A 144,179-nucleotide genomic window follows, 5' to 3' on the forward strand; every position below is an offset into this window, starting at 1 on the left:
ACAAATAGCTATTGAATTTTTCATGTCAGTATTCACACAGCAGTTTCTGCTATTCCATGTATTCCCCTTCCATAGTCACTGGTGTGCATACCTTATCTCCCCATAGTGATGTTTTTTAGGTTTTTTGCACCCAGTTCAGACATAGAATGGAGTTCCAAACGTTATTCCTTGATGTTAGTAGTTTTTCGTTTGTGAACCCTCCCCATACACACCTATTGCCAATCCACATTATACGCATATATAGCCTGGGTCTCAGCGTCCCATACACGGTAAGTTTTTTAACTGCATGAGAGGACACACACAAGCTAGGGACCCCAACGTAGAGAAATACTTTGGCGTAGTGTTGGGGCTCTTCTGCATTGATCAATTCAGTAGCTAAATTTCTCTTTATTCATATATTCATGGCAGTAATGCAGGTTCCATTTTTCACATTTCATTCTTACAAATAGCTATTGAATTTTTCATGTCAGTATTCACACAGCAGTTTCTGCTATTCCATGTATTCCCCTTCCATAGTCACTGGTGTGCATACCTTATCTCCCCACCGCTCTGCACTCCGGCCTTAGGTGGATTTCGGCGGCACTACCAGGTGACCGTTCTCCCCTTCCAGCAACCACTGCACCTGCGGTGTCTGACTAGTGACAGCCTCCAGGTTCTTCCTCCTGCGACTGCTCTCTCTCCCTGAGCTTCACTGACTGACTCGGATCAATACTCCTTCACCTCTGTGTCTACCTCTGCACTTAGCAACCAGACTCTCTACCACACCCCTTGAGTGGAGATGGAGGCCACGCCCCCTCCTGGATCTCCCAGGGGTCCCTTCAAAGGTCAATGTGGGAGACCTGGTTACTATGCGCCTGTGTGTCTACACCCCGGTCAGCCTTCTGGATTACGCTAGTTTCACACTTGTGTTGTTTTGACGCAAACGGAATCCGTCACTAATGTAGTGCAGTTCATTTATTTACATTTGAAGCGCGTTACTATGGCGAGTGTGTGTGTCATGCAGTACCCGCTTGTGTCCACATGATGTTGCGCTTCCACTGTAAATAAATGATCTGTACTGTATTTGTAACGGAACCCGAATCCGTTAAAATAGCGCAAATGTGAAACAGCCCTTACCTGTGTTGTACTGCCCCCAGCATGGGTGCAGTACTCAGAGGTGCCTGACCAGGTCAGGGGCGCCATATAAGCCTGTAAACCTAGATGCCTGTTTGGTACCTCTGGTGCTTGTAGAGCCACGAGTCTTGCTAGGGCCTATCAGGGCCAGGTTGTACAGATAGGTGGAGAGATGGGCGAGTCAGGCTATCCTCATACTTCCCCCCCATAGGTGTGTCTCACCTGTTAAGATGGAAACTGTTTGTTTGGCACTTGGTCAATGTGTGAGGGCTGCTATGCCTTCAGGAAGGAACATTATGCAGAGGTGTGCATGCTGACCGGAGTTAGTCGGTGAGAGTTAGGGTGAGGTCTTCAGGAAGGAGTACTTTGGGAGAAGGGAGGGTTCACTCATCCTGACTAGGACGGCTAATTGGTTTGAAGCCCCATAGAAAGGTACCTCTGGGGGTGCGTATACTGGTCAAGGTCAGTAAGTGTAAGGAAGCTGCTACATTTCCAGGAAAGAACCTCATGCAGAGGATTGTGTTTACTGACCGGAGTCAATAGTGGGCAAACTGCAAATGATACGGACTGTAGTATCATGAGTGTATTCCTGAGTGGAGGCGGGATAGCTGCACTGTGTATTATGTTACTGGTATCTAAACCTGTGTGGGCATACTGCAAATATAACAGACTTGATATCCGTCTGTGTTTTTGTTATGAAGTGCGACTTGTGTAAGTGTAAATAAACCGACTGGACTTTTAATGGAAGTGTTTCCTGTGTGCTACCTCGGTGAAGCAAGCCAAATGAGTAATGCCATCACATTCAGTGAGTGAACTGTCACAATATCTACTGTATATATAATGCTGAAGTTGTCCTTCTCTCCGAAGCCAGGATTGAACCGTTTGATTGGCCAAAAAAAAAAGAGGTTAGCCATTGCAAAAGTAACTGGGGCCTCATTTATGAAAATTGCCTCCCAGTAAGATCGTTCTGTTTGCCTATAGCAACCAAAGTGCAGCTTTTAGCATTGAAGCTGTGAGATAAAGTGAAAGCTGAGCTCTGATTAGCTATGGTACGACTAGACCCTTATCAAGCGTAGCCAACAATATAATGCTGAATGCGTCCTCTGTCTGAAGCCGGGATGACCGGCACATGCACAGTTCTAAGTTCACATTGTAGTTTAATTCTTCAATAAAATGGTACCGGAGTCAGCGCGTGCGCATACAGCGAACTCCAGCACCATTTTATTGAACACATTGTTTCTGTGAATATCGCTAGTTGCCAGTTTGTTTCAGATGAGATTTGCAGAGACAGTGTCTTCAAGAAAATGGTGTCAGATATCGCAGTATGTGTATGCACTGACTCCAGCACGATTTTGAGTAATTCTACTACAACGTTAACTTAGCACTGCACATGTGCCAGCCATCCCAGCTTCAGACAGAATTATACATTCAGCATTATATTGTTGGTTACGGTGGATAAGGCTCTAGTTGTACCAAATCCAAACAGAGCCTTGTAAACTAGGGTCTCCATTCCTGTGTAATGCACTTATATATTGCTGGGCAGCCCGCCTAGTCTAATAGTATGGTCGTCATCAATAGGCTGTAAGCCACACACTGTGCACCTACATGCGTGAACTGCGGCCTCTACACGCCATTTGTGTGCAATTTTAATACAAAGCAATCACCCCCTCCATGGAGTGGCAGTGTGTGAGTTGGTTGTTCCATCAGTGTTTTGCACCTGTTGCCTCCATCTTTATTAAGGGGTTTTGCTGCATCCTGTGATTGCATTTGTTTCTGTGGCCTAGGCAGGTAAACATTGTTGCCCTTTCTTGCTGTGAATTTTTCAGACTTTTTGGGGAAAATGTAATTCACCTTTTTGTGGTGAATGCATCCTTCTGTCTGAAGCCGGGATGGCTGGCGCATGCGCAGTTTTAAGTTCATGTTGTAGTTGAATTCTTTAATAAAATGGTGCCGGAGTCATATCGTGAACTCTGACGCCATTTTATTGAAGACACTGTTTCTGTGAATATCACTAGCTACCAGTTTCTTTCAGATGATATTCGCAAAGACAGTGTCTTAAAAAAAATGGCGCCAGAGATCGCGGTATGTGCACGCAGTGACTCGGTAACATTTTATTGAATAACTCAACTATGTGAACATAGCACTGCGCACACGCTGACCATAGGGATAATGGCAGTGACCGCGGCACAAAATTAAAAGAAAGGAGAGGAAAGCAGCAATGGGAAGATTAGATAAAGTAGAAGCATGCACTGTGATCACGTTGTTGTTGAATTCTTCAATAAAATAACGTTAGAGTCAGCACGTGCGCATACTGCAGACTCTGATGTCATTTTCTTGAAGACACTGTCTCTGCAAATATTACTAGTCACCACTTTGATTCAGATGATCTTCACAGAGACAGCGTCTTCAGTAAAAAAGTGCCAGAGATCATGGTATGCGCGCACTCTAACTCCGGCGCCATTTAATTGAAAATTTCAACAACAATGTGAACATAGCATCGCACTTGTGCCAGCCATAGGGATAGTGATGGAAACAAAAGAAAGACCACAGAGTTCATACTAAAAATGTGGTTTACAGAGAAGTTTTTGCACTATAAATACATTTAGTTTTCAGCTAATGCTTCAAAGAAATAAAAAAATGTGCCTATACAAGTGCTCGACACCCTGGCGTAGAATGGATTCATTACCTAGTGTATATACAGTATATCAGTAGTATCCACCCACCAAAGGCTGAGAGGGAGGACTCTGCCTTGGACAAATAGTCCATCTGCTGAAAACAGGAGTACTCAGATGTTCCATTAACAAAGGCACATCATAGCATCCCCATCACCTGCCAAAGCACATGTGCGTGATAGCTATCTTAGGCTGCTTTCACACATCCGGTTTTTCCTGTGCGGCAGAATCCGGCGCTTTGCAGAAAAAACGCAACCGTTTTTTTTGCTGCCGGTTGCGTTTTTTCGCATAGACTTACATTAGTGCCGTATTGTGCCGCATGGGTTTGCGTTCCGTCCGTTTTTTGCCGCATGCGGCAGATTTAGCCGATGCGTCGGCTGGATGGAACGTTGCCTGGCATGTTTTTTTTGTCCGGCAAAAAAACCCCGCATCGCGCCGCATCCGGCCGATGTGGCGCGATTTGCAATGCATGCAAATGGACGACGCATGCGGCGTCCTGTGGCAAAAAACGCATCCGGACGCCGCATGTGTTTTTTTTCCACTGCGCATACTCAGTAACCTGCCGCAAGCGGCAAAAACCGGATGGGCCGCATGTAAAAAAAACTTATGCAAAGGATGCGGTATTGTCGCCGCATCCGTTGCATAGGTTTTAGAGCCGGATTGGCCGGCTCTGCTAAAACCGGAGGTGTGAAAGCAGTCTTAGGCTATGTTCGCACGTTGCGTTTTTTACCGCGTTTCTGCAGCGTTTTTAGCAGCAGCGTTTTTGCGCTAAAACACATGCGTTTTTGATTGCCAGCAAAGTCTATGGGAAAAGCAGAAATCCTGTCTGCACTTTGCTTTTTTTTCTGCAGCGTTTAATTTGCATATTTGTGGTCAAAAACCATGCTGAAAAAGAAGCAGCATGTCAGTTGTTTTTGCCATTTCTGCAGCGTTTCCTTAACATTGGAGTCAATGAGAAATGGCAAAATGCAACCCAAAGCACAATTCATGCGTTTTTCATGCTTTTTACCTGCTTTTCAACTGCGTTTTTGGCTCCAAAAACGCATGCTTTTCTGGACAAAAATTAATGGGTTCTAATGTTCCTTTACACACACACAATAACCGAAAATTTAAATGTTAAAAAATAATAAACTTCACCATTTTTCCTGTTAAAATGTGCATAACCACTATTTTATCATTAAAATTGATAATTTCCCATATAGTTTTATTACAAGTTAATTTTATACTTTTTTTCTCTTTTTTCATTCTTTTTGGCTAATTCAACTTTATTTCTCAGTGTCTTGATCTCAGAAACGCATCTGCAGAAACGCAGGTGAAAACGCAGGTAAAAAGCGCTAAAAACGCACTAAAAACGCGGTAAAAACGCATGCGTTTTTAGCGCTAAAAAATTGTCAAAAGCCATTTGGTCAAAAACCAAGGGAAGGAAAACGTGCAGAATAAACTGCAGGTACTCCGACGCAACGTGCGCACATAGCCTTAGTTCTTAGCCAGGATGGGAAGATGAGTCTTGGCCAGTGAGTAGGGGAAAGTACAATAGATTGTTGACTTCATCCCCCTCACCTGGGACTGGATATTCCCCCATTTCTGCTGAGTTAAAAAGTCAAATGCTCCCTGTTTTGGACCACTTGCAGCACCAGGCGGGGATCATCGCCTGACACCGAGCATAATGGCTAAGTGTATAAAACCTTCTGCATCTCATTGAAACTCCTCCATTAACCCTCCTGCATTTCACTTTAAACTCCTGCATCTTCCTGCTATACCAAACCCTAACCTTCCTCTGTATTATCCTTAACCCTTGTTGTAGCACTGCTATTAACCCATTGATCTCCACATGGGGATAGTGAGTGTTACGTGATTGGGTTGATAATTTTGTGTGTTTTAAGTAACAAGGGTGGTATATTATTAGGGAATCGTGGGTTTCATTGTGTACTATTAGTATTATGTGCTATTACTGCACCCTTTATTAGTGTGGTAGTTACTTGTGTGGTTGGCATTGAATATTTTTAATTAGCACACTGGTGCGTCTCATTTAGTCGCTGTTCATATCTATTTAGCAAAGGGAACAAAAAACGTTAAAGGTGTCATTTTAGTATTGGACATTAGCTATTAGTAGTCTGAAATTAATATTTGGAGTTCCCATTTATCAATGGCGGAAACCTTCTGTTAACATTGACGAGAGTTCCCTTGATACACAAGGATTCCAAATTTTGCATGGAGTTCAAGGAAGCAACTTTCTAATATAATTGTCATGGTCACATTAACTTTTTCCTGCTCAGTGGCATACATGTAAAATACACGGAAATCTGCAACAGCTCGGATTAAAAATAATACTGATCTGATCTGGATTGTTTAGCCTATTAAAGGGAACCAGTCATCAGATTTTCTCTATATAAACTTCCATATATCCACAACCTTTCATTCACGTTTAAAAGCATTCTTTCAACATCTTCAGAAGAGACCTGCTAACCCGCATACCTCACAAAATAACTTACAATTGTCCATTGCGGAATGCTAATTGTACAGATGGTCGTCTGCAGATAATGCTCTGCACCTCTCCTGTCCTCACCATTGTCAAATCTCCTGCCTTGATTAACATGGCTGATGTTTTTAACGTCATCTATAAAATCTATTCAAATCTTGCGACAAAACAGTAGAAAAGAGGGGCTATAGACTCTGGAGATCATGTCAGCAACTTCAATCAAGCAGTAAGACCACGAGGAGCTAGCTGCACAGGTGTCAAGCATACCGCACACTGATGTGATCCGTGTGACATCAGTGTGACACGTACTGTAGAAAACACAGGTCATGACAAAATAAAGTATTTTTATACTTACCTGTCTCCGGTGCTCCTGTCTCTGGCTCTGTGGTTGCTTCTGGGTCCCACTCAGAATGCATATTCACTACACTGACCATGAACTTAGAAGTCACTGCAGAATGGGAGACCGCAGCGCCGGAGACAGGTAATGCAAGTTTATGCTGTCCATGTGCTAATGTGGCACCCCAGTGGCCCAGTGGCCCGGATGCTACAGCGTTGCCCTCCTTACAGGGGGTGATACTATGCCTGGATGCAAGAAGGTGGGGTCCCCATGCTAGGTACCACCAGCAGTCAACACTTTCCTAACTCCAGACCAGAAGGGGGAGCTCTAAAACCCAGTTCATGGGGAGCTTCCCTGTGAATTCTGGCTGGGGGAGGGGTTAGTAACACACACAGAAGGGAAACTGAAAGGAGCAGAGGAGATAGTCTAGAGAGAGAGCCTGGGGAACCGAGCTGTGATAGAGCTCCATCAGAGCAGAGCACAGGACACCGGAGTCCTAGGCTGTGCGGGTACTGAAGTCCCAGCAGCTGAATCCGCAGGGCAGGAAACTGCATGTCTTCTGGCCACACAGAACGCTTGGGCCACAGCAGCATAGTAGAGTCTGGAGCCGTGACCAGGAACGGCACCTGTAGAAGGCTTGCGCCGCCTGCCATACGGGTGAGAACCAGTGCCAACACTAGGAAGAGGGCCGCAGCATAGCTTCAAGCAGCAGGGACCCACACGTTACAGCGCCGAAGGAAGGCCTCTGAACCCACCCGGCTAGGTGGATCCCCTCAATTGCTTCCAGGTGGCCTGGACCTCTGTTACCAGCTGGACTAGTCTCCCAGGCCTGTACCATCTACTACCCAGTACAAAGTAAAGGAAACCAGAGTCCTTGTGTTGTCCAGTTATTACAAGGGTAAGTGACCCCTTCCCCATTGAAATACCCCCAAGAAGTGAAATGTTAATCTGGTGTCGGGCGGCAATAGGCCTCAGGGGTCAAAATTACCAGGCCTTTGTAGAATCAGTATACACAGAGAGTAGACCCACTGTCCTGATGGCCAGAGGTCCCTGTGTTGTACAGTTATTGCCTGCATCTTCGGTCCTGCACCCCAATGTTAATTCCTCCATCACACACGATCATCTGTCCTGGGGTTAAGCTCTACCCGTGGAGAGATGAACCACCTCTGCTGCATCACCACCAACCCCAGGGGAACTGAATGGCTGTGGTGGCCCATATGTTGCCGCATATCACGGGTGGCGTCACGACTTATCCCCTGTAAATATCCCCCATTCAATTTAAAATGACACCGCCAGGGTCATGGAGTCGGGCCATACCGCCATGACCTCCCAACAGAACTGGCCCTGTTCTGAGTGCCCCACGGCCTTGGTGGGCGTGTCACTATCTGGGTGTCCTTGGATAGCACATGGACACCACATGGAACACGCACACACATATGCATCTTCACCATGGACCGTGCAAAACATTTGTGTTTTGCATGGATGTGTGAAGGAGGCCTAAAAAAGACTTAAAGAAAACCTGACAGCTGAAACATGCTGCCCAATCTGCAACAGACAGTGAGTAGGGTAACAGTTGGGACTGGACCATATTGGGAGGAGCTAGTGAACAGGGAATAGGACAGTATCCTGTTAGTAGATCAGATAGAGCCTAGCATGTGACTAGAGCAGACCTAACGTCTGGTTTGTTAAGGTTACATAACGTGGGTGTCCCTGCAGGTGGAGGAGACTGGAGTTGGAGATACTGTGATCTGACATATAGAGCGAGAAAGAGGTGACCAGAACACGGTGTGATCCCACAGAATCGGGTTAACAAACTGAGGAGAGAACAAGTGACCAACTAAGATAGGTCCTTTAAATAGGACGCTCATCAGTAAGGCCCTAGGTAGTTTACAATTCTTAAAGGTAGCAGGTCTGGATGGAAAAGAAAGTGAGATGAAGGGGGTACCCTGAGTAGAAGTTCCATAGGTGTCAGAAAGCATGAAGCTTATAAATATAAAGATTTTTGAGGTATGATGAAGTTTGCCTGTTTGTTCCACTACTTTGTTCATGAAAATACCAAACAACTGCTGCACCTAAAGTCACTAACCTCCTGTGTGAACACACAAACAGGCGGTATTGGGACGCTCGTCCAGTACCAAGGGATCACTTGGTTTCACATACCATGCAGAAAACAGGAATGACAGCGTCCACTTGAGTGAAAAATCTTCCTTCTTTTTATTCCATCAGAGTGCAAAAAACAGTGCAACGTTTCGACACAGAATGTCTTTGTCAAGCATGCTTGACAAAGACATTCTGTGTCGAAACGTTGCACTGTTTTTTGCACTCTGATGGAATAAAAAGAAGGAAGATTTTTCACTCAAGTGGACGCTGTCATTCCTGTTTTCTGCATGTTCCACTACTTTGTCTTTATTTAAATTACTAAGGAAAGGCAAAAACGTAAGAAAAACAATCAACTAATTAGTTCTATCTGTAGAAAATATCACAATGGTCATATACTGGGCTGCTGTAGGAACTTAATATTTCCTTTATGTAGGTAAACCTTTTACGGAAAGGAAATGAGACTGATAAATAATGTATGAAAGCATTGCTGACATATTACCTCATTACTTCTATCTCTATTGTCTTTACCCCAGACAGGGAGTGGTAAGAGATGGACTATTGCAGTGTGTTTTCATGGGCTGAAGTGTATTGCTCGGTATTACATGTCTATGTCTCTCTTTTTTAGTACAGAGTTTTCTAGGTCCCGGCCATCAAAGGGCTTCAAAATCCATGAGAGTTTCAGAAAGAGTTGCTGTGCCAAGCTCATTTGAATAATTCCCATTTATTTCTATGCGGGTTACACTGTGAATCACAGTTGTAATCCTCTGGTGCTGGCTGGGACCATGAAAGGCAGAGATGGGAATAACCATTTAATTCAGAAAGAGAGAATGATGTAAAGGACCTAGTGACTTGAATTTTTAAGTGTTTTGCATTACAAAATGTCACCAATTATATATTGACATTACTAATTTCTACACCTTGGTCTGGCCCACAGGAGAGTCGGTAAATCCCTTGGTGGGCCCCTGTGCAGGAGTAAGCCACTTTTCCCCCAACATGAGCAGTATTTGGCCCAATACATCTCATTCACTATGTACAGACAGCAGCTCATCATTCATCTAAGGCCAGAGTCACACTTGCATATGACTCGGCAAGTCTTGCATCGGCATCACCCGACAGCCGCACACTCTTGGACAGGAGCGGGTCAGCTGCATAGAAATACATGCAGCTAAGAAGCTCCTGTCCATAGAGTGTGTGGCCGCCCCGGGTGATGCGGATGCGAGACTCGCTGATATAGAAGCATCAATGATTTTGTGATTAAGGGTAAGGCAATATCTGTATGTAGCTGAGCAGTGGTCCCCGGAGTCAATGTTACTGGTGCTCCTTTGCCATTCCAGATCATCACACATTTTTGTCACAATATTTAAAATCATTGCTCAACTGCATCCGTTTGGCTGTAATTTCAGAGAAATCAAGGAAAAAACATTGCAGTTTCCCATCAATTTTACAAAACAATTGTTTTTGCATTGATAGCAAAAAAGGCATCCACAATATGTGAACGCAGCCTTAGGTCGGGTTCAGATGGCCATATTTTATAGTCTGTATATGGACCACAGTGTAAGGACTGAATACAGGTCTGTCTTTAAGAGGTCGCTAAAAAATATTTGATTAAATACCTTGTGAAAATCTTTGGTCTCTGACTGACTTTTTTTCCGATTTTATAGTACGCACTACACTCCAGTGTTGAGATATTCACATTTATTACTTCTAGAGTGCACTATGAGAAATCCTTGAGTGCAGTCCATTTCTTCAGAATCTTCCCTGGGGGCGGCAGCTAAAGTATTTTTACAAGGTATTTAGCACAATTTAGGTGACAGGTCCTCTTTAAAGTGGTTGCTTAACACTGGAAACTCCATTTTAATACAAAACTGGTGCAACATTAAGCTGATTGTAGATGGTCCAGTTTCTTTCATCTCTGGTAATAAGCTGTATTCACTTGGTGAAGCCAAATAAAGTTTATATTTCTCCCGTAGCAGCTGCCCACATATTGTATGGGTGTCCCAAATTTGTCTGAGACTATTCTGCTCAGAATAGGGTCACACGACTGTTTTCTCTGAGAAAAATGTTCCAATTATTCTAATCAGTCTCTGATTAGAGTTGATCAGAGTGGGATCATTTTTTCTTGGATGTGGAGAGAAAAAAAAGTTTCTTCATTCTCCTTCTCCATTGTGTCAGTCCATGAAATTCGGATTGCACTTGAATATCATCTGAGTGCGGTCTGATGTTCTCCCCAGACCCATAGTCTTGCAATGCCGATTTTAATCAAAATCAGACATATCTCTGATTTTTTTTATTTGGACCACTCGGCCAGAGTAACAAAATCGGAAATGTGCACAGCCCTACAGAATATCATGGGTATGAGTGCTAGCCGTAAAAACATGAATAGCACTTGTCTGATATAATCATTCATGTGCGCGATATCCATTCTCTAATCTAAATCGGTACAGAATTCTTTGTTAAGGCCACTTCACACATAACGAGATTGCTAACGACATTGTTGCTATGTTACAGTTTCTGTGACGAAACAATGACTTCACCAGCGATCTCGTTATGTTTGCCACGTACCAACGATCCGCCCCCTGCTGTGAGATCGTTGGTCATTGCTGAATGTCCTGGGCCATTTTTGGCTCGTTGGAGTCCTGCTGGGCAGGATGGATCTGTATGTTTGTCACCTATACCAACGATCTCGTTAACGACCTAGATGAGAACTTAAAGTGTGACAGGTAGGCATGTAATTGCGTCACCTTTTCCGCGCCCCCCTGTGCACCGATTGGTTGGTGCTGAGAACAGTACTGCGTTCTGATTGGGTATCACTTCATGCTTTGTTCCTTTTTGAGCCTTGCTTTGAGGATTCGTACTTTGTTCCCGATTGCTTGCTTGCTTTTCGGATCGAAGCTGAAGTTGCAGGTTCTATCCTCAAAGCAAGGCTCAAAAAAGTACAATGGATGAAGCGATACAAAGTTGCCTTCTAGGCCAGCCGCCTAATCAGAACGCAGTATTGGCCACCAATCGGAGCGGACGGGTGTGGAAAAGGTGACACATATGCACGCCTACGAGGCTTACAGCGTCAAACACTACACCCCTATTCGAGGTCGGAATCGTTACATAGCTGCTGTGTGACAGGGTCCCAATGACTAACGAGATCGTTATACAGGTCGCTGCATCATTACTAAAGTCGTTGGGAAAATGACTGTGTGACATCTCACCAACGATCTCACCAACGATTTAACAACGATCCGGATACTGTGACGTAGTAACAATCTCGTTAACGGTCTCGTTATGTGTGACTGGACCTTATGGTCTATACAGCTGCAAATCCCATCCTTATCTTAAAGGGGTTGTTCCAAGTTGTTAAATGGGTAAGATTGCAGAGTGCATGTACAAGCGACTTTCAATTTACTTCTTTAGGCCAGAGTCACACTTGCGAGTATCTCGTACGAGTCTCACATCGCATCACCCAGCATGGCCTGACGCTCTCTGGCCAGGAGCCTCTCAGCTGCATAGAAATACACGCAGCCGACCCGCTTCTGTCAGAAGAGTTTGCGGCCGTGCTGGGTGATGCGATGCGAGACTCGCCCTAGTCTCTTTCAAGTGTGACTCCGACCTTAAAGGGGTTGCCCTGGACTTTTATTTTGATAGCCTATCCAAAGCCCAGCACCCCACCCGTCAACTGCAGAACACATATGGCCAAGAATTGCATATCTGCCCTCTATTGATCTGCATAGGTGGTGGATGTGCAGCACTTGGCTGCAGCCACTATTACATTGACAGAGCTGTACACAATTCAGCACAACTGGCTACTAATGACATCATGACCGGCTGATCGGCGGGGGTGCCTGGTGTCGTACCATCACCATTCAGCTATTGGCAACCTATCCTAAGGATCGGTAATCGATATAAAACTTGCGGACTATTGCATTAAAAGTTCTCTCATCTTGCAGTCTTAGAGTGGCTGATTATCTCAGGAAGGTGTGTGTGCCAGAGCTTTCTGATGCTGCTTTAAAGCAGGCCAGATCACTAGATTTAAAGAGCTTGGCCACTACTTTTTCATTGATGGGCTATCCTTAGGATAGGTCATCATTGTCTGATCTGCTGAAGTCCAACACCTGGCACCATGCCCATCAGCTGCTCCCGATGCCGGCAGTGGAAGCAGGCAGCCGGAAATGTTCAGTTCTGTAATTGCCGTCTTCTGATATTGGCTGCAACTGGTTACTGCAAATCCGCCTCCTATTGATTTGAATAAGAAACAGATGTGCAGTATATGGCCATGGTCACTATCAGAGGAGAGGGAAGCTCCGGAACTGAACATTCCTGGCTGCCCGCTGCTGCCGATGGGACCGAGAACAGCTGGGCACTGGGAGTGCAGGGTGTCGGACCACGGACGATCAGACATTGATAGTGGCCAACCTCTTTAATTAGCTGTCTGTTCTCCCATGCTGCAGAGGTAAAGCTGCTCGTGCTAGCATCTTGGAAGAGTACGACTATGCTGCTGGTCCAAAATGTCAGGGAGCTGGCGCTGGACTTCCATACAGCGAGTTTTGTTTGTTTTTTAGAGCATTTGTGGGCCACTGTAACTGCAGGTGCATAGCATTTCTGAAGGTGACAGGTTACCTTTACAGGCAGTGAGCCTCACTCACTGGAGATGGCACAAAGTTTATTATGTACCTCAATGTTTTCTGTGGAATAGCTCACAGTACAGGTTTCCAGGTACCAGGGGTTCATTTTCATTTTCTTGATGTAATCACATTTTGAGGAACGTCTGACACAATTGTTATTAAAGGGTTACTATCACTCAGGTGAGACTCCATTTTGTTACATTATAACGTTATACGATTACTGCTCACAATATATCAGTATTTTATGGCTATTGGCAATAGAAATGGTAACATCCACATATCCAGAGGGAAAGTATAAAACAGAGTCAGTATGCAAGTAATTAGTAAAACACAAAGCAGAGGTCTCAGGAGAGGGACCGGACCCTCACCATATCAAGAGAGGTTATAGCCCAAATCCCAAAGCTGAAGGCTGGCACAAACTGAGGCCTATCATCATATGGCCAGATGCCTGGTAGTGTAAGAGCAAAATATTCAGAGTTCAGCAAGTATCTGAATTATGTGCAATGTGTATTTTTATTAAAGTTCTGCTTCCTATAATGTTATTCTATGTGCTATAAAGGCCACACACAGCTGTGCACTATGTATGGAGCCATACTGTGTGCCCACAAGCAGCAGTACCACCCCTCAGCCATGACATCTGCCGTGCTCCTTCACACAGCTGCTCCTCCCAGTACAGTGTGTTGGCGTGTGTTCTTACCTCTAGGGTTAGCCATGGCTGATGTCAGAGGTCAGGCTGTAGCCTTACAGATAGTCACTGGTGAAGGAAGTCTGCAGCAGGCTGGACAGTAGGAATCGCAGAAGATTCAGGAAATGGACAAATATGGACATTGTACCCTCACACGTCACTTCAAGGAAGGAGCAGAGGCAGACACAAGGAAGTGTAGACTTTGTACTGCAGGCTACACAATTCCTCTGCTACCAGAGCTACACCTTGTGGGGGATGTACAGTAATAGGAAATCATGTGAGGGCTGTAAATACCAGAGATTGCAGTGAATTTAGTGTTGTGCTGTATATCCTCCTCCCTTACATTTTATCGTACTCCACGAATGGTGGAAATGGACATTTATGCACTGTATTCACTAGAGTCAGGGTATAATATAAGGATCCATATGGGACATCTGCAGCAAAATCCACAGCAATATAATGGCAATAAATTGTGCGCAGAAATGCTCCACAGCATAAATGTCATGCGGTGAATATCAAATATGTAGCCCAGGCCTATTTACCTGGCTTATTCTATCACCAGCGGCCGGGTGCCACTATGATGGGACCGCGGTGCCGAATGAGCCAAAAAGCCGCTTTATTTTCACCCTAAACATATTCCATCACATCATGAGATGGGAAAATGTAAGATCCTATTGTAAATTGTGCGGCCATTTCTACAATCTTTTAGTGTTCAATGCTCCATCAATGATACTGCATATATTGTACACAGATAAAATAAAGATCGGCGTGAACAAATACCATATCCTTCTATAAATACTAAATCAAGTGTAAAAATAAGATCCTCAAATCTTCTTATCGGATGTGTGTTTTACTAAGTCCCCATCAGGATGAATTAGTTATCGAGGTACATAATGTTTTCTGCTTCTAGATCAGTAAGAAGGCATCAGGAAAGGGACGTGAACGCAATGTTCTCTCGTTATTTATAGTTAGAGAAACACCTCTGGGAACGAGCAGATTCACAGGAAATAAATGGCAGAGTTATACGGCTAATGACAGTCTTCCAACACTGAAGAGATCACATCTAGCAAATGTGTGCCATTAATCTGACTGCACGGTGATGCTACCAGCTGAACGCAGGCTACATATGTGAACAGTCGGGTTTAACCATAGCGTAATCCCAAAATAGCGGATTTGCGTAATTCAATGGCACAGGTATTTTTAGCAGTGTGTACAAAGATGGCCAGCGCTCACTTTTGGGGTATTGGTGCCCTCATTGGGTGATTAACCACTGTACTCTCCAGCACAATGCGAACCAAGTTTAAATGTGTTGGCTACTATTTTTTTTATTGATGGCCTACGCTTAGGATTAGTCATCAACATTTGATCAGTGGGGGTGCAATACTTGAGACCCCTGCTGACCATCTGTTACTGGCGCAGACAGAAGTTCTCGGATGTTGATGGAACACCACACCTCCAACACAACTATAGTGGCCGTTACTCCAGATCCACCCCCTATTCCTTTGGGCGTAGGGGGATCTGAAGTACTTCGTTATTGCAACTATAGATATGACAGATGCTGTGTTCTCGCAGCTTCTGAGAACTTCCAGCCATTGATGTTAACAGCTGATCTGCAGAGGTTCCGCATGTCACAAAACCACCAATCAGATATTGATGGCCAATTGTAAAGATAGCCAACACAAAGATAGTAGTGGCAAACACCTGTTACACTGCTATTATTTTTATACACAGCAAAGCAAAAACATCGCAGTACAAAATAACTTCTTGCCGTTTGAGATCTATTAGAAGGGCTGTCCAGTGACGGTAACATATCACCTACAGCAGGGTTCCCCATCTCCAGTCCTCAAGGCCCACCAACAGTGCATGTTTTCAGGATTTCCTTAGCATTGCACTGCTGTTGGAACCAGCACCTGGGCAGGTAATTACATTATCACCTGTGCAATACTAAGGAAATCCCAAAAACCTGCACTGTTGGTGGGCCTTGAGGACTGGAGTTGGGGACCACTGACCTACAGGATAGCTGATAACATAGATTGGTGGGTGCCCGACAGCTGGGACTAGAACTATCTGCAGAATACGGCCCTTTTATCGTTGTTACAAAAGGAACAGCAGTGCACATGCCCATCCGCCGCTCCATTCTTTCTCCATGGGGCTGCTGGATAAAGATGAATGCAGCGCTAAGAAAACCTATGCTGAAATATATAGCTTCCATTTCAGCAGAGCTGAACTATGTACGCAATTGTAGAAATACTGGACTTTACAACATAAATCTTCATGAAATAAAACGTGAGTACAAAAGTTAATGCCACTTTGTAATTCCCTTCAATCTGAAGCTTAAAGCTATTCTCATTATTCCCAGATTGAGCCAAACTCCAGCATCTATTTCAATAGTTGTCAGAATTGACAAAATTAGCAATTAAAAGTGAAGGATGCCAGTTCTTCCAGCAGTTTACACTACAATCAATAAATGGCCTTAGCTTGATTAAAGCCAAGGACTAAAAAGGGAATGTAAAATCCATTTGTGCGACCAGACGATGATCTACAACTTCATAGTATGTCATTACCTGCTGTACGTGCTCACAACCGATAACTGGCTGAAGTTATGCTTTATTCATATCCTTGTGTACAGCAAGCTAACTGCGACCATATTGATTGGGAAACGTTAGACACTGACGTTATAGAGCGCACTTTTTAGGCAACTGAACATGCGTCATTGTTCTCAACCCAAGTAGAATAATAACAGAAATAGAGAGTCACATTGCAGTTACATGGACGCTTATTGCAGATCACACAAATAAGCTGTTTGCAGCGCAACTTGGCCATTGATGACGAAGATATAACCACAGCCAGCGCATCACAAGTTGCTAGTAAAGTACAAACCATACAAGACAGACCAACAATTGTATTGCTATTTTTCTGTACATTAGGACAACATACACAATCTTACATTGTCAAATATTAAATTCCATGTTTCTCTCCTTCATCAAAACTTACAGATGGCAGATAACGTTCTCCTGGCATTGGACAAACCCAGACTCATCCATCAGACGACAAAGAAGGGCGATTCGGCACTCCACAGAACGGGTCCACTGCTTTGGAGTCAAGTGTCTGTGTGCTTTACACCACTGCATCCACCTTTTGGCATTGTGCTTGGTGATATAAGGCTTGAATGTAGCCGGTGAGTACTGGAAACCCATGCCATGGAGCTTTCCATGTACTGTATTTTTCGGACTATAAGATGCACCGGACCATAAGACGCACCCTGGTTTTAGAGCAGGAAAATAGGAAAATAAAACTTTAAGCAAAAAATGTGGTCATGGCACACGGTTATGGTGCGAGGATCTGCTGCTGACACTGTTATGGGGGTAATGTCCCCAAATTCTCTACTAAGGTACCCCATCCTGTTAATGATCCTCCTGCCTTGTGTTTATTATAATATTATATATATATATATATATATACACACACATACATACATACACACACATACAGTGCTGGCCAAAAGTATTGGCACCCCTGCAATTCTGTCAGATAATACTCAGTTTCTTCTTGAAAATGATTGCAATCATATTTCTTTGGTATTATTATCTTCATTTATTTTGCTTGCAATGAAAAAACACAAAAGAGAATGAAACAAAGATCAAATCATTGATCATATCACACAAAACTCCAAAAATGGGCCAGACAAAAGTATTAGCACCCTTAGCCTAATACTTGGTTGCACAACCTTTAGCCAAAATAACTGCGAACAACCACTTCCGGTAACCATCAATGAGTTTCTTACAATGCTCTGCTGGAATTTTAGACCATTCTTCTTTGGCAAACTGCTCCAGGTCCCTGAGATTTGAAGGGTGCCTTCTCCAAACTGCCATTTTGAGATCTCTCCACAGGTGTTCTATGGGATTCAGGTCTGGACTCATTGCTGGCCACTTTAGTAGTCTCCAGTGCTTTCTCTCAAACCATTTTCTAGTGCTTTTTGAAGTGTTTTTTGGGTCATTGTCCTGCTGGAAGACCCATGACCTCTGAGGAAGACCCAGAATTCTCACACTGGGCCCTACATTATGCTGCAAAATTTGTTGGTAGTCTTCAGACTTCATAATGCCATGCACACAGTCAAGCAGTCCAGTGCCAGAGGCAGCAAAGCAACCCCAAAACATCAGGGAATCACCGCCATGTTTGACTGTAGGGACAGTGTTATTTTCTTTGAATGCCTCTTTTTTTTCCTGTAAACTCTATGTTGATGGCTTTTCCCAAAAAGCTCTACTTTTGTCTCATCTGACCAGAGAACATTCTTCCAAAATGTTTTAGGCTTTCTCAGGTAAGTTTTGGCAAACTCCAGCCTGGCTTTATGTCTCGGGGTAAGAAGTGGGGTCTTCCTGGGTATCCTACCATACAGTCCCTTTTCATTCAGACACCGACGGATAGTACGGGTTGACACTATTGTACCCTCGGACTGCAGGGCAGCTTGAACTTGTTTGGATGTTAGTCGAGGTTCTTTATCCACCATCCGCACAATCTTGCGTTGAAATTTCTCGTCAATTTTTCTTTTCCTTCCACATCTAGAGAGGTTAGCCACAGTGCCATGGGCTTTAAACTTCTTGATGACACTGCGCACCGTAGACACAGGTCTTTGGAGATGGACTTGTAGCCTTGAGATTGCTCATGCTTCCTCACAATTTGGATTCTCAAGTCCTCAGACAGTTCTTTGGTCTTCTTTCTTTTCTCCATGCTCAATGTGGTACACACAAGGACACAGGACAAAGGCTGAGTCAACTTTAATCCATGTCAACTGGCTGCAAGTGTGATTTAGTTATTGCCAACACCTTTTAGGTGCCACAGGTAAGTTACAGGTGCTCTTAATTACACAAATTAGAGAAGCATCACATGATTTTTCAAACAGTGCCAATACTTTTGTGCACCCCCTTTTTCATTGTTTGGTGTGGAATTATATCCTATTTGGCTTTATGACAATTTGTTTTAATTTTTTCATTGAAGACAAATTAAATGAAGATGATAATAAAGAATTTGTGATTGCAATTATTTTCAAGAAGAAACTGAGTATTATCTGACAGAATTGCAGGGGTGCCAATACTATATATATATAAAAATAAATACATAAATTAAATCTTCCTCATCCTGGTATAGCCCCCATCCTGCTATATACTGCCATCCTAGTATGTGCCCCCATCCTTCTATATACCCCATCCTGGCATATGGTCGCATCCTGCTATATACCCCCATCCTATGTGCCCCCATCCTGCTATACGCCCCCATCCTGGTATATGCCATTATCCTGCTATATGGCCGCATCCTGCTATATGGCCGCATCCTGTGGCACACAAAAAAAATAAATAAATAAACGTTCATACTCACCTTTCCTCGCTCCCTGCAGCATCGCTCGTCCTCATGGCTATGTCAGCAGCTGCGCCGCTGGAGTGTGTGGAGCCGGCCACGATCCCTGCAGCACCGTGATCTCCTCCTGTCTGTGCCGGCCGCGGCTGTGTGGACACGTGCGCACAGGGATGACGTCATCTCTGTGAGCACTGCTAGTCTCCACACAGCTGCGGCTGGCACAGACAGGAGGACATCACGGTGCTGCAGGGATCGTTGTCGGTGATTGTACTGATTCACTGCACCCTGTGCTGATGATAATGCGCGGGGGGCAGTGAATACGGCCACACATGATCACTCTAGGCTGTAATTGCCAGGGGTGATCAAAAAAGGAAAAAAGTGCATCTTTTAGTCTGAAAAATACGGTAATTTTTGCACTGATGTTATTGCCTTAACAAGTTTTGATCCCTGCAATTATTGCGTTAGAATCTATTATGCACTATTCTACTTAAACGTTGGCGACTCAGCTATATAATGTTAGCTGGTCTGCCACATTGTGGGCTGTGGTTACTAAAATACTTCCACTTTTCAATAATAGTACTCACATTTGATCATGGAACACTCTGGAGGAAAGAAATGTCACAAATTGACTTGTTGCATCCTATTACAGGCCCCCGTTCCAATTCCACAATCTCTAGAACAAGCCATTCTGTCACAAATGTTTGTAAAGACAGATTGCATGGAGAGGGGCTGGATTTTCTATACCTCCTATGACTAACATATGGGCCCCAATATTTTTCTCCATGTAGTGTATATCTCTTTTAATCACATTTGATATACATTTTAGAGAAGTTACTTACAACGGTTACCTGTTAATACAAATAAGCACATATATTAACCATAATATTTTATTGATGTCCACATTTGAGGATGGCCTTTTGCTATAATTGTCACTTGTGTTCTATAATGACGTTTGTACCTTGTATAAAATGCTAAATCTTTTGGCATAAATGAGGCCAATGATTCATTGAAGTGATAACTTTATTTAGAAAATGAAAAATATAGAAGAAAAATGTTTATACACAACTAAAAAAATGTATCTAAACATTGGTACAAATCTAAAACCCTTGACACGAGGAGGTTTTATACTGGGAGCTATGGTGGACTAGTTAGAATTATTTCCTACAAGAGATAATGGTTGGTGCAAATCTAAGATGTAAAAATGACACTAAAAAAAATTATCTTTCGTGATCTCATCCAAAATTCCTCTTTTTTGGATGGGAAAAAAAAATCAAGTTCAGTTGGACAAAAGAAACTGATTAAAAACAGCAAAAAAATACCCCAAACAGTCGGTCTGAATTTAGAGGGAAGATCTTGCAATATCTTGACAATCACATAACTGTATTGGATGGAAAGCGAAGAACCGTACAAAGACACAAGATTGGTGCAGTTTTAAAAGGTTCTTTATACTATAAAAACAAGAAAAAACCTCATCACAATAAACGTGATAAATTTACATCAAAGTGGATGACACACATGGTCCACAGCACTCTGAAGAGACTGCTCTCCTCAAAGTATAGGACTACAGTCACAATTATTCTCCAAGGTCCAGAGTTCTGAATTTGTCCAGGTTGTAGAAGCAAGCCTTCACTATCCGACCACCAAAATATCGTCCGTTGAGGTCCACCACAGCTGGAGAAACAGAGGGAAAAAAAACAAAACAAGGTCTTTAGTCACAAGAGTGTTCACCTCATCTATAATAAAGACCTCCAATTCACATTAAAGTCAGTAACCCTCCACCACAGCACGGTAATAGCGGGTTGGGTCCGACAATCTAATGGGAACGACAGCCACTCAACTCTTCCCCAAACGTGAGGTCGGGGACATAATGCTGGGATAACGTGAATTTAAAGGCCTGACACTTTTGCGGTGATTGAAAACACCAGAAGGATCAGCCAAGCCATACATTCATGTGTATGGAGTCAGGAGAGAATACATACAACTATTAAAAGAAAAAAAGGGAATTTTGTTTACTTACCGTAAATTCCTTTTCTTCTAGCTCCTATTGGGAGACCCAGACAATTGACAATTGGGTGTATAGCTTCTGCCTCCGGAGGCCACACAAAGTATTACACTTTTAAAAAAAAGTGTAACCCCTCCCCTCTGCCTATACACCCTCCCGTGGATCACGGGCTCCTCAGTTTTGGTGCAAAAGCAGGAAGGAGAAAACTTATAAATTGGTCTAGGGTAAATTCAATCCGAAGGATGTTCGGAGAACTGAAGACCATGAACCATAAGAACAAATCAACATAAACAACATGTGTACACAAAAGAACAACCAGCCCGAAGGGCACAGGGGCGGGTGCTGGGTCTCCCAATAGGAGCTAGAAGAAAAAGAGAATTTTGTTTACTTACCGTAAATTCTTTTTCTTATAGTTCTGACATGGGAGACCCAGACCATGGGTGTATAGCTTCTGCGTCCGGAGGACACACAAAGTACTACACTAAAAGTGTAGCTCCTCCCTCCGAGCATATACACCCCCCCGGATGACAAATCCAACCAGTTTAGTGCAAAAGCTGAAGGAGGACATCCACCCATAAGTAGAGATAGAGTCAAACCCGGAATAACCGGAACCTCTGTCTACAACAACAGCCGGTGAAAAACACACGGAACAAGAAAGCTGCCAACAGGCAACAGGGAGGGTGCTGGGTCTCCCATGTCGGAACTATAAGAAAAAGAATTTACGGTAAGTAAACAAAATTCTCTTTTTCTTCATCGTTCCTTATGGGAGACCCAGACCATGGGACGTCTCAAAGCAGTCCATGGGTGGGAAATAAACAGAAACTGAGAAGTAGGCAAAACCTAACTTCACAAATGGGCGACAGCCGCCCGAAGGACGCGTCTGCCCAAGCTCGCATCTGCCGAAGCATGAGCATGCACTTGGTAGTGCTTCGAAAAGGTGTGCAGACTAGACCAAGTGGCAGCCTGACAGACCTGCTGAGCCGTAGCCTGGTGCCTGAAGGCCCAAGAGGCACCGACAGCTCTGGTCGAGTGCGCCTTAATCCCCGGCGGGGGAGGCACCTGAGAACATTGGTAGGCATCGGATATGGCCGACCTAATCCAACGAGCTAGGGTCGGTTTCCAGAGTATGCAACGCTTTCTCAAAGCGATGCACAGGGGCCGGACAAAGGGAAGGCAATGAAATGTCCTGGTTAAGGTGGAAAGGATACACCACCTTAGGGAGAAAGTCCGGAGTCGGACGGAGAACCACCTTGTCTTGGTGAAAAACCAAAAAGGGTGATTCCGAAGAGAGCGCAGCCAAATCAGAGACTCTCCTGAGAGAAATTATGGCCACCAGAAAGACCACTTTCTGTGAAAGACGAAACAACGAAACCTCCCTAAGAGGCTCAAAGGGGGGTTTCTGTAAGGCCGTGAGGACCAGATTAAGGTCTCAGGGATCCAGAGGCCGCCGGTAAGGCGGAATGATGTGAGATGCGCCCTGCATGAAGGTGCGCACCTGAGCCAGCCGAGCGAGACGCCGCTGGAACAACACTGACAGAGCCGAGACCTGTCCCTTGAGGGAATAGAGGGACAGTCCTAGCTGCAGACCGGACTGTAGAAAGGACAGGATGGTCGGCAAGTAAAACGGCCAAGGAGCATGGCCGGAAGAACGACACCAGGACAGGAAAATTCTCCAAGTCCTGTGGTAAATCCTGGCCGAGGAAGACTTCCGAGCCTGAGTCATAGTGAAGATGACCTCGGAAGGAATGCCTGAAGCCGTAAGGATCCAGGGCTCAAGAGCCACGCCGTCAATCTGAGAGCCGCAGAATTCTGGCGGAAAACGGACCCTGTGAGAGAAGGTCTGGGCGGTCCGGGAGATGCCACGGCACCTCTACGGACAGACGGAGCAGGTCTGGGAACCAAGCTCGCCTGGGCCAGTCTGGGGCGATGAGTACGACCCGACGGCCCTCCATTCTGATCTTGCGCAGGACTCTGGGCAAGAGAGCTAGAGGGGGAAACACGTAGGCCAGACGGAACTGGGACCAATCCTGAACCAGCACGTCCGCCGCCAAGGCCTGAGGATCGTGGGAGCGAGCCACGTAAACCGGGACCTTGTTGTTGTGCCGGGATGCCATTAGATCCACTTCCGGAGTGCCCCACTTGCGGCAGATTGACCGGAACACTGCCGGATGCAGGGCCCACTCGCCGCTGTCCACGGTTTGAGGCTGAGATAATCTGCCTCCCAGTTTTCTACGCCTGGGATGTGGACTGCGGATATGGTGGACTTGGAGTCCTCCGTCCACTGAAGGATGCGTTGAATTTTCAACAGGGCTAGGCGGCTGCGAGTCCCACCCTGGTGATTGATGTAGGCAACTGCTGTCGCGTTGTCTGACTGGACTCGAATGTGCTTGCCCGCCGACAGGTGGTGAAAAACTACGAGAGCTAGGAGTACAGCCCTGATTTCCAGCACATTGATCGAGAGGGCTGATTCGGACGGAGTCCAAGTGCCCTGTGCTCGGTGGTGGAGAAACACTGCTCCCCAGCCGGATAGACTGGCATCCGTGGTGAGAATCACCCAGGACGGGGCCAGAAAGGAGCGTCCCTGGGACAGAGAGAGGGGCCGAAGCCACCACTAAAGAGAGCTCCTGGTCTGTGGCGACAGAGCCACCAGCCTGTGCAAGGAAGAGGTCCCTTGTCCCAACAGCGGAGAATGTCCAGCTGCAGGGGACGCAGATGGAACTGGCAAAGGGAACCGCTTCAATTGACGCCACCATCTGACCCAGCACCTGCATGAGGTGCCTGATGGAATGACGGCGGAGCCTCAGCAGAGAGCGAACCGCCAGATGAAGGGACTGCTGTTTGACTAAGGGCAGCTTCACAAGTGCCAGCAGAGTCTCGAATTGCATCCCTAGGAACGTAAGTTCCTGGGTTGGGGTCAGAGTGGACTTGCAAGCGTGGCGAGAGTGAGCGAGACACTCCGCTGAGAGTGAGCGAGACACTCCGCTGACAGTCTGCACTGGATGAAGCCTTGACTAGAAGGTCGTCCAGGTAAGGAATCACTACCAACCCTTGGAGGTGCAGAACCGCAACCACTGCTGCCATGACCTTGGTGAATACACGAGGGGCCGTGGCTAACCCGAAGGGGAGAGCCACGAATTGGAAACGTTCCTCTCTGATTACAAAACGTAGCCAACGCTGGTGTGAAACTGCGATTGGCACATGCAGATAGACATCTCTGATGTCGATGGATGCTAAGAAATCTCCTTGGGTCATTGACTGATCGCAGAGATTCCATGCAAAAATGCCGCAACTGAACATGCTTGTTGAGAAGCTTGAGATCCAGGTCGGAAAGCACCGTCCTCTTCGGGGACTAGGAAGAGATTTGAGTAGAAATCTCAGAACCGTTCCCAGTCGGGAACTGGTACAATTACTCCATTGGCCTGCAAGAATGCCACGGCCTGTGAGAAGGCGGCGGCCTTGGAGCAGGGGGGAGTTGACAGAAAAAATCTGTTTGGCGGGCTGGATAGAATTCTATTCTGTAGCCGTGGGAGATGGTAACCCACACCCACTGATCGAAGACGTGTTGAATCCACACGTTGCCCAAGAGGGAGAGCCTGCCACCGACCAAGGACGTTACTGGCGTGGCCAGATAATCAAGAGGAGGCTGCCTTGGTGGCAGCAGCTCCTGCGGACTTCTGAGGACGCGGCTTCATGCGCCAGTTGGTTTACGGACCTTGGCTGAGTTAGTGGACGAGGCCGAGGGCTTAGAGGACGACCAGTTAGAGGAACGAAAGGAACGAAACCTCGAATGGTTCCTGCCCTGGACAGGTTTCCTGGGTTTGTGGCATGGAAGTACTCTTCCTGCCAAAAGCTTCCTTAATAATTTCATCCAGTTGTTCACCGAATAGACTGGTCCCAGCAAAAGGGAGTCCAGCAAGGAACTTCTTAAGAAGCATCTGCCTTCCACTCTCGAAGCCACAGGAGCCTGCGGATAGCCAGGGAAGTAGCCGAGGCCACCGCAGTGCGGTGAAAGTCTCCAGCATGGCAGACATGGCATAGGATGAAAAGGCTGAAGCCTGGAAGTTAAGGCAACCATTTCGGGCATAAAGTCCCTGGTGAGGGAATGCATCTCCTCCAGAGAAGCAGAGATGGCTTTGAGAGCCCGCACTGCTGCAAAAGATGGGGAGAACGTGGCCCCTGCCGCCTCATATATAGATTTGGCCAGAAGGACAACCTGGCGGACAGTGGGATCCTTAGAGAGGTGCCGTCAGCCACTGATACAACTGTCCGGGCTGAAAGTCTAGACACCGGAGGGTCCACCCTTGGTGAATGAGCCCACTCCTTGACCACCACTGGTGGAAGGGGGAAACAGTCATCAGAACCACGCTTTGGGAAGCGTCTGTCAGGACAGGCTCTGGGCTTGGTCACAGTGGCCTGAAAACTGGAGTGGATAAGGAACACACTCCTTGTTCTCTTAGGCAAGGTATACTGATGCTTTTCTGCCAGAGGGGGTTGCTCCCCTGATACAGGCGGATTGAGGTCCAGTACAAATATAATGGACACAATCAAATCATTAGCATCTGCGTCACTTTCGGACAGATCAATGGGGTACATGGAGAAGCGTCCGAGCCCCCAGTAAAGGCATCCTCCTTGTCCTGCGAGTCAGCTCGTGAACCAGAGCCGCGGGGCGAGGAAGAAAAGGGGACCCTGCGTCTCCATTTTAGGAGGACGGGGTCTGAGACCAGATGAAGAATCCTCTGTGAGCTTTGCTGAGCGAGTCGTAGCAGCAGAAGCGCCCTGAGAAGGGGGCTGATGCATGCTCAGCAGTGTCCGGGACAGCTGTCCCCTGGAGAGAGGGATTCTACCCAAGCCGGGGGTTCAGCCACCGGAGCCGGAGCAACCGGAGAGACCACTGGGGATGAGCCTCCAGGCTGAGGCACCACTATGTTAGAGCAGGCATCACAATGTGGTTATGTGCTCGGTACAGGCAGTACGAGCCTACAGCAGTGCATAATAAGAACAGCCTTGCAGCCTTGCTCTGATGTGAGACATGCTGCAGAAGTGGGGGCTCTGTCCAGAATGACCCCCAGCAGAGTATATAAACAGAGTATATAAGCAGCTGCACAACCGGAGGTTGTGGCTTGCCAGACCGTTTAACATAGGGACATCTCTGAGCCCTCCAGATCCCCCAGCCCAGGCCCCCATTTGTCACAATGTGGTTATGCAGACATTGAGAACGCTGAGAAAATGGCGCCGGAGCGAGGAGAGGGGGCGGGGCCTACTCTGAGAGCTGGATCCGGAGGGCAAATGAGGTATACAGGGGAGGGAATCCTTCCTCAGTGAGGAGTGTCCGTTCCCTGTGCTGAACAGCCGCTGGGCGGAGCCACACTGTCCCTCTGCATGACTGACATGCAGAGGCAGTGAAATCGAAACTAGGCCTCAGGCGAAGCCGGGGCCTAGATTTAAACATGCGGCCAGCGTGCAGGCACCATCGGCGCGGTTCTCCAGTGAAAACTGGAGAACCGGCCGGAAATGTTAACACAGTCATAAAACACACTCTCCCCAAAATATAAAAGTACAAGGGACCCCTGGAAAGACCACTGTCTGTGGTAATAACGTCTCAGTACTTAGCTTGTGAGACACAGGTGCCAGGTCCCTGGGGGGTGATCGCTCCGTCCGGCAGGATCCTGAAAGGGCTGCGGATGGAGACCGGTCTCCTGCAAAGCAGTGAGAACCGTGATGACTCCCACTTCAAGCCAGAGCCTCAGGGGATGGTGAAGGAGCGCGGCATGTGAAGGCTCCAGCCTTGTAAAATCAACTTTAACAGCACCGCCGACACAGTGGGGTGAGAAGGGACATGCCGGGAGTCCAGATTGGACCCGCTTTTCTTCCAAATCTTTGAAATCAAAAATCAAAATTCAGAGAATGCATGTGTGTGTGTGACCTCCTGAACACAAAGCATTGAACTGGTTGGATTTGTCATCCGGGGGGGTGTATATGCTCGGAGGGAGGAGCTACACTTTTAGTGTAGTACTTTGTGTGTCCTCCGGAGGCAGAAGCTATACACCCATGGTCTGGGTCTCCAATAAGGAACGATGAAGAAAAGGAATTTACGGTAAGTAAACAAAATTCCCTTTTTCTTTGTCGCTCCATTGGGAGACCCAGACAATTGGGACGTCCAAGAGCAGTCCCTGGGTGGGTAAAAGAATACCTCAATAAAAGGAGCCGAAAACGGCCCCCTCTTACAGGTGGGCAACCGCCGCCTGGAGGACTCGCCTACCTAGACTGGCGTCTGCCGAAGCATAGGCATGCACTTGATAGTGCTTCGTGAAAGTGTGCAGGCTAGACCACGTAGCTGCCTGACACACCTGCTGAGCCGTCGCCCGGTGCCGCAAAGCCCAGGACGCACCTACGGCTCTGGTAGAATGGGCTTTCAACCCTGAAGAAAGTGGAAGCCCAGAAGAACGGTAGGCCTCGAGAATCGGTTCCTTGATCCACCGAGCCAAGGTTGGACTTGGAGGCCTGAGAGCCCTTACGCTGACCAGCGACAAGGACAAAGAGCGCGTCTGAACGGCGCAGGGGCGCCGTGCGAGACACGTAGAACCGGAGTGCTCTCACTAGATCCAAAGAGTGCAAATCCTTTTCACACTGGTGAATTGGATTAGGGCAAAAGGAAGGCAAGGAGATATCCTGATTTAGATGAAAGGGGGATACCACCTTAGGAAGAAATTCCGGGACAGGACGCAGAACCACCTTATCCTGGTGAAAAACCAGGAAGGGGGCTTTGCATGACAGCGCTGCAAGCTCAGACACTCTCCGAAGTGATGTGACCGCCACCAGGAAGGCCACCTTCTGAGAAAGACGGGAAAGAGAAACATCCTGCAGCGGCTCAAAAGGCGGCTTTTGAAGAGCCGTCAGAACCCTGTTAAGATCCCAAGGATCCAACGGACGTTTGTAAGGTGGGACCATGTGGCAAACCCCCTGCAGGAACGTGCGGACATGCGGAAGCCTGGCTAGACGCTTTTGAAAAAACACGGAGAGCGCCGACACTTGGCCCTTGAGAGAGCCGAGGGACAAACCCTTGTCCATTCCAGATTGTAGGAATGAAAGAAATGTGGGTAAAGCAAACGGCCATGGAGACAAACAGTTATCAGAGCACCAGGATAAGAAAAGTTGCCAAGACCTGTAATAGATTTTGGCGGACGTTGGCTTCCTGGCTTGTCTCATGGTGGCAATGACATCCTGAGATAACCCTGAAGACGCTAGGAGCCAGGACTCAATGGCCACACAGTCAGGTTGAGGGCCACAGAATTCAGATGGAAAAACGGCCCTTGTGACAGCAAGTCTGGACGGTCTGGCAGCGCCCACGGTTGACCCACCGTGAGATGCCACAGATCCGGATACCACGACCGCCTCGGCCAGTCTGGAGCGACGAGAATGGCGCGACGGCAGTCGGACCAGATCTTGCGTAGTACTCTGGGCAGCATTGCCAGAGGGGGAAACACATATGGCAGTCGAAACTGCGACCAATCCTGGACCAGAGCGTCCGCTGCCAGAGCTCTGTGATCCTGAGACCGTGCCATGAAGGCCGGGACCTTGTTGTTGTGTCTCGATGCCATGAGATCGACGTCCGGCGTTCCCCAGCGGCGACAGATCTCTCGAAACACGTCTGGGTGAAGAGACCATTCCCCCGCGTCCATGCCCTGACGACTGAGAAAATCTGCTTCCCAGTTTTCCACGCCCGGGATGTGAACTGCGGAGATGGTGGAGCCTGTGACTTCCACCCACTGCAGAATCCGCTCGACTTCCTGGAAGGCTTGACGACTTCGAGTGCCGCCTTGGTGGTTGATGTAGGCGACGGCAGTGGCGTTGTCCGACTGGATTCGGATCTGCCTGCCCTCCAGCCACCGATGGAAAGCCAATAGGGCTAGATATACTGCCCTTATCTCCAGAATATTGATCTGAAGGGACGATTCTATTGGAGTCCAGGTTCCTTGAGCCCTGTGGTGGAGAAAAACCGCTCCCCAACCTGATAGGCTCGCGTCCGTGGTGACCACGGCCCAGGTTGGGGGGATGAAGGATTTTCCCCGAGACAGAGATGTGGGTAGGAGCCACCACTGAAGTGATGTTTTGGTTGCAAGTGAAAGAGAGATGTTCTTGTCGAGGGAAGCCGAACTCTTGTCCCATTTGCGAAGAATGTACCATTGGAGTGGCCGTAGATGGAATTGCGCGAATGGCACTGCCTCCATAGCTGCAACCATCTTCCCCAGGAAGTGCATGAGGCGCCTTAAGGGGTGTGACTGACTCCGAAGAAGTGACTGCACCCCCGCCTGCAGAGAAAGCTGTTTGTCCCGCGGTAGCTTGACTAACGCTGGAAGGGTATGAAACTCCATCCCGAGGTAAGTCAGTGATTGGGTCGGCGTCAACTTGGATTTCGGGAAATTGATGATCCACCCGAACTGCTGGAGAGTCGCCAGAGTGACGGTAAGACTTCGTTGACATGCCACCCGAGAAGGGGCCCTGACTAGGAGATCGTCCAAGTATGGAATTACCGAGTGGCCCTGAGAGTGCAGGACCGCCACGACGGATGCCATGACTTTGGTGAAGACCCGTGGGGCTGTCGCCAGGCCGAAGGGCAATGCGACGAACTGGAGGTGTTCGTCCCCGATGGCGAAACGCAGGAAACGGTGTTCGGGTGCGATCGGCACATGGAGATAAGCATCCTTGATGTCGATCGATGCTAGGAAGTCTCCTTGTGACATCGAGGCGATGACCGAGCGGAGAGATTCCATCCGAAACCGTCTGGTTCTCACATGTCTGTTGAGCAGCTTGAGGTCCAGAACGGGACGGAAAGACCCGTCCTTTTTTGGCACCACGAACAAGTTGGAGTAAAATCCGCGACCACGTTCCTGAAGGGGAACGAGAATCACAACTCCTTCCATCTTTAGAGCGTCCACCGCCTGAAACAGTGCGTCTGCCTGTGCGGGGGGTGGGGAGGTTCTGAAAAAACGAGCCGTAGGTCGAGAGCTGAACTCTATCCTGTAACCATGAGACAGAATGTCTCTCACCCATCGGTCTTGAACGTGTGGCCACCAGGCGTCGCCAAAGCGGGAGAGCCTGCCACCGACCGAGGATGTGGCTAGATGAGACCGAGAGTCATGAGGAGGCAGTCTTGGAAGCAGTGCCTCCTGCGGCCTTTTGGGGGCGTGACTTGGACCGCCACCCATAGGAGTTCCTCTGGCCTTTCTCCGGCCGGTTGGACGAAGAGGATTGGGGCTTGGCGGAGGGACGAAAGGACCGAAACCTCGATTGGATTTTTCTCTGCTGAGGTCTTTTAGGTTTGGACTGGGGTAAGGAGGAGTCCTTTCCCGAGGATTCCTTAATAATCTCATCCAACCGTTCGCCAAACAAACGTTCGCCAGAAAAAGGCAAACCAGTTAAGAACCTTTTGGAAGCAGAGTCTGCTTTCCATTCGCGCAGCCACATGGCCCTGCGGACTGCCACGGAGTTAGCGGATGCTACAGCCGTACGGCTAGCAGAGTCCAGGACGGCGTTCATGGCGTAGGACGAAAATGCTGATGCTTGAGAGGTCAAGGAAGACACATGCGGAGCAGAATTCCGCGTGACAGCATTAATCTCAGTCAGACATGCCGAGATTGCTTGGAGAGCCCACACAGCCGCAAAGGCCGGGGCAAAAGACGCGCCCGTGGCCTCATAAATAGACTTCACCAAGAGCTCTGTCTGTCAGTGGCATCCTTCAGGGATGAGCCATCGGCAACAGACACAACGGACCTAGCAGCCAATCTAGAGACTGGCGGATCCACCTTGGGTGAGTGCGCCCAGCCCTTAACGACCTCAGGTGAAAAGGGATAACGCATGTCAGAGTGCCTTTTAGCAAAACGCTTGTCCGGGACCGCTCTGGGCTTCTGGACAGCGTCCCTGAAGTTAGAGTGATCAAAGAACGTATTGCGCGTACGTTTGGGGAATCGAAATTGGTGTTTCTCCTGCTGAGAAGCCGACTCCTCTACCGGTGGAGGCGGGGGAGAGAGATCCAACACCTGGTTGATGGACGAAATAAGATCATTTACTAAGGCGTCCCCCTCAGGGGTATCAAGGTTGAGGGCGAAGTCAGGGTCAGAGCCCTGAGCTCCAACGTCCGCCTCGTCATCCTGAGAGTCCTCCAGCTGAGATCCAGAGCAGCGTGAGGAGGCCGGAGAAGAGTCCCAGCGAGGCCGCTTAGCCGGTCTGGGACTGCGATCCGGGCAGAAGTCCTCCGCCTGGGACCTAGGGGCTATCCTGGGAGCGCGCTGCGGCGCGGACCGAGAAGGCCCTGGAGGAGACAAACTAACAGGGGCCGGGGCCTGTGAAGAGCCCGGTCTGGACTGCAAAGCCTCAAGGAGCTTAGATGACCATTTGTCCATAGACTGTGCAATGGATTGAGAAAGTGACAGAGAGTTTCTCAGCGAAAGAGGCCAATGACTGTGACTCTGTCCCTGCAGCCTGCTCAGGAGGAGCAGGGGGATCTACATGAGCCGAGGGGCCCACAAGTGCCCGAGGCTCCGGCTGAGCAAGCGTGGCAGGAGTCGAGCATTGATCACAGTGAGGGTAGGTGGATCCCGCAGGCAACATAGCCCCACAAGAGGTACAGGCTGCGAAAAAAACCTGTGTCTTAAGGGCTTTGCTCCTTGTGGACGACATGCTGTAAGCAATAAGTGTCCCTTAGGAGAGCGACCACTGAGGGTATATGGGAAAGGGTTAAACAGCCGTTCCGAATATATATAATATATGTAGATAGATAGAGATTATATATATATATATATATATATATATATATATATATATATATATATATATCACGGCACCCTAGGGGAACCAACCGCTGGTGTCCTCCAGATTCCCTGTCGTGGGTCCCCCAGAGCTGTAGAGATGTGCAGCTGCAGCATACACCGGCAGGATGCCAAACATGGCCGCCGGAGCTCTCAAGGGGGGAATGGAGCCATGGGCGGCGCCGGCAAAAGGTGGGAATCTGGAGGCCCCATAGTGGTCCATGAGAGGGGAGGGGAGACATGCAAAGATGCTCCAGCCCTCTGTCGGTAATCCCGCCCTTCCCCCTGACAAGCAGGCCCGGGGGCGGGATTTTTCGCGACTAGGCCGCGATGAAGCCGGGGACTAAATTTAAGGCCGTGCCCGACAAGCAGGCACGGCCGGCGCGGAAGTCCGATGAAAAAACAACGGACGGCGCTACTGGGGAGAGAGGCGACCTCTCTCCCCGTACCGTCCCCCCATGGGGACACAGAGTACCTTGAAGGTGCAGGGCCCGGTCCCTTGGGATGAAAACGCTCCGGTCCAGCAGGTTCCACCAGGGGCTGCGGATGGAGCACGGTCTCAGCAGGTGAATGACCGATGAAGCTCTCACTTCTCCCAGAGCCGCATAAGGGATGGTGAAGGAGACGGCATGTGGCTCCAGCCTTTGTACCCGCAATGGGTACCTCAACCTTAACAACACCGCCGACATAGTGGGGTGAGAAGGGAGCATGCCGGGGACCCCATAGGGGACCTCTTTTCTTCTGTCATACTATGTATGATAAATCTTTTTTTTTTTTTTTTTTTTTTCTATGAGTGGATGTGTGCCTCCTTCCACACAAAGCATAAAACTGAGGAGCCCGTGATCCACGGGAGGGTGTATAGGCAGAGGGGAGGGGTTACACTTTTTTAAAAGTGTAATACTTTGTGTGGCCTCCGGAGGCAGAAGCTATACACCCAATTGTCAATTGTCTGGGTCTCCCAATGGAGCGACAAAGAAAAAAGTATTTAAGATATACAAGTCTAAATGTAAAAAACGTTCTCTGATCGGTCATCTACTTCTTCCTTCACTGACCCTCTGTGGATCTAGGCTACAACGCCTTTATGATCTTCATCATACAATGAACCTTCTAGACTTAAAGGGGTTGCACAAAATTTTATGGTCAGTACTCCATTCTCAAATAGCCCATTATTCCATCGCTGCTGCTCTGATGGTCCCCACCAGCACTGGAGACGTTCACAGGCTGCAACTATACATGACCGACGGGGCAAGACATGTGAGATACACCAATCAATAATCTACTATTTCTGGAAACACACCACAATGTGCACCAAACCAAACAATCCAGAAACTATTCCATTCTAAGCATGAAAATGATCAACATTCCTTATGACTGTCCTCCAATATCTCCAGTTCCCATTCGGTGTAATTCTGATTGCACTCATCTCAAATAACGTCCGAATGTATAATGACAAGAATGTGTAAAATCATATGTAAAGTGACATTGAAGAATCTGCAAAAACATTAGTGCATGCCCTCATCATCTCCCGCCTCGACTACTGCAACCTCCTGCTCTCTGGCCTCCCTTCCAACACTCTTGCACCCCTCCAATCTATCCTAAACTCTGCGGCCCACTTAATCCACCTCTCCCTCGCTACTCCCCAGCCTCGCCACTCTGCCAATCCCTTCACTGGCTTCCCATCGCCCAACGACTCCAGTTCAAAACATTAACCATGACATACAAAGCCATGCACAACCTGTCTCCTCCCTACATCTGTGACCTAGTCTCCCGGTACCTACCTGCACGCAACCTCAGATCCTCATAAGATCTCCTTCTCTGCTCCTCTCTCATCTCTTCTTCCCACAATCGCGTACAAGATTTCTCCTGTGCATCCCCCATACTCTGGAACGCTCTACCTCAGCACATCAGACTCTCCACTACCGTGGAAAGCTTCAAGAGGAACCTCAAGACCCATCTCTTCCAACAAGCCTACAACCTACAATAGCCCTCAGTCCAGTAGACCACTGCGCAACCAGCTCTGTCCTCACCTATTGTACTATCACCCATTCCCTGTAGACTGTGAGCCCTCGCGGGCAGGGTCCTCTCTCCTCCTATACCAGTCTGTCTTGTACTGTTAATGATTGTTGTACGTATACCCTCTCTCACTTGTAAAGCGCCATGGAATAAATGGCGCTATAATAATAAATAATAATAATAATAATAATAATTGTGATCATATAACGCTGCAGAGCTTAACGGCATCAAAACTATCCTGAACCATTTACAGAACTTGTAAGATATATTAAACCAAGCCATGTAATAGGTGAATGTCTGCTGAAGTGGCAATGTAACAAACTGCCTTTATTTATATCGTACGCCAAGAATTAGATAACCATAGATCTCTACATTAACATAAGATAGGTAGACTAAACCCATGGGGGAGAAGAATTATCACCATAATAATGTTAGGCAAGGAAATGCTAAAGAAACGTATAATAAAAAGTAGGGCCAAACAAAAAAGGTATACAGCAAACAAAAGACACAATCCTAATAATAATAGTACAGTATTTGTGACCATGGATGACTGGGAAACTAATCCTAGCAATAGCAGAATTACCACATGTAGTGAACATATTTCAGAAATAATCCCCATGCAGTGTAAAATGGTACCATTGCCTTTATCATACAATGGGCTGAAAAAAAAAAAAATATGGGGGAAAAAGTTTGTAATGGTGCAAAAAAAAAAAAATATTTCTGGAGGGTTGTTTAAAAAAAAAAAAAAAAAGAAGTGTTCCTTCTGCACTGGCTTGGAACCAATTCTTTGATGGGGGTGGGGGATATGGGTGGAAGAGGAAAGAATAAAATCAGAAATGTGTTTAGAGAAACAAAATAAATAAATAATACATTTGTTTATGCTGCCATTCGCAACATTGTCACTTTTTTTTTTTTTTTTTTTTTTTTTTAGAGTTGTGGTGACTGAAATCCCCCACAATTCCAGCATTTCTGTTTATCTCTTCATTTCTCTTTTACTAGACACACTGGGCTTTTATGAATGTGTCAATACCAAATGTTTATTTTTGTATAATTTTTTTTAAAAGGTTTAAAATCAGCACTCCTGACTTTTTTTTTTTTTTTTCTAAAAATGCATAAGTCATTTCCAATAATATAAGAATGCTGGCTGTGCATAACTCTGCGCTGTTCCTCAGTTATTCCTCCAAGATGTTTATTATTTAAAATTCGTTTTAAAAAGATGGAAAAAAAAAAGGGGAGGGGGGTATTTAAAAAATACCTCCCTTTTTATACTTTTTTTTTTTTTATCCTACCAAGGAAATTGAACCAGCAATAGTCAAATATTTTGTCCTATGTACAGCGATGTTGGTACATTTTGGTTGGGGGGAGCATTTGCACATAGAATCAATATCCAATACAACAAAATTGCAGTATTGAGCTAAAATCATGATCTCCTATGATCATATTTCCAGGTTAGTTTATATGAATTTATACAGTGCATAGTAAGAGGCACTGATAAAGGATTTTATGGACAATTGTTTTTTATTTTATAACCTTGTAGACAATACCTTTAAATGCAAGGCATGTTGCCACTGGACCACAGAAACCACTAATTTCTGTGCTTTGCCTGTACTGTGTTTTCTAGCTACAAGTACAGGTGTAGCAACGGCCACCATGATGTCCAAATTCTGCATTGTTTCACACTTAAAACCTATCTACAAAGAACATAAAGTGTGTCCACCGCCATTAACTTGTGAACAGCGGCAGCTATAGGCATAGAAGTGGTGTCTAGGTATAGTAAAGTATCCATGCGCTGCGCAATGAAACCACCTATAGCACCACCTGGTGGAAAACAACAGAGTTAGCATTTTTTTCTCAAAAACGGAACGAGATAGAGAAAAAAAAGGGAATTAAATTGTAGGGCATCATCAATTCAATACAAATCGACACCTTGCATACAGAAATGCTATGATATGAAACCCATGACCCCCCCAAAACATTGAATGCTGGTCACGCATATGGCGCTCATTTAACTTTGATGATCAAAGTTGCCCCCGTCAGCTGCAATGCACATCTGGACTCTGGACAGCATACTGTATCTTGCTGCACGTTGTGCAATATGGTAGGTGACACGTTTGCACAAGCATCTGTGATACGTCGTCGTAGGTCCTGCAATATTGGTGGAGGGGTCGCATACACCTGCTGTTTGATGTGACCTCACAGAAAGAAGTCCAATGGGGTCCGGTCAGGTGAGCGTGGAGGGCACGCCACGCAGCCACCATACCCAATGACTTGTAGGAAGGTCTCCATGAGGTATCGCTTCACGTCTGCAGCCTTGTGAGTTTTACACGTTCTAGTCATAGCATTTCTGCATGCAAGGTGTCGATTCGTATTGATTTGATGATGCCCTACAACTTTGTAATTCACTTTTTTTCTCTATCTCGTTCTGTTTTTGAGATAAAAATGCTAACTCCGTTGTTTTCCACCAGGTGGCGCTATAGGTGGTTTCATTGCGTAGCGCATGGCTACTTTACTATACCTAGACACCACTTCTATGCCTATAGCTGCCGCCGTTCTCAAGTTAATGGCGGTGGACAAGATATGGGTGGACACATTATATAGCCAAAGGAAGAGAGATAATAAAACTTTAAATCTTTATTAAGAAATAATTAAAATGCAAGGTAGACAACAGTGAGCAAGATAACTGAGGGATACAAGCAGGAGAAGGTGCACAAAGGCAGGGTCACAAGGGGACTTGGCATTAGCCCAGCAGAATGAGATGGCCTCAGGTACTTGTTGAACTTTGTCTAAATCAGCCTGGTCACTTAGTATTAGTCACCCTTTATGTGATTTTCTCTGCCACTATCCGTTGGCTGTATAGTCACAATATACCTGTTATTTTATATGCATTTCTGTTCCGCCATTGTGCTGTTTATGCTATGCTACCTTGATTATTATCCTGTGACCCCACTTTTGTGCACCCTCTCCTGCTGTGCCCCTCAATTATCTTCCTCACTTACACTGCATTTTAATTCTTACTCAAAAAAGATTTGTTTTATTACCGCACTTTTTTTTAGCTATACGCCCTTTGTAGATAGGTTTTCATTTAGATATAGCCTCTAATGAATTATGCTTGGGTGCAGGAATATATATTTGTTACCTACTACTAAATTATCAGCACCTTGTTTGTCTCATAATTGGTTTATACTGTTTCACAATTGAGTGGGTGGAATTTTTGCTAGATGGTCAGTTGCAGTGTGTGGCCTCACTCTTCAGCCTGTGTCCAGATATCCACCTAAAGCTGGTGTCACACTAAACGACAGCGACAACGACGTCGCTGTTACGTCACCATTTTCGGTGACGTAACAGCGACCTTGTAAGTCGCTGTTATGATCGCTGCTTAGCTGTCAAACACAGCAGAAGCAGCGATCATAAGGTCGCTGTGCTACATGTTCAGAGAGCAGGGAGCCGCGCTTAGCGCTGGCTCCTTGCTCTCCTGCAGCACACATCGGGTTAATTAACCCGATGTGTGCTGCAGCTACATGTCACAGTTCAGAGAGCAGGGAGCCGCGCTTAGCGCTGGCTCCTTGCTCTCCTGCAGCACACATCGGGTTAATTAACCCGATGTGTGCTGCAGCTACATGTCACAGTTCAGAGAGCAGGGAGCCGCGCTTAGCGCTGGCTCCTTGCTCTCCTGCAGCACACATCGGGTTAATTAACCCAATGTGTGCTGCAGCTACATGTCAGTGCAGAGAGCAGGGAGCCGCGCGCACTGCTTAGCGCTGGCTCCTTGCTCTCCTTGCTACAGTATACATCGGGTTAATTACCCGATGCATACTGCAGCCACATGTCACAGTGCAGGAGCCGGCACTGGCAGCAAGAGCGGAGGCTGGTAACCAGCGTAAACATCGGGTAACCAGGGAAAGGTCTTCCCTTGGTTACCCGATGTTTACGCTGGTTACAGCTTACCGCAGCTGCCAGTGCCGGCTCCTGATCGCTTCATTTCGTCGCTCTCTCGCTGTCACACACAGCGATGTGTGTGTCACAGCGGGAGAGTGACGACCAAAAAATGAAGCTGGACATTCAGCAACGACCGGCGACCTCACAGCAGGGGCCAGGTCGTTGCTGGATGTCACACACAGCGACAGCGACGGGACGTCGCTGCAACGTCACAGAAAATGGTGACGTAGCAGCGACGTCGTTGTCGTCGTCGTTATGTGTGACACCAGCTTTAGGCCGGTGTCACACTTGCGAGTGCCTCGTGTGAATCTCGTGCGAGTCTCGCAGTGCATCACCCGGCACAACCGCACACTCTCCTTGCAGGAGCGGGTTGGTTGCACGCATCTCTATGCAGCTGAGATACTCCTGTCCGGAGAGTGTGAGTTCGGGCTGGGTGATGCACTGCGAGACTCGCACGAGATACACACGAGGCACTCGCAAGTGTGACACTGGCCTAAAGGGGATTTACCAGCAGGTTTTTGCTCTCTAATCTGAGAGCAGTATAATGTAGAGACAGAGACCCCGATTCCAGTAATATATCACTTACTGAGATGTTTGCTGTCATTTTGATAAAATCAATGTTTTCTCTGCTGCAGATCTAGCAGTTATACAGAGCCCATGAATATGCTGGACAACGTGGCAGCACACTAAGTAGTCCTCTAATGACAATCTACTGCTGAATAAACAGTGATTTTATCAAAAGTACACTAAGCAGCCCAGTGATACATCACTGGAATCAGGATCTCTGCCCCTAAGTTATACTGATCTCAGATTAGGTGGCAAAAACCTGGTGACAGATTCCCTTTAAGAGGTAAAAAGTATCCCCCATTACTGCCTTTGTTATTACTTGAGCCCTTCTTCCTTATGCAATGTACCTTTTATAGCTGACTCCACTCGCTCAAATTCCAAAAATATCCTCACTGCATCTTCGTCCGGAGCACCAGGGATCTAAGAAAAAGAAAAACATTAGGACCATTAGCTTATGAAGTCACTCCTACTCAATACACTTTGTGTCTTTGAAAGTCTGACCAGTTTATGTACAGGAAAGAGCTACTATTACAGGGCGGAATTGAAACAATACCACCCTTGGCAATACCACCTGTTTCACTGTGAGGTTTCAAAGTCATGCCAAAAATTAAAAAAATTGCACTTTACTTGTTTTCGGCACCCTACAAAAAAATCTAGAAAAGTCCTTTTACTGAACCTGAATTAACTTTTATATTTCAATATCTCAACGCCTGAGCTTTAGCATCCTTATGACACCATGGTATCTCCACCCTTTCAGGGGGGCATGTGAGCATTAGCCACAAACAATATGATTAACATAAAATTACATAAAAGGTGCCAATGAATGCAAAGTGCGGAGAGCCATTTTCACAATGTGCCAGGTGTCCACTTTTAGAAAATGGGTACGTTTCTTTTTTTAAAATTTTATAGCTTAGGATATCTCAAAATAGTAATAATTAACCAATAAGTAAAAGAGTTAATTGGGGCTAAACAGCCATGGTTTTTCTATTCCTGGAAACAACTTTCACTACGTCTGGCTATGGTTTTTGCACTTAAAGGGAACCCGTCAGGTCAAAAAAGCGTTCTGACCTATAAGCAGGAGCCTGTGTGAGCTAGTAACCCCTTCCTACCCATCCCTGTGTTGTTATATTGTGTAATATGAAAGTAATAAAATAACGTTTTATTTCTTTAATATGTCCTATGTAGATGACAGGGTCTCTAGCCCCACGGGCGTCTCATTAGCCTGTGTGTAAATCCATGATATCACGCCCACAGAGGCGTAATACCATGGAAAGCATGTAGACGCCCACAGGGCGATGAGATACCCATGGGGCTAGAGACCTATGCTAGTTACATAGGACATATGAAAGTAATAAAACGTTATTTTATTACTTTCATATTATAAAAATAATAGTATTTCCCATATTATAACAATTCTGGATGTACATAACTCTGCACTGTGCTGTTCCTGTGTTATTCCTCCCAGAAACGTATGAATAAAGTGACAAGTGGGTGTCTCCCTGCACACTTTGGTAATACCCAATCCCAGATATGATATGTCATTGTCAAGTTATTTTTACATATCAAAGAGGGATAACCGAGAAATGATACTACATAGTGTTCCACATAAATATGCGCCAACAGCTTTTACATGAGGGATACAAATATTTCCTAAACCGAAATGTCAGGAGTGGAGTGGAGCTGCAATACCAGACAACCCATGGAAAGGCGAGGTGCAGGTTCTGGAAAAAAGGAGCCGGGATTTTCTAACCCTGAATAGCCCCTTTACTTCACTAACAGAAGATCCATGGAACAGGAGGAGCGGTAATTATAAATCACGTGAGGATAAAGGACTGTTAACACCTATATACTCTACCCTTGTGAGAACAATTCTTCAATAAGAGCTAAATCATTGTGCTTACCTCAAAAATGACACATTTTCCAACTTTGCCATATTTCTCACATTCTTCTTTTGTTTCACCCTCCAGATCTTCATCCACTTCCCCTGCACCCACCATATTCTGCATAAGAGTTGGTATGAGAGTTAGCATTGTGAGGAAATTGGGGTACAGTCTGTGAATGAGTGCACTTATATACACACAAGAATTTTAGGTTATTTGCAGTTTCTTACATATGTAGATTTTAAAGTCTTACCCGTAATAAAACCACTTTGGTAGGACACTTTAGTATTTCTGTCAGAGGGTTTGGATCGTTTTTTTTAGATGGATCAACTGCAAGATAATGATTGAAAAAGATGAGCCCAGAATAACAGATCTAAGACTAACATTGTCCATAATCCAAAACGCAAAACCGCTGTCTCCAAGACTTCTCATGTTTTGCCCAAGTTTTATGGACTGCACTATCCCAGACGTTCTGATTAATATCTATCCCCCACATTTTTAAGCGTGCTTTAAAAACACAATATTTAGACAGGTTTACCACCTCAACTCACTTTACAAATCTAATTCTTCCCTGTTCCCTCTTTGTAAATTTTCCTCGGAATCTGCTATTTCCTATTCATCAGTCTTTAAATCCTCCATACACTCAATAGCATGTGGTAACTGCACTTAGACAGATCCTAGCTGATAACAGCTCAGGCAGCTTTATAAAGACAACTCCTATTTACTACAGTGATGCTGAACTATATTACTCTGTAATGTCTTTATTATATGTATATGTTCCACATGCACGCACACTAATATGTCACAGACTAAGTGACAAAAAGATCAAGGTTCAATGTATCTTCTTCATCCGTAGTTACCATCAAAATGAATAATCAGGGATGAAACCCAATGAACCCTTAAGGCCCAGTCACACTAAACAACTTACCAGCGATCCCAACAACGATCCAACCTGATAGGGATCGCTGGTAAGTTGCTAGGAGGTTGCTGGTGAGATGTCACACTGCGACGCTCCAGCGATCCCACCAGCAACCTGACCTGGCAGGGATCGCTGGAGCATCGCTACACGGGTTGCTGGTGAGCTCACCAGCAACCAGTGACCAGCCCCCAGCCAGCAGCGCCGCGTGGAAGATGCTGCGCTTGGTAACTAAGGTAAATATCGGGTAACCAACCCGATATTTACCTTGGTTACCAGCGCACGCAGCTACACGTGCAGAGAGCAGGGAGCAGCGCACACCGCTTAGCGCTGGCTCCCTGCTCTCCTAGTTACAGGACACATCGGGTTAATTACCCGATGTGTGCTGCAGCTACATGTGCACAGAGCAGGGAGCAGTGCACACCGCTTAGCGCTGGCTCCCTGCTCTCCTAGTTACAGCACACATTGGGTTAATTACCCGATGTGTGCTGCAGCTACATGTGCACAGAGCAGGGAGCAGTGCACACCGCTTAGCGCTGGCTCCCTGCTCTCCTAGTTACAGCACATATTGGGTTAATTACCCGATGTGTGCTGCAGCTAAATTTGCACAGAGCAGGGAGCAGCGCACACCACTTAGCGCTGGCTCCTTGCTCTCCTAGTTACAGCACACATTGGGTTAATTACCCGATGTGTGCTGTAGGTACATGTGCAGAGAGCAGGGAGCAGCGCACACCGCTTAGCGTTGGCTCCCTGCTCTCCTAGCTACAGTACACATGGGGTTAATTACCCGATGTGTACTCTGCTACACGTGCAAGGAGCGGGAGCCGACACTGACAGTGAGAGCGGAGGAGGCTGGTAACGAAGGTAAATATCAGGTAACCAAGGACAGGGCTTCTTGGTTACCCGATGTTTACCGTGGTTACCAGTGTCCGCAGAAGCCGGCTCCTGCTGCCTGCACATTTAGTTGTTGCTCTGTCGCTGTCACACACAGCGATCTGTGCTTCACAGCGGGAGAGCAACAACTAAAAAATGGCCCAGGACATTCAGCAACAACCAACGACCTCACAGCAGGGGCCAGGTTGTTGCTGGATGTCACACTAAGCAACATCGCTAGCAACGTCACAAAAGTTGTTCGTTAGCAGTGATGTTGCTAGCGATGTTGCTTAGTGTGACGGGGCCTTTATGTCAAGCATGTCCCTACATTACTGGCATTGTACAAACAGGACTATTTCTGACTGCTTTGTCAAACACTGGCAGCACAGTGCAGAGTGGCACAGGGAGAGCTGCATTTAGGCACAGCAGTTGGCATATGCTTCGGTAGCATATGCCCACAGCATATTTTTATGAGCACTGTAGTATTTATTCTGTGGCCACTTCAATACGAGCACCAGGATCGCTGCTTATTCAGATTAAGTCTGTTATGCCCACGGTCATGTATTCATGGGCACAAATCTCAGCCTGTAAGATTTCCTCTAGATCAGGGGTGGGTAATTAATTTTCCCATGGGGCCGCATGAGAAATTAGGATGGTTTTAGCGGGCCAGACTAATATAATTAACTCAGTTCTACCCAATACTGTATATAGTATATATACTAACCCTTCATAAACAAACAGTAAGTTAAACAATACAAAGATGCAATGAAAATATGGAGGTCATTGGGGAGCATAGACATTACTGGGGTCAGTGGGGGGCATACTCATTACTGGGGTCAATGGAGCATACATACTGGCCCTGGTAGCCTGTGAGGCATAAATACTAACAGGGGTGGACTGTGGGACATGCATACATACTGGCCCTGGTGATGGTGACTTGTGAGGCATATATATGGACAGTGGTGGCCTGTGGGGCATACATACTGGCCCTGGTGACCTGTGGGGCATACATTCTGACAGTGGTAGCATGTGGGGCATACATACTGACAGCGGTAGCCTGTGGGGCATACATACTGACAGCGGTAGCCTGTGGGGCATACATACTGACAGCGGTGGCCTGTGGGGCATACATACTGGCCCTGGGGGCGCTGAGAGCACAGGCTGGCAGCACTGTAGCAGCAAAGCCTGAGGGCTCCTCTGGCTGCCTTCTCTGAGTCCCCTGTATGTCTGCTTCTTCTATTGCAGGCACAGGGGGGGGCCTGAGAAGACACAAGTTCTGCTCCCCCGCTCTCCCCTCCTGCAGGCACTCTGCACTCTCCCTGCTGCTACTGGTGCACATTATTACCTCGGTTGCAGCAGGGCTGTGGAGTCTGAGTCGGAGTTAGTTTTGGTTGGAGTCGGAGTCGGTAGAAATGTACCGACTCCGACTCCAGCTTTAAAAAAAATGTATTAATATTTCATAATTGAACTTTCATATGAATTTTATAAATGTTACTCAAATATATATGTTCTATCAAACTGTGATAAGCAGTTCTGCTGGAGATAGAGACATTTCTTACTTGTTGTGTGTCACTGTTCTCCACTGCCCTTAAAGGGAACCTGTCATCAGAAATTTCGCCCAAAAGCTAAAAGCTTCCCCCTCTGCAGCTCCTGGGCTGCATTCTAGGAAGGTCCCTGTTATTATTGTGCCCCATGTGAGACCAAAATAAAGCCTTTATAAAGTTCTACCTTTTTGTATGCAGCTTCTGTAAATCCGTCACGGGGGCGGGCTCTCTGCCGTCCGTTATTCTGCCTCCTGGTCCTGTATGCCGCCCCCATCGCTCCTTTCCATATCTGATGCACCGCCCACTGCTCCAGCCATCCCCGTGCATGCCCAGTGCCAGTCTCACAGGATTGAGCACTGTGACCGCTGGTGACGTGTGCGCAGGCAAGTGATTATGGACGGGGCTGTGACTGTTATCAGCAAGTACCCGGCCATAATCTCTTGAGCGCGCAAACCTCTCCAGCGTCACACTGAGCTCAGGATTTATGCTAGACTGTATGGGCTGCTTCCAGGGATGACGTCCCTTTGTCATGTGATAGTATTTCGAACACGCCCCTATCACATGACAAAGGGACGTCATCCCTGGAAGCAGCCCATACAGTCTAGCATAAATCCTGAGCTCAGTGTGACGCTGGAGAGGTTTGCGCGCTCAAGAGATTATGGCCGGGTACTTGCTGATAACAGTCACAGTCCCGTCCATAATCACTTGCCTGCGCACACATCACCAGCAGTCACAGTGCTCAGTCCTGTGAGACTGGCACTGGGCATGCACGGGGATGGCTGGAGCAGTGGGCGGTGCATCAGATATGGAAAGGAGCGATGGGGGCGGCATACAGGACCAGGAGGCAGAATAACGGACGGCAGAGAGCCCGCCCCCGGGACGAATTTACAGAAGCTGCATACAAAAAGGTAGAACTTTATAAAGGCTTTATTTTGGTCTCACATGGGGCACAATAATAACAGGGACCTTCCTAGAATGCAGCCCAGGAGCTGCAGAGGGGGAATCTTTTAACTTTTGGGCGAAATTTCTGATGACAGGTTCCCTTTAATTAATCTTATACTTTGTTAACCTCATGCTGCCCCAACCCCCCTACTTACAATGTATGAAACTGAAAGTGAAAATGTGTTGCAAATTCTTAGTAGTAAAGCTCCTCCTCTAGACTAGATCATACTAGGTGTGCGTCTTCCAAGCATCTCACAGCTGCCTGCTACTCAGAAGAGGAAGACTGTAAGAAGTATTATCCTTTCAACAAACTTTGCATCAGTTAACTGTGAGTACATGAGGAATAATAACAGTATTACTAACCACTATATCAGTTGTACGACCTGGCAGTAATTTTGTACAATTGTTTTTAGGAAAAACAATTGTCATTTGGATTGTGAATGTAGAATTAAAAACCTGAGAATTTCAAAGCAGCATCACATTAAATCAGCTGTATTTGAACATTTCACCATCACTCAAGATAGAAAACATTATGTCTCAGTGTATGACAAATGATCCAGACGAAAACAAATGCTGTGAAGCCAAGATGAGTGCATATTCAGGCAAAGATCAAAATGCTCCTACCAGAGCTTCTAATCTAAAGAGACATTTACAGCGCTTTCATCCCGAAGAACTGAAAGCAGTGGATGAGAAAGACTGCATCCAAACCAATGAACCAGTGCCCAGCTCTTCCAGCCAAACAAAGGAGCAGAGACCTTTGCAGCCATCAGTTGCAAGATATTTTGTCAGTGACAAAGTTACTGTGACAATGACAGTAGATACATTTAAAAAACAGATCATAGAGCTTGTTGTAAAGGATAGTGTGCCTATTTCATTATTTTCACGACCAGCTTTTGTGTGTCTGAATGGGGAAATGGTCCGCAAGCTTGGTGTTTCTCTGGAGAGAGAGAGTATTAGAAAATTAGTAATCGAAGAAGCTTTTAAACAAAAGGAAGAACTTAAAAAAAACTCTCAAGGGACGCTTTCTGTTTCTTAAAATGGATGCCTGCACACGTCAGAGTGAACTATTTTGCCATCAATGTCCGATTTGTTTGTGACAAAAATGAAATAGTTATCAAGACATTGGCAGTAAAAGACACCAAAGCTCATCACACCAGTGAGTTTCTCCAGGTCGTGGTGGAAAAGGTTCTGCAAGACTATGAACTTAAAAAAGAGCAAGGTTCTTTCTGTCGTAACTGACAATCAGGGCTGTGGAGTCGGAGTCGGAGTCGTGGAGTCGGAGTCGGAGCTCATTTTGGTGGAGTCGGAGTCGGTATAAAATGCACCGACTCCGACTCATAAATATATAATAAATTGGGGACAGGAGTGCAATGCAGAATGTGCTGAATATTTTACTAAATAATAACGTTTAGTATAATGCTTATATTTAAATATTTAAGTGAAAAATTTACTGTAGTACAATGTGAACATCAGACATTTAATTGTTTTTATGATACAATAATCAAGATATTTGGATAGAACATAAAATATTTATTGGAATACAACTTTAGAACACAAAAAACTAATAAATTGTAAATATGTAATATGTATATATATATATATATATATATATATATATATATATATATATATATATATATATATATATATATATATATATATATATATATATATATATATATATATATATATATATACATACACAGTGTATATACACACAAGATGAAGGGAATTTTGTTTACTTACCGTAAATTCCTTTTCTTCTAGCTCCAATTGGGAGACCCAGACAATTGGGGTGTATAGCTACTGCCTCCGGAGGCCGCACAAAGTACTACACTTAAAAGTGTAAGGCCCCTCCCCTTCTGGCTATACACCCCCCCGTGGGAGCACGGGTCCCTCAGTTTTAGTGCAAAAGCAAGAAGGAGGAAAGCCAATAACTGTTTCAAAAACAAATTCAATCCGATAAACAATATCGGAGAACGTAACTTATCAACATGAACAACATGTGCACCCGAAAAACAAATACCCTAAGAAAAACCAGGGCGGGTGCTGGGTCTCCCAATTGGAGCTAGAAGAAAAGGAATTTACGGTAAGTAAACAAAATTCCCTTCTTTTTCGCTCCTAATTGGGAGACCCAGACAATTGGGACGTCCAAAAGCAGTCCCTGGGTGGGTAAAAGAATACCTCGTGATCGGGCTGTCAGGCAGCCCTTTCTTACAGGTGGGCCACCGCCGCCTGCAGGACTTGTCTACCTAGGCTGGCATCCGCCGAAGCGTAGGTATGCACCTGATAATGCTTGGTAAAAGTGTGCAGACTCGACCAGGTGGCCGCCTGGCACACCTGCTGAGCCGTAGCCTGATGCCGTAATGCCCAGGACGCACCCACGGCTCTGGTAGAATGGGCCTTCAGTCCAGAAGGAGTCGGAAGCCCAGCAGAACGGTAGGCGTGAAGAATTGGTTCCTTGATCCACCGCGCAAGGGTGGATTTGGAAGCTTGCGACCCTTTATGCTGACCAGCGACCAGGATAAAGAGTGCATCCGAACGGCGCAGAGGCGCCGTGCGGGAAATGTAGATCCTGAGTGCTCTCACCAGGTCCAACAGATGCAAACCCTTTTCAAATTGGTGAACTGGATGCGGACACAAAGATGGTAAAGTGATATCCTGATTGAGATGAAAGGAAGATACCACCTTGGGAAGAAACTCTGGAATTGGACGCAGTACTACCTTGTCTTGGTGAAACACCAGGAAGGGAGATTTGCAAGATAACGCCGCCAGCTCTGACACTCTCCGAAGAGACGTGACCGCCACCAGAAAAGCCACTTTCTGTGAAAGCCGAGAAAGGGAAATCTCCTTCATAGGCTCGAAAGGTGGCTTCTGGAGAGCAATTAGAACCTTGTTCAGATCCCAGGGTTCCAACGGCCGCTTTTAAGGGGGAACGATATGACAAACCCCTTGCAGGAACGTGCGTACCTTAGAAAGTCGCGCCAGGCGCTTCTGAAAGAATACGGATAGCGCAGAGACTTGTCCTTTAAGGGAGCTAAGCGACAAACCTTTTTCCAACCCAGACTGCAGGAAGGAAAGAAAAACAGGCAATGCAAATGGCCAGGGAGAAACTCCCTGAGCAGAGCACCAAGATAAGAATATCTTCCACGTTCTGTGGTAGATCTTGGCGGAGGATGGTTTCCTAGCCTGTCTCATGGTGGCAACAACATCATGAGATAACCCTGAGGTCCCTAGGATCCAGGACTCAATGGCCACACAGTCAGGTTCAGGGCCGCAGAATTCAGATGGAAAAACGGCCCTTGAGACAGCAAGTCTGGACGGCCTGGTAGCGCCCACGGTTGTCCTACCGTGAGATGCCACAGATCCGGGTACCACGACCTCCTTGGCCAGTCTGGAGCGACGAGAATGGCGCAACGGCAATCGGACCTGATTTTGCGGAGCACTCTGGGCAACAATGCCAGAGGTGGGAACACATAAGATAGTCGGAACTGCGACCAATCCTGAACTAAGGCGTCTGCCGCCAGAGCTCGGTGATCGTGAGACCGTGCCATGAAAACCGGGACCTTGTTGTTGTGCCGTGACGCCATCAGGTCGACGTCCGGCATCCCCCAGCGGCACAGATCTCCTGAAACACGTCCGGGTGAAGGGACCATTCCCCTGCGTCCATGCCCTGCCGACTGAGAAAGTCTGCTTCCCAGTTTTCCACGCCTGGGATGTGAACTGCGGATATGGTGGATGCTGTGTTTTCCACCCACGTCAGAATCCGCCGGACTTCTTGAAAGGCTTGTCGACTGCGTGTTCCCCCTTGGTGGTTGATGTACGCCACCGCTGTGGAATTGTCCGACTGAATCCGGATCTGCTTGCCCTCCAGCCACTGTTGGAAGGCTCGCAGAGCAAGATATACTGCTCTGATTTCCAGAACATTGATCTGAAGGGTGGACTCTCTCTGAGTCCACGTACCCTGAGCCCTGTGGTGAAGAAACACTGCTCCCCACCCTGATAGGCTCGCATCTGTCGTGACCACCGCCCAGGATGGGGGTAGGAACGACTTTCCTTTTGACAATGAGGTGGGAAGAAGCCACCATCGGAGAGAGTCCTTGGCTGCCTGAGAGAGGGAGACATCCCTGTCGAGGGACGTCGACTTCCCGTCCCATTGGCGGAGAATGTCCCATTGTAGAGGGCGCAGATGAAACTGCGCGAAAGGGACTGCTTCCATTGCTGCCACCATCTTCCCTAGGAAATGCATGAGGCGCCTCAAGGAGTGGGACTGGTTCTGCAGGAGAGATTGCACCCCTGTCTGCAGAGAGCACTGCTTGTCCAGTGGAAGCTTCACTATCGCTGAGAGAGTATGAAACTCCATGCCAAGATATGTTAGTGATTGGGTCGGGGTTAGATTTGACTTTGAAAAGTTGATAATCCACCCGAAACTCTGGAGAGTCTTCAGTGCCACGTTCAGACTGTGTTGGCATGCCTCTTGAGAGGGTGCCTTTATAAGTAGATCGTCCAAATACGGGATCACGGAGTGACCCTGCGAGTGCAGGACAGCTACTACTGCGGCCATGACCTTGGTGAAGACCCGAGGGGCTGTTGCCAGCCTGAAAGGTAACGCTACGAACTGCAGGTGTTCGCTTTCTATAACGAAGCGTAGAAAACGCTGATGCTCTGGCGCAATCGGCACGTGAAGATACGCATCTTTGATGTCTATTGATGCTAAGAAATCTCCTTGAGACATTGAGGCTATGACGGAGCGTAGAGATTCCATCCGGAACCTCCTGGTTTTTACGTGTTTGTTGAGCAACTTTAGATCCAGAACGGGCCGAAAAGACCCGTCCTTCTTTGGCACCACAAACAGATTGGAGTAAAAACCGTGACCTTGTTCCTGAAGAGGAACGGAAGTCACCACTCCTTCCGCCTTTAGAGCGGCCACCGCCTGCAGCAGAGCATCGGCTCGGTCGGGCGGTGGGGAAGTTCTGAAGAAACGAGTTGGAGGACGAGAGCTGAACTCTATCCTGTACCCGTGAGCCAGAATGTCCCTCACCCCACGGTCTTTGACCTGTGACAGCCAAATGTCGCCAAAGCGGGAGAGCCTGCCACCGACCGAGGATGCGGAGAGAGGAGGCTGAAAGTCATGAGGAAGCCGTCTTGGTAACGGTTCTTCCTGCTGTCTTTTTTGGGCGTGACTGAGTCCGCCAAGAATCTGAGCCTCTCTGATCCTTTTGAGTCCTTTTGGACGAGGAGAATTGGGACCTGCCTGAGCCTCGAAAGGACCGAAAACCAGACTGACCCCTCCTTTGTTGGGGCTTGTTTTGTCTGTGTTGAGGTAAGGATGAGTCCTTACCCTTGGAGTGTTTAATGATTTCATCCAAACGCTCCCCAAACAATCGGTCACGAGAAAAAGGCAAACTGGTTAAGCACTTCTTGGAAGCAGAATCTGCCTTCCATTCGCTCAACCACAGGGCTCTGCGCAAAACCACGGAGTTGGCTGACGCCACCGCCGTACGGCTCGTAGAGTCCAGGACAGCATTAATCACGTAAGACGCGAATGCAGACATTTGAGAGGTCAATGGTGCCACCTGCGGGGCAGATGTACGTGTGACCGAGTCGACTTGTATAAGCCCAGCTGAAATAGCTTGGAGTGCCCATACGGCTGCGAAAGCTGGCGCCAACGACGCTCCAATAGCTTCATAGATGGATTTCAGCCAGAGCTCCATCTGCCTGTCAGTGGCATCTTTAAGTGCCGCTCCATCTTCTACTGCAACTAAAGATCTAGCTGCAAGCCTGGAGATTGGAGGGTCCACCTTGGGACACTGGGTCCAACCCTTGACCACGTCAGGGGGAAAAGGATAGCGCGTATCTTTAAGCCGTTTAGAAAACCGCTTCTCAGGATAAGCGTGGTGTTTCTGGATTGCATCTCTAAAGTCAGAGTGGTCCAGAAAAGTGCTTAATTTACGCTTGGGATATCTGAAATGGAATTTCTCCTGCTGTGAAGCTGCCTCCTCCGCAGGAGGATCTGGCGGAGAAATATCTAACATCCTATTGATGGACGCTATAAGATCATTCACTATGGCGTCACCATCCGGTGTATCCAGATTGAGAGCGGTCCCAGGATCAGAATCTTGATCAGTTACATCCGCCTCATCACCCATAGATTCGTCCCGCTGGGATCCTGACCAGTGAGACGAAGTTGAGGGCCCCTCATAACGAGCCCGCTTAGGTTGTCTGGGACTGTCGTCCGAGTCAGAATCGTCACCCTGGGGTGCATGTGACACCCCCGGAGCTTGGAAGTGTTCCCGCTGAGGGGGACCAGGGAGCAGTGATGCCACAGTGTCCATGATCTGAGTTACTGGTCTAGACTGCAATGTTTCAAGAATCTTTGACATGGTCATAGACAATCTGTCAGCAAAAGCTGCAAACTCCGTTCCTGTCACCTGGACAGCATTCACAGGTGGTACACCCTGGGTCACGTCCAGCAGAGGCCCCGGCTGTGCAAGTTGCACAGGGGCCGAGCACTGCACACAATGGGGGTCAGTGGAACCTGCCGGTAGAGCAGCCCCACATGCGGTACAGGCAGCATATAATGTCTGTGCCTTGGCACCCTTGCGTTTTGCGGACGACATGCTGTTGCCTCCTTATAATCTAGGAGGGTATATAGCCGAGAATCACCAGCGACCGTACAGTACAAAGTATTTGCAAACACAAAATACTCACTATACAAACGGCACAAGTGGGGGTGAGCCCTTGAGGCTGCTTACCGCCCGCTGAACAGCGGGTATGAGGCAGTAGAATCCCGTGTCTGGGTCTCCCAGGCTCCCCTCTCCAGCTCAGCGTGCAGGCAGGAATGGCTGCCGGCGTTCTGTGAAGAGGGGCGGACCGTGGGCGTGCCACAAACAAAGTGCGGGAAACTGCGTCCTACTGTGCCTGGTGTGAGGGCTGGAGTATGTAAAAAAGACTCCAGCCCTCAGCGCTGATGCTCTGTACAGCGTCCCGCCCTCCTCCTGACTGGCAGGTGCGGAGGCGGGAACGAGCGAACTAGGCCGCAAAAGCCGGGGACTGTAGTAATAAGCGCGGCCGTGATATATGCACGGTCAGCGCGGAAGTCCCTGGCGCACCACAAGTCCCAGCCGCGTCGCAGTCCCAGCGGCCGGCGCGACCGTTCTCCCTGAGTCTACCCACTCAGCTAAGCTGAAGTGAGGAAATGGCACAAGCGCAGCAGCGCTGTTGTCCCCGGCGCACTAACACACCCAGCAATGCTGCGGTGTGCGCGCGTATGCACGGGGACACAGAGTACCTTGACGGAGCAGGGCCATGTCCCTGACGATACTCAGCTCCATATCCAGCGGCTTCTCCAGGGGCTGCGGATGGAGCACGGTCTCAGTGCCTGGAGACCGGTAAAATCCCACTTCGCCCAGAGCCCTAATGGGGATGGGGAAGGAATCAGCATGTGGGCTCCAGCCTCCGTACCCGCAATGGGTACCTCAACCTTAACAAGCACCACCGACAGAAAGTGGGGTGAGAAGGGAGCATGCTGGGGGCCCTGTATGGGCCCTCTTTTCTTCCATCCGACATAGTCAGCAGCTGCTGCTGACTAAACAGTGGAGCTATGCGTGCGTGTCTGACCTCCTTCGCACAAAGCAAAAACTGAGGGACCCGTGCTCCCACGGGGGGGTGTATAGCCAGAAGGGGAGGGGCCTTACACTTTTAAGTGTAGTACTTTGTGCGGCCTCCGGAGGCAGTAGCTATACACCCCAATTGTCTGGGTCTCCCAATTAGGAGCGAAAAAGAAATATATGTAATCTACTGTATATTACATAGTGTATTACATATTTACAATTTATTACAGTTTTTTGTGTTCTAAAGTTGTATTCCAATAAATATATTTTATGTTCTATCCAAATATCTTGATTATTGTATCATAAAAATTATTAAATGTTTGATGTTCACATACACATATTCATGTACTACAATAAATTTTTCACCTAACTATAAGCAATATATGTAGGAGTCGGAGTCGGAGCCGGAGTCGGAGTCGGAGCCGGTGCAAGAGAATTTGAGGAGTCTGAGTCGGAGTCGAAGGTTTGGCTTACCGACTCCACAGCCCTGCTGACAATGCTTCAAATATGATAAGTACTATTAAGCTAATGAATGAGAGTAATGATGGTGACCAGCAGCTAGAAGAACATTCTGGGTCCACTGACACACAAATGTTTGAAATAGAGGAACACAGTATTGTAACTGAGGAGCAAACTGAAGTTGCTTCAGATGAACAGCAACATGATAGTTTAGATGATCTTGTTGAAACTGTGTCAATATGTTCTTTCATTCATCACATGCGCTGTGTTGTGCATACGCTACAGCTGGCTATAAGAGACAGTCTGCAAGAAGGACATGCTGCTGCACTGATTGGCAAGGTGAGAGAATTGGCTACTGTTGCCAGAACCCCTAAAGTTGACTCAATTTTGAAGAGACGTGCTGGGAAAGGGGCAATTATTGATCAAGCTACACGATGGGGCAGTACTTACTTAATGATTCAGCGCTTGGTTGAACTGAAAACCTTTCCTGTAGACATGGCTAACCCTCAACTGATGCTAAATGAAAGTCAGTGGAATCAGGTGCAGGTGACTGAGCTGGAAAGAAGGGAATTTTGTTTACTTACCGTAAATTCCTTTTCTTCTAGCTCCTATTGGGAGACCCAGACAATTGGGTGTATAGCTACTGCCTCCGGAGGCCACACAAAGTATTACACTTTAAAAAGTGTAACCCCTCCCCTCTGCTATACACCCTCCCGTGCATCACGGGCCCATCAGTTTTGGTGCCAAAGCAGGAAGGAGGAAAACTTATAAATTGGTCTAAGGTAAATTCAATCCGAAGGATGTTCGGAGAACTGAAACCATGAACCAAAGAACAATTGAACATGAACAACATGTGTACACAAAAAAACAACAGCCCGAAGGGAACAGGGGCGGGAGCTGGGTCTCCCAATAGGAGCTAGAAGAAAAGGAATTTACGGTAAGTAAACAAAATTCCCTTCTTCTTTGTCGCTCCATTGGGAGACCCAGACAATTGGGATGTCCAAAAGCAATCCCTGGGTGGGTAAAAGAATACCTCGATAAAAAGAGCCGAAAAACGGCCCCTTCCTACAGGTGTGCAACTGCCGCCTTAAGGACTCGCCTACCTAGGCTGGCATCTGCTGAAGCATAGGCATGCACCTGATAGTGTTTTGTAAAAGTGTGCAGACTCGACCAGGTAGCCGCCTGACACACCTGCTGAGCCGTAGCCTGGTGCCGCAATGCCCAGGACGCACCTACAGCTCTGGTAGAATGGGCTTTCAGCCCTGAAGGAATCGGAAGCCCAGAGGAACGGTAGGCTTCAAGAATCGGTTCCTTGATCCACCTAGCCAAGGTTGACTTGGAAGCCTGCGACCCCTTACGCTGGCCAGCGACAAGGACAAAGAGCGCATCAGAACGGCGCAGGGGCGCCGTGCGTGAAATGTAGAGCCTGAGTGCTCTCACGAGGTCTAACAAGTGCAAATCCTTTTCACATTGGTGAACTGGATGAGGGCAAAAAGAAGGTAAGGAGATATCCTGATTGAGATGAAAAGGGGATACCACCTTAGGGAGAAATTCCGGAACCGGACGGAGAACCACCTTGTCCTGGTGAAACACCAGGAAGGGGGCTTTGCATGACAGTGCAGCTAGCTCAGACACTCTCCGAAGTGATGTGACTGCCACTAGGAAGACCACCTTCTGTGAAAGGCGTGAAAGAGAAATATCTCTCATTGGCTCGAAAGGTGGTTTCTGAAGAGCCGTTAGCATCCTGTTCAGATCCCAGGGTTCTAGCGGACGCTTGTAAGGAGGGACTATGTGACAAACTCCCTGCAGGAACGTGCGGACCTGCGGAAGCCTGGCTAGACGCTTTTGAAAAAACACAGAGAGCGCCGAGACTTGTCCCTTAATAGAGCTGAGAGACAAACCCTTTTCCATTCCGGATTGAAGGAAGGATAGAAAAGTGGGTAAGGGAAATGGCCAGGGAGTAAAACCCTGATCAGAGCACCAGGATAAGAAGATCCTCCACGTCCTGTGATAGATCTTGGCGGACGTTGGTTTCCTGGCCTGTCTCATAGTGGCAATGACCTCTTGAGATAACCATGAAGACGCTAGGATCCAGGACTCAATAGCCACACAGTCAGGTTGAGGGCCGCAGAATTCAGATGGAAAAGAAGGGAATTTTGTTACTTACCGTAAATTCCTTTTCTTCTAGCTCCTATTGGGAGACCCAGACGATTGGGTGTATAGCACTGCCTCCGGAGGCCACACAAAGCATTACACTAAAAAGTGTAAGGCCCCTCCCCTTCTGGCTATACACCCCCAGTGGGATCACTGGCTCACCAGTTTTAGTGCAAAAGCAAGAAGGAGGAAAGCCAATAACTGGTTTAAACAAATTCACTCCGAAGAAACGTCGGAGAACTGAAAACCGTTCAACATGAACAACATGTGTACCCGAAAAACCACCAAAAATCCCGAAGGACAACAGGGCGGGTGCTGGGTCTCCCAATAGGAGCTAGAAGAAAAGGAATTTACGGTAAGTAACAAAATTCCCTTCTTCTTCGGCGCTCCATTGGGAGACCCAGACGATTGGGACGTCCAAAAGCTGTCCCTGGGTGGGTAAAGAAATACCTCATGTTGGAGCTGCAAAGACAGCCCTCCCCTACAGGGAGGCAACTGCCGCCTGCAGGACTCTTCTACCTAGGCTGGCGTCCGCCGAAGCATAGGTATGCACCTGATAATGTTTGGTGAAAGTGTGCAGACTCGACCAGGTAGCTGCATGGCACACCTGTTGAGCCGTAGCCTGGTGTCGTAATGCCCAGGACGCACCCACGGCTCTGGTAGAATGGGCCTTCAGCCCTGATGGAACTGGAAGCCCAGCAGAACGATAGGCTTCAAGAATTGGTTCTTTGATCCATCGAGCCAGGGTGGCCTTGGAAGCCTGCGACCCTTTGCGCTTACCAGCGACAAGGACAAAGAGTGCATCCGAGCGGCGCAGGGGCGCCGTGCGGGAAATGTAGATTCTGAGTGCTCTCACCAGATCCAACAAATGTAGATCCTTTTCATACCGATGAACTGCATGCGGATAAAAGGAAGGCAAGGAGATATCCTGATTAAGGTGAACAGACGATACCACCTTCGGGAGAAACTCCTGAATGGGGCGCAGCACTACCTTGTCCTGGTGGAACACCAGGAAAGGAGCTTTGCATGACAGCGCTGCTAGTTCAGACACTCTCCGAAGAGACGTGACCGCTACCAGAAAGGCCACTTTCTGTGAGAGTCGAGAAAGTGACACATCCCTCAGGGGCTCGAAAGGCGGCTTCTGGAGAGCAACAAGGACCATGTTTAGATCCCACGGATCTAACGGCCGCCTGTACGGAGGTACGATATGACACACCCCCTGCAGGAACGTGCGCACCTGAGAAAGTCGCGCTAGACGCTTCTGAAAAAACACGGATAGTGCCGAGACTTGCCCTTTAAGGGAGCCGAGCGACAAGCCCTTTTCCAACCCAGATTGCAGGAAGGAAAGAAAGACAGGTAACGCGAATGGCCAGGGGGATACTCCTTGTGCAGAGCACCAGGATAAGAAAATCTTCCACGTTCTGTGGTAGATCTTAGCAGAAGTGGACTTCCTAGCCTGTCTCATGGTGGCCACGACCCCTTGGGGTAATCCTGAAGACGCTAGGATCCAGGACTCAATGGCCACACAGTCAGGTTCAGGGCCGCAGAATTCCGATGGAAAAACGGCCCTTGGGACAGTAAGTCTGGACGGTCTGGTAGTGCCCACGGTTGGCCGACCGTGAGATGCCACAGATCCGGGTACCACGACCTCCTCGGCCAGTCTGGGGCGACGAGTATGACGCGGCCGCAATCGGATCTGATCTTGCGTAACACTCTGGGCAAGAGTGCCAGAGGTGGAAAGACATAAGGGAGCCGGAACTGCGACCAATCTTGCACTAAGGCGTCTGCCGCCAGAGCTCTTTGATCGCGAGACCGCGCTATGAAGGTCGGGACCTTGTTGTTGTGCCGAGACGCCATTAGGTCGACGTCCGGCACCCCCCAGCCGCGGCAGATTTCCTGAAACACGTCCGGGTGAAGGGACCATTCCCCTGCGTCCATGCCCTGGCGACTGAGGAAGTCTGCTTCCCAGTTTTCTACGCCCGGGATGTGAACTGCTGATATGGTGGATGCTCTTTCCTCCACCCACATCAGAATCCGCCTGACTTCCTGGAAGGCTTGCGGACTGCGTGTCCCTCCTTGGTGGTTGATGTATGCCACCGCTGTGGAGTTGTCCGACTGAATTCGGATCTGCTTTCCTTCCAGCCACTGCTGGAAGGCTAATAGGGCAAGATACACTGCCCTGATTTCCAGAACATTGATCTGAAGTGTGGACTCCTGCTGAGTCCACGTCCCTTGAGCCCTGTGGTGGAGAAAAACTGCTCCCCACCCTGACAGACTCGCGTCTGTCGTGACCACTGCCCAGGATGGGGGCAGGAATGATCTTCCCTGTGATAATGAGGTGGGAAGAAGCCACCATTGCAGAGAGTCCTTGGCCGCCTGAGAAAGGGAGACTTTCCTGTCTAGGGAAGTTGTCTTCCCGTCCCATTGGCGGAGAATGTCCCATTGAAGTGGGCGCAGGTGAAACTGCGCGAACGGGACTGCCTCCATTGCTGCCACCATCTTCCCTAGGAAGTGCATGAGGCGCCTTAAGGGGTACGACTGACCCTGAAGGAGAGACTGCACCCCTGTCTGTAGTGACCGCTGCTTGTCCAGCGGAAGCTTCACTATCGCTGAGAGAGTATGAAACTCCATGCCAAGATACGTTAGTGATTGAGTCGGTGCCAGGTTGGACTTTGAAAAGTTGATGATCCACCCGAACGTCTGGAGAGTCTCCAGCGCAACATTCAGGCTGTGTTGGCATGCCTCTTGAGAGGGTGCTCTGACAAGTAGATCGTCTAAGTAAGGGATCACCGAATGTCCCTGAGAATGCAAGACTGCTACCACTGCCGCCATGACCTTGGTGAAAACCCGTGGAGCTGTCGCCAGACCAAATGGCAGAGCTACGAACTGGAGATGGTCGTCTCCTATCACGAAACGTAGAAAACGTTGGTGCTCTGTAGCAATCGGCACGTGGAGATAAGCGTCCTTGATGTCTATTGATGCAAGGAAATCTCCTTGAGACATTGAGGCAATGACGGAGCGGAGGGATTCCATCCGGAACCGCCTGGCGTTCACATGCTTGTTGAGCAGCTTTAGGTCCAGAACAGGACGAAACGAGCCGTCCTTTTTTGGAACCACAAAGAGATTGGAGTAAAAACCTTGCCCTTGTTCCTGCAGAGGAACAGGGATCACCACTCCTTCTGCTTTTAGTGAGCACACCGCTTGCAGAAGGGCATCTGCTCGGTCGGGACGTGGGGAGGTTCTGAAGAACCGAGGCGGAGGACGAGAACTGAATTCTATCCTGTACCCGTGAGACAAAATGTCTGTTACCCACCGGTCTTTGACCTGTGGCAGCCAAATGTCGCAAAAGCGGGAGAGCCTGCCACCGACCGAGGATGCGGAGGGATGAGGCCGAAAGTCATGAGGCAGCCGCCTTGGAACGGTTCCTCCGGTTGCTTTCTTGGGGCGTGAATGAGCCCGCCAGGAATCTGAGCTCCTTTGCTCCTTCTGAGTCCCTTTGGACGAGGAGAATTGGTTCTTGCCGGAGCCTCGAAAGGACCGAAACCTCGACTGCCACTTCCTCTGTTGAGGTTTGCTTGATCTGGGCTGGGGTAAGGAGGAGTCCTTACCCTTGGATTGCTTAATGATTTCAGCCAATTGTTCACCAAACAGTCTATCTACAGATAGTGGCAAGCTGGTTAAACATTTTTTGGAAGCAGAATCCGCTTTCCATTCCTTTAACCACAAGGCTCTGCGCAAGACAACAGAGTTGGCAGACGCAATTGAGGTACGGCTTGAAGAGTCCAGGACAGCGTTGATAGCGTAAGTCGCAAACGCAGACATTTGCGAGGTTAGGGACGCTACTCGCGGCACTGCTGGACATATGATAGAGTCCACCTGTGCCAGGCCAGCTGAAATAGCTTGGAGTGCCCACACGGCCGCGAATGCTGGAGCAAACGACGCGCCGATAGCTTCATAGACAGACTTTAACCAAAGGTCCATCTGTCTGTCATTGGCATCTTTAAGTGAAGCCCCATCTTCCACTGCAACTATGGATCTAGCCGCTAGCCTGGAGATTGGGGGGTCCACCTTTGGACACTGGGTCCAGCGTTTGACCACGTCAGGGGGAAAGGGATAACGAGTATCCTTAAGACGTTTGGAGAAACGCTTATCTGGGTAAGCATGGTGTTTCTGGACTGATTCTCTGAAGTCAGCGTGGTCCAGAAAAGTACTCAGTTTAGGCTTGGGATACCTGAAATGGAACTTCTCCTGCTGTGCCGCTGCCTCCTCTGCAGAAGGGGCAGGGGGAGAAATTTCCAATAGACTATTGATGGCCCCTATAAGGTCATTTACCATGGCGTCACCATCAGGAGTATCCAGATTGAGAGCGGTTTCAGGATTAGACTCCTGATCCCCCTCCTCTGTCTCATCATGTAGAGACTCTTCTCGCTGAGACCCTGATCCGCGTGATGACGTGGAGGGTCTCTCCCAGCGAGCACACTTAGGCTGCCTGGGACTGTCATCTGAATCAGAGCCCTCAGGCTGAGATGCCTGGGACCCCCTTGAAGCACGGATTAACTCCAACTGAGGGGGACCGGGGAACATTGCCGCAGCAGTGTCCATGGACTGAGGAACTGGTCTGGCCTGCAAGGTCTCTAGGATTTTTGTCATAGTGACAGACATCCTGTCAGCAAAAACTGCAAACTCTGTCCCCGTCACCGGGACAGGGTTCGCCGGCGACTCTGCCTGGGCCACTACCACCATAGACTCCGGCTGACGAAGTGGCACAGGGACCGAACATTGCACACAATGGGGGTCATTGTAACCTGCCGGTAGATCAGCCCCACAAGCGGCACAAGCAACGCTCACCGCCTGTGTCTTGGCACCCTTGCGTTTTACAGATGACATGTTGTCGTCTCCTCAGAGCAATTGGGGTATACAGCCAAGAAGCGACCTTACAGTGCAAAATATATATATATATGGTACAGAGAAAAAAGTACACAAATATAACACTGTGGCACTAGTGGGGGCCAGCACTTAAGTGCTGCTTACCGCCCGCTTAACGCGGGTGTGTGGTCGCCAGAAATCCCTTGTCTGGGTCTCCCAGAGCCTGCGTCCGTTCTCCAGCCAGACTGCATGTAAGAATGGCTGCCGGCGTCCTGTGGAGAGGGGCGGGCCCTGGGCGTGTGCAGACAAAGAGCGGGAAACCTGCGTCCCCCTGTGCTCAGTGAGAGGGCTGGAGCATGTAAATAAGGCTCCAGCCCTCGGCGCTGATTAATCGTACAGCGTCTCTCCCTTGCCCTGATTGACAGGGTGGGGGCGGGAACGAAGCGGAGCTAGGCCGCAGAAGCCGGGGACTAAATTTATAAGCGACGCCGTCGTAAAAGCACGGTCGTCGCTAAGTCCCCGGCGCACTACAAGTCGCAGCCGCGCTGCCGCCTAGGGGCGGCCGGCGCGGCAGTCCCCAACACATAAAGTCACTCAGGAAAACTGTAGTGACTGTAACCCCAGCGCGCAGCGCTACTGTCCCCGGCGCACTAGCACACCCAGCAAGTCTGGAGTGTGCGCGGCCTGTACATACGGGGACACAGAGTACCTTAATGTCGCAGGGCCTTGTCCCTGAACGGTACCCAGCTCCGTATCCAGCAGGTTCCATGGGTCTGTGGATGGAGCCCGGCCTCAGGGCTTGGGGGCCGGTAAGATCCCACTTCCTCAGAGCCCCTCAGGGGGATGGGGAAGGAAAACAGCATGTGGGCTCCAGCCTCCGTACCCGCAATGGGTACCTCAACCTTAACAAACACCGCCGACATAAAGTGGGGTGAGAAGGGAGCATGCTGGGGGCCCTAGTATGGGCCCTCTTTTCTTCCATCCGACATAGTCAGCAGCTGCTGCTGACTAAACAGTGGAGCTATGCGTGGATGTCTGACCTCCTTCGCACAAAGCAGAAAACTGGTGAGCCAGTGATCCCACTGGGGGTGTATAGCCAGAAGGGGAGGGGCCTTACACTTTTTAGTGTAATGCTTTGTGTGGCCTCCGGAGGCAGTGCTATACACCCAATCGTCTGGGTCTCCCAATGGAGCGCCGAAGAAATGGCCCTTGAGACAGTAAGTCTGGACGGTCTGGTAGTGCCCACGGTTGACCCACCGTGAGATGCCACAGATCCGGGTACCACGACCTCCTCGGCCAGTCTGGGGCGATGAGGATGGCGCTGCGGCAGTCGGATCTGATCTTGCGTAATACTCTGGGCAGTAGTGCCAGAGGAGGAAATACATAAGGCAGCCGAAACTGCGACCAATCCTGAACTAACGCGTCTGCCGCCAGAGATTTGTGATCTTGAGACCGTGCCATGAATGCCGGGACCTTGTTGTTGTGCCGGGACGCCATTAGGTCGACGTCCGGCTTCCCCCGGCGGCAACAGATCTCTTGAAACACGTCCGGGTGAAGAGACCATTCCCCTGCGTCCATGCCCTGGCGACTGAGAAAGTCTGCTTCCCAGTTTTCTACGCCCGGGATGTGAACTGCGGAGATGGTGGAGGCTGTGGCTTCCACCCACAGCAGAATCCGCCGAACTTCCTGGAAGGCTTGCCGACTGCGTGTGCCGCCTTGGTGGTTGATGTATGCCACCGCCGTGGCGTTGTCCGACTGAATTCGGATCTGCCTGCCTTCCAGCCACGGCTGGAATGCCTTTAGGGCTAGATACACTGCCTTTATCTCCAGAACATCGATCTGAAGGGAGGACTCTGGCTGAGTCCAGGTACCCTGAGCTCTGTGGTGGAGAAAGACCGCTCCCCACCCTGACAGACTCGCGTCCGTCGTGACCACAGCCCAGGATGGGGGTAGGAATGATTTCCCCTTCGACAAAGAAGTGGGAAGAAGCCACCACTGAAGGGATGCCTTGGCTGCCCGAGAAGGGGAGACGTTCCTGTCGAGGGACGTCGACTTCCTGTCCCATTTGCGGAGAATGTCCCATTGAAGTGGACGCAGATGAAACTGCGAAAATGGAACTGCCTCCATTGCTGCCACCATCTTCCCTAGGAAGTGCATGAGGCGCCTCAAGGGGTGCGACTGGGCTCGCAGGAGAGATTGCACCCCTGTCCGTAGTGAATGCTGTTTGTCCAGCGGAAGTTTCACTATCGATGAGAGAGTATGAAACTCCATCCCGAGATATGTCAGCGATTGGGTCGGTGTCAATTTTGACTTTGTGAAATTGATGATCCACCCGAATCTCTGGAGAGTCTCCAGAGCAATGTTCAGGCTGTGTTGGCATGCCACCCGAGAGGGGGCCTTGACAAGGAGATCGTCTAAGTAAGGGATCACCGAGTGTCCCTGAGAGTGTAGGACTGCTACCACTGTTGCCATGACCTTGGTGAAGACCCGAGGGGCTGTCGCCAGGCCGAAAGGCAGCGCCACGAACTGAAGGTGTTCGTCCCCGATGGCGAAACGCAGGAAGCGCTGATGCTCTGGTGCAATCGGCACGTGGAGATAAGCATCCCTGATGTCGATTGATGCTAGGAAGTCTCCTTGGGACATCGAGGCGATGACGGAGCGGAGAGATTCCATCCGGAACCGCCTGGTTTTCACGTGTTTGTTGAATAGTTTGAGGTCCAGAACGGGACGGAAAGATCCGTCCTTTTTTGGCACCACAAACAAGTTGGAGTAAAAACCGTGACCCCATTGCTGAAGGGGAACAGGGATCACCACTCCTTCTGCCTTCAGAGTGCTCACCGCCTGAAGAAGAGGATCGGCTCGCTCGGGGGGCGGAGATGTTCTGAAGAAACGAGTCGGAGGACGAGAGCGGAACTCTATCCTGTAACCGTGAGACAGAATGTCTCTCACCCATCGGTCTTGGACATGTGGCAACCAGGTGTCGCAAAAGCGGGAGAGCCTGCCACCGACCGAGGATGCGGTTTGGGGAGGCCGAAAGTCATGAGGAGGCCGCTTTGGGAGCGGTTCCTCCGGCGGTCTTTTTAGGACGTGACTTAGACCGCCATGAATCAGAGTTCCTCTGACCCTTCTGTGACCTGTTGGACGAGGAGAAATGAGACTTGGCTGAGGGCCGAAAGGACCGAAACCTCGATTGTACCTTCCGTTGTGGAGGTCTGTTTGGTTTGGACTGGGGTAAGGACGAGTCCTTTCCCTTGGATTGTTTAATGATTTCATCCAATCGCTCGCCAAACAGGCGGTCGCCAGAAAATGGCAAACCGGTTAAGAACTTTTTGGAAGCAGAGTCTGCCTTCCATTCACGTAGCCACATGGCCCTGCGGACTGCCACCGCATTGGCGGATGCTACCGATGTACGGCTCGCAGAGTCCAGGACAGCATTCATGGCGTAGGACGCAAACGCCGACGCCCGAGAGGTTAAGGACACAACCTGCGGAGTAGAGGCACGTGTGACTGCATTAATCTCAGACTGACAAGCTGAGATAGCCTGGAGTGCCCATACGGCTGCGAATGCCGGAGCAAAGGACGCGCCGATAGCTTCATAGATGGATTTCATCAGGAGCTCTATCTGCCTGTCAGTGGCATCCTTGAGTGATGCACCGTCTTCCACTGCAACTACAGATCTAGCCGCCAGTCTAGAGATTGGAGGATCCACCTTGGGACACTGAGCCCAACACTTGACTACGTCAGGGGGGAAGGGATAACGTGTGTCAATAAGGCGCTTAGTAAAGCGCTTATCTGGAAAAGCTCGGTGTTTCTGGACTGTATCTCTGAAGTCGGAGTGATCAAGAAACGCACTCCGTGTACGTTTGGGAAACCTAAAATGGAATTTCTCCTGCTGAGAAGCTGACTCCTCAATCTGAGGAGTTGGAGGAGAAAGATCCAACACCTGATTGATGGACGCTATAAGGTCGTTTACTATGGCGTCCCCCCTTCAGGTGTATCAAGGTTGAGAGCGGCGTCAGAATCAGAGCCCTGATCTGCCACCTCCGCTTCATCCTCCAGAGAGTCCTCATGCTGAGACCCTGAACACTGTGATGAAGTCGAGGGAAGCTCCCGGCGAGCCCGCTTAGGCGGTCTGGGACTGCGGTCCGTGTCAGAGTCCTCACCGTGGGACCTATGAGTCGCCCCAGAAGCACTTCGCTGCTCCGACCGAGGGGGGTCTGAGTGAAAAGGTTCAACCGTGCCCGGGGCCTGTGTTACAGGTCTGGACTGCAAAGCTTCTAGTATCTTAGCAGACCATTTATCCATAGACTCAGAAAGTTTGTCAGCGAATACAGCAAACTCTGTCCCTGTCACCTGGACAGTGGCAGCAGGTGGTTCCACCTGGGCCGAGGGTCCCACCAGTGGCGGCGGCTCCGGCTGAGTGAGTGTCACAGGGGCCGAGCATTGCACACAATGAGGGTAGGTGGAACCTGCAGGTAGCATAGCCGCACATGAGGTACAGGTTGCAAAGTAAGCCTGTGCCCTGGCATCCTTGCTTTTTGCGGACGACATGCTGTGTACTCCTCTTAGAGCAATCAGAGAGGGTATATAGCCAAGCAATAGTGCAGCCGTACAGAGTAAATGTCTGCAATATAAGCATATAAATATACACTTCGGCACCCAGGGGGGTAAGCACCTAGTAACAGGTGCGGCTTACCGACCGCCCTCAGCGTTTGTGTGACCACCAGATTCCCTGCCTGGGCTCCCAGAGCTGTGGAGCTCGTCTCTGAAGTTCTCCGGCGTCAGAAGTGCTGATAGAAATGGCTGCCAGCGTTCTGAGAGGAGGAGGGAGCCGTGGGCGTCCCTTAAAAGTGCGGGAATCTGGTGCCCCACGGTGCTCAGTGAGGGGGGAGGAGGATACTAAGTATGCTCCAGCCCTCAGCGCTGACGTTCAGTGCAGCGTCCCGCCCTTACCCCTGACTGGCAGGCCCGGGGGCGGGAATATGCGGTACTAGGCCGCAAAAGCCGGGGGCTCAAGTTATAAGCGCGGCCGGCAAACAAGCGCGGTCAGCGCGGTAGTCCCGGCGCACAAACACAACCAGCAGCTGCTGCAGCGTCCAACAGACAGGCGCTCTATGCGCCGTCCCCAAGGGGACACAGAGTACCTCAGTGTGGCAGGGCCTGTCCCTGACGATACCCGGGCTCCTGTCCAGCAGATTCCCCCAGGGGCTGCGGAGGGAGCACGGTCCCAGTGCCTGGTGACCGCTTAGGATCCCACTTCACCCAGAGCCCCTAAGGGATGGGGAAGGAAAACAGCATGTGGCTCCTGCCTGTGTACCCGCAATGGGTACCTCAACCTTAACAGCACCGCCGACCAGAGTGGGGTGAGAAGGGAGCATGCCGGGGGCCCTGTTATGGGCCCTCTTTTCTTCCATCCGATATAGTCAGCAGCTGCTGCCGACTAAATTGTGGAGCTTGCGTGCATGTGTGCCTCCTTCAACACAAAGCATAAAAACTGATGGGCCCGTGATGCACGGGAGGGTGTATAGCAGAGGGGAGGGGTTACACTTTTTAAAGTGTAATACTTTGTGTGGCCTCCGGAGGCAGTAGCTATACACCCAATTGTCTGGGTCTCCCAATGGAGCGACAAAGAAAATTGCTAGAGCACCCATTACAGTGACTAAAAAATTACAAGCAGAGGACTTAACTCCAGGTATTTTCTTAAAGGAGTGGAAGAACCTGATGTTTCGCCTGTCCCAAAGAGGAGGGTTAATTGCAAGTGGCATTGCTACATCAATGAAACGGAGAGAGGAGCTACTATTACAAAATAACATTCTTTTGGCAGCTGTTTATGTAGACCCAATGCATCGGATTCTTCTAGATGATCAACAGCTAAGTAAAGGAAAAGAAGCTCTGTTTGGAATAGCAGTAAGGATGAAAGGGTTGCAGAACAGTCAGGAGGAACAAGAAGAATTTGGTCGTCCTGCCACATCTTCACCCTCATCATCAAGTGATGAAGAATTTAATTTCGAAAAATATTTGGATCAGAAGGACCGTGCAAAGCGTTCCCGCATAGAAGAGTCATCCCCATCAAGGAACACAGCCAGTACATTTCAGCAGAATTTTTCATGTGCACCAAAAGAAATTGAGAAATTTGACCGTTCATCAAAAATAACAGTGCAACAAGCGATTCCTCTGTATCCTGACATTGTCAGAGATGTTGCCCGAGTGGTTACTGCTTTGCCACCAACACAAGTTAGTGTAGAGCGGTTGTTCTCTGCTCTCAAAATAATTAGATCAGATTTGAGGGCATTCATGAAGGAGGATCTGACAGAGGCAATACTTTTTCTGAGAACAAATTTATAGATTTCTTATTATTAACTGCATAAAAGTGTTTATTGCATATTTACTTACAGTTTAGAAAAGTTTATAAAAGTTATTTGCTATATTCTAATTTTATTCTAATAAATGTAGTTTTTGCTCTAAGTGGTCTGATTACTTATATGCTGGTGAGAAACTGAATAAGCACAATGTTAATATTTTACAACAGTAAATTTGTTGTTATGAATTGGCCATTTATGAAGGAGTCGGAGTCGGAACCTGATAAAATCCAGGAGTCGGATTCGCAACTGTGGCTTACAGACTCCACAGCCATGGGTTGCAGAACAGACATTTTTTTTTTAAGTGGCCGCTGTGGAGATGAGCCGGTCACATGGGAGGATCCTGGGTAGAAAAAACAGGCAAAGGGGGCGTGGCCAGCATCGAGAGAGCAGCAGGAGGGGACAAGGAAGGCATCCAAGGAGTGTGTGTAACCAGCATTGAGGGGTCGTGGACGACAGCAAAAGGGGCTTGGCCAGCAACATAGATACCACGGAAGGCATCCAGTGACTGTGGCCAGCATCCAGAGGGGGCATGACTGGCAGCAAGAGGAGGCGTGACCGGCAGAGTGGTGGCGTGACAGCTGCTTATCACTGCACTGTGGGATACATAGCTCCCGGCAGTGAGAGCAGGGCTGAAATTGTAGATCAGGCCACGCCTCCAACTCTGAGCTATGAAGGGTGAGCCGCCCCTTGCCCAGGTCTGCTCTAGATGGACACAATCCTCAGCCTGTAAGATTTCCTCCTTATGTGGCTCAAGGATGAGAATAGTCTACTGTGATTAATATCATTGAGAAAAATAAGACGGTTTACAGGGACCGAACGGCAATTCAATACGACCACCGATTGGTAAACTTACCAATTGGCAGGCAGACCAAAGTAAACAATGTGCAAGGTGCGCCCTCTACTAGATTGCTCCGCACGCATAGGCTACCATGGTTCTCAGAAGTGTGATTACTGTTTACAAAGAGCGATGATCATTTACACTGCACAAAAGATAATTTCACCCAATGACTGGTTTTCTCATTCACCGGGTGATCGCCAGCCTATTTACATGGCAAGATAATCATGAAACGAGCGTGTTATTAACGCTTCTTTGTGATTACCTTGGAGAATAAATGCCTCTTAAGTCTCAATGGTCGCTTTCTTTAAGCTGTAGACCTTTACATGGATTTGGAGGTGTGATCTGAACACTTGGCCACTATACACAACTCAGCCTGGCATCTGACTAACCAAATGATGAATTAATTCTCTCTAAATAAAATACAATGATAGGCTTGTTGGACACCACATTACTCAACAAATGGGTTGTCATCCTGAATAAAGGGTTAATAGAAAGGAAGGAACAGACTGGAAAAAAAACCGCAAAACTAATCTAATTAGCCATCTTTTCTCACCTAATATTGTTAATAGTGGAATAGTTATTAAAGAGAACCGGTCACCAGATTTTTACCTATTAAACTAAAAGCATCACCTTCTGCAGCTCCTGGGCTGCATTCTATGAAGGTGCACCTTGGCCCTGACTCCCCTTCCAGACCCTAAAAATAACTTTATAAAACTTGGCCCTTAGGCATGCTAATTACCTGTGTTGGCCAGATGGGCGGGCTCATTTTCTGCTCCTCTCCCCCTCCCCTTTCTTGATTGAAGGGATGACGCCCTCCGTCATCCTCCTTGTCGCATTTTCAAACCTCGCGCCTGTGCAGTTAGGACGGCTCGTGCAGGCGCAGTTCGCTATGCCATATCGCGGGCAGAGCAGAAAACATAGCTGCCGTCGCTCGCGCCGGTGAGCTAAATGCGCAGACGCGAGATTATGGGTGGGTACAAGCATGGCGCTGGTGAGGTCATGCATGGTGCGAGCAGCTATGTTTTCTACTCTGAGTGCGATATGGCAGAGCGAACTGCGCAAGTATACCTAACTGCACAGGCGCGAGGTTTGAAAATGCGACAAGGAGGATGACGGAGGGCGTCATCCCATCAATCAAGAAAGGAGGACGGCGATCAGCGACAGGAGGGGGATGAAGGAGCAGAAAATAAGCCCGCCCATCTGGCCAACAAAGGTAATTAGGTCTGGAAGGGGAGTCAGGGCCAAGGTGCACCTTCATAGAATGCAGCCCAGTAGCTGCAGAAGGTGATTGTCAGTTTAATAGGGAAAAATCTGGTGACCGGTTCCCTTTAATCTCTTTAGATGGGTCATTTATAAGCATCAGAAGAGTTCACAACATACCTTTATCAGCAAGATCACCAATAATGATTTTGCCTCCTCTTTTGCTGGTTTTCTCTACAGACAGGGCTGTACTAAGCCCCTGCTCATGCTTTCCCAGGCCCTGGCCTTCCCGGAAGCCATATTTCTGCATGATTTTATGAGCCACAGTTCCACTAGAAAGCAAGAGATTAAGATGAGGAGGTTGAGTAAAGCACATGAAGATGGTTTTCAGATACAGTAACCATTCTGTTCTAATACCCCTGCTTTATAATATGATTTCAGTCTTCACCAATTAATTTAGAAAGTACGTGCGGCTATAGTTATACCTTCAGGGATTGAAAACACCTTGCAGACAAAGTCTGCTGGTTCGATTTAAATAATTAAAATAGCCTATTTGCACATACATCTGTAATAGTTCACATTGGACTTTAGGTATAACAATATACCAAGCAATCATGAGAGTCCTATAAGAAAAAGATATAAATCAGGACAATTGGAAAACCGCTTACCCCATGTTTGCAAGGAATGAGTTGCTGGGCCCAGGTGACCGCGGTCTTTCTGGCTCATCATATATAGGAGGTGGAATGGCTGCTTTAGGTATAGGTGGACGAGGCCTTGGCTCTTCATCATAGGATGGCACAATGGCTGAAAAAGGATCAAGAAAATTACATTTTAACCCTAAAAAGACAACGAGCTCAGTTCATGAAAGCTTTTCGGCCAGTTTTCTAACGTTAAAAGCTTAGATAAGTCACTAAATTTTGGGGCAACTCAAAGCAGTGCAATGGCGGGTAAGGAGAGTGGTGACCACCTCTCATCGATTTCATAACAAGCGATGGAGTTTGCTACACCACAATTCATAATCCAGCAGGGACTGGAGTAGGATTGGGGTGGGGTGCATACAGAGGTGTACACCACTCATCCAGTGCTCCTCTAGCCCGTCTACACATCTAGACTTGTGTAAACAACACATATCTTTAAAAAATAAAGGCCAATGTGTTTATACAGAAGACTTCAGTTGTTTATTATGCCACTGATCATTGTAGTTATTGGTATTCCTGTGCTGCTGGTATATAGATTTTATTCTATGTGTGGATGAGTGAGGACATCATGGTTTACATCAATGACAAGACTTGATTTTATAGGTCTTTATGCTTTCAGTAGATGGAACTGTATCTTTGATATCATTTCTAGAAATGAAGAGGATATGGAGGTCTATAATTACGAAACAAAATGTGGCTTTGTAGGCAGCTTGTTTCCAGTAGATGACTGTGTGGCTTCAGGATGGAAAGAAGTTTGGCTGCTAAAGAGGAGCTTTCATGAGTTTTAACAGGCTATTCTTTAGTTTCTCATCTCCATTACAGAGATACTGGATTCTAAATTCCCCCTTCAACCAAGCAGATGTTGACAGAGATTCTACCTTGGCGAGTTTATCTTTCCCCTTTACCTTGATGACATTGACCAATCATAAGTAGGAAAAATTAACATTCAATAATAAAAATAAAAAAAAAAGAATATGCCCTTAAAAAGAAAAAAAAAAACACAGATGACTATCTGTGTGAAAAGTGGTGACAGGGCCCTGGTCTCCTTACTAATCTCACTGCTAACATCTACTGCAATTACAATGTGGGAAGCGAAAACTGACAGTGCTGTGAATTTAGAGCTGCAGTAGTGTTTGTATCAACACACAGTTCTCCTCTACTCCCCTTCCGTCATATTATCTGCTGTGAGAAGAGAGCTGTAAAAAAATGTTTGTTAGGACACTCAGCTGTGCTCTACTCCCATTCCTAATGTGTCAATGATCTCACTGACATCTACTGTGATTACGAGAACATTACAGTGTGTCAGTGTGTCTCACACAGATAAAGCCGGGTCTGCCATTTCTGAGGACGTGTTCTTTTTTTCTCATCTGCACGACGCCTCCTGCTTTTGATTAGGCAACATCATGCAAGAGAAAAACAAAAAACACCTCTAGAGACTAATCTCTTCTAACACCTCCTCAATTGAAAAAGAAATTATGATCTAAAGTTGACAAGCTAATATCTCTGCAATGGAAATAAATAAAAAAAAAATACAAAAAGTATTATTTAGCTCTGTAACCACTATTCCATGATATGGCCAGTTTAACATGCTCAAAACAGGGAAAAGGTCTTCTTTAAAGTATAAAACATCTTTCAATGTAGGAATTGCTAGTTTATAGATGGTGTGCCTTGCAGAGGTATTCCCACAATGAAAAGTAATCCTCGATCCATTGCACAGGGGTAACTTAGGAGTACTTCTCACATCGCGAGAGAGCTAGCGAGATCGCTGCTGAGTCACGGTTTTTGTGACACACCAGTGACCTCATTAGCGATCTCGCTGTGTGTGACACTGAGCGGCGATCTGGCCCCTGCTGTGAAATCGCTGCTCGCTACACACAGCTCTGGTTCATTTTTTGGACGTTGCTCTCCCGCTGTGAAGCACACATCGCTGTGTTTGACAGCGAGAGAGCAACGATCTGAATGTGCAGGGAGCTGGCTTCTGGCAGCCTGCGGTAAGCTGTAACCAAGGTAAATATCGGGTAACCAAGCAAAGTGCTTTGCTTGGTTACCCGATATTTACCTTGGTTACTAGCGTCCGCCGCTCTCAGGCTGCCAGTGCCGGCTCCCTGCACACATAGCCGGAGTACACATCGGGTAAATAAGCAAAGCGGTTTGCTTATTAACCCGATGTGTACTCTGGCTAGGAGTGCAGGGAGCCAGCACTAAGCGGTGTGCGCTGGTAACCAAGGTAAATATCGGGTAACCAAGCGCTTGGTTACCCGATATTTACCCTAGTTACCAAGTGCAGCATCGCTTCCATGCGTCACTGGTGGCTGGAGGCTGGTCACTGGTGAGATCTGCCTGATTGACAGCTCACCAGCGACCATGTAGCGACACACCAGCGATCCTGACCAGGTCAGATCGCTGGTGGGATCGCTGGAGCATCGCTAAAGTGTGACGGTACCCTTACTGTGACTGACAGCAGGGGTTTCTAACTGCTGCTTGAACTCCACTCTATTCATTGCTGAAAATGTCTGAGCACTGTGAGCTTTCAGTAAGTAATCCCCTAGCCTGAGGATAGTGGATAACTTTCAATTGTGGGAATACCCCTTTAACAAAGGACTACTATGTACAACAAAAATGTACTGTCACATTATAGAGAGAGTACAAGACCGCATATACAATGTACCACCACAGAACATAGCCATTGTAGCAACAGAAGTACAATTCTCTTTAATTGCTGTCAGGTGATTTTGTAGTACAATACTAATGTTATCTTTAATCATGGCTTAAGGCCCCGTCACACTAAGCAACATCGCTAGCAACATCGCTGCTAACGAACAACTTTTGTGACGTTGCTAGCGATGTTGCTGTGTGTGACATCCAGCAACAACCTGGCCCCTGCTGTGAGGTCGTTGGTTGTTGCTGAATGTCCTGGGCCATTTTTTAGTTGTTGCTGTCCCGCTGTGAAGCACAGATCGCTGTGTGTGACAGCAACAACTAAATGTGCAGGCAGCAGGAGCCGGCTTCTGCGGAGGCTGGTAACCAATGTAAACATCGGGTAACCAAGAAGCCCTGTCCTTGGTTACCCGATATTTACCTTTGATACCAGCCTCCACCGCTCTCACTGTCAGTGCCGGCTCCTGCTGTGTGCACATTTAGCTGCAGCACACATCGGGTTAATTAACCCCATGTGTGCTGTAACTAGGAGAGCAAGGAGCCAGCGCTAAGCATTGTGCGCTGCTCCCTGCTCTGTGCACATGTAGCTGCAGCACACATCGGGAAATTAACCCCATGTGTGCTGTAACTAGGAGAGCAGGGAGCCAGCGCTCAGTGTGCGCTGCTCCCTGCTCTCTGCACGTGTAGCTCCGTGCGGTGGTAACCAAGGTAAATATCGGGTTGGTTACCCGATATTTACCTTAGTTACCAAGCGCAGCATCTTCCACGCGGCGCTGAGGGCTGGTCACTGGTTGCTGGTGAGCTCACCAGCAACTCGTGTAGCGACGCTCCAGCGATCCCTGCCAGGTCAGGTTGCTGGTGGGATCGCTGGAGCGTTGCAGTGTGACATCTCACCAGCAACCTCCTAGCAACTTACCAGCGATCCCTATCGTTGTTGGGATCGCTGGTAAGTTGCTTAGTGTGACTGGACCTTTAAGGAGACCTTTGAGGGTCAGTAACTTTTATTGGTCTACCTTATCCTGTGTTATCTTGTTGTAAGCTCTGTAGAATTCATTGTCTTGTGCACACTAGGCAAGTGTATGTAAATGCAACTACATATTCACTGCTTCCCCCTCCCAATGTCCAGTGCATTCACTGTCACTGGTTAGAGGGAGTATGGGTGGGGGTGGCAGTGCAAATTCAGTTGTGATTCACTTTCACTGATGCCAGCACTGAGAGGTGGGAGGGAGGAGCAGTGAATATGCAGTTTTACTAGTTGCTATGTCACTATTGGAGCTTAGAGTAAGATAACAGGCTAAAGCAGAACAATAAAACTTGCTGATTCTGAAAGGTCTCCTTAAAGGCCCAGTCCCACTAAACAACTTACCAGCGATCCCAACAACGATACAACCTGATAGGGATCGCTGGTAAGTTGCTAGGAGGTCGCTGGTGAGATGTCACACTAAGCGACGCTCCAGCGATCCCACCAGCAACCTGACCTGGCAGGGATCGCTGGAGCATCGCTACACGGGTTGCTGGTGAGCTGTCACACAGGCAGATCTCACCAGCAACCAGTGACCAGCCCCCAGCCAGCAGCGACGCGTGGAAGCGATGCTGCACTTGGTAACTAAGGTAAATATTGGGTAACCAACCCGATATTTACCTTGGTTACCAGCGCACACCGCTTAGCGCTGGCTCCCTGCACACCTAGCCACAGTACACATCGGATTAATTACCCGATGTGTACTCTGCTACGTGTGCAGGCAGCAGGAGTCGGCTTCTGCGGATGCTGATAACCACGATAAACATCGGGTAACCAAGAAGCCCTTACCTTGGTTACCCGATATTTACCTTTGTTACCAGCGTCCGCCGCTCTCACACTGCCAGTGCCGGCTCCCTGTTCCCTGCACTCCTAGCCACAGTACACATCAGGTTAATTACCCGATGTGTACTGTGGCTACATGTGCAGGGAGCCGGCACTGACAGCTGAGAGCGGCGGACGCTGGTAACAAAGGTAAATATCGGGTAACCAAGGTAAGGGCTTCTTGGTTACCCGATAGTTACATTGGTCACCAGCGTCCGCAGAAGCCGACTCCTGCTGCCTGCACATTCAGTTGTTGCTCTCTCGCCGTCACACACAGCGATGTGTGCTTCACAGCGGGAGAGCAACAACTAAAAAAATGGTCCAGGACATTCAGCAACAACCAACGACCTCACAGCAGGGGCCAGGTTGTTGCTGGATGTCACATACAGCGAGATCACTAGCAACATCACTGCTACATCACAAAAGTTGTTCCTCAGCAGCGATGTTGCTAGCGATGTTGCTTAGTGTGACGTGGCCTTAAGACCTATTTAAAGATAACATTGCTATTAGTACTAGAAAAAAAATTTCACAAATTTCCTTTAAATTACATAAGCAAAGTTGTGCCAATGGCACCACCTAGTGGCAAAATATAATCATAGCAACACTTACATTCTCGGTCCTTTTCTACAAGTGATGTAGGTGGTGCAATAGCTGCTCCTCCCATTACTGTAAAGGTAAAGAGAAATACATTAGACACTTTACAGAATACATAAATGCATAACAGAATGGCAGAAATATGAATAGCCAAGATGTGAAACTAGTACTATATGAAGTCTATTTGTTCTGGTTAATATTTTAGGCCCCATTTACAATTGAAGTCATAGGTTTATACACACTTTAACCACATCCATTCAAACACAGTTTATAACAATTAGTATCATATAATCCTAGCGTCCATCTCCTGTCTCAGGTCAGTACAGATTACTATGGTTGTTCAAGAATGTGAAATGTCAAAATGCTAAAGATGAGGATTTATTTCAGCTTTTACATATTTCATCCCTGGAATACTCAGGGGGCAGCGAGAATAACATAGGACTGGTCCCTTTTGACCTGGAAGAGATACTCTTTAACGGATTTCCAAGTGACTCAATGGATTCCTATGGACAGTAATATCTTAACTACATTTGGCAGTGAATCATGAAAGGTCTAAGTGCGGGCTTAGGGTCCCGTCACACGTAGCGACGCACCATTGATCCCACCTGGCAGGGATCATTGGTGCTTCGCTACATGGTCGCTGGTGAGCTGTCAATCAGGCAGATCTCACCAGCGACTAGTGACCAGCAACTCGTGTAACAATGCTGTTCTTGGTAACCAGGGTAAATATCGGGTAACTAAGCAAAGTGCTTTGCTTGGTTATCCAATATTTACCCTGGTTACCAGCGTAAACCGCTTACAGACTGCCAGCGCTGGCTCCCTGTATACGTAGCTAGGGTACACATCGGGTTACTAAGCAAAGCACTTTGCATAGTTACCTGATACTTACCCTGGCTACGTGTGCAGGGAGCCAGCGCTGGCAGCCTGTAAGCGGTCTACGCTGTTAACCAGGGTAAATATCGGGTAACCACTTTGCTTAGTTAACCGATATTTACCCTGGTTACCAGCGTATGCTGCTTACACAGTTGGGTGCTCGTTGGTCTCCCGCAGTCAAACACGCTGATGTGTGCTGCCCTGCGGGAGCCCGACGACCAAAAAATGAACCAGAACAGTGTGTAACGATCAGCGATTTCACAGCAGGGGCCAGGTCGCTGCTTAGTGTCACACACAGCGAGATCGCTGATGAGGTCACTGGTACGTCACAAAACCTGTGACTCAGCAGTGATCTCACTAGCGATCTCGCTATGTGAGAAGTACCCCTTAGCCCAATTCAGCACAGACCTAATGTGCTTGTAAATCATAGATACAGGCTCATTCAGTTCCACTTACATTGTAAATTTTGACAGAAAAAAAAAATCCAGAAGAGTGGTATAGCGTTTCTTGGGAATATATGCCCTGCCCTTGAATTACAAACTCATACATCAGCTTATGTCATATATCCAAGTAATTCAGATTAGCAAAGCCTATGTCTACATTAAATACACAAGTAAACGCTTAATCTCTTGATCCTTATCCTAAGAGTGGTCTTCAGCGATTGCTCAAGTCATTCATTCAGTCTGATCCATTCAAACAAATGTGCATGTTAGTCCAATTCCAGGTTTGGGGTCAAGTACAACACTGTGCCCATACAGATAATGAGGATTTCTGTATAACTATACCTATATTATAATGGAGCCTTCTACAATAGCTTACTCTTACATCAACTGACCTCTTTTACGTCGTTCTCGGTCATAGTCTTCCTCCTCCTCCTCCTCCTCTTCAGATTCAGGATCAGGTCTACGGGAAAACCCACTGGCTTCGTGTCGGTCTTTTCTTCGTCTAGAACAGGAAAAAGAAACATTTTTTTAGTACATACATACATGTCATTACAGAGCAACAAACTTGTTGACAAGTCAAAAATAAGGGGTAGGAAGTATTGTTCGCAAGAACTTACAATCTAAGCAAAAGTGGTCTGTACTCTGGTACAAAATTGCAATATCTCAAATGCTAAAAAGTCCGGTGACGGAACTGGCGCCTGCACAACCGCAGAGAGTGCTTTAGACCAAATTCCCACAATAAATAAGTGCTTTTCTGATATAGCAAATCTTTTGCACCAATTAGCTTAATCTGATTACTTGGGTTTTTCATTCCTTTGGGGAGTACATTTTTTTAATGAATTTTTATTGCATTTTTGACGTTGTGCCTTTTGGCTCTTTTAGGTATGTCATGATTTAGGGATGAATACTGCCTGACCCACGGGCAGCACATATCAGACACTGGCTGTATAAACTCAGCCATGCAGGTTTGGCGCTGGAGTGTTTCAGAGAAAAGCATAGTTGAAAAACCACCGGGGACCGAGAAGTACCGGAGACTAGTCGGGCAGGCGGATTCCTAGAGGCTTCTACCTGCCTGATGCCCTGGAGGGACAAGACTCTTACTATACGTGCATATAGAGAGAGAGCCATCAATCCGGTGCAGTGGATGGGGAGAAGCCATTGAGGTCCTGTTATCTAGTCTCCAGAGTCAAACACTTGGCTGGGATCATGCAGCCAGTGTCAGAGACATGCTGTCCCACCCTATAAAAGGGCCAAGCTGATGGAAGAAATGCAGCGTGGTGCATTGTGGTGGAAATATTTGTAAAGAGACCTATAATTTTTAATCTGACAGAATGGACAACTGAACATGACTGACAAATGTGTTTAGGATAAATCGGAAAGAGTTTTGTGACAGGAGAGGGATCAGAGTTGCATTAATCAAAGCAAAGAAGGAATCAGGAAAGCCAAGGCAGATTCCAGAGGTTAAAGAGATTGTCCACGACTAGGAGAACACATTCTCATTGCCCAGTTTGCCATGTTAAAATAAAAAAAGCTGATACTCCTCTCCCATGCCATTCCGGTACTCATGTTTGGGTGGCTCACGTAAGGTTGTTACATCATGTGAGCCTCACGCAAAATCACCGCCGGCTTCCCGCCTTCAGACGTAGGAGTAATCAACAGGCACTGAGAGCTTGGGCTGCCGCTCACATCCTGGTGATTACTCACTCATGTGTAGGTGGGGACAGAGAAAGTGGCATGAGTAGCGTTAATTAAATATAGCAAGTAAAAGGTGGAAGAACAGAGGTGAATATTACTAGACAGGAGGCATGCTACACCTTATGGCAGTGGAAACAACTAGTTTAGGCGGATCAGTTTAAAATGAACCTGTCACCACTTTTTTTGGCTATAAGCTGCAGCCACCACCAGAGGGCTCTTATATACAGCATTCTAACATGCTGTATATAAGTATAAGAGCCCAGGCCGCTGTGACTACATAAAAAACACTTATAATACTTACCCAACGGTCGCGCTGCGGTGGAATTGGGTCACGGAGGCATCTCCGTTGTCTGTCGCCGCCTCTTTCGGCCATCTTCGTCCTCCTTCTGAAGCCGCAGTGCATGACGCGTCCGACATCATCCACACTCGACGGCATTCAGGTCCTGAGCAGGGCAGATCAAAGTATTGTAGTGCGCCTGCGCAGGACCGGCGAGTGTGTATGAGGTAGACACGTCATGCACACAGGCTTCAGAAGAAGGAGGACGAAGATGGCCAAAAGAGGAGGCGCCAACACCGGACAACGGAGACGCCTCCGTGACTCAATTCCCCCGCAGCGTGACTGTTAGGTAAGTATTATAAAGTGTTTTTTATGTAGTCACAGCGGCCTGGGCTCTTATATACAGCATGTTAGAATGCTGTATATAAGAGCCCTGTGGTGGTGGCCGCAGCTTATAGCCAAAAAAAGTGATGACAGGTTCCCTTTAAAAGAGGGGCCTGACAGTAGAACAGAAGTGAATTTATGGCAAAAGGTACATCATTCTGGGACATCGGCATAGTGAGGAGCAGCCAGAGAGGTAGCAAGAAAAGCAAGTCTTACAACAATATACATAGAAAGATTCCTGTGTGCCAGTCCTACTATTACATTCATAAGACGTTCACGTAGAGACTCATCCATAAATCAGAGAAATACGCTAAAGAAACGGCTAAAGGGGATGCAAAATACATCATTTACCATGTATTCGGACTCTTTCCCATATATATTTGTAAAGTGCACTTCGGCTGCACATGTCTAGGGGGCTATGGTGTCAATTGTAGCAGTTTACCCCTTAGATCAAACACGGAAAAAGGGAAAATGGGCCTCTGTTATCCCACTGGCGTGACTGCTGGGGGAGCAGGGTTGTTGACATGGCAACCAAGGACCTACTGAAGGCCTATGTGTCCAACAGCTCCAATAGGCAGGACTAATACAGAAGTGTTGCAGTGTAAAGTATCACATGTTCCCCTGGGGAATTGACAAAAATAAATAGGTAAAAAGCACAAAAAACAGTATATCCATGTGTGCCGGTATCATACATTAAAAAAAATATTACATTTGTTATCCTGCAAGGTGAAAGAAATATAGTTTTATTATTAAAAGCAGATAAAACCTGAAACAAGCGTTAGTATCACTGTGACCATACTGATCACCAGAACAAAGTGAAGTCATTGTTATCACACAATAAAAAAAGAAAGCCTCCCAAGCATCAATGTTGAGTGGTGATCTTCCCCGCCATTGCACCCCACAATTTAACATTGCAAATGAAATGGCACCTTGCTCTAGCGGAGCTGTAGCCTCTACCCACATTAATCAGAGGATACACGACCCCATGGCATATACTGTCGGCCATTAGAGCGCACATTAATAGTATTACATTAAAACGGCTTCATTACTGAGCAGATTAGATGCTGTTTTATTAATAACTCCGTTTAATCTAAAAGCTTCATTGACTAGATGTCCCACAGAATATTAAGTACAATCGTGTTTAATGCTGGATTATTACCTTGGAGTGCCAGCCCCAACCATCAAATGAAGACCTGGCCTGCGGATTTTTAACCCTGACAGCAACAGCCAGGGTCAATGCACTAGCTCCTTCCCTGTCTGTTTATCCATCTAGATGACATGGCCAATGGCCAGAATTTAGATGGTTGTATGAGGGCTGGGATTTCGCGCTCTGACTCCATCGGCACCCCCGCACTGCGATCACAAAGTGCCAATGGCTGTTATGGCAATTGGAGGAAGAACAATGACCTCTGGGTCTGCCACATACGGTGGCCCCTTAGGCCCGGCCTAAACAGGTCCCTTCGTCACTTTACCACAAGTCTAAGGCATAATCGAACCTGTGGTGTGTTAAATCTGCAAAAAAAAAAAATCAATTGCACTTGGAACTACAGAGTTTTGTGTGTGGATTTTCCCTATAGAATTGCATTAGATGTAGGAAAAAAAAATAAAAAATGTATATTTTTAATGCATTTCTGCTGCAGAAACGTACTAACGTTTGTATGTAATCCACACATAACTGTATCAAGGATTTGTCAAAGCCAAATAGCACGAATACTTAAAACAAAGCAGCTTTATTTAAAGCCTGACAAACCAACAAGAGAAAAACTGCAGTGTCAAAAACATATGTAAAAAACACAGTGGGAAAAATAAAAAATGAGTGAAAGTAACCCGATTTACATATCAGGTGCAGAAACTCATGAAAAACGTACAAATCCTTTCAAAAAAACCCAAACAAATAATTTTGTTGGAGGAAAATAAAAACAACAAAACTAAACTATTGTAATGGCAAAGATCTCATTATTGAAAGTTATCAGTCAGGAGAAGAGTGCAAAAAAATAAATTCCAAGGCATTCGATATACAAGGCAATCATCAAGAAGAGGCTTAAATATAGCACAACAGTGACATTACCTAGAACTGGACGTCCCTCAAAAATTGCCGAAAAGAAAAAGGCAAGACGGAAAATGTACAGGAGGCGGCCAATAGGCTAACTGCAACATTCCCCCCTTAACGACTTATGACGTACTGTCTGTCATATGTCAAGTCCCTGCCTTTGATGAGTGCTCGTCACACCTAGCCCGCATCCTTGCCGACAGATGATGGCTGAATTAATCAGCCATCATCTACCTCTAACAGCTGCAGGTGGAGCCCCTTCGTCTGGCTGTTAACCTGTTAAATGTTGCCGTCAATCTGTGACAGCGGCATTGAACGCCTGCCGGTAGGGGAGCACGCCATTATATCCCTTCACCGACACGATTGGGGAACGCTGATGGGTTGCCATGAGAAGCAAGGGTCTGCTGAAGACTCCTATGCCTGTCATCACAGAACCCCTGTGAAAACCAGCCCATAGCTAGCATTCAATGGAGACCGTGATTTCTGCTAAATGCAGCAATGCTGTGGCAGTGCTGTATACGGCATAAGTGATCAGACTATTGCAGGTTCAAGTCCCCTGAAGGGACTATTAAACACAGTGAAAAGTAGAAAAAAAAATATGCTTTAAAAATTTGGGAAAAAAAACCAACAAGTTTTAAATCACTCCCGTTTCCCACAATAAAAAAACAAAACAACATGAAATAAATAACTGAAAATTATGTCTTATATTCTAGGTTCTTCAAAGTAGCCACCTTTTGCTTTGATTACTGCTTTGCACACTCTTGGCATTCTCTTGATGAGCTTCAAGAGGTAGTCACTGGAAATGGTCTTCCAACAGTCTTGAAGGAGTTCCCAGAGATGCTTAGCACTTGTTGGCCCTTTTGCCTTCACTCTGCGGTCCAGCTCACCCCAAACCATCTCGATTGGGTTCAGGTCTGGTGACTGTGGAGACCAGGTCATCTGGCGTAGCACCCCATCACTCTCCTTCTTAGTCAAATAGCCCTTACACAGCCTGGAGGTGTGTTTGGGGTCATTGTCCTGTTGAAAAATAAATGATGGTCCAACTAAACGCAAACCAGATGGAATAGCATGCTGCTGCAAGATGCTGTGGTAGCCATGCTGGTTCTGTATGCTTTCAATTTTGAATAAATCCCCAACAGTTTCACCAGCAAAGCACCCCCACACCATCACACCACCTCCTCCATGCTTCATGGTGGGAACCAGCCATGTAGAGTCCATCCGTTCACCATTTCTACAAAGACACGGTGGTTGGATCCAAAGATCTCAAATTTGGACTCGTCAGACCAAAGCACAGATTTCCACTGTCCATTCCTTGTGTTCTTTAGCCCAAACAAATCTCTTCTGCTTGTTGCCTGTCCTTAGCTATGGTTTCCTAGCAGCGATTTTACCACGAAGGCCTGCTGCACGAAGTCTCCTCTTAACAGTTTTTCTAGAGATGAGAAGGTGTGTCCAAACATTTAGTCTGTACTGTATATATACATTCCAGTATTCCGCATGGTTATGTCACGTACACGCTTTGAGGTCATTCACAAATTTTTGCACTACAAGGATAATGCAGTTTCCTCCCCAAGATGACCCTAACTTTGACCGACTTTTTAAGGTATGTTCCCAATGTATTTATTTTATTTGTTTCACACTTTAAGTATTTCATTCCACATGTGTTAATTCATAGTTCTGATGCCTTCAATGTGAATCTACAAATTTTAGAGTCATGAAAATAAAGAAAACTCTTTGAATGAGAAGGTGTGTCCAAACTTTTGGTCTATAATGTATATATACTAGCTGTAGTACCCGGGCGTTGCCTGGGATAGTAACTATCTCTCTCCCAGTCTCTGTCTGTGTGTTACTGTCTCTCTGTCTGTCTCTTTCCTTGTCTGACTGTGTCCATGTCTCTGTCTGTCGGTTTCTATCTCTCTGTATTTGTATCAGTCTGTCTCCATCTCTGTCTCTCTCTACGTCTGTGTCTGTCTCTTTGCCCCGGCTGTCTCTTTGCCCCGCTCTCTGTCTCTTTCCCCATCTGTCTCTGTCTTTTCTGTCTCTCTCTCACACATAAGCTTTTTATACTAACAGTTTATTTTGTTCCTATAGCAACCACTGACAGTTGCTATTAATAACCTATAGCTCCCACCTCCATTCAGTTTAATGGAGGCATGTTTTTTTTGAGAGTTACTGTAAAGCACAGGGTTAAATTTTCCCATCAAAACATAGTCTATGACGTTCCCTGAGTCACATGAGGCGTCTGTGCAAAAGTTTGTGATTGTAAATGCGACGTGCAGATTCCTTTACCGGACATACACACACAAACACACATACATATATACACTCAGCTTTATATAATTAATAGATAGATAGATAGATACATTCCAGTATTCCGCATGGTTATGTCACGGACACGCTTTGAGGTCATTCACAAATTTTTCCACTACAAGGATAATGCAGTTTCCTCCCCAAGATGACCCTAACTTTGACCGACTTTTTAAGGTATGTTCCCACGTTGCAAATTTAGGTGCAGATTTTTTGCACCTAAAACTACATCTCTTGACAGGAAAAACACCGGAAAAAAACGTGCGTTTTTTTAATGCATTGAGATAGGGAAAAATGCAGTTGACATGTCAATGGATTGGTGCAGTTTTTTTCTGCACCAAAATCTGGAAGGAAAAAATCTGCACTGTGTGTACAGCACGTAAGGCTTCTCATAGGCTTTGCTGGGATGAGTTTTCCTTTGCATATTGATTAAAGGGGTGGTTCACCCATATTTTTTGTCTAGTTCGATATTATGTTGCGAAACAATGTTTCTCTCAAATACCTTGTGTTGGCAATAGTGCCTGTGAGAGGCGCTATTGCAGACCGCTGTTCCCCGTCCAGTGACGTACCCGTCAAATGCTTCCACGTCACATCCGTGCAGCCGGCTACATTCTTCCAGACTCTGAGCTGTGAGCGGTGTTTCACTGCTGTCACAGCCCATCTGCTCCCTCCTACCTCCTAGCACGGTGCGTCTCCTGCTCCCTCCTCCCTCCTAGCATGGCGCGTCTGCTGCTCCCTGCTCCCTCCTCCCTCCTCGCACGGCGCGTCTCCTGCTCCCCCCCTCCCTCCTCGCACGGCGCGTCTCCTGCTCCCCCCCCCCCTCCTCCCTCCTAGCACGGCGCGTCTCCTGCTCCCCCCTCCCTCCTAGCACGGCGCGTCTCCCGCTCCCCCCTCCCTCCTAGCACGGCGCGTCTCCTGCTCCTCCCCCCTCCCTCCTCCCTCCTAGCACGGCGCGTCTCCTGCTCCCCCCTCCCTCCTAGCACGGCGCGTCTCCTGCTCCCCCTCCCTCCTCGCAGAACGCTGCAAGCAAGAGACGCGCTGTGCTGGGAGGGAGGAGGAGCAGGGAGCAGATGGGCTCAGAATGTAGCCGGCTGCACGGATGTGACATGGCAGCATTTGACGGGTACGTCACTGGACGGGGAGCAGCGGTCTGCAATAGCGCCTCTCACAGGCACTATTGCCAACACAAGGTATTTGAGAGAAACATTGTTTCTCAACATATCATCGAACTAGACAATAAAAAATGTGTGAACCACCCCTTTAAAATCTGCAAGGAAAAAAAATGCATTAAAAAAACATGGGAAAAAAACCCTCAACACAGCGTGGGCACACAGCCCTAAAGTTAAGCCGGTCATTGATCACTTCAGCAATAAGTTTGCTGAAGTGCACATTCCCTAAAAGGTAATCTGCATAGATAAGTCCGTAATCCACTTCAAGGGCAGGCTCACATTTTGGTAATGCCTGCCCAGTAAGAGGGCCAGGTATGGAATTAAACTCTACCCGCTGTGCGAGAGTACCCCAGGGTACACCCACAGATTTAGGGTTTATGAAGGGAAAGACTCCTGGATTCAATCCCCTGAATGCCCCCCTGTCCTGTGGGTGAGAAAATGGTGTGGGATTTGGTGCACCCACTGCTGGATCAAAGTAATTACCTGTACGTAGATAACCTTTACACCAGCATCCCACTCTTCAAATCCCTCTCTGCCAGACAGCAGCTTGTGGTACTATGTGGCCAAATATCTGAGAGCTCTTCCTGGGATGCCAAATGGGCAGCTGCTCAGAAAGGGCGAGAGCAGAGCCCAATGTAGCAACAACATGCTTGTGGTCAAATACAAGGAAAAGAGGAATGTCATTTCATTGACAATTCATGGTAATAGCAGCAACCCCACCGCTGTACGGGGTTGACCTACACAGATCCACAAACCAAAGTGTTCTGGGGTACAAAAGAACATGGGGTGAGTTGATCTCTCTGATCAAGTCCTCCAGCCTTACAGAGCCATGCGGAAAGCTAGGGTATGGTACAAGAAGATGGCCATGCTCATCGTACAGATGGCACTATACAACTCATTTGTGTGATCACGATGTTCAGGCCAGATCGGCACCTTTCTTCATTTCCAGAAGGCAGTGATCAAGGCCCAAATATTTAGAAGTCAGGGAACAGCGGGCTGCAAAACCTCTAGAAATGAAGGTGCTCGTATTGTACACATTTCCCAGGTGAGATCCCTCAAACAGCAAGGAAAGGAAAGTCACAAAAAAGTGCAGAGTGTGCTACAGAAGAGGGTATAAGGAAGGACACCATTTGGCAATGTGATACCCGGCCCTTGCATAAAACGGTATTTCAAAGTCTACCACTCATCCATGCAGTACTAAATTTCTTTCTTTCTACACAACTCACATCTGCCAGCTTGATGTACTCCATGCAACTCACATATGCCACCACATTAAAAAAGTCACATACCAGGAAAACACTAGAGCAATTCCAATATAGGGTTACTTGTGGGGGGTTGCTACTATTTAGGCACCTCAGGGGCTCTCTGAACGCAACATGACGCCCGAAGATCATTACATGAAAGTATGTGCTCCAAAACGTCACACCTTCATTTTCAAGCTTGGCAATGTGTCCAAACAGTTTCCACCACATTTTGGGCATAGGCGTACTCAGGAGAAATTGCCCAAGTTTTGGGGTCTATTTTCTATTGCCTTGTGAAAATGAAATATTTTTGTGGGGTCACTGTAGATGTTTTCACACTGTTTAGGCACTTCAGCGTCTCTCCAAACTCATTAAGACGTACGCTAATGATTTTAGACAATTTTGCATTTGAAAAGTCAAATGGCACTCCTTCCCTACCAAGCCCTGCTATGTGCCCAAACAGTAGATTTCCACCACATATGGGGTGTGGGCGTACTCAGGAGAATTGCACAACAAATTACATGGTGCATTTTATTCTCCTACTCTTGTAAAAATAACAAATTTGGAGCTAAAAAAAACATTTTTGTGGAAAACAATGTAAATTTTAATTTTCACGGCTCAACATTCTAATAGTCTGTGAAGCATCTGGGGGTTCAAAGGTGCTTACCACACATCTAGCTAAGTTCCTTGAGGGGTCTGGTTACCAAAATAGGGTCACTTGTGGGGGGTTTCTACTGTTTCAGCACATCAGGGGCTTTCCAAATGCGATACGGTGTCCACTAACAATTCCAGCCAATTTTCTATTTGAAAAGCCAAATGGCGCTCCTTCTCTTCCGAACCCTGCCGTGCACCCAAACAGTAGTTTTTCGCCACATGTGCAGTATCGGCGTACTGAAGAGAAATTGCACAACAAATTTTGGGGACCATTTTCTCGGTACCCTTGTCAAAATGCAAAATTTGGGGTTAAAGTAACATTTTGGCGGGAAAAATAAAAATTTTCATTTTTTCCTTCCACATTGCTTTAGTTCCTGTGAAGCCCTTGAGGGGATAATAAACTACTTGGATGTGATTTTGAGCATTGTGAGGTGTGCAGTTTTTAGAATGGTCTCACTTTTGGGGTTTTTTCTGTCACTTACGCCTCTCAAAGTCACTTCAAATGTGATGTGGTCCCTAAAAAAAATGGTTTTGTAAATTTTGTTGGAAAAAATGAGAAATTGCTGATAAACTCTGAATCCTTCTAACTTCCTAACAAAAAAAAATATGTTGCAAACGTTGCATTGATGTAAAGTAGACATGTGGGAAATGTTATTTATTACCTATTTTGTGTGACAGAGCTCTCTGATTTAAGGGCATAAAAAGTCAAAGTTAAAAAACTGCAAAAAAATTTTCACCAAACTACCGACTTTTCGCGAATAAACGCAAAAAATATCGGCCTAAATTTACCACTATCATGAAGTACAATATATACGAAAAAAAACAATCTCAGAATCACCGGGATCCGTTAAAGCGTTAACACAAAGTGACACTGGCCAGAATTGAAAGAATTGGCCTTGTCATGAAGGTGAAAACAGGCTCGGGGATAAGGGGGTTAAATAAAAATTAAAATGACAATTACACTTCGAGGAATGACGCAGTCTGTACAGTGCAATTAAAATACAAATGATTAATTGAATACAGATCTGTGCGGAAGAGGTAGCTGGAGACACACGGAGGGCACCAGGTCGGATGACTACATGAGAAATGTAATCACTTTTTGGCCCCGGGGTGGAGGATGGCTTTACATTACTTATTCACTTACTTTTCCCGTTCTTCAATTTCTTTCTGCCTTTCCTGCTCTCGCTGACGTTGCCGTTCCTCTCTTTGACGTTTCATCACTTTTTCAAACTCATTAGGGTACATGGGATCATACTCATCAGCTAAAGGAACCAAGACATCTCCTGTAGAAAACCCACTGGGTACAGGGTCCTGTACAAGGTACAATAGAGACACAAAATAAAACAAGGGGATGTCACAAGTATGTGCATGAAATGAATGACATCAAGAACTTATCCCAACCTAGGATCTCTATGGACATACAAACTAAAATCGGTGCGAGTGGAGTGTGATAAAACATCGCATTCCCCTCGGACCAATTCTAGCCTGTGTGTCAGCGCACTTGAGCTATTATTTTCTCAGCCCTAATCGGACCGAGAAAACAAATTGCAGCATGCTGCGATTGTAAGGCGAGACTCTTTTCTCTCGCACCCATTCAAGTGAATGGGGCGAGAGAAAAATCACACTGCACTCGCAGTACACCGGTGTACCACGCGTGCAGAGCGAGAATCGCAATAGCCGGCTACGGAGGAGAGAGATAAATCTCTCCCTCCCCTCCTCCGTGCCGGCCCGCCCCTCCGCAGCACCTGCCCACGCCCCGCAGCTGAAGTCCGCTCGCAGGGTCGGACCGCAGTCGCAGGCACACTCGCATGAGACTTGGCTCCTGCTGTACTGCCAGCGTGAGCCGAGTCTCATGCGAGCATCGCAGTAGTGCCCCGTGTGGCCCCGGCCTAATAGTCCGTGCAGACTTCCATTTTAGATATGGCTACAGAAAACGTTTGGATCTGTCATCTGGACTTTCTCCTCTATGTGAGGGCAGCGTATTATAGAGAGGAACTTTAAAAACTCAAAAAGTAATTGTGCTTTTTGTACAATAATTGACTAGACGTTGTTCTCTAAGTATACACTGCAGCCCATCAGTCACCGGGATGAAAACTGGGAGCAAATAGATTTTGTTCTCTCCAATATTTTTGTGCCATTTTGGCTCATTACTTATGCCTGTAATATGCTGTCCTAACAAAGTGCAATCAAAATGCTTTTACAGCCAAACACAGCAACAGTACCTTTATTCCAGTAGCCACGTGGGGCGGGGTATCAATAATCTGCCGATCATCTGTACCGCCTCGTTTCAGATCAATTACAGGAGCAAGAACTGTGCTCTGTTTTGTCCTATGAGTCTATAATAAAAGAGGAAAACACAATTTTCAGAGCAAACCCCAATCACTTCTACAGCATCTATCCACTTCAGACGCGTTTCACGTGTGGTGGCTTCGGCTGCACGTCGTTCGTTAGATTGGGGCATCACAGATTGCAGCTCAGCCTTTGAAAGACAGACATAGCGAATAGTTGCCTCTGGTTGGGGCACGGTCCACAAATACATTGTGATAAAGAGAGGATTTGCAAGTCGCAGATATTTCCAACAGAGCACTTGGATTTTCAGTCTGATTGTGTCTACACGAGGTTGGCCCATATTCATTTAAAATTTCATGTGTAGTGAGCCAAGTAATTTTGTACATTTGAATGGTTTATTACCGTATTTTTCGTTTTATAAGATGCACCGGATTATAACTCACCCCAAATTCAAAGAAATGATGCCCAAAAATGGCGCATGCGCAGATTGAGCTATCGGCTCGATGACCAGCTGAGATCTCATCTGTGCACACGCCAGCTCCAGGCTCCACTTTCCTTAAGTCCGCTGCTGGGCTGGAGGCGGCGCATGCGCAATGGAGATCTTCACCCGGGAGCTCCATTTGCGCACATGCCAACTCCAGGTGCCATTATTTGAAGCCCGCACCACTGAACTATGCATGGTCACTGCCTCGCCTCACCGTTCGCACCACAAAAGCGCCCAGCACAGAGAGAGCAGCCCCCAGCAGTGCCATCAGCGGCCCCCAGCACAGTGCGAGCAGCCTGCAGCATTGCCCCTGCCTCATGCTACCTCTCTCCACCACCTCCCGGTAAGCTACATCCAGGTTATAAGACGCACCCTTTATTTTTCTCTCATATTTTGGAGGAAAACTGCATCTTATAATCCGACAAATATGGTATATCACTATGTGCGAACAGAATACTATGTATAATTGTATTTTTTATTTTATGGTGGATTGGGATTTATTATTCTACGGCAGGTGTTTAATTAAAAGGGTTTGTCCACTATTCGGACAATCACTTCTCAATCACCTTATTTGCCCCCATTAAAATAATACCACTTATACTCCCCTCGTGCCGCTGCTGTTGGCATTTGCTCTCCCAGGGCTCACGTGACATTCTTACACCAATCAGTGCCGGCTTCACTCTCCACTCCTCCTGACGAATCGAACATCAAGATGAAGTGAGCGGCCAGCCACAGCTCTGACGTCCTCTTGATGTTCGTTTTGTCTGAAGGATGGGAGGGTAAAGCCGGCCCTGATTGGGTGCAGGGTTTAAGTGACATAACAACATGACGCGAGTCCTGGGAGAACGAGTGCTAACACCGCTGGAACAGCACCGGCGGTGAATATAAGCACTGTTATCTTAACGGGGGTCAAACATGGTGATTAAGAAAGGATTATCAACCCCTTTAATGCCTTGATATAAGTAGTCCCAGTGTGAAGTTTAGTTTTATTATCTTGGGAATAACTGTGTAAATTCATTCCATAACCCGCTAGTGATGTCATTCTGTGTTGTCCATGCCAGGAAACTTTCACCCTTTGTACATGCATTACAGATCTATGCTCAGCAATGCATCCTACGCGTACCTTTGCTTGTGTCAGAGCAGCCTTTTTAACCTGCAGCTGAGACTGCAACAGCTTGAAGTTCTTCGACCATCCTTCTGTCTTTGAATCGCTCGTCTCCACGCCCAGATCATCGTATAAAGACATTTCTCCCACCTGCCACTTTTCAAAACAAGAGAGGAAGAACAATTAAATCTAAGAATAAAAAAAATTAGTCCATTCATTGGTCTCAATTCTGAAAAAAACAGGGATATCCATTTAAAGGCTAATTTAACAATACACCAAGGAAGGCTAAAAAAAGAAGTCCATTAAAGGGGTTGTCCACTACAGCGCAACCCCTAATTAATACATTCCAAGCCTCGTATAAAAACAATCTATACTCACCTACTGTAATGGCGCAGTTACAGCAATGTTGGCGCCATGACATTCTTCTTTCATGTGACAGCTGCAGCTCATCAATGCTCCGTGACCACCAAGAACAGCAGCACTGGCATAGCAGGAACAGGGTAAGTGAGAGAGGCCAGGTGAGTTTTACCTTTTTTAATTTGGTCATTTAGGAAGGGGATATTCAAGTAGTGGACAACAAGAGGAGAGCAAAAAAAAAATCCCATGGAGCAGTTGCTACTCTTCTCACAGTGAGACGGAGGAGGAAGAAGAAGAATTCCTCAGAACATAGAGTGTACTTTTGGAAGAAAAGAGCTTGTCTGATTAACTCTACTGAAGACCCGAATATTTTACTCAGATGAGAGAGCCTCAAACAAAAAGGGACAACTTTCCCCAGGAATACCCCACCAACAATCTCTTAAGCTGGGCCTGTAATAGTCATTAATCGCTTGGCCAGTTTTAAAGAGAACCGGTCATCATGATTTTGGAATGTAAAGACATGGCTGTTATACTGATTACATTGATACCAATGGTGAAGAAATCTGCTTTGTGGTTCTTAGTTAATCATCATTTGAAGTCTTCTGCTAATTAGATTGCGGTGCACAGGGGCCGGACTGTCTGTGATTCCCCAGCCCCTCCGCCTGACTACGGTCTATGTGAGCTGCATCCTGTGCTTGAAAGCTCAGCAATGACCTGTCATTTATACAACAGAGACAGGTGGAGCGGCTGGTGAATCACAACCATAGGCAGGCAGAGGAGCCGTGGAATCACACACCATAGGCAGGAGGAGCCGTGGAATCACAGACCATAGGCAGGAGGAGGAGCCGTGGAATCACAGACCACAGGCAGGAGGAGGAGCCGTGGAATCACAGACCATAGGCAGGAGGAGGAGCCGTGGAATCACAGACCACAGGCAGGAGGAGGAGCCGTGGAATCACAGACCACAGGCAGGAGGAGGAGCCGTGGAATCACAGACCATAGGCAGCAGGAGGAGCCGTGGAATCACACACCATAGGCAGGAGGAGGAGCCGTGGAATCACACACCATAGGCAGGAGGAGGAGCCGTGGAATCACAGACCATAGGCAGCAGGAGGAGCCGTGGAATCACACACCATAGGCAGGAGGAGGAGCCGTGGAATCACACACCATAGGCAGGCGGAGGAGCCGTGGAATCACAGACCACAGGCAGGCGGAGGAGCCGTGGAATCACAGACCACAGGCAGGCGAAGGAGCCGTGGAATCACAGACCATAGGCAGCAGGAGGAGCCGTGGAATCACACACCATAGGCAGGAGGAGGAGCCGTGGAATCACACACCATAGGCAGGCGGAGGAACCGTGGAATCACAGACCACAGGCAGGCGGAGGAGCCGTGGAATCACAGACCACAGGCAGGCGGAGGAGCCGTGGAATCACAGACCACAGGCAGGCGGAGGAGCCGTGGAATCACAGACCACAGGCAGGCGAAGGAGCCGTGGAATCACAGACCACAGGCAGGAGGAGGAGCCGTGGAATCTCAGACCACAGGCAGGCGGAGGAGCCGTGGAATCACAGACCACAGGCAGGCGGAGGAGCCGTGGAATCACAGACCACAGGCAGGCGGAGGAGCCGTGGAATCTCAGACCACAGGCAGGCGGAGGAGCCGTGGAATCTCAGACCACAGGCAGGCGGAGGAGCCGTGGAATCTCAGACCACAGGCAGGCGGAGGAGCCGTGGAATCTCAGACCACAGGCAGGCGGAGGAGCCGTGGAATCTCAGACCACAGGCAGGCGGAGGAGCCGTGGAATCACAGACCACAAGCAGGCGAAGGAGCCGTGGAATCACAGACAGGGAGTAGACCTTGTGTACAGTCTGGCCCCTGTGCACTGAAATCTAACTAGCAGAAAACTTCAAATGGTGATTAAAGGGAACCTGTCACCAGTTTTTTGCCCTATACACTGCGGCCACCATCACCGGGCTCTTATATACAGCATTCTAACATGCTGTATATAAGAGCCCAGGCTGCTGTGAGAACATAAAAAAACACTTTATAACACTTACCTAACGGTCGCGCAGTTGGCCAGATGGGCATCTCCGTTCTCCGGTGCCACCTCTTTTGGCCATCTTCGTCCTCCTTCTCTAGCTGAGGTGCATGACGAGTCCGACATCATCCACAGTCGCCGGCATTCAGGTCCTGAGCAGGAGCACTTTCATCTGCCCTGAGCAAGGCAGATCAAAGTATTGTAGTGCGCCTGCGCAGGACCGGCGAGTGTGTATGACGTGGACGCGTCAGGCACACAGGAGTCAGGAGGAAGACGAAGATGGCCAAAAGAGGCGGCACCGACACCTGACAACGGAGACGCCCATATGGCCAACCAAGCGACCATTAGGTAAATATTATAAAGTGTTTATGTTCTCTCAGTGGCCTGGGCTCTTATATACAGCATGTTAGAATGCTGTATATAAGAGCTCGGTGGTGGTGGCCGCAGCTTATTCGCCAAAAAAGTGGTGACAGGTTCCCTTTAAAGAAAAACAAGGCGGATCTCTTCACCATCGGTATCAATAACCAGTATTACAGCCATGTCTTTACTTTACTAAATCGCACTGACAGTTCTCATAAAGGGTTGGATTCAGGAGTGGCCCTCCTCAGGCTGCTGACTTCTTGGTTGCTTAGGGACAGTTTGGATTGGCAGCGCTGGTCAGATCTGTGCACTCTTTGATGCCCTGTTTCCCCGAAAATAAGTCACTATCTTATATTTTTTTTTTTGCCCTGAAAAAAGCACTAGGTCTTATTTTCAGGAGGTGTCTTATTCTCGAGGAGACATGGTTGGGGGTAAGTTTATCTCCCACTAAAAACAGACACCCGCCCCCCTTCCCAGGATCGTCATGCTTACCAGCCCCGAGCGTCTGTATGATCCTCCTGTGATCTCCCAGCAGATATGCTGCACGACTCCCGAGTCTGTCTGACATAAGATCACACACACACACACACCACATTCCACATCATTTCTCCCTGTGCTCCCCTGCGTCTGGCCGACACTCACACATCAGGATACAGTCACACATCAGACAGCATATACACACATCACATTCCACATCATTTCTCCCTGTGCTCTCTGGTGGGCGGCCCCAGCAGCTGTGCTGCACACTGTCCTCTGCCTCCTGCCGACACTCACATATCCGATTGCATACATTCACACACACACACTACAGTGTGCGCGCACACTGTAGTGTGTGTGTGTGTGATCTGATGTGTGCGTGTTCCGCCGCAGGACCTTGATGCACTCACCTGCTCCGGCGTGTATGATCAGGGGTCTTCTCTCTTCTTTCTTTAGGGGGTGTCCGCTGTCTATAATGAAGTGTCCTGCAGTGTCTAACTTTTTCACAGCTGCACGGACACTTCATTATTGACTGCGGCTAGGTCTTATTTTCAGGGGATGTCTTATATTTAAGCCTCCCTGAAAACTCTCGCTAGGTCTTATTTTCGGGGAAACACGGTACTATGAGACGGCCGAGGCTGGCTGGGATCAGGAGTGAAGAGCATACCCCAGCGGCCAACCTCAGGGCGTACAAGGTGGAGGAGCTGGCACATGATGTGCGGTCACTGCTGACTGTGCAGGTGGCCAGTCTCCGCAGCAAAGAGGAGGAAAATAATTTATTGACTCATTCTGAAGTGCTCGGGACATTGTAGTCTGTAGTAATCTCCAGTTACGCCCAGTTACAGTGGGATTAGCCCTTTTCACTCCATAGGGTTCTAGATGAGCCGCCCCCAGATGTAGGGTGAGGGGTGCACACTCCTATACTCCCCACATTTAGGAGTGTCCCCCCCAGACAATATATGGCCAGCCTCAGAGGAGGTGTCTGCAGGACGTGAGCTCAGATACTGCCCTGCCTCAGACTGCAGAGGCCGGAGCACAGCATCCATATAAAGATGTATTCACATGAGGAGTATACTCTCCTGTGCGGTGCATGTAGACACAGGAAAGCGCCGCAGTGATGGCACAGCAGTGTGACCAGCAGAACACGAGCCTGCAGCCCATCCACCGAACATGCCGAAGCCGAGCACTCCCCCTCACAGAGCTATACTCACCTACTACCGGTAGGAAACCTCCATAAACACCCGGTGCTGGAAGAAGGGGCGGGACTTCTAAACGTGTATAACATGCGACGCTGTGGTGACCGACATTACGGGCGTCTTCAAACGAGGCTTGGAACGCAAAATTACTCAGAAACGCTTACTTCCTGGTGTGACGTAAGATCGTTTCAAACTGATACGTGAGGGCAGGAAGTATCCGGCCGCCATTAAAAGAACTGGCAACGTCGAGTCGTTATACGTTCATGTACTCCACTCACAGAGCTGAGGTTATTCGAAAGTGAAACGTACGAGGGCGGCAGACCCGAGAGAAATGGCGCCTTGGAGTGTAAATACTACCTTCTGCCTAGTATAGCGGCGCTATGTGCACCTACAATAGCTGGGTAGTAATGCAGTTCCCGTCCAGGACTGCTGTGTCCCATCAGAGCAGACACATCAACACAGGGCGCTGCAGCAGAGCGCCATATTTACTACACTGACTTCTGAAATCTGTAGTTTCTTCTATTAAAGGGGGTTTCCTTATGTTTTTGGGAGATTTCTGTCCCCTCAACCTATGAGTGCAGCGCTGCAGCCAATCACTGAGCTCACTATGGGGAGATAAGGTATGCACACCAGTGACTATGGAAGGGGAATACATGGAATAGCAGAAACTGCTGTGTGAATACTGACATGAAAAATTCAATAGCTATATGGAAGAATGAAATGTGAAAAATGGAACCTGCATTACTGCCATGAATATATGAATAGTGTAAAGCTGTGGAAAAAGAAGCGCAAATAGGGTATTACCCCAATACAATGGGGTGAGGGGGGGGAGTGAATACTCACCAGATGGAGTTGTGCAAGTCACAACCCCTTAAACAGCATGTAAATTATTGATCCAGGCAGCAGCCACCCGACGGCAGATAACAGAGAATAGTAGAGATAGGTGATAATGCCGCGCCACAGATCACTCCTGGAACAGTAAGATTAACGTATCTTTATTGGCATAGGTCTACGCGTTTCAGGAGCACCGCTCCCTTCCTCAGGACCGTGAAGAACCAAGAGACATCAAATCAAACCAAGATTTGATGTCTCTTGGTTCTTCACAGTCCTGAGGAAGGGAGCGGTGCTCCTGAAACGCGTAGACCTATGCCAATAAAGATACGTTAATCTTACTGTTCCAGGAGTGATCTGTGGCGCGGCATTATCACCTATCTCTACTATTCTCTGTTATGAATATATGAATAAAGAGAAATTTAGCTACTGACAGTTCAGACATAGAATGGAGTTCCAAACGTTATTCCTTAATGTTAGTAGTTTTTCGTTTGTGAACCCTCCCCATACACACCTATTGCCAATCCACATCGTATATATAGCCTGGGTCTCAGCTTCCCATACACGGTAAGTTTTTTAACTGCATGAGAGGACACACACAAGCTAGGGACCCCAACGTAGAGAAATACTTTGGCGTAGTGTTGGGGCTCTATTGCATTAATCAATTCAGTAGCTAAATTTCTCTTTATTCATATATTCATGGCAGTAATGCAGGTTCCATTTTTCACATTTCATTCTTCCATATAGCTATTGAATTTTTCATGTCAGTATTCACACAGCAGTTTCTGCTATTACATGTATTCCCCTTCCATAGTCACTGGTGTGCATACCTTATCTCCAGTTCAGACATAGAATGGAGTTCCAAACGTTATTCCTTAAAATCACTGAGCTCAGGCAGCTGGAGTTGCCTATGTGGTCGGAGCTGATAAGCTCACCAATAGGCTGTAGCACTGTAAATGTGAAGTCAGAGCTGTGGAGACTGCTAGACCGGGGTAGGGTGAGCACAATGTGGTTTATATTTTTTTTACAAATTGCATTGGGGCTGACAAAGGTTTTCTGAAAGCAGCATAGGGTGTTTTCTGTAGACTGAGGTTCCAGAATCATGAATTTGTTCCTTAAAGGGAATTTTTCACCAGTTTTTTACCACCTAATCTGAGAGCAGCATAATGTAGAGGCAGAGATCCTGATTCCAGCGATGTGTCACCAACTGGGCTGCTTAAGCTGGTGTCACACATAACGACGACGACAACGACGTCGCTGCAACGTCACCATATTCTGTGACGTTGCAGCGACCTCAACAGCGACGTCGCTGTGTGTGACACATAACAACGATCAGACCCCTGCTGCGAAATCGCTGCTCGCTCCTGAATGTTCCAGGTCATTTTTTGATCGCTGTTATCCCGCTGCGCATGCTGATAAGCGCTGCATTCTTGTATTTGACACCACAGCAGCGACCATCGCTACGACGCTGAAAACAGTGACGTAGGGCTGAAGGCAGGATAAGGGCGTGTTTTTGCGCTCTATTTTGCAACGCCCCTACGTCTCCGATTGGTGGTTACAACAGCGTTCCGATTGGGTACCTTGCCGAAGGCGTCACTGTGATTTCATTCTTTAAGTTCTATTTTTTGTTCTACGAGCTACATTCTCTGTTTGGCGTCGCTAGTGTGTCGTGTTTTCTGGATCTTTCATCAGACCTCTTATCAGACCTTGTATTTGAAAAGGTAGGTATGCTTTGAAATTGTTTTATATAGGATAGTACTTGTGTATACGGGAACAGTATTGTACTACTTGAATTCTTGTACTTAGGGAACCAATATTATAATATTTATATTCTTATACACAGGGAGCAGTAGTTATATTCTTGGATATAGTGGGCAATATTATAGTTGTATTCTGGGTCAGTATTATAGTAGTTATATTCTTGGATATAGGGGGCAGTATTATAGTACTTAGATTCTTGTATATAGTGGGCAGTTTTATAGTTGTTATATTGTTGCATATAGGGGGCAGTATTATAGTACTTTTATTCTTGTATATAGGGGGGAGTATTATAGTACTTACATTCTTGTATATAGTGGGCAGTTTTATAGTTGTTATATTGTTGCATATAGGGGGCAGTATTATAGTACTTTTATTCTTGTATATAGGGGGGAGTATTATAGTACTTACATTCTTGTATATAGTGGGCAGTTTTATAGTTATATTGTTGCATATAGGGGGCAGTATTATAGTACTTTTATTCTTGTATATAGGGGGCAGTATTATAGTACTTACATTCTTGTATATAGTGGGCAGTTTTATAGTTGTTATATTGTTGCATATAGGGGGCAGTATTATAGTAGTTATAATTTTGTACATAGGAGCAGTATTATAGTAGTTATATTCTTGTATATAGGGGGCAGTATTATAGTAGTTATATTCTTGTATATAGAGGGCAGTATTATAGTACTTATATTCTTGTATATAGGGGGCAGTATTATAGTTGTTATATTAATTTATTTACATAGCTGGAAGTATTATATTTTTTATATTCCGGTATATAGGAATATACATACATATTGTTGAAAATTCTCTTATTTCGTTTTATTTTTGCAGTTTCACATCATGGATGATATGCAGTGTGCTGTTGTAGTTGCTGCAATGCTGGTGGAGGAAGCTCGGCGACAAGATGAGGCACGGATGCTAGAGAGGCGTTCAAAGCGAAAGCGGCGCATGTGGACCAGAGAGTGGCTGCAGAGGAGGTCCGAATTCTCACACATGCAACTTATCAGAGAGCTGCAGGAGAAGGATCCTCATGATTTCCGCAACTATCTGCGGATGTCAGAGGAATCCTTCAAAATGTTACTGGAAAGAGTTACGCCACTCATTCAACGAAAGGATACAAAGATGCGTGCTGCCGTCCCTCCAGATGAAAGATTGGCAGTCACACTGCGATTCCTGGCCACAGGACGCTCCCTCCAAGACTTGCATTTTTCTGCTGCTGTTTCAAGGTCCCTGCTCAGCGTAATAATTCCTGAGACATGTAATGCAATTGTTCGCAGTCTACGCAGTGATAATCAATTTCCTAAAACAGTGGAGGCATGGAATAAAATTGCCAAGGATTTTGAGCAGCTCTGGCAGTTCCCAAACTGTGGTGGGGCTTTGGATGGAAAACATGTGCGCATCACGCAACCACGGAACAGCGGATCCTATTTTTACAATTACAAGGGCTATTTCAGCCTCATAATGATGGCCCTTGTTAATGCAAACTATGAATTCATAAATGTCGATGTTGGCATGAACGGCAGGGTTTCTGATGGTGGTGTTTTGGAGCACACAGCATTTGGTGAGCATTTGCAGAACGGTGTCCTGCACTTGCCACCCAACTCTGAGACCACAGGAAACCTTAATTTTGTTTTTGTCGGCGATGAAGCCTTCCCGCTTCATGCCAATCTTCTAAAACCGTTTCCACAAAACGCTCTTACGCAGGAAAGACGCATTTTCAATTACCGCTTGTCAAGGGCACGTCGGGTAGTAGAAAATGCCTTCGGGATCATGGCCAACCGCTTCAGACTTTTCCACACTCCGATTAACCTAAAGCTACAATCAATAGACTCTGTTGTTTTGGCCTGTTGCACGCTGCACAACTTCCTTCGTCGTCAAGATGTAAATGCGTACAGTCCGCCTGGTTTCGTGGACTCTGTGGAACCAACAAATGGGGAAGTGGTTCTTGGTGAGTGGCGTGCTAACGCTCCAACAATCGCAGGCCTTCAACCGGTCATACATGGCAGAAACAAGGATGATGCGAAGGCCTGCCGAGAAAACTACTGCCAATATTTTAACGGTCCTGGTGCTGTAAGTTGGCAGCAACAGATGTTATAGAGGCCTACTGAGCATTTTGCTGTCTATACTGTTTTTTTAATAATATATTTTTGTTGTCCATTTTATTTTAATCTTTCTGAATTTTATAATGTTTGCATTTGTTCAATAAAATGTTATATAAACTATTATGGTTGATGACTTTTATTACATTGACTGCCATTTGGACCAACAACCATTTAGGTCCTCTGTACCGATACCCCATCGAGTATAATTGCATGTCCGCTCTATTCTCCTTCCCATAATAGATTTGTAAATCAAAATGATACCACTAACACTTTATGCCATTGCTATACCCAGCAAAAAGTCATTGGGCCCCGGGACCACCCTCCCTACCCGCGGAGGGGTTAACATCCAGCTGCCACTACCTCTCCCCTGGGTGCCCAACAACAACAGCGGTGGTGTCCCACCTGCCCAGATGTACAAGATTATAACTACTATAATACTGCCCCTATGCACAAGAATATAAATACTTTAATACTGCCCCCTATGTACAAGAATATAACTACTATAATACTGCCCCCTATGTACAAGAATATAAATACTTTAATACTGCCCCCTATGTACAAGAATATAAGTACTATAATATTGCCCCTATGCACAAGAATATAACTACTATAATATTGCCCCTATGCACAAGAATATAACTACTATAATACTGCCCCCTATGTACAAGAATATAAATACTTTAATACTGCCCCCTATGTACAAGAATATAAGTACTATAATATTGCCCCTATACACAAGAATATAACTACTATAATACTGCCCCTATGCACAAGAATAGAACTACTATAATACTGCTCCTATGTACAAGAATATAACTACTATAATACTGCCCCTATGTACAAGAATATTCCATAACTTTACATTCCATAATTCCATAACACAAAAATCCAATACACAAACATAAATCAAAGATTTAAGTGCTATCTATGCCTTTTGCTATCTGACTCGGTTACAGCCGGGATCGCAGACGGGAACGCTACTGTGACTCTGTGCTAGCTTTATTCAGACCGCTAGTTTCACAAACGGGAACGCTACTGTGACGCGGTTCGAGCGCCTCGTTGATAACGAGACCGCTAGCGGGATCGCTATTGCGACGTTGTTCAGAACGTGACGTGATGACGTTGCTCACGTCGCCTTTGAAGTCTGTTGGGCGGCGTACATGTTCTGTTAATGTTCAGAGGCGGGAACATGGCGGCTAGGAGTCGCAGTTCTCCATGGGGGCCTGTGGAGGTCCGTTATTTAGTAAAAATGATGGTCAAAAAAGACTATTTCTGCGAGGCACAGCATGACCATCCCATGCTTCATAAGCAGGCTGTGCTGAGGCTGATTAGTAGAGGCCTGGCCCGTCGATTTGGGGTGGAGCGATCCACAACCCAAATTAGGAAGAAACTGGCAGACCTGCGGTATAAGTCCAGTGAACTCCTCGCCAGCATCCGAGCAGACATCGAGAGGCGTCATGGTGAGTGCTGTTTAGCGGCTTTGGTCCTGTTCGGCTTTGTTTACCCATGAACAACCCATGGCTTTATGGTTCATGGATCATGGATATTTACCTGCTTTCTTCAGCTCTGCTGCTTCCCGCTCCTGACCACTGCTCATTCATTGATTATTCACCGCACTCAGGACCTGGAAGCCGGAGCGGCGCGATGACAGCACCGGGCACAGCACCGTTGAGGGCATCAACGCAGGGACAGGTGAGTATTCTGCAAGCACAGTGGCCTCCAGGAGGTCATCAGAGTTTCCAATGAACTTTGATGACCATCCTGCGACACCCACGCTACAGCTTCATGGGTTCATCAGAGTTCATTGGGAACTGTGACGAGTCCCCGAGATGCTCCGGCTTCCAGGTTCTCAACATACACACACACCTGTATACTCACCCAGCGATGCGGTCCCCATCACTGTCCCTGCTTCCAGCTGCTCACTGCAGTGAATATTCAGTGAGTATAATTACCATCGATAAGGAGCGGGAGGCAGCAGAGCCAGAGACAGCAGCGCTGGAGAGAGGTAAATATAGAAAATCTTTTTATTAAAAAGACCCGTGTTTTCTCTGGTATTTGTCACACTGATGTCACACAGATCACATCAGTGTGCGATCCGTGTGACACCTGTGCTGCCAGTGAAAAAAAGGATAGGTGTGCGTGCAGGGCCACGAGGGGTCACACAGTCCGTAACTTACTGTTTGTGTATGAAGGATAGTATATATGTTATATACAGTATTGGGTAAAACCTCCTTCCTTACGCAATGTGCCCGGGAGGCAGGTAAGGAGAGCTTCCTCGTTCCTGTGGCGTCACACGCAGCGATGTGTGCTGCCGCAGGAACGAGGAACAACTTCGTTACTGCTGCATTCACGATTTTTGAGAATGGACACCCATGTCGCCGATTAGCGTTTTTGCCCGTTTTTTCAACGATGCAAAATCGCTCATCGGAGTCACACGCAACGGCATCGCTAATGCGGCCGTTTGTGCGTCAAGATTTCCGTGAAGCCATCGACTTATATTTGCGATGTCGTGGTGTGTCAATCCCCCTTTAATGGTGTTGGACGCAGCTTACAGCAAGAAAAAGTGCTGTGAGGTTCCCGCAGAAAACATATGGGAACATTGACTGAAAAATCTGAAAAGTTCTGTCTGGTGGAAAAATGAAAGGTATTGAAAAAAATCAGTAAAACAAAAATAATCGAACACATGGGTGCTGAACGAGTTATCGAGGACCTGTCACCCACTCCCCACGCATGCATAAGTGCAGCAATGAATGCAGGATACATACTTTCATAACATGGACATTAACTGTGATATTCTTCCCCGACACTGGTGACCCAGCGATTACAATTGGAAAAACATGGCACAAAATGCCAATGACCAATCATTAAAATAAAAAAAAAATAATCTTAATTTATATAAAATTTACAAAGAATAATAATACAATTGTGTAAAATATGAGGTAGTTTGGCGAGGACCCAAAGGAGGGGATTTATTTCTGAAACATATGCACTAGAAATATACACACACATATGGCTTCTAAACTTGCTCACTCAGATATGCAACGAGACAAGAAGGATAGTCAGATGACTGGCCAATGCTCCAAACGCGATTAGAACAAGGTTGTTTGGAAAGCACAGTGTAGTTCAAATGCAATATATTGCAAAGAAAATAATCACATTATACCGAGATATCTAGTGTGCATATCAGAGGGACAAGGTGGCGAAAATGAGCTAATTATCCTTTGTAAAAGGTATGGTATGCAAACTTGATCATAGGTAACTTTCAGATAACTAAAAACTTCAATGCTCCTGGGGTAATGGGATTATTTACTCTTTGCATATATTAGGATTTGATCAACACTGTGCCAGTCTTTACAAAAACCATTTCGCAATAAACCATGCTGTGTAATCGCGTTTGGAGTATTGTCCATTGACCTGATTATCAGTGTTATCTCAGTGCATATCTAAAGAAAATAATTACATTATACCTAGATATCTAGTGTGCATATCAGAGGGTCAAGGTGGCGAAAAAGAGCTAATTATCTAACTTGATCATAGGTAAATTTCAGATACCTCAAAACTTCAATGCTCCTGGGGTATAATGGGTTTATTTTATCTTTGCATTTGAATCTCTGATTATCATTGTTATCTCGGTGCATATCAGAGTGACATTAGAAGCCTTGAGTACAAGCCATATGTTATACTATTTACAGAACAGAATAAAATAGAAGAATTTAAGTGATTGATTTTTGTGCCTTGTTTTTCCAATGAATGCAGCATGTTTGCTGCTTTGAGGCAAGTGGTCCCCATGTGTCTGGTGCCCCTAGAAAAAGGTTTGTCAAACATACGTAAAAAAGCAGGCTATACACGGGCTTTACATGCTACAATATATCTACCGATGTGTCGGCGGGGTCACGTTGTAAGTGATGCACATCCGGCATCGTTAGAGATATTGTAGTCTGTAAAACCTACATGCGATTACGATTAAACGAATAACCGGTCATCGCATACACGTCGTTCAATTACTAAAAATTGAACGTCTGGTTGCTCAATGTTCCCGAGACAGCACACATCGCAGTGTGTGACACCCCGGGAATGATGAACTGCAACTTACCTGCGTCCCGCTTCTTACGTATGGATGGTCGTATAGAAGGGTAAGTACTTGTGACAGGAACAAAGCATAGGTGCGACACGGTCAACAAATTTCAGTTGTCGCACATAAGATGGGGGCGTGTCACATCACATACGATATCGTATGCAGAATTGTATGGTGTAAAGTAGGCGTAAGCCATGGTGGCCTGGAGTTATGCGCTCAATAAAAGATTTCTCCTATACCTAGGACCACCTCCAGCTGCACAGGCAGCTCCACCATCTCCACCCTCTCCGGCTGTGGATCCACCATCTCCGCCAGCTCCAGCATCTCCTGCTGCGGAGCCATCATCCCCGCCGGCTCCAACATCTCCTGCTTCCGATCCACCACCTCCGCCTGCTGGGACACCCTCTCCTCCAACCCCATCACCTGCTGCAACCCCATCACCTGCTGCAACCCCATCTCTTCCTTCAACCCCATCACCACCTTCTACCCAGTCTCCCCATACTTCTTCTAACGATGCCTTCTCCCCCGCATCAGTTGGTGAGTTTTGTGCAGGCTACCCTTCCTGTAATTTATGCACATATCATGGTGTCCCTACAAGTTGTAAAGGATACATGGATGTTTAAATGATGGTGGGCTGTCGTGTACTAATATTTGATTTGTGTTCCCTAGCCACAGGATCTGGTTGGGCCATCAGCGCCTCAGAAGAAGAAGAAGGTGATGAACCCCAGAACCGTAAGTGGTCAACCAAAAACATATACCTGACAGTTCGATGTTGGAACAAGGATGGTTAACTTTTCCCATTCCCTCCACAGAAATCCCCACACTACAGGACGTGTTGGATTCTCAACGCCATTTGTCAGAAGCCGTCCGGCGTCATGGGGAGCTGCTGGAACAGTTTTTGGCAGCCCAACAGCAGGGCCACTGAATGTTTGTGATTTAAATGTTTTTTTTGTTTTGTATGTCACATAAATCTTTCTAGTTTATTTTTTCGCTGTTGCTTACATTTTTGGACAAAACTTTCAAACAGGGTTTGGGAACCTATTTACTGCCGGGGACCATTTGGAATTTTCTACCAACCAACGGGGGCCACACCAAATTATCAACTTGAACACGACCAGGCTATATTTGTTAAAATAATTAATAAAATCAGCCCCAGAGTGGTGGCTGGAGAGACTGTGATGTTCGGTGAGATTGATCATTTTGATTCTCACCACTACATTTCCATGTATGTCTTGGTCTGGAGAGGCTGGGGGCATACACAACACAGGAGAAGCTAGGGCATATACATCACAGGAAACACTGAGGCATATACATCCCAGGAGAGGCTGCGTCATATACATCCCTTAAGAGTATGGGGCATATACATCACCCTGAGCAGTAGTTGGCAGCACAAAGAGCACTGTGCCGCCCTGGCAAAACCTGGGTGTTACAGAGGTCTGCATACATGTTATTGATGCTGATTTAACCCTCCCTTGGGGAGGTTCCCACACACAAACACACACCAGCCAATCAGACCCCACTCACCCCCTCCCCACGAAAACAGGAGGACATCAAGACTGTAGAGTGGCAACAATGTTTTTTTTTTTTTTTTCAATGATCTTGACTGTCCAGGGGAGGGTGTGTGTGTGTGTGTGATGTTACCTCTGAGACCACCTGGCTAGTCCAGGGCGTCACATAAGCAGCCCCTGTGTGGGGCTGGGGTGAGTGGTACTCACGGCCTCAGGAATGGGCCAGCCTCTTGTGGGACCCGAAGTGGACCAGGAGAGGGGTGCCAGCTGTCGGGACCCAGTACGGACCAGTGTGAAAAGAAGACACATACCTCGGGCAGGAAAAGATCACCTGAATTACACACACGGGTGTGGGACCCGTCTTCACAGCAGCGGGCCGTTGGCACCTGTTACCAGCAACTTGGTTAATTACTGGACTGGGGTTAGTTATTGGTTTATACTGTGAGTACTCCTGCACCACCCGGTACAAGGCGAGGACTGTACCCGTCACTCTACAAACTACCTCTCCCAATTGGTCCGTGGGACTATAAATCCCCCTACCCGTGGAGGGTATCCCACCTAGCTGCCCCACACCATCAGTCCCGGGCACGGTCCCCAGAGGCAATGGCGGTGCCACCACCTTATCAACGCGACCCACGGGTGGCGTGACAGACAATTTCCCCTACCTAATCGCCCTCTTTTTTGGGAGCTTGACATTACAGACCGGGTCACGACACCGGGATACCTGCAGAAGTAACCCCTTGGCCAGGATCTCATTTCCCCCCCAATCCCTGGGCAACACAGCAATAGGTGGCAGCACAAAGAGCTGTAGGTGGCATAACACAAACAGCACTGACAGTGACAGCACTAGAAGGCAGCAGGGAGAGCACTATGTTCCCCACCACAGCTTTAAAACAAAGAACCCACAAAAACATTCTTATTTAAGAAAAATAAAAAAACACCCACACACACACATTATATATGTGCATCTGTAGCGTTGTGCCATGATGGCGACCTTGACCTCCACCCAACCCTTTACCCCGTGAATAATGTTATGCAGAATTCATGAAAGCTGTACAAAAGTTTGAAATCAAAGACATTTTTTATTACAATTCCCTAACATTGCTTAAACAACAACAAAAACAGCATAAATATTATAACAAAAAACAAAAACTATAAATTTTGGTATTGCTTATTCGAGTCATTTAAATGTTGCCTCTGTGGGCTGAAAAATTGGTTCGTTGGTGGGAACATGGGATACTGTGCGGGGGGGTCATGCTGGAGGTGTGGTGGAGGCTCCATCCTCATCCATGGCACTTGATCCCATGAAGACTGTTGTCGATGTTCTACGTCACACACTTTTGAGGAGTCTGTCAGTTTCCCCTCTGCCGCCTTGTTGAGGGCCTCCAGCATGACCCTTTCGACATGAACTCTTTGTTTGTCATCCAGCTTACGGAGTCTTTCATCCGTAAGCTGGGCAAATCCGCAAATGGATGGTCTGCTGTGCTGCTCCAGGATTTTCTTCGCCATATCCATAAGGTCTGTTGAAGATGAGTTGTTCGGCTGCCTCTTACGGGTTGAGGAGATCCGCCGCGGTAATGGAGCTTCTGCGGTCTCCTCGGAAGTCCCGGCAATTTCATCATCACCACCTGTCACTATTGGCCCAGCTTCACAACGATCCTGCGGAACAATAAAAATGATGTTAAAATCAGATATCATGAGCAGCAGGCACAGGGATACACATGCACTGGAAACTAATGGGAGGGGCAGACTAGTACTACAAGATATGAAATGTCATTACATGGTATGAAAATAGAGTGTGGAGAAACTAGCAAAGGAGTATACTTATCTGAACTGGAAGGGATACATTTTGAAATCTGCAACAGTAATCATAGAAAACCGTAGTAACTATTTTCAATTAAATAATGCCATGTACATCAAAAGTTTCACAAAGGTACTTACATCTCCAACTGTGGTGTCAGACCGGACCTCAGGCTGTGTTCCGGGACCAAAGGACAGCGATGTTATTGTCCGTGGTACCTCTTGGTCTCTTATGAAGGCCAGCAAATCGTAGTACCAAAGCTTTGGAACGTAAAGTTCCTCCGTTCCGGCACCAGATTTGCTGGCCTTTTCCACCTTATTTAGTTCCTTTTTATAAACGGTGCGAAGACCCTGGATTTTCTTTCGCACAATCTCTGTCGTAATGGTCTCCATTGGGTTATGCCTCTGGAACAATTCAATAAGCTGCTCATAGGCCTGCTTTTTCTTGTATCGATTGCTGTAATCGACAGACTTTATCTTCCACAAACAAGGCAGGGATTGATACATCTCAATCACCTCCCTTATGAATTCTTGTTTGTTGGAAGACATCTGAAAAAAAAGGAAATTAATGTATTACTACATTGTTATAAACTAAGCACAAGAATATAGCTGCTATAATACTGCCACCTATGTACAACTACTTTAATACTGCTCCTATGTCCAATAATATAACTACTATAATACGGCCCCCTATGTACAAGAATATAACTACTATCATACTGCCCCCTATATACAAGAATTTAACTACTATAATACTGCCCCTATGTACAAGAATTTAACTACTATAATACTGCCCCTATGTACAAGAATATAACTACTATAATACTGCCCCTATGTACAAGAATATAACTACTATAATACTGCCCCTATGTACAAGAATATAACTACTATAATACTGCTCCTATGTATAAGAATATAACTACTATAATACTGCCCCTATGTACAAGAATATAACTACTATAATACTGCTCCCTATATACAAGAATATAACTACTATATTACTGTCCCTATATACAAGAATATAACTACTATAATACTGCCCCTATATACAAGAATATAACTACTATAATACTGCCCCTATGTACAAGAATATAACTACTATAATACTGCCTCTATATACAAGAATATAACTACTATAATACTGCCCCTATGTACAAGAACATAACTATATGTACAGCGGTATTGAATATATAACGTCAGGAATAGAAAAGCTATAATACTTCCCCCTATGTACATAGATAAATATAACTAAATATAACTATAATACTGCCACAATATACAAGAATACAGTTGCTATATTAATGTCACGATGTACTAGAATATTGGTATAATACTGCCTAAAAAAATTACTTACCTTTAAGTCAGGAGAATATTAAAAATCCAAGACGAAATCAACAAATTGAAAAAATCACTGCAACAAACTGCGTTCTGAAAAAGCTCAGGTAGAGTGAATGGAAGCGCTACTGCGTCGTCTTTTGTTTGATACGGTCACCCAATCAGGCGACGCTGTAGTGATGACCAATCGGAACAGAGGGGCGTGAAGAAAGACAACGCAAAGCGCTGTAGCGATCACCAATAGGAACAGAGGGGCGTGAAAAGAGATAACGCAAACCGTATCTAGGGGTTAAAACCACACCTCTGACTCGTCGTGCAATGACATGTCTGAAACCACACAACGACCGTCGACGTCGCTATGATCTCTGCTTCGTCGCTGCTTTATTTAGCATGTTTGACAGCTTACTAACGATCATCTATGGTCGCTGCAACGTCACAGAATATGGTGACGTTGCAGCGACGTCGTTGTCGTCGTCGTTATGTGTGACACCAGCTTTAGTGTAGTCTTGATAAAATCGCTGATTAATCAGTAGTAGATTATCATTAGAGGTCTACTTGGCTGCCAGGTAGTCCAGTGTATTCATGAGCTCTGTATAACTGATAGATCTGCAGCAGAGAAAACATTGATTTTATCAAAATGACTGCAAACAGCTCAGTAAGTGACACCGCTGGAATAAGGGTCTCTGTGTCTACATTGTGCTGCTCTTAGATGAGAAGCAAAAACCTGGTGAACACATTGTCTGGATCAAATTTCCAGAAACGTTTTCTCACCTTTGCCCCTTATGAACCACTATTGCTATGGAGCAATAAGAAAATCTGGAATACCCTCACCTACTGTACCCTCACCCATGCCCTGTAGACTGTGAGCCCTCACAGGCAGGGTCCTTTCTCCTCCTGTACCAGTCTGTGCCTTGTATTGTTCATGATTATTGTACTTGTGCCTATTATGTATTCCCTTTACACTTGTAAAGCGGCATGGAATAACTGGCGTAATAATAATTACACTCTTTTGAGCCTTGGATGAGGAGCGCTCTGATTTCTAATGTAGATGTGATGTGTGCATGGACCTCGCCATCCCTGAATGGGTCAGATTACACCAGCGCACACAAAATCCTGTTTTCATCCTGAAACAACAAATGATTTTCATGTGTTGTCATCTATACTGGGAGGCATGGTGGCTCAGTGGTTAGCACTGCAGCCTTGCAGCGCTGGGGTCCTGGGTTCTAGTCCTACTAAGGACAACATCTGCGAGGAGTTTGTATGTTCTCCCCATGTTTGCGTGGGTTTCCTCCCACACTCCAAAAGACATACTGATAGGGAATTTAGAAATTTAGATTGTGAGCCCCAATGGGGACAGTTTTGCCAATATATGTAAAGCGCTGTGGAAAAGCGCTATATAAATGAATGAATGAATACAGCATTTGTCTTTATATATCAACAGTGAATAAAACTTACAAGACCAAATAATAATGGCAGTGTATCTGTAAAAATCAGATGCTATGTCTATGATGTGCATAGGATGCAATTTTTCTTTTTTGCGTACCCATAGATTAAAATGGTCAATACTCCTCTGAAACAAGGAGGGAGACTAGTGCATGCTGTGATACCATTTTTTTTCACATTGGGTCCATGGGAAAAAAACAAAACAAAAAAAAAACGATCTGAACAGCCAAAATGAATAACATCCTTATTCCTTTTTTCCACCTACAGGGCTCGGATCAAAAATACATCTGTGTGATGTAGTCAATATGTGGAGATATTGTCCTAGGTAAAATACCCCTGTACAGTTGTATTCAAAATAATAGCAGTATGCTCAAAAATATGAGTTAAGCCCCAAATCTTTACAATAGTTTTTATTTCCATGCATTGAGAACATTGCAAACTGTTTGCATTTCAGATAAAAGGTATACTTTACAGATAATATCAAAAATGAACATTGGGCTGTTCCAAAAAAAAGCAGTGTCTGCATTTGTCTTTACGTACCCTATTTTCCAGCATATAAGATGACTTTTTAACCCCTGAAAATCTTGTCAAAAGTCGAGGGTCGTCTTATACGCCGGGTGTTGCCTTATACGGCGGTGCATGGTTCCGTCGTATAGGACGGAATGTGCAAAGCAGTAATCAAAGCAAAAGGTGGCTACTTTGAAAAACCTAGAATATAAGACATATTTTCAGTTGTTTCACACTTTTGTGTAAGGGCTATTTGACTAAGAAGGAGAGTGATGGGATGCTACGCCAGATGACCTGGCCTCCACAGTCACCAGACCTGAACCCAATCGAGATGGTTTGGGGTGAGTTGGACCACAGAGTGAAGGCAAAAGGGCCAACAAGTGCTAAGCATCTCTGGGAACTCCTTCAAGACTGTTGGAAGACCATTTCCGGTGACTACCTCTTGAAGCTCATCAAGAGAATGCCAAGAGTGTGCAAAGCAGTAATCAAAGCAAAAGGTGGATACTTTGAAAAATCTAGAATATAAGACATATTTTCAGTTGTTTCACACTTTTTTGTTAAGTATTTCATTCCACATGTGTTAATTCATAGTTTTCATGCCTTCAATGTAAATCTACAATTTTCAGAGTCATGAAAATAAAGAAAACTCTTTGAATGAGGTGTATCCAAACTTTTGGTCTGTACTGTATAACCCATTGTAAAACGTGTTATGTGAGGGTCAATACGAAAAATCCTGGTGTTTGTTGTATTATTGAAGTGTGTACTTAAGGATTTGCGTATATCCGATTTCCAACAACTAATGCAGGTCCTGCAGGTTCTAAAGCCAATAGAATTTGTAGAATGACCCAGGATTGTATAAATTCTTTGTTGCCTGGTATGGTTTTTTTTCATGTCGATTGTTGGAGCCACCAAACTGGCTAATGTTTGGGCCTTCCGAAACACAAAACTTGGTTTAATTGGAAGGAATTTACCTATAGATTTGTCCTGACACAAAATATGACAATATTTTTGTATCTTTTAAAAAATCTGGTTATTGTCATGATATTGTGTGATATTTGGAAGTTGCGCTACTTGCTGCGGAATATTAAGTGATACTGGTGATTTAGATTTGGGAATAATGAGAGATGGTCGTTGAGTTGCTTCTGCTAGAGTGAGGGCACCCCGAATTATATTCTCGGAGTATCTTTTCTCAGAAAATTGTTTGCTCATATGTTCAGCTTCAGAAATGAAATTCTTCATATGGGTACAGTTACGGCGCAAGCGCAAAAATTGGCCTTTGGGAATATTCAAAAGCCAGGATGGTTGGCTTCCCATTCTCATTTATTGACAAAATTTCTGCACTTTACACCACTCCATCAGCAAAACTAAAAATAAATAACGAACTATCCTCTAGCTTTAATATAAGAAATGGAACCAGGCAGGGCTGCCCCCTTTCACCACTCTTATTCATCCTAACAATTGAAGCATTCCTCCAGAAAATACGACAAAACCCCAAAATCTCTGGCCTGAAATGCAATCAAATAGAATACAAAACTGCGGCATTCGCTGACGATATACCTTTCATCTTAACAGACCCCCTACATTCAATTAAAAGCCTACTCTCAGAATTTCATACATATAGCGAAGTCTCGAACTTCAAGATTAACTTTTCTAAATCTCAGCTCCTAAACATCAACATACCTCCCGATAAATGGAAAGATATCTCAGTCAGTCATCCCCTTTCAAAATTAGCAGCTCCATCACTCATTTGGGCATAAAAATTAGTAACTCATTGTCCCACCTGTACGAGCTAAATCTCAAACCACTACTTCATAAAATAGAACTAGACATCTCCTCATGGAACACCCTATTAATCTCATGGTTCGGTAGAATCAATGTGTTAAAAATGATTATTCTGCCCAAAATATTATATCTACTACAAGTACTCCCAATAGATATTCTGCAGCAATTTTTAAAAAACTGAAAAATATCATTTCAAAATTTGTATGGCTAAAAAAGAGCCATAGAATTAAATACGCTACAATGACCAATCCAAAAAATAAAGGAGGCACGGGACTCCCTGTTACGAACCGGCGCCGCCATATCCGCAAGCAGCCTGCTGCGGTTCCTGTTGCGCCCAGGCGCCGGCTGCCGTTCTTGGCCGTGCCTCGGGTGGTCCAGTTGGCTGTTCCTTCCACCATGTCTAAGTGTGGAGAGGCGGCTAGTGCGCATGCGTGCGCCGATTTACCCCAGCCAGAGTTTAAGCCCGGTGTTTTGCCTAGTGAGCATGCTCAGCCTGTTTGTGTTATGTCTGAGACTAAGTCCTCAGTTCAGGCTACTGAGCATGCTCAAACTGATAGTCTGCTTTCTAAGCCTGTGGCTCAGGCTACTGAGCATGCTCAGGCACTTAGTGCATCAGAGGCTAGGTCCGGTAAGGACCTCACTGAGCATGTCCGTGAGGTGGCAGGTCCTGATAGGGCAGAGGGTGTCAGGTGTCCTGATGACGTGGCAACTCCGGACTGGCTCACAGAGGCCCGCCCCTATGATCTGGCACCTCAGTATTGGTCGTCAGACGATGACTGGTGAAGTGTTTGGGGCGTGGCTGCCATGAGGTCATCAATGACGTGGCGGTTCCGGATAGGTCGCATGTGACGTCACTGATGACATGGCACTCTGCTATTGGACCTTGGTGGTTCCACCCTGGGTTTGGGGCGGACCCAGGTTATAAAAGGGGCTGGAGACAACATGGAGGTGCGCAGTCTTCACTTTTGCTCAGTCAGCGCACACCTCCATGTTAGAGCTTCATTGCGGCATAAGCCTATGTTGGGAAGCGGTAGGTAGGGTTAGGCGAACGGTGCCTGTCACGCCAAGATTCGTGGCTCGGCACATCAGGGTCAGGCGCCGTGCTTCCCTCCTGCCGTTCCAGTCTTGCTATAGCAGCCCAGTGGCGTTAACTGGGCTGCGGCTGCTGTGCTTCCTGTCCGATTGTGCCCCCTACGCACACGGACAACGCACCTGCTGCGCCACCTGTCTGATTGTGCCCCCTACGCACACGGACAACGCACCTGCTGCGCCACCTGTCCGATTGTGCCCCCTACGCACACGGACAACGCACCTGCTGCGCCACCTGTCCGGTTGTGCCCCCTACGCGCACGGACAGCGTACTCTAGGACCCCTGTGGAGTTAACAGGGTGTTCCTTATTTTCCTCGGCTTCCCGGTCAACGCTACTGGTGTACCCATCTGGCCTGACGTGTCCTACACACACGTGGCCAGTCGAGAGGTGGCCAGAAACGCTAATCGGAGGACCGCTCGGCCTGACGTGTCCTACACACGTGGCCGACAGGGCGCTTTCGTGGCGGTCTTCCGGTCAACGCTACCTGGTTACCACCCAGCCTGACGTGTTTCCTGCACACGTGGTTGGTGTAGCGCTAGGTGCACCAAAACGCTAATCGGGTTGTCGTCCGGTCTGACGTGTCCCAACACACGTGACCGGTTCCCAGAGTTCCTGGGTTATCTCAGAGCAGTCCAGCTCTATAATCTCCGCCTAACCCTCAGGTGCCAGCAGCTCCTTTGTCATCTGGAGCACGGTGGGCCCCGACTGGCGATTAGGATATATACCCCCTGGTCCTAATCTGCCGGTCCCCCCGTAACACTCCCAGACTTTGAGCGCTATTGGCTAGCCTCTCATATAGCTAGACTCATGGAGTTGTGGACTATTCCTCCCAGAAAACCCTGGACCAGCCTAGAATTAAGCAATCTGAAAGGGACTTTATCCCACTTTCTATGGCCGACACCTCTCAACTAAATCCTTTCACAAAAGCAACACTCAGGCTTTGACGTAAATTCAACAAAAAATTAGAACTAATACCAAATATCTGTAAAGCAACCCCTATCTTATATTTAATACCCTATAAATTTAGACTATTAAAAAACAATATCAAGTCACTGAAAAGTTTCTGTGATTTAACACTAGGAGATATAATCCAGAACCATTAACCATTAAAAACAAATTAATTAAAACTGGTCTTCAGCCCAATAGATTTAAATGATAAAGATCTTCAAGTCTTACAAGATCTAGCCTTAAGGCCCCTTTACACACTGAGACGTTCTAGCGATCCCACCAGCGATCCCAACCTGGGCGGGATCGCTATAAAGTCTCTGGTGAGTCGCTGGTGAGCTGTCAAGCAGGTAGATCTGGCCAATGACGCAGCAGCGATACGGACCTGCAGAACGACCTAGCTGGTCATTGGGCACATGACAAAGCAGCTATTTAAAAGGGAAGTTGTTAACGATGTCATTGTAACGGTGTCAAACATAACGATTCATGCTGCTCAGCGGGAAACAAAGGACCAAAAAATAGTCCTGAAAGATTTGTAGCGATCTCACAGCGGGGGCCAGGTCGCTGATGCGTTTCACACACTGCAATGTCGTTGGGGAGGTCGCTATTACGTCACAAAACCAGTGACGTTACAGCGATGTCGTTAGCGATGTTACAGTGTGTAAAGGGGCCTTTACATTTTATCCTGGACATCTCATCTTCAAACCCTCAACAAGACCTCTTGCTAAGCGCTCACGGGAAGAATAGGTTGATATCAAAGATTTACAGGTATTTATACAATAACACAGAAAAAACATCTTATATCAATAAATGGGAAACCGAGCTAAATACCACATTCAACCCTAATGAAATCCAAATGGTTTTCAACAATGGTTTTCTTACAATATCATCCAGATAACAAAAATTAAACTATAAAATCATCTCAATGTGGTATAAAACCCCATATACTCTACATAAAATTGATAAATCCCTCTCACCACAATACTGGAGATGTAACCAAGCGATTGGCACCCCTCTGCACATTTGGTACAACTGTCCAAAAATCGAAAAATTCTGGACATCTATTAAATAGCACATAGAAAGCTCTCTTAAAACAAAACTCAATTTTAACCCATATTTTATCATTCTCAACCTAGACTTACACAAACAACATCTAAACAAACTCTCGATAATTCCTCACCTCATAAACTTTTAATAGCCAGACATTGGAAAGACGAAGATGCACAAAACCTAATCGAGTGGTTCGATGAATCGAATCTTATAAATATACACAAGGAATCCCGCCTACATCATTAAAAAAAACCGCTAAACTTTTAGAATCCTGGGAAAAATGGACCCGTTACCAAAAGTCAACAAAAATTTCTCGACACTCTTGCACACTTAAAGACACCACTTTTTATTTAAAAATGAACAGGTATATCTATCTACCATATTGTTCATGGACACTTAAGACTTAAACATTCTTCCATACTCTCCAAAAAAAATGTAAAGCCTTGTAAAAAGGTACACAATTCAATAAATGGGCTGGAACTTTCCCTCTACCTCAACCCCAACCCCCATCTTCCATCTCACCTCTCGTGATTTCACCCCATTACGTAGTCCTCTTTTTCTTCTCCCACATCCCCCCCTTCTCTTTTTTCCTATGTAAAACAAAAGTTTATGCTTGTTGGTTTTTTGATATTTTGTATTATTGAGAAGCATTCTAAATATAGAAAAAAAAGAAAAAATAAATATATATATATATATGTGTGTGTGTGTGAAGAAAAAAAAAAAAAAAGCCAGGATGGTAGATGGCAACTAGATATAGGAATGAAGCTATTCACATCTACTGGTTTCCTATAACTTTTAGTGGATAATTTAGATCCATCTAGAAAGATGGTGAGGTCTAGGAAATTAACATTACTGGTGCTTATAGTGGGAGTGAATTCCAGACCAAAATTATTAGAATAATTATCCTATTGGAACTCACATAACTGGCTTTGCGTGTTGTTGCAAATGAAGATTATATCAACAAAGAGACACCATACGATTAGGCTTTTACGAAGTTGTTTATTGCAAAAATTAGTTGACTCCTCCCACTTTTCAACATAAATATTTGCATAACTTGGGGCATATTTTGTCCCCATTACTGTTCCCCATGTTTGCAAATAATATTGGCCATTATAACTAAAATAACTATAATTCAGGATGAAAGAAATACTTTCCACTATAAAATTGATCTGGGTGTCTTGATAGTCATTAAGTTTACTTAGCACTGAATAAGCTGCATTGCAGTCTTTAGAGTGATTAATTACAGTATAAAGAGATCTAATATCTAGTGTACCTAATATATAATTGTTTTAACATTTAATGGAATCCAAAATACTAATAATGTGAGACGTGTCCTTTAAATATGCTGGTGAATGCGCCATACATTTCTGTAGATGATGGTCCACATATTGGGATAAATTTGCTGTTAGGCAATTATCCTAGAAACTATTGGTCTTCTCACCTGAGTGAGTAATAAAAAAATTAACACCCCAAGTGGCTATCTACAGTCTCTGACAGAAGTTCTGTCACTTATCCATGTTATGTAAATAAAAGCTTATAACATGACTTTAAATTCATCCATTGGTTTCATAAATTACTCTTTTAGACAATAAACTGTGGAGAAAAGAAGCGCAATAGGGTCTTACCCAAGTAGCAATGGGGGAGAGAGAGATAAGGTACTACTCACCTATAGGGGTTGTGACAGTCACAACACCTATAACAGCATATATGTAGATAATTCCAAAGCCACGGCAGCGGTCCCTCGGTTGGCAGATAACAGAGTAGTAGAATGAGGGTTTCCAGGCCGCGCCAATGACAAGCCGATATTAAGATGTTAGATTAATGTTGCTTTTATTCCAATATACAGGTCTACGCGTTTCGGAAGGCACCCCTTCCTTCTTCAGGACCAAATGGCAAGAAAACATCAAATCTGCTGTACAAGGAATCCTTACAGCACTATATACCCCACTGATGACGTCATGATCCACCCACTTTTAGAAAAAATCGGCGGGAATCTATACATTAAAACAATACAATGACGTAGTGTATTAAATTTCTCAAGTTTCATGCCTAGATCACTTGTAACCATTTTTATCTATCCCAAGGGAAGGAAGGTGAACATTAAAAATAAAAAATTTTCAAAATATATAAAAATGCAATCTGTGTGTGAAGCCTCTTTTTTTATTTCTTTATATTTGTATATGTAAGGAAAAATATATGTGTATATATATATATATATACCTGTATATATATATATAAGGTGAGGGTATGTGAAGTGTCACAACTTTGCCTAGAACACCATATAAACACATGACATTTAGATCAAGGTTGTTGGGTAAGTTACCCATATATGGCCGGAGCCACAGATGGGCTGTTATTAATAGCGTGAAGATTGGGAGGATATATGTAGGTGAACATTGTGACATAATTCAGAAAAAAAGATCCGTCCCAGAAGAAAAGAAGAAAAAAGGAAAAAAGAAAGGAAAATCCGAAACCCCCCCCTGTGTTGTATGCTGTCCTAAATCAGGTTTGCGAACTTAGGTGCGACCTTTGAACCCATCGCAGTCCCGCAGCGCTGGTGATACAAAGTATCTTGGAATGTAAAATAATTATTAGACAGTATAAATTTCATTCCTTCCAGGAGAAACTCTTTTTGTCTGTCAGGTAGCCGTTCATCTACCATTAGGAATTGTTTAAAGCACTCCAATCCTAATTGGTGGGAGATGTTCGTGTATAGAGCAGATATGTCTAGTGTCAGAAATATAAAGGAATCCTTCCACTCTATGGTCTTGATCACATTAATAAGATCTGTAGAGTCTCGAAGGTGACTTCTCAAACTAGTGACATGTATCCTCATAATCCGGTGATAGACCTACGTTCGCAAACCTGTTTATGGGGATGTTTGAATTACAATATATAATTAATTCTGCATTATTTAAACATGTGATTATATACAAAAGATACATTGATGACCTCTTTCTAATTTGGAATAATACAGAGGATAATGTGGAGGAGTTTTTGGGTCAGATAATTCCTGGGGTCTCACGTTTTCCCCCATTGTGAGAAAAGACAGCATTGACTTCTTAGACCTCACGATTACACATAAAGATGGTGGGGTCTACACAATGACCTTTTTTAAAAAAGTGGACAGTAATGGCTACATCCATTTTTCCAGCAATCATTACAACAAATGGCTACAGAATGTGCCTAGGAATCAATTCCAGAGGATCAGAAGGAACTGTACGTTGGATGGTGATTTTAAATCACAGACCGACATTTTGAAGGAAAAATTTTTAGAAAAAAACTATCCCCTTCCTTTAATCAAAAAAGCTTACCAGGTCAAGAAAGATTTGACACAGGTTGATCTAATAAAACCAATTGTCCATCAGGTTGATAATAACAGGTTTAATTATGCTTCAAACTTGCTGATTACATACAGTAATGACAGTGCTTTGATTAAAAGCATCATTAGAAAACATTGGGGAATTCTTTTAAATGACCCTTTTCTGAAGGGTGTAATTCCAGAAGTTCCTGGTATAACCTATCGGAGAGCTTCCACCCTAAAAAATCAGTTGGCCCCTAGCCGTCTTAGAGGGACCAAAACTTCGGGTTCTGAAAATAAAATCATGGGATCGTTTAAATGTTTGTCCAAAAATTGTCTATGTTGCAAGTCTATTCAACATAAAAGACTTGATTTTAGTTCCATTACAGGGGGGGAGGTGTTTCCTATCAGATCACATCTGACCTGTCAATCCAACTATGTTATATATTTAATTGAATGCGAATGTAACAAACAATATATTGGGAGAACGATTCAGGCTCTACACAATAGGGTCAACTCGCTTAGACACAATATTAAAATAGGATTTATGATGCATGGTCTATCAAGACATATTACGGTATATCACAATGGGAATTCCAAGCTCAGGATTACTCCTATTGAACAAATACCTTCTTGTTCCCATAATCGTATGGATGCATTAAAAAGGAAAGAGACATATTGGATTTACAAATTGAATACGCTAAAACCCCTGGGTCTCAATGAGGTAACAGACTTGTTCTTTTAGGTCCTCAGAATACGTATAGAATATGAGCTATTCTGTAAGTTCCCGTATGTGTTGGTCCTTATACTTGTTGATTGAATAACATGAGTTATCCTACTGCCCGTTAAAAATTGATGGATATATTCTACATTTATTGATTTTAATCATATAACAATTGGTTTTAGTTTTTTTATATTTCATATTTATGTCTTTTAAGTAGTCCTTTATGCAGATTTTATGTGAGGTTTTATATAGAAACTGTTTTATCAGGTCGTAATAACGCGATTTTTAATTTTGTAATGTACCACCTATTTTAATGCCCCATTTCCTTGCACAAATTTTGATCATATTATAAAACATAACATCACAATAGAGGTAGCATAAGACTTTCCTTTGAGATACAGATCGCAGACATGCGCACTTGTTTTTTCCCCACGCTGTTGAACTTTTCTCAACCCTTCAATGGATTCTATTTTTACACTCGCTACATATCTGAGTCGGAGCATGCGTGGTTGTTTTTTTCCCACGCTCCTGACCTGGCATAAACGTTCACGATACTGAGGTGGTTGTTCAGTTAGTTGCACCCACATGTATTCTCAGTGATGGGTAGCTATGTTCCCAGTAATGTAATCTCTATGATTGTACCCAAAGTGGGTTTTAACGTCCGAGTTCAACTCATCTTGAGGAGTTAACACATAGGGTTCGCATACAGAGACATTGGATATAATTTGTCTGTTTTCTTCCCTTAAGGGAAATCCGTCCTGCAATACCGATTGAGGACAGCATACAACACAGGGGTTTTTTTTCGGATTTTCCTTTCTTTTTTCCTTTTTTCTTCTTTTCTTCTGGGACGGATCTTTTTTTCTGAATTATGTCACAATGTTCACCTTCATATATCCTCCCAATCTTCACGCTATTGATAACAGCCCATCTGTGGCTCCGGCCATATATGGGTAACTTACCCAACAACCTTGATCTAAATGTCATGTGTCTATATGGTGTTCTAGGCAAAGTTGTGACACTTCACATACCCTCACCTTATTTATATATATATATATATATATATATATATATATATATATACACAGGTATATATATATATACACATATATTTTTCCTGACATATACAAATATAAAGAAATAAAAAAGAGGCTTCACACACAGATTGCATTTTTATATATTTTGAAACATTTTTATTTTTAATGTTCACCTTCCTTCCCTTGGGAGAGATAAAAATGGTTACAAGTGATCTAGGCATGAAACTTGAGAAATTTAATACACTACGTCATTGTATTGTTTTAATGCATAGATTCCTGCCGATTTTTTCTAAAAGTGGGTGGATCATGACGTCATCAGTGGGGTATATAGTGCTGTAAGGATTCCTTGTACAGCAGATTTGATGTTTTCTTGCCATTTGGTCCTGAAGAAGGAAGGGGTGCCTTCCGAAACGCGTAGACCTGTATATTGGAATAAAAGCAACATTAATCTAACATCTTAATATCGGCTTGTCATTGGCGCGGCCTGGAAACCCTCATTCTACTACTCTCTGTTATAAATTACTCTTTTGAAAGCTGAAACCCTCCCAAATTTGGTTTAGGTTATGAAAATAAAGTTGCTGCAAAGCTGAAATATTGATAATTTAATGAACACAGAAATGTCAGATTTTGGCAGGACAAATGTTTTGTCCCCTTGTCATATAATGCACCCAATCCTAGTTTACATCCTCACCTGTGCTCACTAAATGATTGGTTAAATAGTGGGTGTGTTTAAAAATAAACCCAGCACCCCAGACCTTCAGTTGAACTGCAACTTGACCTCTAACAACATGGCAAAAATCCACCCTGCGACCAAAGCCTTGATTATCAAGAGGCTGAAGACCAGATCCACTGCAGAGGTGGCTGGCACCTTTAATGTGTCTCAGCGTCAAGTACAAAGAATTAAAAAAAGATTTGAAGAAACTGGAGATGTTTTTGACAAGCCCAGGTCCGTCAGACCCCGCAAGACAACTGCTTAGGAGGAACGTTTGTTGGTTAGAAAATCCAAAACCAGCCCCTCTTCCACTGCAGCAGAGCTCCATCAGGCCTGGTTACCTCAAGTCCCTGTATCAACTAGTACAGTCTGTAGGATTCTGTCGCGAAATGGCCTCCATGGTCAAATCAGTGCCCAAAAGCCAGCACTAAACAAAAGGCAATTAAAAAAACGTGTGGCATTTGCCAAGTCCCACAGCCTGCTAAACAGATGGATGCTGGAAAAGTGACAGAAGGTGGATTTCTCTGATGAATCTTCAGTTGAATTACACCACAGCCGCCGCAAATACTGCAGGAGACCTACTGGAGCCCATATGGATCCAGAAAACGGTTAAGTTTGGTGGTGGAAAGATCATGGTTTGGGGTTACATTCAGTATGAGGGTGTGCAAAACATTTGCAAGGTGAAAGGCAATATCAATAGCCTAAAATATCAAGAAGTATTAGCTACCTCTTAAATTCCCAATCATAAAAGAGGTTACATTCTGAAGCAGGATGGTGCTCCATCTCATATATCCATCTCTACAGCAAAGTTCCTCCTGGCAATGAAGATCAAGGTGCTCAAGGACTGGCCAGCCCAGTCACCAGACATGAACATCATTGAGCATGTTTGGGGTAGGATGAAAGAGGAAGCTTGGAAGACAAAACCAAAGAATCTAGATGAACTCTGGGAGGCATGTAAGACTGCATTCTTTGCTATTCCTGATGACTTCATTAATAAATTGTATGAATCATTGTTGAACCAAATGGATGCAGTCCTTCAAGCTCTTGGAAGTCACACAAAATATTAAATATGGCTCTAATAGCACCACAACTTCATTCACCAATGTTATGCAACATATCTTTGTATTAGAAGTGAATTATTTGTTTGAATTTCACATTACTTTTCTGGGCGACAAAACTTTTGTCTTGCCAAAATCTGACCTTTTTGTGTTCATTAAATGATCAATATTTCAGCTTTCTAGCAAGTTTATTTTCATAAACTAAACCAAATTTGGGAGGGTTTCAGCTTTCAAAAGAGTAATTTATAAAACCAATGGATGAATTTAAAGTCAGGTTATAAGCTTTTATTTACATAACATGGATAAGCGGCAGGACTTCTGTCAGGGACTGTATTGTGGTGCTATGTCTTCTCTCCACATAATAAAATGCTCCTATATAGGACCATGTGTCACAAAAAAAAAACAGTCTCAGAATCCCTGGGATATGTAAAAATATTCCTGAGTTATTATTGTATAAATTTACACATCAGATTTGAAAAATTGGGGTTGGTAACTAGAGGTTTAAAAAGTCTTCACTAAATCCTCTACATTACTTATGTTTCCTGGCGCTTCTATTATTGGTTTTCTCAGGATTAAGATAATAAAAAAACATTACGAGGAGTCACTATTCTTTTGTAACATTGATGATATATTGTATTTTCAATGTTGAAAACTAGTATCCTTTTAAAAAAAATTGAAAGGAAAAAAATCCTTGTATATGCGCTTTAGCTTGGTGTGATGAAAATTCAGGATCATTCTTTTCACCATCAAATAAACAGGATTCTTCTTTATGACCTTCAAATATGACCCTCACCTTGCCATAACCCAGGATGGGCCAGCATTACATGAACAAGCACTTACTAAACAGGTTTCCTAATTAGCACGAAGGGAACGGTAGCACACAAGCCTGCCTTATAGGACAGTGATCCTAAAGAGACAACAGAGCATTACCTTTGTTTCTCAACTGGCATTCATATATCGTTTCCAATACGCTGAGATTACCAATTATTGTGGTGCTATCCCTCCCATAGCAATCTCCCATCAAAAAAATTTTTCAGGAGTGACTAGTGAGCAAGGCCTAAAGTAAGACCGAAACGTTTATACAGTCGCAAACTTCACAAATAAAAAACACGTTTGAAAATAATCTCTGGAGAGTGCAGTGATTTTCTTGATTTTTTGACCTTCAAATATACAGTCATATGAAAAAGTTTGGGCACCCCTATTAATGTTAACCTTTTTTCTTTATAACAATTTGGGTTTTTGCAACAACTATTTCAGTTTCATATATCTAATAACTGATGGACTGAGTAATATTTCTGGATTGAAATGAGGTTTATTGTACTAACAGAAAATGTGCAATCCGCATTTAAACAAAATTTGACCGGTGTAAAAGTATGGGCACCGCAACATAAAAGTGACATTAATATTTTGTAGATCCTCCTTTTCCAAAAATAATAGCCTCTAGTCACTTCCTGTAGCTTTTAATTTTTTAACTTTTTGTATCCTTCCCCTGAACAACTATGTTGAATAATCTTTGTTTTCAGATCATTTGAGAGTTGTTTTGAGGAGCCCATGATGCCACTTTTCATAGGAGATTCAAATAGGAGAACAACTTGCAAGTGGCCACCTTAAATACCTTTCCTCATGATTGGATACACCTGCCTATGAAGTTCAAAGCTCAATGAGGTTACAAAACCAATTTAGTGCTTTAGTAAGTCAATAAAAAGTAGTTAGAAGTGTTCAAATCAAGAAATTGATAAGGGTGCCCATAATTTTGCACCGGTCAAATTTTGTTTAAATGCGGATTGCACATTTTCTGTTAGTACAATAAACCTCATTTCAATCCAGAAATATTACTCAGTCCATCAGTTATTAGATATATGAAACTGAAATAGCTGTTGCAAAAACCCAAATTGTTATAAAGAAAAAAGGCATTAAATTGGTTTTGTAAACTCATTGAGCTTTGAACTTCATAGGCAGGGGTATCCAATCATGAGAAAAGGTATTTAAGGTAGCCACTTGCAAGTTGTTCTCCTATTTGAATCTCCTATGAAGAGTGGCATCATGGGCTCCTCAAAACAACTCTCAAATGATCTGAAAACAAAGATTATTCAACATAGTTGTTCAGGGGAAGGATACAAAAGGTTGTCTCAGAGATTTAAACTGTCAGTTTCCACTGTGAGGAACATAGTAAAGAAATGGAAGAACACAGGTACAGTTCTTGTTAAGCCCAGAAGTGGCAGGCCAAGAAAAATATCAGAAAGGTAGAGAAGGAGAATGGTGAGAACAGTCAAGGACAATCCACAGACCACCTCTTGATGCAGATGGTGTCAATGTGCATCGGTCAACAATACAGTGCACTTTGGACAAGGAGAAGCTGTATGGGAGAGTGATGCAAAAGAAGCCGTTTCTGCAAGCAACGCCACAAACAGAGTCGCCTGAGATATGCAAAAGCACATTTGGACAAGCCAGTTACATTTTGGAAGAAGGTCCTGTGGACTGATGAAATAAAGATTGAGTTGTTTGGTCATATTGTTGTTTGGTGTGGCCAATGCCGGCACCGGGAATCTTGTTAACATTGAGGGTCACATGGATTCAACTCAGTATCAGCAGATTCTTGAAGTTACGCAGGGGATGGATTTTTCAGCAAGACAATGATCCAAAACACCGCTCCAAATCTACTCAGGCATTCATGCAGAGGAACAATTACAATGTTCTGGAATGGCCATCCCAGTCCCCAGACCTGAATATCATTGAACATCTGTGGGATGATTTGAAGCGTGCTGTCCATGATCGGCGAGCATCAAACTTAACTGAACTGAAATTGTTTTGTAAACAGGAATGGTCAAATATACCTTCATCCAGGATCCAGGAACTCATTAAAAGCTACAGGAAGCGACTAGAGGCTGTTATTTTTGCAAAAGGAGGATCTACAAAATATTAATTTCACTTTTATGTTGAGGTGCCCATACTTTTGCACCGGTCAAATTTTGTTTAAATGCGGATTGCACATTTTCTGTTAGTACAATAAACCTCATTTCAATCCAGAGATATCACTCACTCCATCAGTTATTAGATATATGAAACTGAAATAGCTGTTGCAAAAACCCAAATTGTTATAAAGAAAAAAGGTTAACATTAATAGGGGTGCCCAAACTTTTTCATATGACTGTATATAAAAAAAAATGGTATGAATGAACACACCAAACCATCATGCAAAAAACAAGCCCCAATTAAATGTCTCATTTGTAAAAAAAAAAATAAAAAAGTTACAACTCTCGGAATATGGCGATGCAAAAACATTCATTTTTGTAAAATATAGTTTAATGTGTCTAAAGGTAGAAAACCATAAAAACAATATAAATCTGGTGTCACTATAATTGTACTGACCCAAAGAACAAAATTGGTCTTATTACTTTTACTGCACAGCGAACCATGCAAAAAAAATAAAACGTTAAGTGAATTGTTGGTTCTTGTTTTTTCTAAACCTGAAAAACATGAATAAAAAGCAATAAAAAAGTTAAATATCCCGAAATGGTACCCAGAAAATCTCCAACTCGTGTCAAAAATAAGCCCTCACACAGCTCGGTTTGCCAAAAAATAAAAAAGTTACAGCTCTCTGAACACGGCGACAAAAAAAAAATATTTATTCTAAAAAATCATTTTTACTGTGTGAAAGTAGGAAAGCATTATAAATCTGGTATCACTGTAATTACATTGACCTGAAGAATAAAGTTGTCTTATTGGTGATGTGAGCCACTCAAAAATAGAAAGAAAAACTTATTTTACTGCTGTTTGTTGTACCTCTCAAAACTCGTAATATTGTTTGGTTCACATTCATCCTGATGAGAGCTTACTTCAGGTTTCCATGCAAATCCGAAAAAATTGCGATTCATACAAAATTTCCAACAACACCACTCATGCTAAATAGGCAAAAGGAGACACCGGTCTCCATTTCGTCTCCCTTTCACCAGTATCCCATCATTTGAGGCGTTTTTTTTAGCGCACAAGTGTGATTGACCACAGTTCTGGGCACACCTGAAAAGATGGACACCAGCAAAACAGTCGCCAAACAGAGTCCAAAGTGTGTCCATCAGCCCCATTATAGTCATTGGCTCTGTTTGGGGTTTCATCTGAATCGCATTTTTTGTGAGCTCTACACGGAAACTCTGACGTAAGTGCTCAGAGCAGGACACAAGAATGTGATCCCAGCCTTATACTGAAATTAGAAAAAAACAGGCTGGCACACTTGTCTGTTTTGTGGAGATCGAACTCTGGAACGGGCTTCATTGTAGATCAATGAAGAAAGATCGACTCTCACATAAATTATTAATTTTTTCATATTTCATTTACAAATAGGTACAGCAGTGATGCGTTTTGGTCTCACATCTCAGACCTTTCTTAAACAATGTGTGTAACTAAATAAAATAACTGTGTTTACATGATTCAGTGGTCATGTACAAGTGAAAAAAACAACTGAATCACTTTACCCATTATTATTTTGCAAACCCCACATACCCTGAAATTAACCCTTTAATATGTCAATAGTGATCCAGTTCAGTCTTGATCCAGATAATAAATTTGATCCAATACTACACTGTGTGCAGAATTATTAGGCAAATGAGTATTTTGATCACATGATACTTTTTATACATGTTGTCCTACTCCAAGCTGTATAGGCTTGAGAGCCAACTACCAATTAAGTAAATCAGGTGATGTGTATCTCTGTAATGAGGAGGGGTGTGGTGTAATGACATCAACACCCTGTATAAGGTGTGCTTATTATTAAGCAACTTTCTTTCCTTTGGCAAAATGGGTCAGAAGATAGATTTGACGGGCTCTGAAAAGTCCAAAATTGTGAGATGTCTTGCAGAGGGATGCAGCAGTCTTGAAATTGCCAAACTTTTGAAGCGTGATCACCGAACAATCAAGCGTTTCATGGCAAATAGCCAACAGAGTCGTAAGAAGCGTGTTGGGCAAAAAAGGCGCAAAATAACTGCCCATGAATTCAGGAAAATCAAGCGTGAAGCTGCCAAGATGCCATTTGCTACCAATTTGGCCATATTTCAGAGCTGCAACGTTACTGGAGTATCAAAAAGCACAAGGTGTGCCATACTCAGGGATATGGCCAAGGTAAGGAAGGCTGAAAAACAACCACCTTTGAACAAAATACATAAGATAAAATGTCAAGACTGGGCCAGGAAATATCTTAAGCCTGATTTTTCAAAGGTTTTATGGACTGATGAAATGAGAGTGACTCTTGGTGGGCCAGATGGATGGGCCAGAGGCTGGATCAGTAAGGTGCAGAGAGCTCCACTCCGACTCAGACGCCAGGAAGGTGGAGGTGGGGTACTGGTATGGGCTGGTATCATCAAAGATGAACTTGTGGGACCTTTTCGGGTTGAGGATGGAGTGAAGCTCAACTCCCAGACCTACTGCCAGTTTCTGGAAGATCACTTCTTCCAGCAGTGATGCAGGAAGAAGTCGGTATCGTTCAAGAAAAACAGGATTTTCATGCAGGATAATGCTCCATCACATGCATCCAACTACACCACAGTGGCCAGTAAAGGTCTAAAGGATGAAAAAATAATGACATGGCCCCCTTGTTCACCTGATCTGAACCCCCATAGAGAACCTGTGGTCGCTCATAAAATGTAAGATCTACAGGGAGGGAAAACAGTACACCTCTCGGAACAGTGTCTGGGAGGCTGTGGTGGCTGCTGCACGCAATGTTGGTCATAAACAGATAAAGCAACTGACGGGAATCTATAGATGGTAGGCTGTTGAGTGTCATCATAAAGAAAGGTGGCTATATTGGTCACTAATTTTTTGGGTTATGTTTTTGCATGTCAGAAATGTTTGTTTCTAAATTTTGTGCAGTTATATTGGTTTACCTGGTGAAAATAAACAAGTGAGATGTGAATATATTTTGGTTTTTATTAAGTTGCCTAATAATTCTGCTCAGTAATAGTTACCTGCACAAACAGATATCCTTCTAAGATAGCCAAATCTAAAAAAAAAACCACTCCAACTTCCAAAAATATTAAACTTTGATATTTATCTTTTGGGTTGATTGAGAACATAGTTGTTGATCAATAATAAAAAAAAATCCTTTAAAATACAACTTGCCTAATAATTCTGCACACAGTGTATACCCATGGGAAAATTCACCTCCTTATCATAATCTCACCAACTGTATTCATATATTTTAAGAAAATTTATTAAACCCTGGTGCAAAAAGCATTTTTACAAAAAAACTTAATCTATCAAAAAAAAAAAATCTAAAAAAATAAAATGTTTTTAAGAAATTTTTGGGGGATTGAATCACCATTAACAATACAACATTTAAAAAAACAACTGAAGCTAGATGTCATCAGTGATAAATACAGTTGTAACTTCCTTAAAATAAGGTTTTGTATTTGACTGTCTTCTCCATGGTCATAAAAGTCCATTAAGCATGTAAGAACATCTGCAGTGTGATGTTCCAATCAAACATTGTATAAATCAGGGGTCTCAAACACGCGGCCCGCGGGCCGCATGCGGTCCGTCAGGCTGCTTCCTGCGGCCCCCAGGCTCGGGACCCTGTCACTATCGCGGCCGGTACAGGGGCCGCAGCCACTGTCTGCACTTTGTTAGATGAATGTTTTGCCGGCGCTGATCTGAGTCAAGGACTCTGCGCTCTCGCGCCGGCAAAACAATCATCTGACAGAAATCACTGACAGGGGCTGCGGCCCCTGCATCGGCCGCGATAGTAACAGGGGCACGGGTCTGGGGGCCGCACGAAGCAGAGATGAGGAGCCGAGGGAGCGCGGCACAGGTGAGAAGAATTGTGTGTGTGTGTGTGTGTTGGATGTTAACCCCTTAGCGACCTATGCATACTGGGTATATCATGGCTCCCTGGTACTTAAGGACCCATGACATACCCAGTATGTCATGGCGAGATCACAGCCCCGGTAGCTGCGATCGCTTTGCATTGCAAATACCTTAGATTCGGGGGGGGAGGGGACCTCAGGAGGGGTGGTGTCTCCTCCCCGGACCTACGGAGGCTGTGATTGGCTGACGAACGCCGCTCAGCCAATCACAGCCACTAATGTTTCAGCCATTGAAAACGGCTGAAACATTGAAATCCAGCCATGATCAGTGCAGCTGTAGCACCGATCATTGGCTGGAGCTGGGTGACCTCAGTTTCACCCGCCCCCAGCTCTGATTGGAGAGACTGGCCTTGTGACCGATCTCTCCAATCACTGTGGATCTGGGGCCAGAGACCGCCCCCTCAGCTTCACTCCAGAGCCTGTGGAAGCTGAGAGTGATCGGTAAGTTATAGCCACTGCCCCTGCCCAGTTTCAGCCGCCGCCACCACCCATTACTACAGGATGGGGACATTACTATAGAATAGGGACAAGTTGGGTACATTACTACAGGATGGGGACAAGGTGGGCACATGACTATAGGATGGGGACAAGGTGGGCACATGACTATAGGGTAGGGACAAGGTGGGCACATGACTATAGGATAGGGACAAGGTGGGCACATGTCTATAGGATGGGGACAAGGTGGGCACATGACTATAGGATAGGGACAAGGTGGGCACATGACTATAGGATAGGGACAAGGTGGGCCCATGATTATAGAATAAGGTCAAGGTGGGCACATGACTACAGGATGGGGACAAGGTGGGCACATGTCTATAGAATAGGGACAAGGTGGGCACATGACTATAGGATGGGGACAAGGTGGGCACATGACTATAGGATAGGGACAAGGTGGGCGCATGACTATAGCATAGGGACAAGGTGGGCACATGATTATAGAATAAGGTCAAGGTGGGCACATGACTACAGGATGGGGACAAGGTGGGCACATGTCTATAGAATAGGGACAAGGTGGGCACATGACTATAGGATAGGGACAAGGTGGGCACATGATTATAGAATAGTGACAAGGTGGGCACATGATTATAGAATAAGGTCAAGGTGGGCACATGACTACAGGATGGGGACAAGGTGGGCACATGTCTATAGAATAGGGACAAGGTGGGCACATTACTAAAGGATGGGGACATTACAAGGATGGGCATAATACTATTGGATGGGGACATTACTATAGGATGGGCACAGTACTACAGGATAGGGACATTACTATAGGATGGGCACAGTACTACAGGATAGGGACATTACTACAAGGGAACAAGGATGAGAAACTTTACTATAGGATATGGATAAGGCTGGGGACATTACTATAGGATAGGGACATTACTGTAGGATGGGCACATTACTATAGAATGGGACAACTATATGATGGGGACAGTACTACAGGATAGGGAGATAACTACAAGGGGACAAAGATGGGGAACATTACTATAAGATGGGGGACAAGGCTGGACACATTACTACAGGATGGGCACATTACAACAAGATGGGGAACATTACTAAAAGATGTTGGCCAAAATTTCTATATAGTTATAATTGTAACACTATTAGTTACAAGAAAGGGATAAAATGTAAAAAAAAAAAAAAAAATAAGGCATGACTTTTTTTCAATATCACATTTTTTTTTTAATATATATTTAAACAAAGAATGTACACATTTATTATAATAAACAAGTGAAAAATGTTCAAAATCAGTGATTCAAAGGAGTGTAAAAAAAAAAAAAATATGGTACCAATAAAAATGTCACTTTGTCCTGCAAAGAATGCGGCCCCCCAAATTATTTTTTTCCTCTGTGCGGCCCATACACCCAGCTGAGTTTGAGACCCCTGGTATACAGTTAGGTCCAGAAATATTTGGACAGTGACACAATTTTTGCGAGTTGGGCTCTGCATGCCACCACATTGGATTTGAAATGAAATCTCTACAACAGAATTCAATTGCAGATTGTAACGTTTAATTTGAAGGTTTGAACAAAAATATCTGATAGAAATTGTAGGAATTGTACACAGTTCTTTACAAACACTCCACATTTTAGGAGGTCAAAAGTAATTGGACAAATAAACCAAACAAATTTTTATTTTCAATATTTTGTTGCGAATCCTTTGGAGGCAATCACTGCCTTAAGTCTGGAACCCATGGACATCACCAAACGCTGGGTTTCCTCCTTCTTAATGCTTTGCCAGGCCTTTACAGCCGCAGCCTTCAGGTCTTGCTTGTTTGTGGGTCTTTCCGTCTTAAGTCTGGATTTGAGCAAGTGAAATGCATGGTCAATTGGGTTAAGATCTGGTGATTGACTTGGCCATTGCAGAATGTTCCACTTTTTTGCACTCATGAACTCTTGCGTAGCTTTGGCTGTATGCTTGGGGTCATTGTCCATCTGTACTATGAAGCGCCGTCCGATCAACTTTGCAGCATTTGGCTGAATCTGGGCTGAAAGTATATCCCGGTACACTTCAGAATTCATCCGGCTACTCTTGTCTGCTGTTATGTCATCAATAAACACAAGTGACCCAGTGCCATTGAAAGCCATGCATGCCCATGCCATCACGTTGCCTCCACCATGTTTTACAGAGGATGTGGTGTGCCTTGGATCATGTGCCGTTCCCTTTCTTCTCCAAACTTTTTTCTTCCCATCATTCTGGTATAGGTTGATCTTTGTCTCATCTGTCCATAGAATACTTTTCCAGAACTGAGCTGGCTTCATGAGGTGTTTTTTAGCAAATTTAACTCTGGCCTGTCTATTTTTGAATTGATGAATGGTTTGCATCTAGATGTGAACCCTTTGTATTTACTTTCATGGAGTCTTCTCTTTACTGTTGACTTAGAGACAGATACACCTACTTCACTGAGAGTGTTCTGGACTTCAGTTGATGTTGTGAACGGGTTCTTCTTCACCAAAGAAAGTATGCGGCGATCATCCACCACTGTTGTCATCCGTGGACGCCCAGGCCTTTTTGAGTTCCCAAGCTCACCAGTCAATTCCTTTTTTCTCAGAATGTACCCGTCTGTTGATTTAGCTACTCCAAGCATGTCTGCTATCTCTCTGATGGATTTTTTCTTTTTTTTCAGCCTCAGGATGTTCTGCTTCACCTCAATTGAGAGTTCCTTAGACCGCATGTTGTCTGGTCACAGCAACAACTTCCAAATGCAAAACCACACACCTGTAATCAACCCCAGACCTTTTAACTACTTCATTGATTACAGGTTAACGAGGGAGACGCCTTCAGAGTTAATTGCAGCCCTTAGAGTCCCTTGTCCAATTACTTTTGGTCCCTTGAAAAAGAGGAGGCTATGAATTACAGAGCTATGATTCCTAAACCCTTTCTCTGATTTGGATGTGAAAACTCTCATATTGCAGCTGGGAGTGTGCACTCTCAGCCCATATTATATATATAATTGTATTTCTGAACATGTTTTTGTAAACAGCTAAAATAACAAAACTTGTGTCACTGTCCAAATATTTCTGGCCCTGACTGTAAATTATAAAAATGTATTTGCATTTTACAGAGAGAAATAAGGATTTGATCCCTCTGGCAAACAAGACTTAACACTTGGTGGCAAAACCCTTGTTGACAAGCACAGCAGTCAGACGTTTTTTGTAGTTGATGATGAGGTTTGCGCACGTGTTAGGAGCAATTTTGGTCCTCTCCACTTTGCAGATCATCTCTAAATCATCAATCAAGTTTTTTTGTTTTTTTTTTTAAATTTTTTATTTAAATTAAAAAAAACTTGTGTGGGGTTCTTTGTATTTTGATATATAGCATAAATAAAGCCCACAGCCTCCAACCGTTTACTTTTTCTGCGCTAGAATCAAAAGATGGGGGTCTGCACGTTATTTGTTCCAATTACCGTATTTTTCGCTTTATAAGACGCACTTTTGTTCCCCCAAATTTTGGTGGAAAGTAGGGGGTGCGTCTTATAATCCGAATATATGGGGTGTGTATATATATATATATATATATATATATATATATATATATATATATTACAGAGTCCAGGGGAGGTGGGGGCAGCTCTGAAGTGCTGCTGGGGGCTGGTGAAAGCTGCAGGAGGCAGCGTTAGATCTCCTGCTCCCGCTCATATAATATGCACTGCCGCTGTCCATCACCGTGGTGCTGAAACTGCACCGCGGTGATGGGCGGGGGCAGCGGCGCATATTATATCTGCCTGCGCCCCCCTTTGATGGCACATGCCCCCCCTGTGTTAGATATGGCCCCTATGCTGCTGCCCATAGTAAAGTAAAAAAACTCTTTACCTCCTCCAGCACTGATCTCCCGGTCTCTCTGCTGCCGCTGTGATCAGGCACGCAGAGATATCACTCTGCTGTACTGATCACATGACCGGCACCGAGAACCAGGAAGTGCAGGAGCTCAGCAGCACAGAGGGAGACACGAGGGAGGACAGCACTGAAGAAGGTAAGGAAAGAGTGTTTTATTTTACTATGGGCAGCAGCATGGGGGCCCTATCTAACACAGGGGGAGGTGTGCCATCCATAGGGGGCCATATCTAACACAGAAGGAGGTGTGCCATCTATAGGGGGCCATATCTAACACAGGGGGAGGTGTGCCATCCATATTGGGCCATTTCTAACACAGGAGGAGGCGTGCCATCCATAGGGGGCCATATCTAACACAGGGGGAGGTGTGCCATCCATAGGGGGCCATGGGCAGCACAGGGGGACATGTGCCATCCATAGGGTGGCATGGGCAGTACAGGGTGCCATGTGCCATCCATAGGAGACCTGTGCCAGCTGCATGAGACATGTGCCATCTATAGGAGACCTGTGCCAGCTGTAGGGGATATGTGCCAGCAATAGGGGATGTGTTCCAGCACAGGGGGACGTGTGCCATAAATAGGGGACGTGTTCCATTAATAGGAGACATATGCCAGCAATAGGGGATGTGTGCCAGCAATAGGGGACACGTGCCATCAATGGGGGACATGTGGCATCACTGGGGGATGTGTGCCAGCACAAGGGGGCTATATTCAATATAAGGGGGCCATATCCAGATTAAGGGGGCTAATTTTAGGATGGGGGGGCTATGAGGGACATATACCCTATATGATTTGTTAGATAGACACTGGCATTACAAGACGGACCCCATTTAACATTAAAAAAAAAAATTCTCTTTTCCTTCACCAAATTTGGGGGTGCGTCTTATAATCAGGTACGTCTTATAAAGCGAAAAATACGGTATTTATTTTTGCACTCCACTTTGGGGACCCAGGCAGCTAGTATGAGGGCAAGCAATTATAGACACCGACATAGAGGATGGGGGTGCAGTCTGACTGCAACCAATCACAGATGGTGTCACTGTCACAAAGGGTAGGCAGGGTAAGCAGTGAATATTCATAAGCTTTAATTAGCGAACCCGAAAGCAGCGTAACAGCCAGGCGAAAATATAATTGTCCTGCTTTAATCCCCATTTTGCTTCTTTTTGCAGGCTCCCTAGCCCTTTACCCGGGTGGCAGAACCCAAACAGTTACACAGACTTCTCCGAGAAGTGTTCAGGGTCTGCACACGGACACTAGGTATCCGGTATGGACCCCGAACTTTACAGTTTGGGTTCAGCTATCATTAGATGTAATATAAATAGATTGCCAGAGACATCTTTAGAGTTGTCTTTCTTTTTTCCCATCTAATATAGGCCCAATGGACTCCACTTCTTTATTTGCACTTACTAAATTTTACTGTGAGTAGAATCCTCTGGAATTGACACATACACTGTGGGCTCTTGTCTGTTCTTTTTTGCTTGAAAATAGTCTTTTTAACAAATCCTATTTGATTAGTTTTGCAATTTTTGGAACAGATGGGAAATTTATTGGTATTTTATCAAATAATTAATTTAGTTGCACTGACTAGAAATCTATTATTGTTGAAGAGAAATGAACCTACATTAGGCTGTATTTGTTGTACTTTTTTTTTTTTTTGCTTTCTCATATTTGCTTAATGACATTTTCAAGGTCTTGCCATTCTTGGGAAATATGTTATGGCCACTCTGTACTCTGTATTGTGGTCATGAGCAGATAAAAAAAACAGTGCAACCTGACCTTATGGCCATTGTGAACATTATCATGGCTGCAAGCATAACCCGAAATTCAACAAACTAACATGTTGGATGAATCTGTAATTAAAAGAAAAAAATCAGTGTCTGTGGCTAATAAAATAGAGAAGTAAACAGAATATTATGCATGAAAACCTCACATTTTAAGGTAATTTATCTTACAATGAAGGGAAACGTTTGCTTTCCAGCAGCAACTTTTTCCAACAGAATAATGAATTGGCACACGGAACTGGAAACAAAGAATCTCAACCATCTTCTTTGGACCTCTATTCTTGAGCCTGTAGTTATGCACCTGCGATTATGTGCTAGTTGTGTTCGAGTATGGTATCATAGCTTTCTGCATGATATAAGTGGGGGGTTTCTGTACCATGTTACTATATGCCATGGCATGCTAACATGGCCCACTGCTCATTCCTTTTTTGGTTTATGTACTTTATATCTATGTACCAGGATATGGTATCATGGACATCTGATCATGCTCTAGTGGAGTTTATAAACTAAAGGACTTTATGTACTCTGTGGCTGTGCCAGGGTACTATATTATGGCCCAATACTCTTTCCCAAAGGGGTTGTAGAGGACTGTTCATGTGCTCTAGATCTTGGAGAGCAGAAGTGCTCTAACACTCCAATAATGTCCTAAAATGCAACACGAATGAGCTCTCAGTTTGGACACATGAGAGAAGTCTCTTCTCGTGAGAACATGCTGAGCCAAGTAGTTCTGATTTTCTCTGTGGACATTTGCTTTTCATCTTCTATGATGCTGCCTTATTATTGGCCAGCATCATAGAGGAGAAAAACAAACCTCCATAGAGATCTAGAAGGTATGACCAGATGACTAAAGTGAAAGGGAGGCACAATGTCAGAATACAGAGGCACGGGAAGAAAGTAAAACAGTGACAAAGTCGGTGAAGCAGGACAACTTTTGAATTGCACCCATTTAAAAAGAAAAAAAAAGAAAAAAGACACGTAGTCTTACTGAAGTCAAGTAAAATAGATTTGAACATGTCCATCTGCAAAGTCAACCTCATGGGACATTTTCTATTCTGAGTTCATTGCAAATCTTCCACGTTCAGTCACCAAGGCTTTATCTCCAATGCCCATTGCAACAGATATCTAATTGATATAAAATTTCCCAGAACACATATGAGAAGGCTAATATATCCTGCATATTAATAAACTAAAATTGTGGCACGTAATCCAAAGCCCAACTCACTCTAAAAGACAGACAACCATCTTTTTTGGGAAAAAAGCACTAATATCATTATGAAGGCAGGTGGAGGTATAGTGGTTCACAACAATTGAACTATACTAAAGTGGGTTTTCGCCTTAAAGAATCGTTTACATATCGTTAGGATAGGTCAATATCAGATGTATACAACACATAACAATCAAATCGATCAGCTGTCACCTCCGCCGGCAGCTGCATGCAATCAGTGACTGGAGGTGAAATATACATTGTTGCTCATTCAGACAGCCATGAAAATTGGTCAGTTTACAGACTGATTTCTAGTCTCCTGACCCGAATGCAGCATATGTGAGTCTACTGATTTCAGGTAAGGTGACCTATGGCCAGTCTGTTGTTATAGTTAAAGCTAAACAAGTAGATATAATAATCACATGGATAATATCAGCACAATGGGAACATGGTACATGGTAATCCATAGAAGGAGTATTAGGAACTAGAGATCAGCAGACCTGTGGATGTTCAGGTTCACCCAGATTTTACTTAAACGTTTGGTTCAGGACCCAAACTTGACCCCAGACCATATAAAGCTAGGTTCACACTTCCGTTGTTTTGCATAAGTCACAATCCGTCGCCTTGAGGAATTACGGTATCCTGCAAAATATTTTGCAGGAATCCAGTTTTTCCCCATAGACTTCAATTAGTGACGGATTGCGACTGATGATGCTGCGTTGCATCTGCTGCATCGCGGTCAGTCATTTTTTTAACTGACCGCCGGGCGGGAGCAACGCAGCCTGTGACGTTTTTTGAGCAGCGCAATCCGTAGGATTTTGCTGCGCATGCTCTCTCTGGCTCCCTGCACCCGTAATCAAGATACATATCGGGTAACCAAGCAATGTGCTTTGGTTAGTTACCCGATATTTACACTGGTTACGGGTGCAGGAAGCCAGCGCTAAGCGGTGTACGCTGGTATCCAAGATAAATATCGGGTAACCAAGCAAAAAGTGCTTTTAGTTACCCGATATTTACCCTGGATACGTGTTCAAGGAGGCCGACACTTCCCCACTCGTCTCCGCACCCTCCCGCACTCTGCATGTGTACACACACACACACACACACACTCACACACTCACACTCACACACACTTACTTGTCCCCAGCCCTGCAGTCCCCACGGCACTGACGTCCTCAGCGCCACAGCCCGGCTCGGCTCCGCCCCCCTCGCGCTCCGCCCCCTCGCGCTTCGCCCCCCGCACACAACGGAGTCCGACAATGATTTCTGTTCTTTGTCATCCGTTGTACAACGCATCAGTCACATGCGTCAAGCAACGCATGTGACTGATGCAAAACAACGGAAATGTGAACCTAGCCTAAGTCAATGGGGACTTGAACTTTGATGCTGTAATATGGTTGCAGTAAGGGCTAGGAGGTTGCAAAAGAAAACAAAATGGGGTTAAGGGCAGGACAATTTACCCTGCCCAACAAATGTGGATAGGACATAAATACAAAAAAAATATTTGCGTTCCTCTCTGTTTTTATAACAAGCCAAGGTAAAGCAGACATCTGAGGGTTGCAGCCCGCAGTCGTCTGCTTTACCTGCTCTGGTTATTTATATTAAAAATATAGGGAACCTTATATAATTTATTTTACTTTACTTTGTTCACAGCAGCGAATAGGCATATTCCCCATTGCAAAAAGTTTTCAACAAACTTTATTCAGTATCCGAACTCTGACACAGACTTCCGTGAAAAGTCTGTGTTTGAGTTCGAACCCTGGACACTAGATGTCTGGTACAAACCCCAAACTTTATACGTAGTTCGAGTTCACTCATCACTATTAGGAACATCTCCAAAAAATGAATATTTTTATACATCAAACATGTAGGAATATCATATGACCACTAGATGGTGCACTACCATACATTTACTTTCAAGGGGAACTCTGAGAAATGAGAAAAGAATGTATAAAAGTAAGACGGAGCCAAGAAGAGATAAAATGGAAAAGAAAAAGAGAGACACGTAAAAAATGAAAGAACATTAAAATCATAAAATAATGGAGAAATTAAAAAAATAGGTACACAAATAGAAAAAATAAGAGGATATGGCAGAAGGTAAATAAGAGAAGGACCACTATGTATTTGACAAACATGCCTAGTAATCTGCAGTACATACCAATAGTAAAAGGGTTTAAAATGCTTACATATACCTGTGGGAGTCGTGTAGATGATGTCAGGATGGAAAAACATGTGGGTCCTGTTGCGCTGCGTGAAGAGCCAGGAAGTATATGGGCAGTATACAAAGGGTCAAGGGAGGGGATGGATGGGGATCAGCTGTTTGCTGTTACTGACATCACCCGCACTGTGAATGATTCATGAGGGGATGATGTGTCCTAATGCGCCTGCACTAGAGATGGATCCCAGGGGAGCAGGGCAAGGTGCGCTTACGTGGGCCACTGGGATAGTAAAGAGAACTGCGCATGCTGTGGGATAATTGATATGTAAAAGAGGGGACAGCAGGGAAGCAGCTCACTCGTAAGTTGTTTTCACTATACATGTGTGTATGGAGAGAAGGAATGGTTAGATGAATGTGAAAGGATATATAAGAAAGAAAAATTGTAAAGAGTTAATGGATCGTAGTAAAGAGGAAGTAGAAGCAATAAAGGAATAAAGTGATGATAAGAAAAAAGAAGGGACGATAAAGTATCAAAAATTAGGGAGAAAACATGAACATCTGAATGAGCCCTTACCATTCACTTTTTAGTGGCCCTTGCTGAGTATAGGAGCTCACTTCCTATTGAAGAGTATGCCACAAAAACACATCACTCAGATCACGCCAACAAGACAAGGGCAAGAACATGACAGGATGCACTTGCAAACAGTTTTAGTCTCCAAGACAGGATATCAAAGGGAAAAAAAGGTTCACCTTCATCCATGCAAAAATAGGAGCATTGTTTAGGGCTCCATTACAGTACATACCGTACTCTACATATCGACTTGCACAGAGGCCATACTCAAGTTCTCTAAGGTTTTCAAGTATTGAAGATAATAAGAGCTGAGCTGCTGTGTTCTTGGCACAGCAGACACTAAACAGTGAAGACTTGATCATTTCCAAATCCAATCAGTCTTTATATTCATCTGCCAATTGAGCTGATAACAGCTGATGAGTGAGTGTGCCTGGTGATGGACTCCCACTGATCATTAAAGATAACCTATCCTAAGGATAGGTCATCATTATTTGATCCACTGATCCACTCCCACCTCAACTACTGTAACTTTCTATTAATTAGTCTCCCCCTAACTAGACTCTCTCTTCTACAGTCCTTCCTTAATGCTGCAGCCAGGGTCACCTACCTGGGTAACTCGGATGTCTCCACTCTGTGCCAGTCATTGCACTGGCTGCCCATATATCACAGGATCCAATTCAAAGTGCTTGTTCTCACCCACAAAGCTCTCCACAGTGCAGCACCCCCCTACATCTCCACCCTCCTCTCTGTCTATCACCCCACCTGTTCTCTACGCTGTGCAAATGACTTTCGACTAACATCCACACTAATCCAAACCTCCCACTCCCGGATCCAAGAATTCTCCCAAGCTGCACCAATCCTCTGGAACGCTCTACCCCAAGAAGCTAGGACGAATCAACTTACTCAGCTTCAGACACACTCTAAAAATTTATCTTTTTAGGGTGGCCTATCACACCCCCTAGCCAAACTAAATTCACATAGTCCCTTTACGCCTTCTCAGAACATAACCATACGTTAAACTCCATGCACCCAAATGCATCTCAAGGTTCTGACCAACTGGTCCAGGAAGCCATTATCTATCCCCCATTTCCTTGAGATGGCTGGATTGTCATTGTAAATAAGCACTTATACCTTGTCCCCCCCCCCATTTCATTGTAGATTGTAAGTTCTCATGAGCAGGGTTGTCTCTTTTTTCCATACTTAAATTATTGTATTTTCTATAACTGTTACTTGTTTGTATATGATCCTCCTGAACTGTAAAGCGCTGCGGAATATGTTGGCGCTATAGATATAAAGATTTATTATTGTTTGAAGGCTGTTGAAGACATTTAACTATATGAAATGTAGAAAATGGTATGCATACATAGAAGTGCATCTCAATACATTAGAACAGGGGTCTCAAACACGCGGCCCACGGGCCGCATGCGGCCCTTCAGGTGGCTTCTTGCGGCCCGCTGGCCCGTGGACCCGGTAAAGATGGCGACCGGTGCAAGGGGCCACAGCCTCCAGCTGTCTATTTCAGCTTACAGTTTTGTCTTTGCCGCGCACAGTGAAGTTCTCGCTGTAGAACGCAATAACAGCCGCCTGCCAATCAGAGGCAAGCACCTGCTGCATATGACCTCAGATGCTTACCTGTGATTGGCCAGTGGCTGTTGTGCAGTGAGAACTGCTCTGAGTGCTCTGCACGCGCCGGCAGAAAGTTCAGCAGTGACAGCAGCTGTGATCATTATCGGGTCCCCGTGCCTGCGTGCTCCCGAGCCGACGGAGGATAGGTGAGCAGAATGTATTTGTGTGTGTGTGTGTGTGTTTCTGTTGCTGGCTGAGGCTGCACAGGGTGTGTGTGTGTGTCGCGCTACCATAGCTAAGGCTGAACAGTGTCTGTGTTGCTAGCTGAGGCTGCAGAGGGGGAGTGTGTGGCAGCTGAGGGTGTGTGTGTGTGTGTGTGTGTGTTTTGCTAGCTGAGGCTGCACTGTCTGTGTGTGTCTGTTAGCTGAGGCTGCACAGGGTTTGTGTGTGTCTGTGTGTGTGTGTGTGTGTGTCAGCTGAGGCTGCACAGGCTGTGTGTGTGTGTGTGTGTGTCAGCTGAGGCTGCACAGGGTGTGTGTGTGTGTGTGTGTGTGTGTGTCAGCTGAGGCTGCACAGGGTGTGTGTGTGTCAGCTGAGGCTGCACAGGGTGTGTGTGTGTGTGTGTGTGTCAGCTGAGGCTGCACAGGGTGTGTGTGTGTGTTTGTGTCAGCTGAGGCTGCACAGGGGGTGTGTGTGTGTGTGTGTGTCAGCTGAGGCTGCACAGGGGGTGTGTGTGTCAGCTGAGGCTGCACAGGGTGTGTGTGTGTGTGTGTGTGTGTCAGCTGAGGCTGCACAGGGGGTGTGTGTGTGTGTCAGCTGAGGCTGCACAGGGTGTGTGTGTGTGTGTCAGCTGAGGCTGCACAGAGGGTGTGTGTGTGTGTGTGTGTGTGTCAGCTGAGGCTGCACAGGGTGTGTGTGTGTCAGCTGAGGCTTCACAGGGGGGGTGTGCGTGTGTGTGTCAGCTGAGGCTGCACAGGGGGTCTGTCTGTGTGTGTGTGTGTCAGCTGAGGCTGCACAGGGGGTGTGTGTCAGCTGAGGCGGCACAGGGTGTGTGTCTGTGTCAGCTGAGGCTGCACAGGGTTTGTGTGTGTGTCTGTTAGCTGAAGCTGCACAGGGTTTGTGTGTGTGTGTGTGTGTGTCTGTTATCGGAAGCTGCACAGGGTGTGTGTGTGTGTGTGTGTGTGTGTTTACTACAAGAAGACATGCATGGGGCACATTAATACAAGAAGGGGACCTACATGAAGCACATTACTATAGGAAGGGGACCTGCATATGGGGCACATTACCACAAGAAGGGGACCTGCATGGGGGCACATTATTATAAGAAGGGGACCTGCATGGGGGCACATTGCTACAAGAAGGGGTCCTGCATGGGGCACATTGCTACAAGGTGGGACCAGGATGGGCACATTACTACAAGAAGGAGTCCTGCATGGGGCACATTGCTACAAGGTGGGACCAGGATGGGCACATTACTACAAGGAGTCCTGCATGGGGCACATTGCTACAAGGTGGGACCAGGATGGGCACATTACTACAAGAAGGAGTCCTGCATGGGGCACATTGCTACAAGGTGGGACCAGGATGGGCACATTACTACAAGGAGTCCTGCATGGGGCACATTGCTACAAGGTGGGACCAGGATGGGCACATTACTACAAGGAGTCCTGCATGGGGCACATTGCTACAAGGTGGGACCAGGATTGGCACATTACTACAAGAAGGAGTCCTGCATGGGGCACATTGCTACAAGGTGGGACCAGGATGGGCACATTACTACAAGAAGGAGTCCTGCATGGGGCATATTGCTACAAGGTGGGACCAGGATGGGCACATTACTACAAGAAGGAGTCCTGCATGGGGCACATTGCTAAAAGAAGGGGAGCTGCATGGAGGCATATTAATACAAGAAGAGGACCTGCATGGGGCACATTGCTACAAGGGGACAAGGATGAGCACATTTTTACAGAATGGGGAACAGGATGGGGCACATTACTACAAGATGTTGGCCAAAATTACTATGCGGTGCTAATTGTAAATAAAACTGTATTACTTACAAAAAAAATGTGTGCGTTATATATATATATATATATATATATATATTATATATATATATATTATATATATAGTACCACTACCAATGTCACTTTGTCCTAAAAAGAATGCGGCCCCTCAAATTATTTTTTTTCTGTGTGCGGCCCATACACCCAGCCGAGTTTGAGACCCCTGCATTAGAATATCCTCAAGAAGTTAATTTATTTCAGTTATTCAGTACAAAAAGGGAAACGCATATTATATAGAGTCCTTACAAACAGAGTGATCTATTCCAAGCGTTTATTTCTGTTAAAGTTGATGATTATGGCTTCCAGCCAATGAAAACCCTAAAATCACTATCTCAGAAAATTAGAATTATTACCACAAAACACCTGCAAAGGCTTCCCAAGCAGTTAAAAAGGTCCCTAAAGGTGGCTTTACACACTGCAACATCGCAAACGACATCGCTGTAACGTCACCGGTTTTGTGACGTAATAGCGACCTCCCCAGCGACATTGCAGTGTGTGAAACACATCAGCCACCTGGCCCCTGCTGTGAAGTTGCTGATCGCTACAAATCGTTCAGGACCATTCTTTGGTCCTTTGTTTCCCACTGTGCAGCAAAGTCTCAGTGTGTAAAGGGGACTTAAAACACTGGAAACGAGTGATGTGTCACAATATCTGTCAATCACTATTCTCTGTCAGTCGGTCTCTCCCTCTCGGTCTCTATTCTCTCTCTGTCGGTCCGTCACTATCTCTGTCCCTCTCTCACAGTCTGTCGGTCATTTTCCCCTCCTCTCTCATACTCACCGTTCCCCGATTCCCGGCGCGGCGCTGCACGGCATTCACACTGCTGCGGCGGCTTTTCCTCTTTTGAAAAAGCCGGCCGCTCATTAAACAATTTCGTATTCCCTACTTTCCCCGCCCACAGGCGCCTATGATTGGTTGCAGTGAGACACGCCCCCACGCTGAGTGACAGGTGTCTCACTGCACCCAATCACAGCAGCCGGTGGGCGTGTCTATACTGTGCAGTGAAATAAATAATTAAATAATTAAAAAAACGGCGTGCAGTCCCCCCCAATTTTAATACCAGCCAGATAAAGCCATACGGCTGAAGGCTGGTATTCTCAGGATGGGGAGCTCCACAATATCAGTCAGCAGCCGCCCAGAATTGCCGCATACATAATATGCGACAGTTCTGGGACTGTACCCGGCTCTTCCCGATTTGCCCTGGTGCGTTGGCAAATCGGGGTAATAAGGAGTTATTGGCAGCCCATAGCTGCCAATAAGTCCTAGATTAATCATGTCAGGTGTCTCCACGAGATACCTTCCATGATTAATCTGTAAATTACAGTAAATAAACACACACACACCTGAAGAAATCATTTATTAGAAATAAAAAACACAAACACATTCCCTCATCACCAATTTAATCAGCCCCAAAAAGCCCTCCTTGTCCGGCGTAATCCACGGACCTCCAGCGTCGCTTCCAGCTGTGCTGCATGCAGGTGACAGGAGCTGCAGAAGACACCGCCGCTCCTGTCACCTCTACGCAGCTAATGAAGACAGCCGCGCGATCGGCTGAGCTGTCACTGAGGTTACCCGCTGTCACTGGATCCAGCGGTGGATGCAGCGGTGGCCGCGGGTAACCTCAGTGACAGCTCAGCTGATCGCGCTACTCACCACCGCTCCGGTCAGCTCCATGTAGCAACTGAGGTGAGTAGCGCGATCAGCTGAGCTGTCACTGAGGTTACTTGCGGCCACCGCTGCATCCACCGCTGGATCCAGGTAACCTCAGTGACAGCTCAGCTGATCGCGCTATTGCCTTCATTAGCTGCGTGGAGGTGACAGGAGCGGCGGTGTCTTCTGCTGCTCCGGTCACCTCCATGCAGCAGAGCTGGATGCGATGCTGGAGGTCCGTGGATTACGCCGGACAAGGAGGGCTTTTTGGGGTTGATTAAATTGGTGATGAGGGAATGTGTTTGTGTTTTTTATTTCTAATAAATGATTTTTTCAGTTGTGTGTGTTTATTTACTGTAATTTACAGATTAATCATGGAAGGTTTCTCGGGGAGACGCCTGACATGATTAATCTAGGACTTATTGGCAGCTATGGGCTGCCAATAACTCCTTATTACCCCGATTTGCCAACGCACCAGGGCAAATCGGGAAGAGCCGGGTACAGTCCCAGAACTGTCGCATATAATGTATGCAGCAATTCTGGGCGGCTGCTGACTGATATTGTTAGGCTGGGGGTCTCCCCATAACGTGGAGCTCCCCATCCTGAGAATACCAGCCTTCAGCCGTATGGCTTTATCTGGCTGGTATTAAAATTGGGGGGGACCGCACGCCGGTTTTTTTAATTATTTAATTATTTATTTCACTGCACAGTATAGACACGCCCACCGGCTGCTGTGATTGGGTGCAGTGAGACACCTGTCACTCAGCGTGGGGGCGTGTCTCACTGCAACCAATCATAGGCGCCTGTGGGCGGGGAAAGTAGGGAATACGAAATTGTTTAATGAGCGGCCGGCTTTTTCAAAATAGTAAAAGCCGCCGCAGCAGTGTGAATGCCGTGCAGCGCCGCGCCGGGGATCGGGGATCGGTGAGTATGAGAGAGGAGGGGAAAATGACCGACAGACTGTGAGAGAGGGACAGAGATAGTGACGGACCGACAGAGAGAGAATAGAGACCGAGAGGTAGAGACCGACTGACAGAGAATAGTGATTGACAGATATTGTGACACATCACTCGTTTCCAGTGTTTGACTAGCTAGGTCGTTCTGCAGGTCCGGATCGCTGTTGCGTCATTGGCCAGGTTTGCCTGTTTGACAGCTCACCAGAGACTCACCAGAGACTTTGTAGCGATCCCGGCCAGGTTGGAATCGCTGGTGGGATCGCTGAAAGTCTCAGTGTGTAAAGGGACCTTTAGTCTGGTTTAGTAGGCTACACAAACATGGGGAAGACTGCTGACTTGACAGGTGTCCAGAAGGCACTCATTGACACAATCCACAAACAAGGTAAGCCACAAAAGGTAATTGCTAAATAGGCTTGCTGTTCACAGAGTGCTGTATCCAAGCATATTAATGGAAAGGTAAGTGGAAGGAAAA

The 144,179-nt window shown here is 45.9% G+C and overlaps 1 protein-coding gene across 1 annotated transcript; it reads right to left on the reverse strand.

Moving 5' to 3' along the window:
- Positions 1-20,352: 20,352 nt before the first annotated feature.
- On the reverse strand, positions 20,353-93,620 carry RBM17 (RNA binding motif protein 17). Its single transcript, XM_075345328.1, has 12 exons — positions 93,528-93,620; positions 89,101-89,238; positions 87,427-87,540; positions 86,349-86,515; positions 75,823-75,932; positions 74,130-74,186; positions 68,990-69,125; positions 68,502-68,653; positions 40,808-40,884; positions 40,576-40,674; positions 39,022-39,094; positions 20,353-21,022 (listed from the first exon to the last, which is right to left on the reverse strand). The coding sequence occupies exons 2-12, from the start codon at positions 89,221-89,223 to the stop codon at positions 20,925-20,927; spliced, it is 1,206 nt and encodes a 401-aa protein (XP_075201443.1). The 5' UTR covers positions 89,224-89,238; positions 93,528-93,620; the 3' UTR covers positions 20,353-20,924.
- Positions 93,621-144,179: the final 50,559 nt, after the last annotated feature.

The sequence above is a fragment of the Anomaloglossus baeobatrachus genome, chromosome 4, assembly GCF_048569485.1.
Source record: "Anomaloglossus baeobatrachus isolate aAnoBae1 chromosome 4, aAnoBae1.hap1, whole genome shotgun sequence".
In the NCBI taxonomy this organism is placed as follows: Eukaryota; Metazoa; Chordata; class Amphibia; order Anura; family Aromobatidae; genus Anomaloglossus; species Anomaloglossus baeobatrachus.

Coding starts and splice junctions, on each gene's coding strand:
- RBM17 (XM_075345328.1), bottom strand. CDS start 89,223: ATGTCTTTATACGATGATCTGGGCGTGGAGACGAGCGATTCAAAGACA. Junction 40,885..68,501: donor TGGTGATCTTGCTGATAAAG/GTATGTTGTGAA, acceptor ATTATCTTGCAG/TTGATCCATCTAAAAAAAAC. Junction 40,675..40,807: donor CCAAAGTGGTTTTATTACGG/GTAAGACTTTAA, acceptor ACTCTTATGCAG/AATATGGTGGGTGCAGGGGA.